Here is a 130,312-nt window from a genome sequence, read left to right as displayed (position 1 = left end):
CCCAACACACAGGAGCTGGGAATTTCCTGGATGCATAAGCCAAAATAACTCTTCCTGATTTACAGACCAGCCAGCAAAGCTGAGCAGAGTACCTGAGCAGGGTATTGGAGCTGTAATTTTCAGTCTCACACAACAGGAACGGTAATTTAACTCCAGCCATGCTACAACAGGCGGATTTCATCCCAATTAACCTAAATTCCAGGCTGTCAGGACACCACGTTGTTGTCTGTACACACAAATTACTGATTTTTACTTGCTACACTTTTCCAAAGGTGGCCGCTAATTCCTTTGTGCTGTTTTGACCACTGGCTGACCCCACATGGTGCACACCAGGTAAAGTCAACCAAGACAAAACAGAGCTAATGATACAGTACCTGAATTTCTCCATTTTCCAATTGCAATACAATTTCTGGCATGTGTTCTTAGCTTAGCATTCACCCATAAAATGTCTATTTTATGGCTTATGAAAGACTATGCAGCTGCTTAGTTTTTGTATTGAAAATATCTTGATGGGTGCCCTATTAAAAAAAAATTATCTCAACCAGTATTTATATTTCCCATGGTTGTTTCCATCACTGGGATCAGTTGTATGAAAAATCCAATTCTTTTCAAACCAAGTACCCAGTGGTTAATGTGCCATAAGATTTTTTTTTATTTCATTTTTAGTGTGATTATTTTCTTTAGCAAAGACAATCTACAAGGCCATTTTAAAGTCGAAAAATCTTTATACTCAAGGGTCCTTATCACGGCCCTGGACCGTCCCAGCCGGGGTCCCCGAGCACCCAGGGACACCGATGGCTGCTGCGGGGCGGGCTCGGGGCTTGCTCAGCCGGAGCCCCACGGGCAGAGGCCGGTTTGGACCGCGTCCCGAGCACCGCGGGGCGGGGGCCCTGGCACCCCGACACCTGCAGAGCGCTGGCCGCGGTGCCGGAGGAGGCACCGCTGGGTCCGTGAGGGAAGGACAGGGACAGGGACAGCGACAAGGACAAGGACACGACCCCGCTCCCCTCACGGTGCCCCCGGCCCCGCCCGCCGGTCACGCGGCGCGGGGGGCAGCGCGCGCGGGGCCGTCACGTGAGCGCGCGCGCGCGGGCCGTGACCTACTTTGGGCTAATGGCGGGGCCGCGGGCGGGAGCGCGCACAGCTCCCTCAGCGCCCCCCGCGCCACCCCCAGCGCGGCCGAGCTGGGGTGTCCGTGTGGGAAAAGGGGGAGTCCGTGTGGGAAAAGGAGTGTCCGTATAGGAAAAGGGGTGTCCGTGGGGGAAAAGAGGTGTCCATATAGGAAAAGGGGTGTCCGTGTGGGAAAAGGGGTGTCCGTGTGGGAAAAGAGGTGTCCATATAGGAAAAGGGATGTTCCAGTGGGAAAAGGGGGGTCCGTGTGGGAAAAGGGGGTGTCCGTATAGGAAAAGGGGTGTCCCGGTGGCACGGCTCCTGCTGAGGGAAGTTGTCCTGCCGAGGGATAGGGATCCGGCCGGGGAGGGGGTGTGAGCGGCGTCCTGCAGGAGGAAGGGAGTGTCCAGGCGGGAGGCTGCCCTGCCGGGGGCTGTTATTGCTGCCCTGCCGGGGGCTGTTATTGCTGCCCTCCCGGGGGCTGTTATTGCTGCCCTCCCGGGGGCTGTTATTGCTGCCCTCCCGGGGGCTGTTATTGCTGCCCTCCCGGGGGCTGTTGCCCTGATCGGGGGCTGTTGCTGTTGCCCTGCTCGGGGACTGTTGCCCTGCCGTGCCGTGTGTTCCTGCTGCCGAGATCCCGTCATCGTCCCCGTGTCCCCCCAGCTCCCGCCCGCCGCCTTGTCCCGTGTCCCCGTGTCCGGCCCCGGGGCACCGTGCGGGATGAGCCCTCCCTAGGGCAGAAGCGCCCCCGGGAGCTCCGGCAGCCGCTGCCGCTCGGAGCTGTTCCCGCTGGAGCCGCGCACGGAGCGCTGCGGGTCACACCTGGCTCGGGTCGTGACTGCGGGGACAGCGGGGAGCGCGGATGTCGCTTTTGGGTAACCCTTGGCCTGGCCTGCACTCAGTCCTGCCCTTACGTCAGAATCTGTTCGTGCCCCTTTGCTAAAGGTTCAATAACCACCCCTGCCCCACTCCAAGTTATTTTAAACTCGTTTTAGAAAGGAGGGACTGCAGGCTTTAGGTAAAAATCTCCAGCACGGTTCATGAGATTCATTTTCTCCTCTGTTTTGCAGCAGTTCCCATTCTCTAACACATTGCCTTGGCATAGCCTGTAATGGAAATTGGGAATTCTGTTCTGAAATATGTCCTGGAAACATGACTGCAGTTTTTTTTCTGCATAGAGAAAGCTGGAGTGAAAGTGGGTTTTTTAGGGATCCATCTGGCCAGTATGTTCCAAGGCACCTACCTGTATTTTCTCCATAATCATGGATAAATGTGGGGCAGGAAGATGATGCATTAATCATGGCTCAGCAGAATTATGGTCACTGATAGATGGAGAGACACCCACTGCCATGCTTGGAGACAGGGACTGTACAGTCAAGCTTATGATCTAGAACTCTGTGTATATTTAAATACATACTGGTCTGAAGAATTCAGGCTTTTCTCTTTCTCTCTCAGGGTTAAATGGGAGCCAGTACTGCATGTGCAGTGAGAGATCTCTCAAACCTGAGATCAAAGCTTCCAGTCAGGTATCTGCATGGTCACAGCTGAACTGCTCCTGTCACTTCATTCCTCTGTTAAATATGTTCTGTCTGGAGAAAAGAGTTACAACAGTAGGCGGGCAGAGAACAAGCTGCAAGATGGAGAGGATAAATAATGCAGAACAAGTGTTCGGGTCAAGGCACAGGACAGACTGAAAAAGCAAATGGTTTACAGTACCTTAAATACCCACTGGTTCATCCACTGAGTGGATCTGCACTTCAGCCCTTTGGGAGCCAAAATAATGGATTAGAGGATTGAGTTGAGATGCTCAAAAAAAAACCCCAAACCAACAGAAAACCAACCAAACAAAAACCCCAAACCAAACAAAACAATTTAAAAAAACCCAAACCAAAAACACCCCAAAAAACACCCCCCCCAGAAAACTAAACAGGAGAGAATTGGAAAAGGCTCATGATTCAGCCTTTAGTTCTGATTTGTCCCAAACAGTGCAAGTTCCCAGGCTGGCCTCTCAGGGCAGTGCATTTCCAGCTGTGTGACGCAGAACGTGGAGGGCCATGAAAAGCCACATGAGAACGCTCAGATATCCACACCCAGCTGAGCTGGAGAGCAGCAGCTTTTGAAGAGAAGGTCGAGAGACACAGAGGAGCAATGCCTGCCCCCAGCTCCCTCCCCTCCACAGAGGTGCTGCTCAAAGCCTCACTTGGCTTTCCAAGTGAAAGCCACTACCCACAGCACTGAATTACTGAAAAATGGATATTTATTGTCCCCTTAGCGAGCTGCTGGGGCTCCTCACAAGACAAAAAATGCCTGTTGAATGAACCACGCTCCTGCCTTTTTTTAAAATTATTTTCTAATTTTTTTTTAAAGTTTAATTGAATGTGGGAGAGACAGGTTTGGAACTGCTCTTGGGTGATGGCAGAGTAACTTCTCTTAAGTAATCTGGGGTGGTTCCAAAAGGCATTCCAGTTCTCAGAAAAATAGGCATTACTAGTCATTGCTTATATGCTGTGAGTTGAAAGATTAATAATTTTCTCTGCCAAAGTTTGCAGGCAGCCTTTACCATGACAGGGTAGATCAAATACATGTTCTTGCCTGGGCAGCTGACCTGGTTTGAACTCAGCAAGTGTGGCTCTCAGTGATGACTGCAGTTTTGGAACAAAACTCTGCTCTGCTTTTTAAAGCAACCTTCCTCCTGTAAAGCATTAACCAGACTCTCAAGGCCGTTCCAGGCACCTCGTGCCTTTGGTGCCTTGGCAAATTATTCAGACCCAGTAGGTGTAAGCAGCCAGATGACAGAACTGGATTGAGACAACAGATAAGGGAGTAGCTGGCCCGTTTTTCAGTCAGACCTTCCCCTCAATAAGGACAACTCCCAGCTGGTGCCAATGGGAAAAACAACTTGATCCTTCCGTTTATTCCTCTGCACTCCATTCCCCTTCCTTTTTCACTCTTGGCTTGCGTGCTGCAAAAAGACAGTTTAGAAATAGCTGTTCTTACATGCTCAGGCTGTTTGATTTTGGAATCTGGCACTGGTTTTACTGGAGACAGAAGAGCACCCACGAACACAGAATAAAACAGCCCATCCCCAGGCAGAGCTGCAGCAGAAGGGAGGAGTGAAAGGTACAGGAGCTGAGCATCATCCCCTCCTTAATCAGAGTTTCTATTGAAGTCAATGACCCAGATTTCTCTGACTTCAAATGGCTGCTTTCAGAGAGCTTGCCGGAGGCATGGTGCTGGGGAAGGTCAGGCAGAATTTCGCCTGAAGAATTCCACATGCATAGGCTTATCAGCTCGGGATCTGTACAGCTTGATACTGCAAACCCGTGCTCTCCAACGAGCTGTCTCAAAGTCACTGAAGTGATTGCTGCCCTGGGCTTCAGGCTTGCTAGGCTGCCCTAAGCTTAGGATTTCTTTCTGTGATTAATTCTGTGACATCCACCTTGCTCCCAGGTTTCCCTCTCGAAAAAACAAAATGCAGAAAGCAAAGACCAGTTCTTAATCGTATGGGTTTAAATTATTAAGAACTCAGAAATGTGATAAACCTTTCTTATCTTTGGCAGGAAAGCCTGACCTTCTGTGGAAGACTGGGAAAATTCCTACAGACAAAAATCAGGCTTCTAAATATAAAGGCATGAAAGTCATGCTATGTCTTTTAATGAAAGAATTACTGTAACAGCAGCAAGTAGTGCAGAAATGCACATTATTAACTGTATGCAGTTTGTCCTGCAGGTTTAGATTAATTAAATATTGTTTCTGAGACTGGGGGTGCTCCTTTCCCCCTCTTTTTTAATGCACTCCCCCTCTCAGTTCCATGCAGTACCTGACCAGATTCCTGACACAGCTGCCAGCCCACAGTGCCCTGTGGGTACCCCAGGTACACCCAGCCAGGGCATTCTGCTAAATTACCACCTCTCTTATGGCCCATTTTGTTCTATTTAAATCTCTCATCAGGAATTTCAGCTGGTGACTAGTTGCCATATCATATCAGAATATGTTAAATATCAGCCTACCAGGCTTCCCAGGTTTTTGAAAACCTGCTTATGCAAATATCAGAGCAACACAGAGACTGAACACTGTCTTAAGAGGCAAATGCACCCTGGATTCTGTGTGTGTTTATCTCTCTACTTTATTTGAAAAATAGAGTAAGTTGGACCTTTTTAAAAATGTATATTCCATCTCAGAAGCAGCTTTACTGATAGAAATACTAAGGCTGGATTTCAGTGGCATGGCTGGGTGTTTATCAGAAGGAAAGTTAATTGAGATGAATGCAGTGATAGCTGGGAGCTGTATCTTAACAACCCCTCAACATCCACAGGCACAAGGAAGCAGAGCAGCTCTGCTATTGTTTGTTGCTTTGTTCTGCCTTTGACTTTTTTTTTTTATGCCATGATTTCTTTTAAAGTTATCTGCTCTGATCTGCAGCAATGTGGGTGCATAATTGACTGTATTTGGACTACAGATATTCTTGTCTGTATGTTTTCTTGGCCAGGCATTTAGACTACAAGCTGTATGGAAAGCATCAGGCAGTAAGTTATGCAGAAAACATCAGACAGAACTGTTTTAATATTAAACCAGCTTTGTAATATTTTTATTCCCATTAATTTTTAAACCTTTAAAAAAAAACCCCTTACTTAATTGGCTTCAGAGTAAGTTAGTTTTGAAGGCTTTAAACTGTCTTTTTCATAACAAGTTTCTTAGGTTTGGGGTTTTTTGTTTGTTTGGGTTTTTTAACTGCCAAAGGGCATAAACATTTCTTTTTCTACAGCCACCTGACAGCATCCATGGAGGGAGATAGATGTCCTCCTCCTGTATTTTCCCTTAAGTGACTTTGACCTGGAGAATACATTATGTTGATTGGCATGAGAAAGAAGGCTGTGATCTTATTTTTACTGTTTGTTATAGCAGCTTCAAACTTATCAAAGAAAGAAATAGAGGCTTTTTAGATGGCTGCTTGCCAACAGCACTAATCAGAATTTTAATGAGATTTTTTTGAGGCCTAAATTAGGTCTAATTAACAATGTATAAAGCTAATGTATAATGCCATAGAAGCATGTAGCCTACTGCATATAGAATGGGTTCTGATCTCTTTACAAATACAAATGTTGAACAAAGTGCACATTTTTATGCAGGTTTACATATCTGCAGCTCCCTAGTATTTCTACTGCTATGCCTTATTAATAAATTGCCTTTGGAAAATGTAGCCCTCAACTTCATAACAACTTTGTCATCCCTTCAAGGGAATAATGCAGGTTCTTATGGCTGAACTCCCTGTGTGGTTCCCACTGACTGACACAGACTCCTGGGTCCTGCAGGGCTCCCTCTGCTATCCTGTCTCTCTGTGGGCCAGTGTTCCCATTGTTTGTGGGAGAGAACTGGCCTGGGACTCCCATTTCACAACCAGCACTAAAGGCAGGGTTATATTTAGTCCACACACACTGTTTTTCTCCAAGCATTTAAGACAGAAAATGATTAACAACTCCAAAACGTCATCCTCAAAGCATGGCCTTGTTTCTGCCCCCAAATAGTATTTTGTGCAAGGAGGGATGAACTAAAAGGATTTTTCTCTATACAGGAGCTTGCAGTTATTTATGGTACCACAATTCAGTTTTCTCTTTGTCTGGCTGAGCTGTTACATATAAACTATTAAAAAAAATAAATCTTGTATCCCAGTTGCTCATATGAAGCTTAATGCAATTAAACACCTCAAAGTATGGAATTGCTGCTTCTGCCTAAGTAAACATTTTTATTCACATACTCAGACCATTAACTGGGAACCCTCTTGTAAAGCCTCTTTCCAAATTTCATGTTTAATAAACAAATCTCATTTCTTTATGCCAGAAAAATCAATACCTCTTCTGATTCATTTAGCTCATGACAGATGACCAGCAGCAGTAACAATGGGGGCAAAGAGCCCAATGGAACAGGCCAGGACAGAATGAATATAAACCCCAAAATAAACTCTGCCCCTCTCACAAACTCAGGCTCATCAGTACTGGAAGTGTTCAGAACACCTGAATGGGACTTCAAGTGCTGCTTCAGAACAGGTTTATCTGCAAAGTTGTAACCAGAGCTTCCACTAATTAATAGAATCTGTCGTTAATGAGGCAGTCTGTCAACTGACCATAAACCTTGAACCAACATCAGACACACTCCGAGGAAGCTTAAATAGCCATTTCAGATGTGTTTTTCTTGAAGTGTTTAAATAAATATATTCACATCAAGTTTAAGGAAAGAGCCAAACCACAGGGCAGAGGGAGCCAGAATCATTTTGCATCTGTTACAACACTCAGAATAATGTTTGGGTTGATTTATGGGGGAAATATTTGTTTTTGAGCTGGAATTTTGGTAACTCGGAACAGATGTTCACGGTGTTGAAATACTGTCTGCCCATGCAGCTCTGTTAAATCAAGTGCTGCTACACATTTAAACTAATCTAGGAAAAAATTAATATACTGTGAAATTGCTAAGTTTACAAAAGGTACATACTAATAGGATTCCAATTTGATTATTTTTCCATTTTATTGGAATCTCAAGCCATACAATAACACCTGCAAAAAATTACCAGAGCAGTGAGATTTCATCTGGTTTGTGACCCTGAATGGAGAGGAAGTGCTTGTCTATCACTATTTCTTTCAAAGCATTTTTCTAAAAGTGTTAAACCAAATCAGCTTTCTGACTGCCGAGCCAGGGGATATTTAAACAGCGCGGAGAGAAGAAGGTTCTTGTAATGAGAGCGTTATTTGTGCCTCCTAAAAATCATTAAGAATTCGGTACAATATTTTCAATAAGTCCTATTTCTATCTCTTAAAGAGCTCTGAGTGCAGAGCAGCCTGAACGCGGCTCTCCCCCCGCTCACACCCATCGCCGCTCAGCCGGAGCAAAGAGCCCAATGGAACAGGCCAGAACAGAAGGAATAAATAAATAAATAAATAAATAAACCCCAGAATAAACTCTGCCCCTCTCACAAACTCAGGCTCATCAGTGCTGTGCTGTTGGGCTGAAGTGTTCAGAACGCTTGAATGGCACGGGGCGTCCCCAGCCCCGTTCCCTCGGCCGGGGGAGCAGCGTGGTCTGAAACCCACAGAGGGCTTTGCCCCCGCGCCAGGGGCACGGAGCCCCCCGCTCCGAGGCAGTGGCACTTCTGTCACTCTGGGGACGCTGCCGCTTTGCCTTTCCCCCTTCCTCCTAGGCAGGCAAGCTGCACTCTCCTCTGCGAGCGCCAGCATCCCGAACGATTTGCTGATGCGAATTCCAGGCTGCCAGCAGAGCTCTGCCTGATGGCTTTACGAGGGCTGCGGTTCCTTCTAGGAACTTTCAGACATTCTAGTGCTGTGTTCTGCCCTCCCAGGAGAGACCCAGGTGAGGTGGTGTGCAGCTGTTTAATGGCTGTCCCGTGTGCCCATTTACCTCTTCCTCCTGTGCCATCACTCTTAGTGCCATCACTCTCACTGCCCTTGCCAGGGGCTTGCTCCTGAGTGAAGCAAACATTTTGAATTACTGAAAGCTGAGCTCTTGCAGTTGTCCCCAGGTGCCCTCCTGGGTGGCATGGCACGATGCCCCCCTCAGCCCGGGATGTGCTGAGTGCCACCAGCTGGGACAAGGGGAGGCAGAGCAGGGGGACTGTGGGGTCTCTCCTGTTCCACACCAGTATCTCATCCTGAGGGATGCCCTGGGAACGCCGGGCGTATCAAGCTTGTTGTGCAAACACAGTACAAATGCAGATTTTACTCGTGTGCTCTTTGCAGGCAAGTTTGTATTTATAGTGGTGCCGTGAGTCACCTCCTCAGCTGCCATGGAGACAGAGTCCCATCCGCTGGCTCCATTCGGCACAACCAGCCCCTCACAGAGCTCTGCATTTGTGCTTGTACAACTCGGGGATTGTTCTTTTCTTTGGGGAAATCCTTCCTCTTTGTCCTGGAGCCATCGGGCAGGGCAATGCCTCCATGGCCAAGAAGCTTCCATGCAACAGAAACAAAACGTCCGCTGCTGCAGACTTTTAGACAAGATTTTGGGAATATTTCTCTGATGCTTTACTCAGATATCCAGCATCATTATTTTATCTTGGTCATTATCTAACTGACTTGTCAACTAGTTGTGTAAATTCTTTCCTGGAAAACCTATCCTTTCTGCAAGAAGTTCATATTGTCTAATTATTTTTATTTTCTTGAACAGGAGATTAAAAAGTTAAAAACTTTTTTGAACTACTGTTTTTGAAGAATAAAAATTTCTTTGTAATTTAAACCTTTACACTTGATCTGGAGCCTTCACTTACTGAGACAGTTTAGTGCAGGGGGGGAAGCACCAGGCTGGTGACCTTGGCTCTCCAACCCCTGCCACCACTTGCTGCATGACCTTGGAAAAGTCACTGAGTTTTCATCAGTGTTGTGTCCCTCTCTTTGTCCCTGTTCCTTGTAGGATCAGGTAGGGGGGATCTTAAGAGGGTAATGCCTGTATGCCAGGTGAGTATTTGCCAGAGTTAACTGTGGCATTTCTTAGGTATGTAAAGTAACAAGGTCTGTTCTGACACTGACAGGTTGCAATCCTCTTGTACACAGCAGCCAGGTACTTGTTTCCAGTAGGAAGTCTTACAGCCGTACAGACTTCTCTGAACCTCACAGGAACATCCTTTTGGATGAAGATGCTCCATCTCTCAAGCCCCTTCACAGAGGTGCTCAGAGGCTGCTCGGCAGTGTCTGCTCAGTAACAGCATCAGAGCCAGCCTCAGTCACTGCAGAATTCTGCACAAACCCTCTTACAATGCTCCTCATAGGAAAACTGAACTGCTGAGAGCCCAGCTGGATTTGGGTTTTTGATCCTGACAGGTGCTGGGGGTTGTTGAGAGCTGAGCCAACCTCAGCCCCTTGGAGCAGGTGATGGACGTGGCTGGTGGGGGTCCAGCCTGGGACAGGGACACTGTGAGATGCTGTCCTGCAAGAAAACACCTTGACTGGTCTGTGTTGTGAGTAGGTGAGACTGATTTACTTAAGAGTTGCACTGAGGTCCTTTGGAAGTCAATCAAAGGCTTTGTTACACTAAGATTAGTTGCTCTTGAGTAATCTCTACTACAACAGTTCACTCTCACTGTTGAAACGCAGCTGCTACAGCTCCCTGCCACAGCGACTGCGTTTGAAATTCAAAGAAATCTGTGGAAATGTCTTATTGGTGGCATAAGGATCAGAAAAGGGTCTATGGTGATCCATACCACTGAAAAGGCTTTTCTGAAAAGGGAACGCTGCCTTTATTATAAACATAGGATTTGCTGTCGTCTGAGTGTACTTGTAAATTTGTATAAAAAGTAAAACATGCAAAGTTCATGGGAGAGGACCCTGTAACTAACATACACTGTGGTTGCAGACATAAAATGCTGTGGTTTTGCTTTCTTTAGAGAACAAACTTGTCAGCAGAGACCCCTTTGTGATACAGCAGCAGCACCAACAACACTGACGGGAGTTTGAAATCAACTGAAAAACCCATTAGGCTTTCCAGTTTTATATTAGTTAACAGGAGATGTGATTTATTTTTAATATTTTTAACACTTCCCCTCAAAATTACAAAAATCAGACCGATTTTTATTCCAGTTCGCAGGTTCTCCAGGCAGAGGACTTTGTCTACAAGAGTTGAGAACCCTGGCAGCCTCTCCCTGGCTCACGGAGTGAGGCTGTGACAGAGCATGGCAGGAGCTATTCTGAGCTCAGAAATCCTTCCTAGTGTCACTTCCATTCAGGTATGGATTTCTCTTTTCTGTTCCACTAGCTGCTATTCCCTTTCACAAAGAAAGATGTCAGCTGGGTTTTCTGTAGCAGAGCTTGCTCTGCTCGAGCCCTGTGTGCCAGCAGCCCCCTGGTTTTTAGGTGCTGTTTTCAGCCGTTCAAGTGGCTGCTGTAAAGATCAGAGGGACAGCCTGGCACTGGCTAATCCATCAAAATACTGAGTTTTTCAAGAGCAGTAAAGTCTCACTCCAGCTCTGGATCTCCCCAAAGCAGATGAGGTTTACTGGATGATAATGTTACTGTGGATGACCATGTTTGCCTGATTGAGAGCTGCAGAGGAACGACAGCATTCCCACGAGGATCAACCTTGCTGGGAGCACAAGTGAGGCTTCCCTGGAAATGTGGTACCATTCCAAGTGGAGACTCCGGGGAGAAGTCTGCCAGCAGCCTTTTCATCTTCCTGCACCCTGACTCATGAATAAACATAGGCAGCGAGGGAGGAGATGAAGAGCAGCCAGGAGCGTGTTGCTGCAGAGCTGTGCATCCTCCCGGGCAGGCAGTGCCCATAAATGGCTCCTCTCTTTCGGGGTGCCCAGGGCTTCAGCAGGTGCTCCGGTGTCTCCCTGGAGGGAAGCAGAGCAGCCCATGGCACCCACGTGCTAAAGCAGCTCCCGCTGATTTTAGGTCACATTAACAGCAAATCTGGGATTTGCTCTGCTCCCTCTGCTGCCGCGGCTCCAGGCACCAGCCGCGTCTGATCTGCCTTCAGGGGAGGCTGGAATCTCTTTGAACCCTGCTGTTACCTAGAATTTAACACGAACTCCACCTCCCAGAGCTGTGTGAACCAGGGCTATCGTGTGCAATAGTCTTAACAATCTTGGCAAGTTAATTTTGAAGAAAATCCCTGGTTAGGCAGTAGCTCCTGCTAGCAATTACCAGGCTTTTATCTGTAGCTGTCAGTGCAGTGTAAAAAGTGGCAGTTACTCCCATTTTACAGAAGAAGCAGATGTTCCAGGGACATCTGAATAGATTTAATGCAGAAATTGCATGCCTAAAAGGTGTTCTAGAAAATCCCATCATTATCACATGACTGATTTTATTCAGTGCACCCAGGAATTCAGATCTGCTGGCTGTGTTTTGCTTCTCTTATTTGTTTTGAAGCAATAGTTCCAAAGTTTTCATTTTGTTTCCCTGCTGGGGCAGAGGAAGAGCTGGAATGAGACTTTTTAATTTTTGAGGCAAACTTTCAGGTATGGATTCATTCAGAAGTTCTTGGGGTTTAATTTGGTTTTGTGATCAAGAGGCACAGAAGTCACATTTGTGAAATCCAATTAGGCTCCAGCCCTGGCAGGGACACGACATGAGGCACGTACATCCATCTGAGTCCCTGTGCCTCCCTGCTTCTAAAGCCCTCAGCCTCCATGGCAGAGCCGTGCTTCTTATCTCAGGTATTTGGGATTACTGCAAACTCAATTTACCCACTTGGGAGCTATTAGAGCTGCAGTCCTTCCCTTGGAAACGTGGCAGTGACAGGGAGAGTGAGCTGAGCACTGCTCTGCTCCGGGGGAAGGATCAGAACTGGCCAGGGCAGGAGAGCTGTGGATGGATGGGTCCAAGAACAATTTCTGGGTGCAGTGGGCACAGAGGGAGGAGGCTGAGCTGTGGCCCTGGCTTTGGCCAGGAATGACAGCCTGCTCTGCACATCTCTGCTTGCTCACCTCCCTGCCTGCAGCCACAGCTTGTTGGTGCCTTTGCAGAGCACATGTTTTTGGTTTTTGGATTCAGCATTTTCCACTATAATGAGCTAAAAGTTGTCAGAGCAAGGAAGAGCTGCCCTGGTAACACTTCCTAGGATCCAGCTCTTATGGAGGTGGTGATGCCCCTGGCAGGGTGCCCCTGTCCTCACTCCAGCCCCAGAGCCCTTTCCCTTCTGGCTATAGCAAAAAAAGGAACTCAGCCCTTCTCCTGACCTGGAGAGCTGTAATTTCCCTCAGCCACATCAGAAGCTGAATTGCTGATTCCCCCTGTGCTCCAGGCAAGCACCCCTGGCCCAGAACAGCTCCCTGGGAGCAGCCACAGGTGCTGTTCACAACATCAGTCAGGATGACTACTGACTTTTCTTATAAACGAGAACCTGCATTTTTATGAATGTGGTGAAATCACCAAGGCCTTTTCCTCCAGTTTCCTGTAAGTGGGTTAAATTGTGTATCCAAAACATTGGGACAAGCAACAATAACAAACCTGGCCTGAAACAGACTTCAGGGTTTTGTACTGAACAGCCTCTGAGCACAGCAGTAAAACATTTTTCTGTTACCCTCAGCCAGCCACAGGAGTTTTCCTGTTAGTGAACATTTACTATTGATTTCATTTTTGGCTTTTGTATCATTCTCTGCAGGACTCTAAGTGGTTATTGGCAACAGCAGAGCCTGCAGGACTGTGCTGCTTCAGCATCTGCAGCCAGAATGGGTTAAGCACAGGAGAGTTTAGGCTCAAGGGACCGGAGTGCATGCCCAAAGCTGAGCAGAGAAAGGAGTAACAGATAATTGCATTCACACATTTTCAGTTAGTATCAAAATTCCTTTTGGTTGCATCTTTCAATTAGCCAAGTAACAAGACAGGCATTCTTCAACACTTAGGGACCTACTTCCTGATCCTGTGTGTTTTTATTATTTACAAGAGCTCTGCATTGCACTGATGGTGTGATATGGCCTGGGAGTGCCAGGCAGGTCCTTCCTGGGCCCCCCTGCTCCTGCCATGGCATCAGTGATGAGCAGCTGTCTGTGGCTGGCAACGGGGGAGCCCCACAGTGACCAATTACACCCCCAAGGATGGGTCCCCAGGGCTCAGCCTGGAGATTAAAATGTGCAGCTCAGCCAGGGCCTGACATCTCCCTGTCCCTGGAGAACTCCCTGCTCCTGCTGTTCTCAGGAACAGTGGGCTTGGAAAGGAACAGGGATGCATTACCAGCCTTTGGAGTGAAAATGAAAACATCAGCAGGAACCCCAATACTTTGCTTGGATCCTTTCTCTTTCCCATAGAAGTGCTGTTATTGTTACATTTCTATTTCAGGCAGGAAACATAATTTTATTTCTTTTTCCATTTCAATAATTTTTAATGAATTCTCTTCACATACAAGAGCAAGGATAGTTCTTGATGATAATAATAATTGGACCACAGGGAAATACTGCCTTGTGAGTAGCTGACAGGCAGGGTACTTGAGAGGAGATGAAGACAGCTCTGATCAGAGTGCAGCTTCTGGGGGTCAGGGTGAAATAGTGACTTATGTGAAACAGCATCAAAACTACTGATTTTTCATGGTTTGCTTTTAGCCAAGAAGCCTAACAATGAAACCAAAATTCCCCATAGTGACTGGCTGGAGAAATTGCATTCCTCCTCATCAGGATGAGGGGTCATTGCAGCAACCTGCCTCGCTGGAGCCCTCAGTGAATAATAAGGATTGTGGGATTGTGTAGCTGCAGTTCAACGTCTCTAGCAAACATCCTTCTTCAGGTGAAGGAAGAACACAGCTTATCTGTGCTTTGGAAAAATGCTGGACTCAATTCTCTAGAGTCTCGAGCATTGCTGTAAACAGCATATTATCTTGTAATAAAATAACTAAAATAACACCTGTATTATCTTGTAATAAAATATCCTATCTTAGATGAGTGTTGTGAAAATACCAACCTATTAAATCCATGCCAACATCAGCCATTGTTGGTGGAAAAAAATCTAGAATGAGCAATAATCAAGCCACTAGAAAACACGAGCAGAGCCTGGATGGTACAACCTGTGAGCTGGCTGGTATTTTTAGTGTTACATGAAAAGAATCCTCAGGGAAAGGCAAAGCTGGTTACAGAGGACAAAGGTGAGGCTTTAGTCACTGGTATTTGATTTTTGGTGCACTATCACTGCAAGCAGCCAGGGGAAAGATTTACTAAGGTATTTAGGTACCTAAACATGCCTAGCAGCATTTATAGCAGCATCTAAGTAGGTTAGGTGCCTAATTCCCATTAACTCCACGAACATGTTTAAGCTGCTAAACATCTCTGCAAAGCTGGCCCCAGTGCCTGGCCTGACAGGTGCCAGTCTGAACTGGTGTCACTGGTGTGACTCCTTTGGAGTGGGGAGTGTTGGGAACACACAAGGACCAGGAGCACACAACTCAACAAGGGCTCCTGAGCTGGCTGAAAATAGAGCCACACCAAAGTCACTCAGAGCAGCACTTGCAAAAAGGCCACTGAATTTTGGAGCTGGGTTTGGAGTCCTGTGTGTCTTGAGCTGAGGGTTAAGAATCCCATCAGTTCCCAGAAAATGAAACATTTCACAAGCCAGGCCAGAGCAGCATTTCCTGAGCTCCTGGAGAGTCTTGCCCACAGTCAGCCCTGCACAGCCCAGCCTGTTCCACAACCACAAATATTTTTCTTAAAGGATTTTCCTTTCCTTACCTCAGTGGCACCAGGCACCTCCTGAGTGTCAGGAATTAACCAAACCATTCCTAAAGCAGTCTGTTACAAGAGGCTTTTCAACAGATGGAGAATGTGGGACAGATTCATTACAATATAAAGGTGTAGTTTTATTAATTTAAAGGTGTAGTTTTATTAATTTAAAGGCTATCACATGCACTTTAGTATCTTTTCCACTTAATTTTTTAAATTCAGGAATAAAAATGAAAATTTGCCGTTTACAGTGCTGCATATGTTGACAACTGCTCTTTACAAATTCTGTTCCAAGTTATGCTAGAATCATTTTCTCAATATACACACTTCAGCTTAAGCAAAATAATTTTCACAAAACTATTTCACATAAAGGAAGAGATAAGGGGAGATCAAGAGAAATAACCTAGGAAACAAGTATACCAGAGTACAAAAATAGATTGGAACATTTGGAGATGGTAGGTAAGAAAATGTATTCTCAACCCCGGAGAATGTGAACTGGTGGATTATCTGAGGAGGGAAACGCTCACTGGAGCAGCTGAAGAGATGCAGAGATCTATTTCTAACATCTTTAATTTCTAGGCAAGTTTATAAGAGAGAGAGAGAGAGAGGACGAGGCTGCAGGTTTGTGCCACGCTGGGCGTGTGGGCGGCGGCAGCGAGAGGAGCAGGCAGATTGTGCCCGTGCCCAGCAGGGCAGCACGTGCAGAGCTGTGCCCTGCGGCTGATGCACAGGACAGCTCTGAGCTGCTCTCCCTGCCCTGCAGAGCCCCTGAGCCACCCTGCCCAGCCCTGAGGATGCAAGAGGCACCGGTGGCTCAAACCTCTCCTGGGCAGCACTGGGGAGTGCAATCTGTGTGCAGGCTGGGCATCACTGGAGGAGGAACAGAAAGTGCTGCCATAAAGCATCCAAATGACTACTACAGCAAACACCACAAGGAATTCAGGTGACATATCTTCTGTAGGTCATGAGTCCGTGCCATTCTGAGAAAAGGGGTTTAAATAAAAATGCTTCTGGATTGTCCAAGCCTGAGACTGAAGCACATGCTCCGTCCCTTTGGCCTGAGCTCTCTGGGAGCACAAAGGAGGCTGTGGAGCATGCAGGAGCCACTGGAGCAAATATGGCTAAACCATTCATGTGTTATTGCTAGGAGAAGTTTTCTTAGAAATGTAAGTTACTGTAGGTCTGCTGAGCAAGCTTTTTTTCCCTAATCCACACCACCTGTGTAGATTCACAGATACTTTGGGTCTGACCCAGTTGAAAGTACAAAACAAATTTTTCCTATTTGCTTATTCAATATACCCTGACATCTACTTCCTGCAAAGCCTGTAAAGGCCTCTTTTGTGAGCTTCAGGAAGAACATTTGGTGATGTGCTCTCCAGCTCTCTGGCCAAGTGCAGGAGATTACTGGGCTGCTGTTCAGAGGCCTGACTTGGATTTCAAAAAAAGGTGAATTATTTTGGTTCAAAAGGATCAACTGTTCCAGGGAGCCTGACCTGGCACAGCTCTGCACTGCTGAGGACAGAGAGCATGGTCAAGGCACCAGAACTGAGAGAGAGTCTGGTTTTCATATTCATTCCTCAGAGGACAAGGATTCTTGACTCCAATGCCACACCTGCTGAAGACAGACCTGAGAAAATGTGACTGCAGCCTGTGCCCTCCTCACACTGCCACAATCCCCTTCTCCCTCCTGGACTGAAGCAGAGATGGAGATTTCCTTTGGCATATCCATCGGTGCTCCTGCAGGTTCAGGTCTGTCTCATTCATTAGAAACACCCACCATTATATACACAACACACATAGAAAAATGCAGCACAGAATCATACATTTGACAAAGCTGACATCAGACATTGTGCTGTGAATAATGAGATTTAAAATATCCTGTGCTATTGAGGTACACGGAAACCTGTTCATTAACTTGCACCCCCCATCATTTTCTTTATCCTCTTTAAAACATCACTGATGTGTACAAAATGATTTTGTTCTACTTAAAAGACCAGTTCTGAGGAGGTGACTGATTTCTGCTGATCCTGGAGGTGGTTTCACAGGTTTCATTGTACTTGAAACTTCACAGCTTCCACTGAAGTATTTGATGTGTGTCTGTATCGGTTTAGCAGAGCACAAAAGTAGAATAATTTTCATATTGCCTCATATTGTTGTCAGAGTATGATGTCCTCTATGAAAACTTTCTTTTTACTCGACAACTTATCAAAGTCACATTTTCTAAATCTCAACAACCAATCTTAGTATTTGTTTAAAAAGTATCAGGGCGCCAATATTCATAATAAATCACTAAATTTCTAGTAGCAAAACTTATTTGAAGATTTTTCCCATAGAAATATGAGTTTGCAGTTAAATTATCCCCATTATTCTCACTAACTTTGGTTCAAAACCCCACCTCACTTTGCATCTCTCAGTCAACCATCAGTGGAATGGAATCTGGAATCTACCACCAGTGGTACCACCACCTTAAATCACAAGCTGCTCAGAGCTGTGAAAATTTCAGCTGACCCGGAAAATTCTGCTCCAGGTCAGGGAAATGATGAGTGGGGAAATCATGAAAAGATGGGACTGTGCCCTAAGGTGAGACTGATCCTGTGGCACCTGCATCCTTTGTAGCACACATCAACAAACCCACCTCAAAACCAGCAGAACTTCCTCCAGCTTGATGAGGAGAAATGTCACCAGCTACCACTACATCACACTAGAAAGCAGGTAGATTAAAACCTGTGCATCTGCTCACTAAGGGACTAAAACCAGACCAACTCCTGTGCGTGCACAGCTGTCCTCAGCTCTTGGGGTCTCTGATGCCATCCTCCTCCTCCTCGGAGCACAGCAAGCTCAGGGCGCTCGTCACGGGGTGGATCCAGGACGTGGTCTGTGTCACGTGGCTAAAAAACAACCAGAAATGCTATCAGCAGCCCCAAAGAGGCTTCCCCACCCCAAAACAAGGAATTCCAGCTGGAGTCTGGAGTTGTAACAATCATCAAGACACCTTCAAACACAGAATTGTCTTTTTCTGGCTAAAAACAAAACGTGGAGTCTGCAGAGAGCCAGAATGTGGACTGGAGGTTCCAATTCCCACTGCAATAAAGAGAATGCTTTTGTATGAGACTCCTGACACAGACTGGTGACATTTCTTGTTAATTATTGCCGCTGCAGACAATTAACACAGCAGGATATTACCAAGGCCATCTCACTGGTTACAGCCTGAGGGAGGCAGGGTGGTCAAGGGGAAGTTGAGCAAATGTGGAATCCCGTTGTAGAAACACACTCAGCTCTTTAGAACAGGAACCCTGGAGGAGTCCAGGGCCAGGCTGGATGGGGCTGGGAGCAGTCTGGGATAGTGGAAGGTGCCCCTGTCCATGGCAGGGGGTTGGAATGAAGGGGTATTTAAGATCATTTCTACCCAAACAACTCCATGATTACTATTCTAGCATCCTTAACTAATTCCCCTTGCAGAAAGAGTAAAAACTAAAAAAAAAAAAAATTATGTTTTTTACATGTCCTCTAGCCCAAATTCTGGACGTGCTCCCACAGCCTTTACACACACAATAAAAGGGCATCAGTGCTGATTTTTAAGGTTTAAACGCTACCCTTGACATGCAGGCTAAGCTGCTTTATAGTCTCTGGAAAGCTTCTGTGTGAATGGAAAGAGCCCAAGCAGGGCTCAGTGAGGACAGACAGACACATGGACAGGTTTGGAGTCTGTGGTGAGAACACTGCACACCTTGTGAGTGGTGTGTGCATGTGAGCCATACTGTGTGTGGGCAACACACTGCCTCTTCTCCCTTCTGGAATAATGTGTTCTTGGGAAAGGAAATAGCTTCTTTTCACTTGGAAAAAAAAAATCTTGCTAATAAATTCACAGTTTTTATAGTAAAGTCAGCGCAAAGATTAATTTTGTAATATAAGTTCACTACAAGAACAAGCTGAAAAATATTGTAGGTATAATAAATGCCATGAAGGACAAATGGCTCTTCTCACATGTCCTAACAGTGTCCCTAAACCCCAGGTCTGCACTCACTTTCCAGGTGCATTGGTTTAATCAAATTTGAAGAACTACTCTGGATTTACCGTTTCAAGTGAGAACAGGTTTTGTCTTTCTCTCTGCGAGAACACTGCCATGAATAACTGAGTACAGGAACAGAGACGGTGAAGCAGGAATTGGAGTCAGTGTTCCACTACACTGGGTGATGGGTTTGAGGTCACTGTTCCCATCACCACGATCAGACTGTTCACACCTTTCAGCCGAGTGCACTGAGCTTGGAATCAGCTGGGTGTGATGAGGATGACAGTGTTCACCAAAAGGTAAATATAATCCTCATGTAAATCCCTGCTCTGAGCAGGTGATGTGTGAATTCAGGCACTACCTCAACTGAGGCAATGCCTGAGCAAGGACCACACAAGGAAGACAAAGTGGAATACAAAGGCCATACCCTCTATTCTCATACATTAAGGAAAAAAACCCCAAAAATCAAACCCCAAAGCTCAAGTTATGTGTAAAACCACTTCAGAAGTGCTCTTTTGGTGGGAGCAGGACTGGATGGACTCCATTCCTTCTTTTGTTACAAAAATATGCATTACTGGGGCTGTAGGATCAGTTTCACAGGCATTAAAACAAAAGGAAAAATTAGAAACATGTTCCTACAGAAAATACACTGCAACAGACAATGATCACTCTTAAGGACAGTAGTTCTTTCATTCTAAGAAAGCAAATGTACTTTTTTTACTAGGAATAAGAGCAACTTGCCAAACATTTCCAATGTTTACCTTTAGAAATTCAGGTGACAGCCAACATGAACATGAAAAGAGTTGTTTTACAATGTTTTATGAGAGACTTGGTAATAAAGTCTGTGCAACCAAGAACACTGTTCCCATTATTCCACAACACAGGGAAATGTATGCATTCATATTTATATTATGAATATATTTACATTTGTAAATATACTCAGAAAAATATCTTTGCTGCATATTTCTGCAATGTTTTCTATAATGTCAGGAAATGCCTTGTTTCCCAATTAAAATATTCAGTCAATAAGGCTCAGTATTGGAGATGTGCTCCAAATTGAAGTCCCAGGATGTGATTTACTGGTATAACACACAGAACTTCTTCCAATACTGCAGAATTACAGGTGCTGAATGAACTGGATTCCATCCATTCCACCTCTGCCAATGCAAGACTTATTGCCTCCAGCACTATTTTAAGTGTTTATATTGCCTGCTTTTATCAAACCATTTCTGAGCAATCCATTGCTGAATTTAAATAAGAACAAAATGATTTTAGAATATTTTTCTTTTCCCCATTTTACTTCCTCGTGTAGCATGCCCTGACCTGCTGTGCACCTGAAGCCCTGGCTCCATTTTCTCCTGAGCATGCAGCATCAACCCTGTGCAATGGGGGGGACTGCACAGGAGTCAAGAGTTACATGGAAAAGCATCCACAGATCTCTTGACATATCCAACTAAAAATTCCTTGTCAAGTGTTTCTTCTTCAGAAGATTTTTCTCCTACACTCTCCAGGGCCAGGAGGCAAAGGACAGCATGCCCAACTTCCTGCTGCTGCTTTGAGAACTTCCGTTTGCTCTCACACAAAGTAAATGCACAAAATTCTCCAGATCTTTAACAGTGCAGAACTGTGGCACTGAAATCTGGGTTACCTTTCTCTGCGTTTGATGGCAGAAGATTGTTTCATCACTGGTAAGAAAGAAAAGAAGCAGTTTTCATTCATTTTCAAGGCACAGGGCCCAAGTTTTGCTCTGTTGTCAAGCTGCTGCTGGTTTGAACCCAGCCCCTTTCAACTTGCTCTAGACTTTATCCCACAGGCAATTCTCTTAAGACAGTTTGGTTTAAACCCTTTGCCAAAATCCTTCCTAGGAAAAGAGCCCTTATAAATAAACATTAAGTCCAGATACCATGTCTCACATTGTAGACAGACACACACAATACGTGCAGATTATTTAGGTAGAGAATAAATGTATAAACCCTGCTGCTGTTTATTTTTAGCTCTCCAAAAGTGCTGTGACTAAAGAGCTTTGACATAATCAGTCCCAGGAGATAATCCCAGATTTACTGGTTTGGAGAACATTCTTGTATTAGAAATACATCCTCTCTGATTTGTGTGTTAGGGCCAGCAATAAAAAGTGAGAGGGAGTCCCAATCTACCTCTAGGTTTTGTTTAACTGATGCAACTGATTTGAATATTAAAGGAGTATTTGGAAAGCCAGCATTACAAAGTTTAAATGTACAACATTTTCCATTTGCAAATGTTCCTGTTCAAAAGTCTAATTTAACATTTTCAGAGCAATTAGCAACATTTAAAGATTTTTAGGTTTTCAAACAAATCACTGCTATCGGAGGGCAGCCAAATTTATTGCTAGAAAACAGAAACATTTGATCTGGAAATATGTCAGTAGATTAGGCTGTCTTTTTAACATTAGCAAACTGCAGGACAAATTTCAGAGCTTGGGAAAACAAAACATGAGCACAGAGGGATGTTTTGGCAAAGAAATAGTAGCGGATTATTTCAAATGCCATTATAATTACTCTCCTTATGGCTCTTCCTTCTTCACATGGAAAATTATTTCTTTTAAAACTACTACCTCAGACAATCTTTTAAGAAAAGAATAACTCGAAAATTCAGAGAAAAGCTATTGGAAAAAATATCTGCAGATTTAAAAAAAGATTTTAAGCATTATCAAGACATCTTTTTCACCTTAAATTGTGCTCTCCAGCCAGGGCCAAAATCTGGAGCCTAACAAGGAACTATGAAGTCCTGCAGACAGCACAAGTGCTGTTGGTCTCAGTGCAGGATGTTGCCCTACAAACCTAACATGCATTATTGGAAGTTGTTTTTCCCCCATTTTGACATGAGATGACATTCACAACACCTGGCTCAATGTTTCAACTGCACCAGGGTTCCTGAGATTTAAAAGGAGCCACCTTGTGCAAGATCCATTTGTCTGGGATCAGTTCAGGAGAGGAGATGCCACCATAAGCAATTACTCAGTCAAACTCTCCTAATGAATAGGGACCATTACTCATTAGGGACCAAAAAGGATTTAGCTGTATCTGAACTTAAAATGCCAAATTCTGGCCTCAGATGAGCCCTGTTCTTCTCTACCAAACTGAGCAGTATGGAAGATGAAAGCGAAACTCTGCTCATGTAAAACAACACAAACCCCACGTTTTCCTCCTTAATGAGCATACCCCATAAACTAAATCCATGTAATCCATAGCAGTAATTTCACTAAACTTTTAATCTGCCTTTGCTTTTTGATTTCCCGATCTTCACTAGCCCTTTAACACACCAGAGTGCTCAGCTGAGGAATACTGATGCTTGATGAAGCTGCTCCTGATCTCTGCAAAGCCTGGTGGCCCCACTGCTGCTGAGCCAGGGACACTGCACACCCTGGGAGCTTCACCCTTTGGTGCTTCACTGCTTCTGCAATGTTCATTAAAGACTGCAGCAAACAGCACTGTGAGGTGCAGATGCAATGGGTTTGAAGGGGATGTGCTCTGCACTAGCCAGGAATCTGTTCCACGTGGTGCTTTGGCAGTTTCCACACTTGAACACACCTCCCCGTGGGAAGGGCTGCAGTTGCTGTGGAAGGAGGGTGTGCCATCTGCCAGAGGGCAGGAACACCAACTCCTCACTCCCTTTACCCACTGGCACGCAGGCCTGGGCACTGCTGGCTTGGAGGCCAATGAGGGCCAGAACTGCAGGAAAATAAAGAACAGTGCCTCTGAATGAAGGTCCTGAAACTTAACCCTCCCTGCAGAGGCTCTTCCCTCCTCCCTGCCTGCTCCAGCACAGCCTCTGTGTCACTCTGTGCTGGACTCCACACAAGATTTGCTGGAATTACTGCCTTTGGCTTCTGTTTTCAGGCCCTTCTGATCCTGCTCCCCTGTGCTTGGGACAGCCCTTTGCTTTGCAAGGATCCTTTATCCCTTTCAAACCCACTGCCCCAAATTTCACACCTCAGAGAGGGCTCTCAGCTCTTATTCTCATGCTTCTCTAAAGCAACTCTCTTTAAGCCATGATCAGAATTCCTTGGGCACATTTGGAAATGTTGTATAATTAGAAAATACATAATCAAACACAGATCCTGCACTATAGTGGAGCTGCCTCAGCTTGCAGCAGCATCTTAAGGACCTTCACATCCTGGCAGGGAAGGAGAATCACCCTTCCCCATCAGAGCAGGTCACAGTGGAGCAGAGTTCCAGGAGTTGCTGCTCCTGAAGGCAGTCCATGGTGTCAAGGCAATAGCTGGCTCCCTCACATGGCTGTGGAGTTTAGATGAATACAGCAATATTTGGTGGACAGGATGGCCAAAATGCTGCAAGTGGGTCAATTCTGTTGCCTTCAAATCTCTACCTGCTTCTAAATCACTCCATTACTCTATTAAATATCATATGGAGCTGCTGGTGCTGCACCTCATTTTAGGAATGCACTTAAACTATTTCTCAGCTTTCCAGAGCCAGTGCTTTAACACTTTGCTGTTGCCCCTTATGAATTTAAACTTGGCATATTCATATTTTGTTTCTGCAGCTCGTGGAGGCAGCACACACCAGCCAAGGTGTCTGTCATGGCTGGAATCCCCTTTGGAAAGGCCAGGGGCTGGAAAGCAGACACTAAATGCTGTCAAGCACTGGAAAACTCTTGCTATTTTGAAGAGCAAATGCTGGGAGGATCTGCCAGGAATAACTTATTCTGAGCTGTAACTAAAGCATTTTAATTTAGCAGGTAAGCAATTAGAGCAAAATAAAACAACTGAGTGACATTGATGCAAGTATTATCTATCAATCAATCAATCAATCAATCAATCCTGAGAGCATCTAAGGATGACAGATACCAGACATGAATCCTAAAGGCAGCTTGAGAAGGGTTTTTGCATTGCATTTATCAAGATAGGATTATTTGAATGGAAACATTCATTTTTTCTTTTTCCTTTTTTTTGTTAAAATTCATTTAAGCCTGTACCCTCTTACAAAAAGAACATGCAACCTCTAATAGTACCCCAGGAGATGCTGGGCAGGTCCTGGAAAATGTCAGTGACCTTAATTTTACTGGTGTAATAAGATCAAGAGCACTTGTCACCTCATGGAGCTGTGTCCTGAGGCAACATAAATGTTTCTTGTGTTTCCCTCCGAGACTGCAGATTTTGCTTGAGTATTAATTAAAGATTGAGGGATATAAAGTGAAACCCCAGAAGACAGTCTTGCTATTTATTCCTTGATTAAACCAATTAAACCCTTGTCTACTCAGAAAAATCTATGAGCCATTTCAGAGGGCAGTAATCACTAGGAAGAAGATTTATCCAGCCAAACAGTGTGTGCTGCATCATTAAAAACTGTCAACAATAAACAAATTGCCTGAACTAAAATAAAATCACTAACAACAGCAGGATCTGAGCCAAGGCTGAATCAGAACTAAGGTTTGAGAGACATCCCAGGCACTTCTCAGCTTGACAGTACCACCTGAAATCTGTCTCCCACAGAGAATCCACCTGAATCTCTCTGAATCTCCCTGAATCTACCTGAATCTCTGAATCTACCGGAATCTACCTGAATCCACCTGAATCTCTGAATCTCCCTGAATCTCCCTGAATCCACCTGAATCTCTGAATCTCTCTGAATCTACCTGAATCTCTGAATCTACCTGAATCTCTAAATCTACCTGAATCTACCTGAATCTCTGAATCTACCTGAATCTACCTGAATCTACCTGAATCTCTGAATCTCTGAATCTACCTGAATCTCTGAATCTCCCTGAATCTACCTGAATCTACCTGAATCTCTGAATCTACCTGAATCTACCTGAATCTACCTGAATCTCTGAATCTCCCTGAATCTACCTGAATCTCCCTGAATCTCTGAATCTACCTGAATCTACCTGAATCCACCTGAATCTCTAAATCTACCTGAATCTACCTGCATCTACCTGAATCTCTGAATCTCCCTGAATCTCTGAATCTCTGAATCTCCCTGAATCTCTGAATCTACCTGAATCCACCTGAATCTCTGAATCTACCTGAATCTCTGAATCTCCCTGAATCTACCTGAATCTACCTGAATCTCTGAATCTACCTGAATCTACCTGAATCTACCTGAATCTCTGAATCTCCCTGAATCTACCTGAATCTCCCTGAATCTCTGAATCTACCTGAATCTCTGAATCCACCTGAATCTCTGAATCTACCTGAATCTCTGAATCTCCCTGAATCTACCTGAATCTCTGAATCCACCTGAATCTCTCCCCTCAGCCAATGCTGCTCCTCTGGCAGTGCTGGCTCAATGTGTGCAGTTACTCACAGTCCTGTCTCTAAGTGAGCTGCACTAGAATCCCAGGGCTGTGTATTTGCAAATGCATCAGGGCACGTTCAAGGCTTTTGTTTAAACTCCTTGTGCACTAAACTGACATGAACCTGGAGCAGTGACTTTGCTCCAGATCAAGCACATCCTGAAAAACCTTGCTGTGTGCTTTGATCTGCTTCTGACGGCCCTCCCAAAACCCAGGGAGCAAAAGAATTTCACTTTCTTGTGTTTTCTCACAAAAGAAATTTTAACAGATGCCTTCTGTGACAGGCCAGAAGCTGAAAGAATGTTTCTCCATTTTGGTTCTTGATATTAAAAAACAAACAACCTCCCAGGAAAAAAAAAGATTGCCCAACCAAAAGCAGCTTAAGGTCTTAACATTCTTGTATTACAAGCTCATGTTATCATAAAATCCAATGCCAAGTTTCCTAGTTCTACATCTGAGATTATTTTACTTACAGTCATGCAAAATGATTTCAGTGAGAATCAGAGAAACTGAATTCCAAAAATCTAAGAGAAACATGTCAGGACTAGCCAGATTCACACAGCTTCTGCAGAAGGAGTGTGAGCCGATGCTGAGCTGATGGATGGACACAGCTCTGGGTTCTATTTAAATATTTGCCACTTCTTGTGACTATATAACTATTCTTTATTTTCATTCAGGAGAATTTGAGGATGACAGGTAAAAGGAGTTGTTTTCAAAAACAACCTCTTTTTTAATGAAACGTAAAATTGGAAAAGTCCAAATTTTAAGAGATGCAAAGTACCTGCAGCTTTCTTTGAACTTGGTGGAACCAGCACTGCATGCCTCAAATCACCCATCCCTACCCACAAAACATCAGAGTTAAGATGGGGACACCTACAATGATGACTTGATAACTGCTAATTTTGGTGCAAGTAACTTGCCTACTGCTTTACAAGGAGCTGGGAACAGAGCTGGCACTGGATTCGGTCCAGGGGAATTTCAATTCCATGCTGAAATCAGTATGGCAGATCATGAGTTTTCTTAGTTTGCTACTCTGAACTGACTGAAAACTAAGTGGAACACAGAGAAATTTACTTCTACATAAGGTCTGCTATGATTTGAACTTGAATGATTTCTTCTAGCAAGAGCCACAACCCTTGCTAGAGATAACCTGCAGATAACCAGGATATTGTACACCAGAGTATTCAGGAATGAATTCAGAAATGAACACACCTCAGTGTGTTGGGATTTGCATCCTTCATTTATAAAACAGTAGAAATGTGCAGAGATCATTTAGAAAAAGAACAAATTTATATTTTCAAGTTACCATGCAATAAGTAAAATCAATTATGATTTATTTCCTTTTATGATGACACCTTTAATGCTGCAAACCATCAATGTTTATACTACAGAAGTTCTTCATCTATCACACATGCTCTGCTATTCTTAGCTCAGCTAAAATGATAAACAGTTTCTATGAATGCCCAGTTTTCAGTAAAGTGAATGGTGTCTCTTTCCCAAGCAAGACCAAACAAAATAAAATTTTATAGTATCTAAATACAGTGTGCCTGCTTTCCAAGTAGAAACCTGATTTGTTAGGCATGATTTTAAAATCCACTGAACACATAATGTGTGGTTTTTCTTAATCTGTATTTTCTAACTATTGACTTTAGGCTTCTACTTAACCTGGAGCAAATTCTCCACCTTCCAGTGGAGCACCTGAAGTACACAATGCCTCCATGGGAAACTTCTGATTTTTAGATAAATTGCTGAAGGATAACCCTAAACAAAGCATTACTGTTTCCCCTTTGCTGTAAGACAGAAAACATCACAGGCCCTAATACATCTAAGGGGAAAGATCCTAAAAGTTTTAAAATACTTCAACTTCTACTTGTCTTTTGTGAAAATTTAAGATGAGCATTCTTGAGGAAAATAGCTGCTAATGTAGAATATTTGAAATCTAGTCCTATTAAAATGCTAGAGAAACAGTGTTTACAGGGGCAAAATTCACAGCTGGTCCTTACAAACCACATACATATGCAAGGAGTGGGTGGGAGTAGGAGGGAGCATAGCAAGGGCCTGCCTAATTTTAGGTGCCAGCCTTATGATACAGAGCTGCCATATGTTAAAGGTGAACACAGTGGGAGGATGGAAGAGATTAACTAGAATGGGTTTTCTGGGGAAAAATGAGTGTGTCCCAGCTATGGGGTTTTGTGCTGTTCTTGTGTGATTTTAGACTATCAGGATGAAACCATTAATTAGCATTATGGTGCCTCCCTGGGAGGGCAGTTCTGCACAGACTCCTTCGCCTGCTTGAAAATCAAACCCAGAAATTCCTAATTCACAAAATCAGTTCAGTGGCAGAATGAATAGACACTGCTTGCACCGCAGGATTTTAGTGCTGGAGCATACAGCAAAAGCGAGATTTTGTTACAACACTTTGTAAACTCATTTAGCACCTGAACTAAGTCTGGGCAAAACCAGCCACACGAAAACTTCAAAAGTGAATAAGATGGCCTTTCCCCTCTTTACAAAACTTTTCCCATCCTAACGCCTCCCAGCTGACTCTAAGTGCTCTCACACTCATCTGGGTGTAGGTGATACTTTAGGAGGGCTCATTGGCCCCTTTGTGTTTCTGGGACTTACAGATGAAATGTCTGTTTGGGACAGAAATGTCTATTGGAAAATCAGTAACTTAAAAAATGCCTTCATCGATCACCTCATAGTAAAATTAATTAATGAACCTTTTTACCTTATTTTGTGGGGTCTTTTCAATGAACTGATCCTCCAAGTTCAACACAGAATGGAAAAAATGGGGGAGGATCCAGAGGAGAGTGACCAAGGCGATGAGAGGGTCAGAGAACTTGGCACATGAAGAAATGCTGAAGGAGCTGGGTGTGTTCAGCCCACTCTTCTCACAAAGATGTTGGGCACAGACAAGAAGCAAGGAGCACAAGTTGCTTCAAGGGAAATTTTGTCCAGGTTAACAAAATATTCTTCACCGTGAGAACAACTAAACGTTGGAATGGGATACCCAGCCAGTATGAAAAGGATTGAGATTCCAAGTGTAAATTGGTGAGGAAACAGGCACCAGTGCCTTGTTTCTCTTGATGGGGCACGAATCTGGTGCCATGTGTGAATGACTGGTGGTATTGCTACGTAACAACACAACAGTGCTTCTCCTCTCTGTTACTTTAAAGTAAAACAAGTTGTCTTAAAACATATCTGGGCCCAAATTCCACCTTTACTACCTGGAAGGAGGGAAGTTACATTTGCAGTGAAGCTGATCCCTATCTACTGTTGGAATTTTTGTCCTTTGGTAACTGTTAATTTATTCCATTTTAGTAAGACACTTGAACTAGCATTTTTTCCTAGTGCACACTGAGTTTTAACTCAGAGAGGCTTCAATTCCAGTTTGCTATTCCATGGTAAAGCTGTAAAAATGAGCTTAATGCCCAGCCCAGGCTCAGGTCAGTTTTAGAAGTCTAAAGGGTGGTTTCTCACACTTGCAGCACTGCCTAGTCCTGACAATCTGTTGATTGAAAATAATTTACTGAAGCTGAAATGATTTGCTGGATAAAAGTGGTGATTTCAAAAGTTTTCCTGAAGTCAGGATTCATGGACAAGATTCAGCTTTCCCTGGTAGGTACAGGGAGCTGCTCAGCCCGATGTAAATGTTTTATTCATGTCAATTATTCACATAAGTGGGTTTCACTTTAGTGTGTAACACAAGCCAGCTGGTTTGCTTCTTTTAAACTCTGATTTCTCATGCACCTCATATTGCTACACCCCTTCAGAGATATTTATGGAAATTTTACAGCAAGCTGTCTCAAGCTTATGTGCTATTAAGATTCCTTTCTGGGGTGTTTACTGCATTAGATTTATAATGTATAGATTTATGGACTCAGCTACTTGATGGCCCAATAAAGCATGTTGGAACTGAAGGCAACTGCTAATTAAAATAATATTTGATTGTATATTTGTATACAGGAAGTGGGCTAGTGTTGAAATACTCTTAAGCCCCTCATAGCCTTGACTGGGCTAAAAATGAATGAAAGGATTCTAAAGTAGAATAAAAGGATTGACATTCACAGCCAAAGAGAACAAGAAGGTTACAGCATTAGTACCAGGGCTGTGAAGTATCAACTATTCTGATAATCCCCATTTAAACAATTAAGATTAAATCCTACTGGAAAGGATCAGCTGATAAAATGTCCCCTCAAGCTAAGTTCCTTCTAGAAAAAGGATCTTTTCAGTGTTGGTTTTCACCCTGAAACCTCCACCATTTGGTGTTAGAAACAAGGGACTGTGCAAGCCGTGCTCCTTGCTCCAAACAGTTGACAGCTGATTTCATATACATTACACAGTGTAGTAAGAGGTATGGATTGCCAGGCATGCAAACAGCCTGGCTTACACTCTGCAAAGGCATTTGGAAACAGTGATGAAAGCAAAACAAGGAAACAGTTAAAAATAATATTAATTACCATGATGAGTTATTGAAATGCTCAGTCAATTCCATTCTAATGAGCTGCTTTGAGAACTCTAACACTACTTCAGTGTGGTGACTCCACTCAGGAGAAGTTTTTAGCCAGTGGTCATGAAGGGTGATTTCACACCCTTCTCTGCCATTAAATGGATAAATTTTCCTTGCCTTTCTTCCTCACAGAGACTGACAGGCAGAATCTTTTAGGACAGATTACAGAAGGTAACGGCAATGGAAAACCTGGGCACTGTCACCAGAAGCAAATGAAGAGAGTCACTAACAGTGAGATCTACAAAAATTCCTGAAAAAGCTTTTTCATGTGAACTCCCAACTTCCAATCTATAGTTGCAGCAAGGATAAAATAAGATGCAAACATCTGATGCTTTCTGCAAATTAGGCCTGCACCACCTAGAGTAGCTGAGATTCTGCTGTTGCTAATAAGATCTGCTTGTCACATCTGTAATGGTTCAGCATCCAAGTGAGCTCAGAAAGACCTGTCTGCACATATCCAGCAAATCCAGCTTTCAGCTGAGCCACTGAGATACATAACCATGACAAACACAGGAAAAAAACAAACAAAAAAAAAATCCCAGGGGGAATGCTTCAAGAATGTGTCATTTCTTCTGTTCTGATTCTAAATTTTATTTGCTTTTATTGATAATACCATCTTCAAGCTCAGTTTCCAGTCACACAGACACAAACCCATAGCATTACCCAGAAAAGAGTCCAGCATCCACCTCAACTTCCCAGCCGTCCTCTCATGGCTCTCTGCATGAACAGAGAGCCCAAGGGAACAGTGCTCTATTTTAACAGTTGCTCCTGCATTTATTTCCATTGCTATGAAATTGGCTTTTAATTCACTTTCATTTCCTAAGCTATTTTTCTACTTTTTGGCGTTTTTTTTTTTTTTTTTTTTTGTATAAATCTCATGTAGTAACCTACATCTGTCTGAAAATAAAAGGCAGCCTTTGATTAGAGCTGGAATGCAGGATCATATACAGTGTGTTTGGAAACCTCTGCAGAAAAAAACATGTCTGCTTTAATACATCTCGCTCGAGGCAGCACGGGGTGAGGCAAGGACAACTGAGCACTGTGCTTGAAAAAAAAGGAAAAAAACCCTGCTTTTCTTTGCCAGTTAATGCATCAAGTTCAGTGTTATTTACGTGACTTTTGAAAGAGTTTGTCATAAAATAATTTATTTGCTGCCCTTCCTCTCTCTTAGGAGACTGCAGAACTGTGTTTCCACCTGCAAAACTGTTTCTGGCACCTGTAAGAATTAAATACTGTGGAAATTTCAGCAGCTAGAAGAACTTATTATTACCCAGATCATTATATATATGGAATGGAGGTGAATTATATTTTTCACCATTTCCTTCAGTCTTTAAGAGGAATAATTATTTAAAAAACCCTGTCATATAAATTAATCTTCACTATATTCTAGAAAAAACAGCATACAGTGCAATAAATGTTTCCATTAATTCCAGGACTGAAAATATGTTTAGTTTGATGTGCTTCTATTTCAACTCTGACCCGTTTTCCCCAGAACTACTCACTTGATAAAATATTTGATTCCATCAGCTGTATAAGCTTCTTCCCATCCATAAGGCAGACCTAAGAGGAGATAAAGAAATAAGAAGTCTCTCAAAACTCAAGTGAAACAGACAACATAGTTTTGAGATACTGTAAGTTATATTTGTCATTTCAAATATAAAAAGTTTATAAATAAATTCCTATTTTTGTAACAGATAATAATATAAACAATACCATTTAACAAATACTTGCTGTGCCACAAAGCTACTAGCTTTGATGATTTGATGATTTATTAACAGATGATATTTTTGATAAGTGTCATTTGATGATACTTCTATTACTAGAATGATGAGTAATACTTCTAGTAGGGTACTATTCTATATTCCTTTAAAAATTAAATTGTCCTAGCAAATCTTTATGTTTTTAATAACTATTTGTTCAGAACTAACTCTTTGTAAGGTCTGAAAATGCTGGAGGAAGAAGCATCAGTCCCTGTGTCAAAATGCTCCTGCTTTTGTGATACTGTGCTGTAAAGTACATAATGGCAAGTGCAAGGTCCTGAAAAACTGGGTTTTTTGAGACTAGAAATATATATCAAATTTAAATGTGCAAGATAAATTGTTCTTCAATTGTTTTGCCTGAAACTCATCTCGAAATGTTAGTGTTTTAGGAGTTAAACTATTTTTGTTCAAGTCCCAGTGTATCTCAAAGACCAGCTCATTAGAACCATCTGTGAGCCTGCTTTTGGTTTAAAACTTTTATTTGGAAAATGTGCTGGACTGCACGCACCATCTGAGCTTTGAATGCTGCCTCCTCCCAAGGACTGCCCTAAGTGCACATGTTTATTTTTTTAAATTTTTTTTAAAAGGCTGACTTTCTTCTGTTGTCACACCTTTCTCCCTAGTGTGGTTCTTCTTAAAAGTCTGGAGAGGGCTAACTTGAGTTCTCCAGTATGAACAGAGCTCATTACAGCCACTGAATGAGGATTGGGCACACTGGGGCTGCTGCAAACCTCCTGGGAAGGAATTACACCTGTAGGCACCCAGTGAGGAGCAACAAGGAACCAGAACTCCAGAACTCGGGAAGGGAACTTGACAACTGGGAACTAGAACAGCACTGTGATCAGCCAGTACAGCTTGGAAAAGAAAAAACCCATTGGATTATTTTTTTTTTCCTATCAGTTTTACCCCCATTAGTCACTTATATCAAGCTTTTTCCCATTTTCAGTTGAGAGCAGATCTATACAATCTGTTCCTCAGAACACACTACCCACTGCCTTTCACAGAGAACAATCCACAGCCACTTCCCTTTAAACACAAAGCAGCTGCTGTGTAGCAGCTCTCGGGCTCTGACTCCATTATGAAGGGAGGAAGAAAAGGATTTTAAACTATAAATATGCCAGACATGCTCACTGGTTCTTCCTTCCTCTCCCATGAAAGATGGGACCTTTATCCAGCATGGGTATTTTCTGATTATTTAAATGGCTATGGGATTCATCCCTCAATTGCTTCCATCTGCCCTGGCCTTTCCTTTTTCCTGCATGAAGCATGCATGTCCAAATAAATGACAAGAGATTTGCTCAATTATGAGTGAAAGCCCAGGATCTGCTCTGTGCTCACACAGATCCCCTACATCACCTGTTTCATTTATCAGTGATAATTGCACCTTTTTCCACTGGTGATTTGATTAAAATTATGACCATTTTTCCTCTTCTAACTGAAGAACTGTACATAGGTAGCAATAAATGTTCTGTACTCTTCCCTTACACACTGAACACTTTGCTTTTCAAATTCACTGAATACATTTGTCACCTAGAAATATCTCCAATCTTTATTTGCCTTTTTGATTTTGTATGCATTAGATTGTGTATCCTATCCATTCTTTGTATGCTTCCACACTCCACCTACATCTATAGGTTTTTTAATGCTTTTATTTTCCGAATTTTTTACTTGCTCTCCACTAGGTTTTTAGTGCTGTTCTCTTTATTACTTTCCTTCCCTTTCAGATTTGTACTTCTACTTCTTGTATTTCCCCTGGTAGCTAGGAAGCTCTCATGTTTTGCATCGAATTTCCCCAGACATCATCTCCACTTCCTCCAAGCTCACTGTCTCCATGAATCATTCATAAGTTGTTCTACTTCCTCCTGCTTTATTTTTTCACACCCTCCAGGGTCAAATTTGTTGTTTGTCCCAGGACTTGCTTTGAAAGGCTGCTAAGCTCTCACCTGGAGTAAATGGGAGGTAAAGGAGCAGAAAAAGTCAGAAAAACAGTCTGAAATATACAGGATTTAGCCTACATAAACTCCAGCAATCTCAGATTTCCCGCATATTTATAATCTCTAGTGTGAACTGCTACAGTCTCCTTGATGAATCTTCATAAATAATATATTTGGCTTCAGTTGTCTGCATAGATCATCTTAAGAAATCGCAGATTTACAGTATTTAAAAACTAGTTCATTTCAGCAGAAAACAGAGGGCTTCTTGCTATTCAAATACTTGTGACTATTTACCCTCTGCAAGGTAAAGAAAAGGTAAAACTGCAAAAGCAATTGTGCATGCAAAAGGAAGAGCAGTCTCCTGAGAGAGAGCGCTTTAGCCAAAACACACAATAACCTACCAGCACTTTGTTCAGAGTATGTGCATTTAATTCGGGTTAATGCCAAAGAAATGTCTGTAATTCTCTGTGACGAACACAACCAAAGAACCAGCTGCTGCTGTTTGTGCCCCAGCAGTCCCCAGCACAGACCCCGGGGTCCCTGGGGACTGCTCCTCCTTCCCTGAGCTGCCAGCTGGGATGACCACAGAGTGGATAACCACTGCTCTGCAGCTGGATAAAGCTGAGGGGAAATGAAGCCCTCGGGCAAACAGAACCTTCCTGATCCCTGACAAGTGTGGAGCTCATCCATCTCCATCACCTCCTTGGCCTAACAGGACAAAACCTGCACCAGCACTGACACTGTGGGGCCCAGAAAAAACAGAGATGAGCATCAGCCCCAATTACAAACCTGTAGGAAGTGACAGACATGGAAGACTTTGCCTGCAGCTCCCAAGAGAGAATGTGTGTGCTCTCCCTCAATAACACCACACATGGCATGACCCCTCATGTCTCTAAAGGAAAAAGGGGGAAATACAGGTATTGGGGGAAAAGCCTCATTTTCCTGGGAAGTTATCAAACCTAGAAACTGCAATAATGTGGTTGGGTGATTTTCCCCCCCCACCATCAAATAATCTAGTTAAAAATTATTAAAGCAAAAGATATGTGGAGATCAGCAGATGAAAGTACTAAAGCAGATAGAACAGCAGAACATTCAGTTGACTCAACCACTGCAATCCTGACATCAAAATTCTGCAGTCCATAAATGCTCTATTTTGCTTAATTTTTGACAAAATTACTCAAAGGAAATTAGATATTTAGAGCCTATAGTAAGAATCTCTAAAATGAATGCACTGTGCGCTAGGATTCTCTCTAGATTTGCCCTATTTAGATGCTTCTAGATAAGCATGTCTTTAAGTGCTTTCTTTTGACCTTGGGGCCAGAGTTTCAAACCCTCCTCCCATCCCAGCAGACACCAAACAGCACTGATGGAGCTGGAAGGAGTGCTCAGGGACAGCTGCCTCCCAGGGGTGCCAATCTCACCCTGAGTGCTCTTACTGTGAGACACAAACTGATTTCCAGCATTGTTCACACCTCTGCTATCCACCGTTAAAGGGGTCTCTGGCTGTGATTCCCTTCCTATTATGGGTAAACAGTCAGCATCTGGAATATTAAGTTCAATATTAAAGTTTAAGGGATGTAGTACCTACCTGCAATGCTAAAGCCACACTGTACACGTATTCTGTATCACAATGAACCATTCTTTGATAAAGAACAGAAACAAGGATGTCTTTGTTACATATCCTTTTATGACTTTTTCAGTTGTACATGTCTTTTTTACATACTAGATTATGGGCCAGCTCATACCCTTTATTTATCTCCTGATAATTTATTTGTATTTAGTATCAAGTCTCAAAAACGATGTTTTTTTTAAGAAACACGAATTACCTGCTAAAAGGGTTTCTGATACAGAAGATTTGCTAAAGGACATTAAAACCAGTTTTCTCTGTCACTTGATAAATGTGGTTCCGAATTCTGATCTCTTTTCAATAGCCATCAATTTCAGCTCTTATCAACATTTAAACCTTCCTCCAGTGGGTTCAATAATAAAGGAAAAGGTGTTAATTAAGATCCCCAGTGCCTTTGGCTCTTCTCTTCTGAGCTATTTAAGCAATGCAAAGAGGATGGAAAGCTGAAGGTCTGATTTGCTGGCTCTAACTTGCCTGGTTTTAGTCGGCTGAGTGCTACTGGAATATGGGAATATCCCAGAGAGGTATCATGGTGTGAGACCAGCAGAGGAACTCCTCTCGGTGACTTATGGAATTTGACACATCTAAAGCAAAAATCAGCAGAGAAATATCCACCCTTGTTCATCCAGAGTGTTCAGAAGGGTGCAGGCACAAAATGGACTTGTATTTTTTGAGGCTATCAATAATATAAGCTGTTTTTAATCAGTAATATTCCTGCTTTTTTGTGAATTAAATAATGAACAGTCAGGTTCAGGAAAACAGCTTTCAGCAGTGAATATGCACTTCCTGGCATTTGCTTGTCACTTTAGATCTTTCAAGTGCTCTTCCCAAAACCAAATATGTTTCCTTTCATGAATAATACTCTGCTGAGGGGACATGCCATTCCTTTTTTTCACATATCAAATTCCATTTAAAAAAAAATTATTTTTTTCTTTTGTTTTTGGTCACTTAATAAAACAAAGATGACTCAGTAGTCTTCTAGTAGAGACATCTGGGAAATAGTAGCAACTGAAACTTCTGCTGATTTGGACTATGGTTGGCAGATTGGCTTGTGTCCCCTCAGTCTGTTCCTAGAAACCAGGCTTCAGGAACAGTTTTTGTCTTACTTTGGACATTCAGGGCACGGTGAAAGATGAGCTTGTGTTTTTCCACTACTTATTAATCATAACATATTGACCCATCTATGTTGGCAAACTCATTAATCTTGGATTAAAACAATTACAATTTAAAATTTAGGAGGGGTTATTAAATAGCTTGTGTTTCATGCTGAAGGATTATATGAACAACTTTTAGATCTTTTTGGTAATTCTGAAATGACAAACTGTTATAAATGTCTTTCTTCTATTCTAATACTTGTCTGTGAAAAGCTTGGTACAGTTAATTAGAAACAGTTTGAACACAAGAGCAATTGCAATTTACGAACAATGACCAGTCAACCGACTAAAATTTAGGGAAATAAGAATGACCTCCAACAGCACATGTGGTCAGACATTACTACAGACATTTTCCTCTCCTACCTAACAAGGAAATCCAAAGTCACAACAAACTCTGCACAATTTGAAGTTCTGTAGAAATGAGCGAGTGCTACAGTCACCTGAGCAATGAGGTTCGTGCTGTGTCTTTAAGAAGGATAAAGAATTATCTTTAAAATTGTACCTTTTCAGAAGCTGAATGTTGGAAATACAACAGAAAAAAAAACCCCAAAGTACATATTTTTCAGAGAAACTAATTATCTACTTTCAAAACTTCACAAAACTCATAGGTGCTTAACAAGATAAGAAGCAAACAGAGGAAGCAATGCTCATTTTAATCTGTGCAGGAGGTTAGTAGTAGTCAAAATTATACAAAATAATTACCTCTTGGAAAAAAAGTAATTCTTTAGCAACTTGGATCAAAAAAACCAAGCTTATTTCAATATGCTTCTAATCAACTGGCTTCCAAAGTCTTTCCACATCACACATTTGATGGTCAGATGTTCAAAAAAGGATTTTGAGGAGGCCAAGATACCATGAAGCTGCTTGTCCCTCAGTATTGTAACATTTCAGTCATGGGTGCAATACATTTGTTAATGCATTCGCTCAGGAGAGCATAAACCTTCAAAAGTGAGGGATAGTGGAAGCTGGGAGGGATTTCAGACCAGCTTCTTCTGACCAAACAAACACTGGATTTTGTATAATCCGCTGGCTCTTAGTATTTGCTTTTAAAAATGCATTTAACATACTGATTATTTGATGCTGATTTTCGTAATTTTCACCTACACTGCTTCTTTCTAAAATGCTACTGACTATCCAGTGAAAATACAAAAGGATGCAGTGATCAACCACTCCAAATTATGTGGCTTACTGTGGTCAAGAATCTGTTGATAAGGTGGAGACCATACAGAATAATCAGAAAACTGAAGAATGCAGAAATCCACCTATTTCACAGAAAAGGCTGCAAAGAAAAAGAAATCTGTTCCATATCCTCCAGTGGCTCCCATCTGTTTTGTTTGCCAAGTTAAAGATGTTTTGTTTTATTTTAGTGTTAAAGGCTTCTACAGCCAAGTCTCAATTAGTGACACAGTGAGAGAAATGCAGTACCCGAGGATCACAGGGCTGGTACTGCTCCCTGCTAAGCTTGAAAAATGGTAAACACATGTTCCTCATTACATTTTTCTCAGCCCCTTCCAGTTTGTTTTTTTTTTAATATTCCTTTCTATGAATTAATTGCAAGCTTTTCTTTGCAGTTTCCCACTATTGACTGTTAACATGATGCTGTCCACTTGGGGTGAGTCAAGAATGTATTATTGCTTCCATTCTGACTGAGCACACTGCAAGCTACAAAGTAATTTCTGAGGAATATTTGCATAAATTAAATTGAAATTAATTTTGTTTATACCTATGAATCTTGAACTGCTGAAGAGAACACAGGGAGCACATAATTAATTCTTAAATTAGGGAAACAGTCCTGCACTGGGGAATTTCACACCAATGCCATATAGGCTAAAAGAAGTTAAATTCATGGCACTACTCTCTGGGGAACATTCTTGTTCTGAATTGGTACAAGCCACTTTCAGATTATTAAAAAGAACCTGGAATAACCCATTCTTATTGCAGGAATTTAAGGCTCTGCACACAGGGCATTCACCACCAGAACCAGGTAATTAGGAATAGCCTGGAATCCTTCACTGTATGTCCCAAGAAATCATTTCTTTTCCCCAGTTTCCTTCTTTTCGTGCTCCCTTGATTCCTCTGTTCTGGAATTCACCCATCTCCTTCCCTCACTGGATCAAGTTCTCTTGTCAGCATCCATTGTGCTTTCCACCCCCTTCCATCACTGTCAGCTGCCACTGCTCACTGACGCATGTGATCGTTAAATGCAAGTTTAATTAGAAAGCATTCATTGGTAACAAATTAAAATGACTGCCTAAAATTGGAATGGAGCAGAAATTGTCTGAGATTTAAAAAGCAATAGTATTACATGATATGCCTTTCTTGCTAAGTAATATCTCACTTTTTTTGCACTGATGATGAAATTAAACTGCAGAAGGGGTTGGCATAAACCACCTACAACAGAGAGACAGAACCACTCTCTGCTCAGCTCATCTCACAGCAAGGACTGACCACAGTAATATTTTTTCCTTTTGAAGCAAGAATTGTAAGAATACATCAACTCAAGACATCCTTTTAGCCTGATATAAAAAAGCCTTTAGCTACACATGGGTAAGAGAAGGGTTTTTAGAAATAATTTTAAACAATTTAGAAATAATGTTAAAAGTTCTTAAAATCTAAGATGGATCTCCTTTCTTCTTATAAATCCGAAGGGGGGAAAAAAACCACAAAGTGCCTCCATTTAGCATACTGAACTTTACCTGAAGTGTAAAGGTAAAATTTACAGTGAAAAGAAAATTTCTGTTACCAAACACAATACCCACAGCAATCACTAATGCAAGGCAAAAATCTCCCTCCTTAACTCGCAGTTAATGATCCATATGCCTCACGCCACGAGGTAACACATCTAATGTGAGCCATACATGCATTTTGTACCTCTTTTAGGTCTCCTTTACAAGCACCAAGTAATTACGTTTTCCTCTAGCAAATTCTCCTTAAAACACACTTTTAAAAAAGCTTCCTCTCTCATTCTTGGCAATCAACTTTCCTTGTACTTCTTTCCATTTAAACGAACACACTTTTGTGCCGTGTATGTCTGAGGAACTCTGCTGGCCCTCAGCTTCTCACTCCTACCTACTGAGGAGAAGTGAAAAAATGTGACAACTGCAGGAGCTGACAGCAAAGCCTACGAGCCCTCTGAGACAAGATGAGCCCTGACAGCTCCAGCACACACTGATTCCCAACAAAGGGAATGCTGCTCATCCCCCTTCCCCTTGTCAGCATGAATCCAGATCTCTCAGGATGCTCAAAGAAAATGAACTCAGCTCTGCCTGCCAAAAGCACACACAGTGCTTTGGGTCAGCTCCGCTGCAATGGTCACTTTGGTTCTGGTCACCTCAAATGGTGGCACAGGTGCTCAGTGACACCCAGACCCACAGGGGGACACTGGGGTACCCACCCTGCCCACAGCCAGCTCAGTCTGAGCTCTCCCTGCCACTGCAAACGGGGGATGCCAGACTTGGATCTGGGACTGACCCCTCAAGGACAAACTCCTGTCTCACCAGGGTATTCTCTGGCTTGCAGACACTGATCTGGGGCAGAGACCAACTCCTGCCTCCCCTGGGTGTTTTCTCCAACTTGGGAACAATTTGCATTTCCGTGCCACAGAATTTCGGAGTTTGTTTCCTCCCTTATGTCAAAACACCATGCTATAACGAAGGATTAATATATCAAAATTCTAAGCATTATGTCAACAGAAATTAATAGAGAGACAGTTTAGGAAGTATTTACCATCCAGTAAAATTGTTGAATCTGGAGAGTTTTGACTTCAGTCTCCATAGTTACCAAAAGCAAATACAACTTGTATGGGAAGAGGCACAAAGTCAACTAATTTTTTCATAGAGGGGTCACAGTCTGAATGAAACAAGTCTGTAGATTTTTAATGAAGTTTTTTTTTTTTTCAGAGATTAAAAATGCTGGAAATTATCCTAATGAGACTGCACTAATCTTGTTAGGTCATCTGTATTTTAAGATATTATTATATCACTTGTTTTTCATTATTAAAATGTTTTGATTTGAAAGTCAGGACAGGCAGTGCCTATTCAAAAGCTGACTCATCTTTTCTCATTAAAGGTAAGTGAATGGAGAGAGAATAATTTGCTTTTCTAGCAGCAACAACAGAGTTCTGAAATCTAGGTCACATTAAAGAACTGTCTTGAAATACAAGCTTTAGACACTAAATTGTGTTTTTCCTTGCTGTGAAACATGGGGATTAACATGCATATTCAATCACCAATAAATCAGCATGTAACTTGTTCACAACTGATATTTAAATGTATTTTCTGATTTGATCAGAGTCTAAAATTATCCTGTCCTTATTAGTGTCAGCTTTTATCTGGCTTCTCTGCTTGTCCATAATCACTGTAATGTTCTGATACTTGGACACCAAATTGAATAAGCAGGGTCTAGTTCCTGGGCCCTGTAACAACACCCCCAAGTAAGGCCAGTTAGGTGAAAAGAATGTCATTCCTCACTCACACTCAACAAAACGTGGGTTTAGCCCAAGGAAGGGGAGTTTGGGGGATAATTCAGGATTTAAAACCCATTGGTAAAAGGACCTTTCTTTGAAATGCCATTGAAAAACAAGATTAGAATTTTGTAAGGGCTTGACTAACTGGATCAAATGTCTGAAGTAAAGAGGGTGCAGCTGGATAAAGACAACAACAAAGTGTTGTATTCAAGATGTGGATAATCAGCTGCCCAGAGGGAAGTGGGCACACCCAAATACCTTTGGTTCTGGGAGCAGAAGAAAGTCCAAACTTCACAGGAGCCAGAAACGTGGAGCTACAGGGGAAAGGAAGCCCCATTTGGGACATGGTGCGAGTTCATATTAAGGCAAACAAGGTTATTCCATTTTTGTCTCCTGCAGGAAGCTCTCAAGTACAGAACTCAATATAACTTTGATGAATTGGAGACAAGTCAGAGAAGTGCAAAGGTAAGGAAGTGGCCAGGAGAGATGTGGTGTAGAGAAAAATTCACCAAACTGGTGTCACTCATTTGGGGGAACAGCAAACAGGGTGGAGATGCTACATGACCTTCAAATATTTTAAATGCTCCCACTAAGAGGAAATAGTGGGGTCAAGACAAGCAGTAACAGCTTTAACCACAGTGAGGAGGATTTAAGCCAAAGGAAAAGGTATCTGGTGGCAAAGATAATTAAGGATAGCAATAGCTGGCCCACAGAAGCAGTGGGATATGTTAGACAAATACCTGTTTGTCTGAGCTAATAATAATTTGCGTTGCTGGAGGCACACGGATGCACGGTCTGATTGCTGCAGGTCCTTCTCAGCTAAATCTTTTCTGATGCCTTGTTGGCAAACTACTGAGTGCTACTTTTCTACACTTTTGTGTGATTTACATTATATGCAGACATTTGTTCTGCTTCCCATTTGCAAGGCGTTTTTATGTCTTGTGTTCATGGAGGTGATACATTTTTATTATATTATGCACCAAAAAACTCCTCTCTTGTCTCCTTTAAAGTATTTCTTGTAAACCCAAGGCAATCCTGGCCAGAGAAACAGGGTTTAGAGAATGTTTTCAAGGCTCATCAGACAGCACTTGTATTCACACCCCAAAATTAACACTAAAACCAAACAAAACAACAAAACCACAGTGAAAGGTAAAACAGCAAAAGGGGTTTTTTTGGTCTTGTTTTCTTTTTTCTTTTTTTTTGGTTATTCTGAATTTTTTTTCTGTTATATTTTTATTAGCCTTGATTCGGCTGCACTGGCATAACTTATTTCCATAACATTATAGGCACTGCTTCTAAGTACAGAGAAGCACTTAAATATTAGTATTTCATCAATGATGATGCTTACAGCTTGGAAGCCTCTTTTTTTATTTTTTTTTTTTTTTGAGTCAGAGATCACCACCCAACAACAAAACTTATCCCAGATTATCATAACAAATCTTGCAATTGAAAAGAATGTAAAAGAGTCCAGGTTCTGCAGACAAGCTGTAAATCAGTCATGAGACTTTTGCAGCTCAGTGGTTGATGACCCAGTGCAGCCTGAAAACCACAGCTCTAAGTCTAAAACACCTAAAAAATATGTGGATAACCATGCATTACAAAATTAATGTGGATCCAGCACACAGCACTGAAACTTTGCATCAGACCTACTGTACTGAGCTGCAGCAATTATGATAAAGAAGGCAAGAAACCCAACTCAGTAAAATGTTGTCAGAAACCTGAAAGGGAGCCCGTGGCTGTCTGTGCTTCCTCATCAGTCATTCCTTCCCTGATGAAGATTTCCAGGGCAGACAGTGCAAAGGTGCTCCCTGACAATGTTTCACAGCCCAGGCATTTCTGTTCAATGAAAAGTCACTGCATAAACATCACACGCAGTAATGATAAACCAGAAGCAAAGAATTTTTACAAGTCACTGATAAACCTGACAGTTACCAAAGGCTGCTGGAGAACACCATCTCTAGTGTAACACTAAATTCTAGTAATTGTAGGATACTGTCCAGGAAGGAAAAAAAAAAAGCTCCTTTCAGGATTTCCTATCAATAAGACACTTAATCAGAAAAAAATGTAAGTATTAAATTCAGAACACTTTTGTTAAATCCTTGAGTTTTTGTTGTTCTTACCTATGAACGAACAACTCAGCTGCTTCATGACTCAAATTCCTTTTTAAAATTGGGGCAATAATTTTAATCAAGGTGTAGGAATGACATCAGTAAAGCAGTTTGTATCAGACTTACTGACTGGAGAGAGAATGGACTTGTCTCAGAGGTTTAGTGCTCCCATTTCAAATTAATTTTTATACACACTCAATTTCATTTATTTTCAATACTGTTCAGTATTACATTTCTTAGTTGCAACATTTATTTTCTGTTGCAATGAAACATATTCAAATTCTTGGACAGATTTTCTTTTTGAAATTACAGTTCTATGAACACTGTCAGAATTACAACTCTTCTTTTTTTTTTTTTTTTTACCAAGCAGGCAAAATTGGACATTTAAATGATTTCCAGAAAATTAAAAGTCTTGCTGCAAGTAAATAGTTATGTGGAAAAAAGCTTTTGCATTCTTGACTGCATCCTTGTAAAATGATATTAAATATGATTGGATTTTTTTTCCTGAAGATTACAGAAGCCATTTTCCTTGTTATGCAACTTTGAATTTTAATTTTTATGCAAGTACATAAGTTGTACTTGCATAAAAATTAAAGAAACCTTTGGGTTTCTTCCTGTGATCAGATTTGCAATGAATCTACAGAGTTGCAAAAAAGGTATCAAATTTTTAATGAAACATTCTGATTTTCAAAGGAAGGCAAAAATTTAACAAGGTCTGAAATATAATGTGAAACAGATCTACTTCTCAGCTTGGATATAACTGATGTTTATTGTAAAAATTAAAATAATGTAATGCTGAGATTTCTATACTTTCTTTTTAATGTCAACTCAAATAAGATTCAACAGCAAAAAGTTAATTGAATAACCTAATCATATTACTTTTGACAAAAATGAAACTATCTTACCGTCAAGTATTTTTGTTAAGAGGAAAAAAAAAAATCAACCTTCAGGGACTAGAAAAACCATGAAATTTTCCTTTGAATAAAACAGTTGATAAATTTCCTTTTGGGAAAACTCATTTCTTCTGTTGTTGTTAAAAGTTTCAAAGAAATAATACATATTAATGTCACCAAATCAATATTTTCTAGTGGAAGTACTGTCTCAGCTAATGTTTAGCTGACAAATATAAGCTTTTTACCTTTAAAGCACACAGCAGTGATATTAATTTTTTTGCTAGCAAAAACTACTAAAAAGGGAGCTGTACAGCTGCGTTCAGGATATACTCTGTATAATTTATCAGGGCTCTTCTATTTCTGATTTCAGTAATTCACTGAAATATTTATGGCCTTGCCAGAACAATGAACACACAGAGTTATCTCTTTAGTTGTCATTATGCTGCTTCCAGTGGGGAAGGACAGGTACAGTTGTAGCTCATCAGCAGAAAGAATGTCAGAGGAATTCCCTCAATGCACACTCCTCCCTCAAGCTGGACCTTGCAGGAAATAATTTTGCCTAATACTAAAAATACAAGAAGATACAGCATCTTTAATATCAGGAGCCAAACTAACAGAAGTTAACAGGACATGCCACAGTAACAGCTGGATTTTGATGTACAGGCAGAAGGTAAAAAGGGGAGGGGGAACAGCTGATGTTCTGGCTGATCAACTACAGCCAATTACCTGCACAAAGTTACAGCACTGCTGTGCTCATAAAATACAAGATTCAAGAACAGAATAGCAAAAATGTATGAATAAATAATGTATAATAAATGTATAAATAAATAGCATTTATTCTGTTGTGATAGACAAACACACCAGGCCTGTGTGTATATGAATACTTAATAATACTGGCCCTTTTCAAAATAGCAAAATTGTTATTTGTGAAGCCTTGCTCCAGCTTAGTTATTTGTGAAGCCTTGTTACTCTGTAGCTTAGTTCCACCCACACTGTCAAAAGAACAGGAAGGGAGAACTGACACTTTCCTGACTATGGAATGGTTTTGGCATTTAAACACATTATAGCTGAAAAATCCCTAAACTGAAGAAATGGATAGATCCAATATTTCAGCTTTTAATGCCAAAGATCTAAGGCATTGCCCAAAAATCAAAAGCAATTTTAACCATCAAGAGAACAGGCACTAATGGATGCTGAGCAGCAGCAGTTTCTATTCTTTTATCTAGTCAGCATTCAGGGAAATGAATATAAGATCCAGGCAACTAAACTTCTGCCTGTAGGATCTTCAAAATCAAATGCATAGTGACTGGCAAGATCAATATGAGTAAATTAAGTAGGAGTTTTGGAATCTGTATTAATTTGGATATTATTTGAGTGAACTTCAGCATGATTGCCTCATGTCAAATCCCAGGCTGAGAGCAAATTATGGGAACGTGATGGGATAAAAAAGCTCAAAATTCAGTGCTTGAGTTCCCACTGAGTGGAGACCCTGGCTTCAGAGCACTTCCTGGATGTGGATGGTTGGAATTGTGTCAATTACAGCAAGATTGTATTTTTGGACAGAAGTGTCAGAGGCAGAGGGAGGAAATCAGCAGCCAAAATACTTGAAAGCTGTGTTATACGAGTGCCCATTTCAAAATGCTGATTGCCTGCTCTTTGATGAGGAGATAAGTATGTTCCAGGGTTAATCAGATTTTGGTCATTACCAGTACCCAGTGTATTCCTTTTCTAAATTTGTAATAGAAAAGAAGAAAATGCTATCACTATTCTTTGTAGCATGATTTGCACCATATGGTCTACTAAGTGCAGGCAGCAACTACTTTCAAATGCTGCAGTTCTTCACTGAGGCATTATTATCCTCTGCATGATGGAAGTCATTTCAAGTGTTCAGGAGATGCTCACATTCTGTAAAGCAGAGCAGCCTCTCAAGGCTTGGTTTCTAAAAAGAGCTTACAGTCCTTAAAGAAGATGAAGAATGGCTCTTTCAAGGGATGAGCCTGATTATTCTGTTTATTACTTCATTATTTGCATCTGGGGTCTGGAGGATCCTGAAGCAGTAAGCCCTGGAAAAGGAGCTGTTGTTCTTTTTCCAGAGTCTTCGCCTGAAGAATCGCCCAAGTGCCTTCACAGAGCTGTCACTCAGCCCGCAGAGCTGAGAGCTGATCTGCAGCACTATCACAAGGCAACGCGTTCTTGAAGGTTTTCAGGAATACACTGAAATTCTTCAAGTCTCTTCCCTCAGGCAAAATGTCAGCTATTACAGAGGAAGGGGATAGTTTGTGCAGATAACTTATAAATATGTCATTTTGACCTGGTTGTCAAGGAAGATTTTTTTTACAAAGGAAGCAGTTTTCTGTTGGAAAAACACTCTGCAACATTTTCTTGGCACCCAGACTTTGTTTCACATGTATTGTAAATGAATCAAAGAGGAATTTTGGCTGGGGCTCCTTTAGTTCGTATTTGCAAGAATGAAGCAAATAATGAAAGAGAAGTTCTATTTAGAAGGTAAAATGTATCACAGAGGTTTCCCAGCCAGACATTCTGATCCACTGAGCAACCTGAAAAATATTAACTCCAGTTCTCTCTCTAACAATTCAATAACCAATTATTATGCTGTGGACACCTTCCTGGGAGAAGGAAACCCTTCAGTCTGCACTGTAGTCTCTATTACACTTTTCTCTTTGATGGATGATATTTATGAAATACCACATACACAAGAGCCCACTTTCTATGACAGTTCATCTGCAAGAAAACTTCAGATCACATGGAAAACATTTAGTGAGAAGCTGGCAGAGAACACTGCAGACAGAATGCTATTACACAGTTCCTTTGCCTTAACTACTTTTTTTTGGAGGGAGAGGGAGAAAAAAGCCAGTGAGGTTTAAAGCTTTAATCTCATACCCAAGCCTGTCAGAGCCCAAATCTATCTGTAATGCTCTCCAAATCAGAATGAACTCAGAAAGATGACGTTCAGTCTTTAAATCCTTCTCTGCAGATCTATTTTTAATTCTCAGGTTCATAAAATGGATCCCTGCTGTGGCTCCAGAGCTTTCTAGCATGTATTCTACCCATGATGTTTGGACATAACCACATGGTAGAATTCAGCTGCATTTAAAACCAAAAGTTTTCTTTGCACAATTTTCTGTGTAGTGTAATAAGAGCAATTCAATGTGACAGAACTATGATTATCATTGGTGGAAAACCAATTATCTCCTCTCGTGGTCACTGTTATTCTTTTCATTCCACCAGTAATTCTAACTCTAATATTTTGGACACTTTTGAACAAATTTTATCTTCTTATTTTGCTTTCTTTGCCACGGAATGAGTAATAAATTAATGCTTCATAAATAACATCAAAAAACTATTTTTCATATCTTATTTTCTCAACAACCATTTTTTTGGTCTCTTTCTAAATTAATTCCTGAACAGTCCTTTGATACAAGAATTATGGACAACCATAATTAACCACCTTTCCAAAACCTCCTGTGACGTACCATTTCTGTTCCATTTTTGTAAATCAAAATTGGATTAGAACTGACATGCCTGCTCAACTATAGGCAAATACCATCAAAATACATGATCATTTCAATGATCTGAACCAGGAATTATATGATAATTCAAACCTGTTTCTTAGACTTTCAACTGATGCAGTTTATTCCAGTCACTCTCATGAATTACCATCATTTTCACCAATGGGAACAGCTTTCTGTTCATGACCTGAGGACATACATGGATATCTCCAAATGGAACTGCTGCCTACATTCACTCCCTACAGCAACAACATCTTCATTAAAACACTTTGATACATGTTCATGCAAATCCAGCAGAATAACATTTTGTAAATATTCCAGTATGAAAAACAGAGCATTAAAGTAATGAAATTCTGCTAGTTTTACATGATTCTGGTAATCTTCACATTCCTCACTTTGGCATTAATTTTGTGCTCTAAGTTTTCCTGTGAAGAAATTTACTCTGGAATAACTTTATATTCTAATTATAGTTTGATGAAGATGCTGCCTGAGCTGACACTGAACCTGCTCTGTCCTTCCATGCTAGGAATGATTTATTCAGCCAGTTCACGTCCAATTTTAAATGAAATTACCCATCTTCTTGGCTGATGAACTGATAGCAGATTTCAAAGCACACAGAGATGGACACACTCACTCACAATCCACTTCCAGAATGGCACGGACAGACTTGGCAAGGTCCCTGGCTTCTGCTGCAAGAGCTGCTGTGACAGTGGGTCCGACCCTTCCCAGCCGAGCCAGAAGTGCTTTAGTGGACAACGTCCTCCTGTCACTAAGATAATAAAAAAATAAGTGTTTATTTGTAATATGACAGGGGAAACGGCTCCTTTTAACAAGGTAAACTTGTTTTTCTGAAGTGCTTTTGTTCTCACTGTATGAACAAAAAAGATTCATGCTCCCAAATCAGCGGGTCAGCCCCAGCAGCAGTCCTGGCTGAACAATGAAGGTTTTTGGAAAGTTTAATTCAAATAACATTGAGAACTCAAAATGCAGTATCAAGGACTCAGAGGGTGTCAGGAAAGGAACTTGAATGGAATTTTCATACCAGCATTTAAGAAGGGACACTGCTTCATGGGACCCAACTCTTGTCTTCTCTGCTGTTAGTGAGTCAGTTTGTCACCTTGGCTTAGTATTTGATAATTAATCCATTCATTAAAATAAATTCTGTGAACTTTATAAAACAGACAACATCGTTGTTGTGTGCAGTGCCAATGGGAACTGCATCTCACCCATTATCTACAATATCCTAGTGGGTCTGAGCCTACCTAGGTATTTTGAAATATAGTTCCAGTTCACTTCACTTAAATACATTTAATTTTCTTGAGAGCTGTATTGAAAAAAAACTGCAGGAAAGAGAGGGAACAATTTTACTGTTACATAAATATTAATGAAATGCTATCTGCAATATATAGCCACAATCATGCCAATTTTCTGAAGGACCAAAGGCTGCTTAAATCTTCTTGAATATTCCCAGCAGCTTTTTAAACAAGAAAAGTAACAAAATGTAAATGGATATACATTTTATCAATTTATTTATATGCTACTGCATTCATTGTGATGCAAAATCCCCTAGGAAAATCTAAAAAAAAATTAAAAAATTGTAACCCACTGTTAAGGTTCCTTGCATTTTAACTAATCATTAGTACATTATAATTACTTCATGGAAACATCCAGACAATCATAGCTATGTAATTACTAACTGTTTTAATTTAATTCAGAGGTTTTTAATGAAGCTGTATCCTGAAAGCCTAATTTATAATTCACACCATTTCCTCTCCTTCAATAAAATGACACTCAGAACTATACAGCAAAAGTATAGAAAAAACTAGCTACAAGGCATTTCTTTGAGACTTGGAAACAATAGTGGAGTTTTTCACTATTAATATTGCCATTTCATTACCTTAAAATTGTTGAGGAAGTAGAGTTATCTGAAAGTATTTCATGCACAACCTGTTGGTCACAGTCAAGAAGTTAACAGTTTATAAATCAACACAGTCAAAAAGTTAATACCTTATAGTTTGATCTTCTATTTGGGGGTGGGGGACTTGATTTGCAATTAAATAGTCTAGTTTCTCCCAGCTTGAAGGGCAAAATAAAAACCAAAATATTATAACCCCTTTAAATGAAGTAAATAAAACCATATCCCTTTTTTTGTTGTTGTTTCATTACATGCTAAAGAATTATCAACTATTAGCTTTTCTGCCTTTTTCTTCTGAGGAGTTTCATAGAAATTGAGAGAGTTTAGGTGGAGAAAATTATCTGATCAATTTCATTTGTCCAGTACAGCAAAACCCAAAGATTATGTAAACTACCAGATGGATGTGCACACTTACACATCATCTATATTTCTAGGAATGAAAGGATCTCTGCAAACTGGTTTATAGCTATTTTACTACACTCCTTCCTCACAAACACCAACAAAACCCTTTTCCAAATAAGATATTGTTAAAAATGAAAGGCAGAGTTACCTCTACAAATTGTAGCAATTTTTCAGTGGCCACCTCAAAGGTCTTCCTGGCCGACTCGGATTTCCGCAGCTGGCAGTCAAGCACTGTAACCCTCTTTCTCAAGTCGTGAATGCTCTCCTGGGAAAAGCATTTTAGGGCTTTTATTCTAATAATTTTCCTCCCATGGTTCACACAGAGACATAGTGTGAACAGAGTGTTTGGAATGTTTAACACGCTGTTTTCTACATTTCTGTAAAACATAGAACTGGAATGTCTGAGCAGCTGGCGAATCGGCTCCAAACTGCAACAGATTTTGGCAAATGATAGAAAGGTAAATTAAAATTTGAAGACAACAACAGGAATAGGGCTGAAAATTAAGAGAGTTTGGACTGACTGATAAACGGATCAAAAATACCAACCTAATGGTGACAGTAGCTCAGGAGGGTGCATAAACAGCCAGAACAAACCCAGTCCCCTAGCTTGCATCCACACATCCATCGGCCAACACAGTAATTATGGCACATCCTGGAGGAAATTACCCCCTAGGATGTCTCTGCATGCACTTGTATAACCTATTGATCAGTGTTATGCATCCCTCCCTCCTTCAGTGCAGAAGATGTGAGCCCTGTTAGGTGCAGCTCTGGAGGCTCTGGGTTTCATTAGAGCTCCTGGCACTGTTCCTGTGACAGGACCATGAGTAAAGTCCTCACGTGGACCTGGGCATGTTCTGCTCAGCACAGCTGTCTGCTGGACACAAGATCTAGAAAGATCTCTCCAAAATACAGAAAAAGCACTGTAGTTAAAAATAAACTTTTTCATCACACTGCAGGTGATCATTCTGAAAGCCCACAACCTACTCTAAAACCCCTACAAAATAACCACCAAACCCCACTTACTAACTTCACTGGAAGCAAATAATTTGTACAAAGCTGCAGAATCATCATCCCCCCTGAATGTCAAAGAATTTATTGATTCAAACACCTTTTTTTGATAATTTCACTGTAAACTCTGGAGAAGAAGCTGGTGAAAGAACTCGCTCTTTCCCACTAAAAAAGTGAGAGGGACCAATCTGATTTTTACTTATGCCTCAACATATGTTATATTCCATTTAGTGGATGTGTTTTAGGGGGAGATTTACTCATGCATTAAAGAAAAAGAACCAGGTGTGACCCTGCCTAAAACTTGGCTCCTGTAACTGACTCCCCTTTTACAGCAGGGTGGGGACAAGAGGCTATAAAATGGAGTTGGGACCTACTTGATACTGCTTCTTTTGGATAAGAAGTGCAGAGATTGAAATCTCCACACAGATATTGTAGTACTCAGTCAGAATTTCAGGAACTCAAGCTAGAATCTCTGGAACAAACCTCCAGGAAAGCAACCCACACTGTATGAATTTCTTAAAATTTGGCAATTCATAGAAGTCCTAGAAAACAAACAGTTTTCTAGAGTCTAGATGCAAGAACACCTGACATAAAAGATGGAGCATCTCACCCAGATGTTCAGAAAAAACATCCAGGGTGTGATTTACCTCATCACTCACACTCAGATAATTGGAATTCCTCCTGGGAGCCACAGGGATTTCCTAAGCTGTTCTCTGCAAGCTTGTTTACCCCAGAGCTTGACTTTATCTTCTAATGTCTTGAAATATTAAATTAATTCTCAGGATGAAACAAGACAACATTTCAGTTGGTTTTCTTCACCAGGTCATATGCACATTCATTTTTCATGAGAAAAGCAAGGTAACCTCACAAATGCCAACCTGCTTGCACTTGTTAAAACTGTGTCAAAAACACAGGTCAGGAGTTATGAAAATTTTTTTTAAGTGCATCAAGTATATTATTTCTTAGCCTGTTCTGAAATGCCTTGCTGGAGATGAAGTAGTGAAGTAGACTTAAAATATGAGGTTCAAATAATTTTTTTTTTTGCAGGATTAGTAATATTCAAATGATTACCTTGATTACATCTAAATGTACTTTGGAACAGGACTGGACATTACATGGTTGTTATTTGCCTAACAGAAACATAAACCTGAAGGCCATTTTCACATGAGTACAAAAGCATAAAAATATATGCAAGGTGTACTCTTTAAAGACAATACATCTGCAGCCCAGAAACTATTCCATGCTTAATGCTTGAGATGTGCCATTCTGACCTATAACCCACATATACCAGGAGCTCCTGTTTTTCCAGCCCAAAGATGTCTGGATAAAGGAAGCCTTGTACACTTCACATTACCCTCTTCAATCCACATCATCCCAGTTATTGAATAATACAAGACAAACAGTGACCTACTTTAGAAAAGCAGATGAAAAGAAAATGAAAACCAGATACATGACAACAGCAAGGAAACCATGGTAACTCTGACAGGCTTTGCTTACTTTATTTTGGCCAGAATGCTCAGCGAGCTGAGCCTTCAGCTCTCCAATTTCAGCCTCCAAGAGGCGAATCACCTCCTCATAGTCCAGCTCCATGCCCCGGGCCTGCCTCTGAGCAGCCTCTGCAAGGTGAATTCTGCTGCGCAGCGCTCGCGTCTCCTCCACAGCTGCCTTGGCTTCCTGCAGATTATATAATTCAGAGCAGAAGTTACAACTCCAGCTACCAAAAAAAAAAAAAAAAAAAAAAAAAAAGAGCAGATTTAGCTCGCAACAACTGCAGTTGGCATCAGGGCTGCCTGTTAGTGGTCGTGGTTAGAGGGTTCAATGGCTAATTTTTAACATTGTGATGTGCAAATGAAAAGCAGGTATGTACAGAGACATAATTTTCCTAATAAATTAAATTACAAGTTCTATAATTACTGATAATCTACTGGAATGAAAAGTTTTCTTGAAATGCACCAGATGCTGTTGATCTGCCCCATTGCTTTCACACCAAAAATTACCTTAATGAGATGTTACCTCATTTTATTTTTATTGCTTGAATTCACACTCTAGTCACAGCACACACATCATGTGGATGGACTTTTAATGCAAGTAATTCAGTCCACACTCTTTTCAGAATCAGTGCTTTTTTTCAAAATCTATTTTTCTACCTCTTTCCTGGTCCTATTATGTTCCTAATATCCTGGATTATCACAGAAGAGTGATAGATAAAACTTACATATAAATAATGTACAGAAAATCAGAAACTGTTAGCGTTTAATTCAGCTAACGTAATCCCTAAATGTTGCAAAATCTCCTTTCAAGAAAGATATTGCTCAGTTCATTTTAGGACTGAATATTAATTGAAATTAACTGATTAGTAAATTAGAAAGGCAAACTAAAGGTCTGTACAATGGAGTTTGTTTACACTCATCTAGGAATAAAACAAACAAACTGCTCACCAAAATGTACAGGCTCACTGGCACCAAAATCACTGAACCATCTTTTCCGTCAGCTATTAATTAATCTGTAGGAAAAGTCACTTTATATCAATTTTCTGAATAATTAAAATTATCAGATTTGAATACACAAATTCACAGAGCTAGAAATTTTTTTGTTGCTCAGTTAATGATACTTAGGTGAATATTCTCTTCCTGGTCTACCTATTACATTTTATAATTATAATTATAATTATATCCTGGTTGGGAACGGAACTAGAGGGAAAACAGGGAGGCGTTTCTCCTCCCATAGAAGAGAAACATACTATGACTCTTTACCATGGGGAGGAAATAACCTTCCAGAAACTAGGTTTGAAACTGCTGTTTCTAAAAAACCTAGATGACCAGATCTTCCTGTTTTGTGGAAGCAATTGCAAATAAAAGGTGTCATAATAGAAACGTCTAGAGAGGTCAGTTAAACTTTAAAATGCAGATTTAATTCTTTCCTAACATAGAAGCATTTGTCCTGTACAATCAATATCCTTCAAGTTAGGTTTTCCTATATTTTGTGATAATGTTCTTTCTGTAAAATGCTCTACCAATCTCAGCTTCATATGACTTTTAACCTCTACACTGTTGTTCTTAATAGACAATATATTCTGGGCCACAAATCAGTTAATCTCAGTGACATAAAACCAGTACATCATCTTCCTCATCTTTGCAATATAATATAATACCAATTTGGACAATGGCCAGGGACATCCTGGACTCTCAGAAAACAGAGCAGTGGAAGTAACCACACATGTAGAACAGCAACACCATTAGTGCACACAGGTGACATTGGTGTTGCATAATTTAGAGGTTTCTGTTACAGGGCACAAGCACTAAGGGATCCATTTAAGTGACCTTTAATTTGACAGCAAGTAGAATGATTTTCTTCTTTCCTTTGGAAGCATTTGGGTGAACTACACAGGGACCAGCTGCACCTGGAAGCACAGACTCATCCCAAGCTGAGATGTGTGTGTTTTTCCTCCAAGTTGTGTGTTTACAGCACTGAGAGCAGTGTGAGTGAGGGTCATTACTGCTCACACTCCCTGAAAGCACAGCAATCACCCCACCCCTCCTGCAAGCTGCTCCTGGCACTCCTTTTTCCTAGAAACAATTCAGGGAACACGGGGACTTCTAAGAAGTTACCAACCTACAGAAGTGGAAATCAAATTACTGCCTTTGGGGAGGGCACTTTCTTGCCAATGTAAGGAAAAAAAATGAATCAACAGCAAGAAGAGCTGGGCCCTGCTGCTACAGAGGATGAGTTGGGAGCCTTCAGCAGCAGAGGCATCCTTGGGAAACAGGCTGGAGGTGGGAAAAAGATTCTTGGAGACAAAAGTGAAAAGATGCTCTGACGTTAAGTTTGACTAATATAAATGAACACAGAGTCCTTGAGAAAGGGTGGCATCTTAAAAACCCACACTCAGGAATTATTTAAATAAACTGACATGAGAAAAGTGAAGAGAAAATTGCTATTGTGAAAAGGGAGGTCTTCATTTTGAAAGAAGACATCCTGGAGATAAAGGTTTAATCTCTTATAATCCAGAATTGCCTTTACTCCTCCATTGTTTTTTCGGAACCCCAGTTGTTGAATATTAATTTCTCTGTAATAGCAGACTAAGTATGACCAGATTTCAACAGTGAAAGACCTAAAGGAATAATTAAGGAACAATGGCTTCTTACATTACAATGAAACAATTACACACACTACAACTGAATTAGTAAAATTGTCTGACACACCAGAGCTGTTTGCTGGAGCAGAGGGGCACAAAGGGAAATGATTGCATTGGGTTTTTCCATTCTCCAGTTACTGGAACTGGCACTGTGGGCACACAGTGGGTTCTCTCACCTGGCAGGAAAGGGGGCCCCACCAGTGAAGAACTGATGGGTAATACCCACTTCAGCAACATGAGCTCTTGTCCCACTCAAATGTACGATAAAGTGTCCAAGGCCAGGCTGGCAGGGCTTGGAGCAAGCTGGGATAGTGGAGGGTGTTCCTCTCCATGGCAGGGGGTGGAATGAGATGAGATTTAAGGTCCTTTCCAACCCAAACCAATCCAGGATTCTAAGGCACAACAGATAGGGATCTGCAGCTGCTAATATTTCATTTATATAAACACCTCATGGGACCCATTGTCCTGATCTGGTATGAAGCCACTACAGCCAATAAGGAACTAACAGCTGGAGGAGAGAAGGTGAATCCTTAAAAAAGCAATTTCAAGGTACAGGTTTCTTCCTAAGCCAGGTTCTATTTCTTCCTTGGATAGATTGAAGTGTAAGAAGGTTTTATCCAAGTTTTATTCCAGCCACCACAAACACCTAAACTAAGATATTCTTTTAAACTATGTGAAAATTGTAGTTACAAACCAATCATGCTTGTTGATTAATTCTACAAAAATTGTATATTGAAATCATCCTTTACAAGAAGCTTGAATATCTTTACTATGTATTAAAATAAAAAACCTAATGAAATAAACCAAACACTTCTTTCAGGCAGGGTGAAATAGATTAGATACTGCTTCCAAAGTAGCAGTCATTCAAAGCCCTTATTTTTCCCCTCAGAGAAAACAACCACAGATAGCAAATCTCAGCACTATGAACCAAGTCCAGGAATTTGGGATACCACAAACAATTTCTTATCTTCACAACCTCTCCCATTTCCTATGTTCAGCTGAGTGCTCCAGCTGACAGAAAGTGCCCAGAAAAAGCTGTGCTACAGAAGGGATCATTCAGGCTGAAATACCCCAGGACTCTCAGGCAGCACAGGATCCAGCCCAGCTCCTCCAGGAGGACAGGAAACACCATTACAGATTTCACATTCGTGCTCTTGGCAAGACTTCAGGTACTCAGAAATGCCTTTCTGTGTTTTGTGCCAATCCCAGCTTACATATGATTTCAAGGAAGCCCCAAAGATATAGTGCTACATCACAACTTCAAAGCAAAAACAGATCAATTAATGGATTTTAATTGTCTCACACCAATATTAGAAAATAATTACTACCTCACTGCAAGTTTAGCAGCGTTTCTAATTTTAAGAGTTTATTCATGCTGTTCATTACTGAGTCAAGCACTGTTTAATGAATTGGTACTAACAAAGCATGTTCATTAACCAGAATATTTGTACCCCTGTCTTAATTAATCTGCAATCTCTGCAATTAACAATTAGTAGAAAAGAGAAATACCACAAAATATACCTCAATATATGATTGGTAACCTAAATCCTCATTTAAAACGTTGTTTTTTCAGGAAAGCAGTAATTTAAAAAAATGTTTAAATTATGCTAAAGTCAGAAGACCTTAAGCACAGCCTTAAATTGGGTTTTTTGTTTATTTTGGTTGTTTGTTACTTTTAATCAATAATGTACTCATTAACTCCTTTCACTAACCAGCTCAAGCAGGAATGCACATCATAAGTTAAATGGCAACTTGTACTATAAGTAGCCTATTTTTAAAAAACTTATCCCTATGAATCTCAGTGCCAATATTGTTTTTAAACAACAGAAATATATATAAAAATAAATATAATGCACTTGAACATGCACCAAATATAAACAGGAGAAAAGGTCCATTTAAAGCCCACTTTTATCTCTTAAAATAGATCATACAATGCTATAATTATATATAATTTAGTATTTCTCTTTCACTTCACTACATGGAACCCTTTCAATGCCTACAACAAAATCAGTATTTATCCCTGGGAGGTCTGCAGGGCAAAACTGAATCTCACCACACCACGACAGTACCTGAGAAAAATAAAAGCGGGAGGACCTCGAGTGGTGGCAAATGGGCACTGCTGAAATTAAAACATCTTCAAGCAGCCCTGTCCAAGGCTGCCTTCCCAGGAAAAGCAGGTTTGTACTGGGGATTGTACTCTGCACCAGCTTTAGCCTGGACTAATAACACTGAACAAGTGTTCTGGTCTAGAACAACACAGTCAGCCCATTAGAGGTGGGAATTCAAGTGCATTACTGGAACAAACTTCCAAGTAAATTATATCCAGGAGATAACCCAATTTATTTCCCACAGTGTACAGAAGGAAACAACACAATACTAATGGAAAAAGCTTCCAAGCAAGCTCTTGTATATTCAAGGAATAAAGGTAATAATGAAGGTGTTCAACGAATCTTAGGAGCAAGATATAAAGCTAATCTTAATAGAGGGGATTTTCAAAACTTTCTATTGCATTTTTACATGACATGTGACATGAGAAACCCACAAAGAACAGGTGCAGCAGTGCAGGAGGGAAGGAAAGCAGCCAGCTCATTAGAAGGAAAAGCTGACAGGGTGTTCAGGAGGAAGAGGGAACAGGAAATTTCCTTGGGTTTGAATCCAGGCTATAAATGACATGGGACTTACATTTAATTGGGAATTTCCTTTAAGAGGCACAAGGAAGCCAAACACTCTGATTTACTGGCTCATAATTATAGATAAATTTGGAGACTTTCCTCAGAAAACCCTGACTACAACTTTTTTTCCTGGTAATTTTTTCACACTTAAGACTGGTTGACATATAAAGTAGTTAATGTTAGGACTGTAAATTAGCCAACTGTTGCCTAAGAGCAGCAAAATCTCTTTAAGAACACTTAAGACTAGAAAGGTTCTACTACATAATTGTCCCACTTTATTGATCCAGCTGGTCTCAGGATTCCTATCTCAATTCAATAGCAGAGAAATAGATTACTGCTCTAAAAGGTGAAGAATCAATTCTCCACTTTTAATCAAAAGCTCTTTAGTAGCACAAGAACCATCTTTGTGTTGAAATCAGTGTGAAATTATACCCTGTATGAGCACTAAGAGAAAAAGAAGTGCTCCTATCTCCCTTCCACAAAAAATTTAAAAACTCTTACATGATTATAATTTTTAGAGATTTCAACATACTTGCTTGACTACTTGAAGCTGCTCTGCTAACTGCTTCTGTAAGTTCACAGATTCAGACAGTTCTTCCTATTAAAAAAAAGGAATGATAAATAAGTTTGAAAGAGAAGGAGTTTTGATCCTAAAGCAATTACCTCTTTCAAAACTACAGATAACAATACTTAACTTCTATCAACAACTTTTATAAAACCAGTGATAAAAGCATCTCTAAAACGTAACTTTTCTGTGAGTTCATTGAGGCTGCTTAAGTTTCTTGAGTATTTTAGAATTATTTACTGAACATTTCTGGGATGGGTGCAAAAGAGTGTAAGAAATAAGGCGATTTATTATAGATTGATGATTGTCAGTTTTCCACATCAGCAATTTAGGGACACCTGGTCAGAATTCCCTGTGTTCAATGTAAATGGGGTTCTTTCATTTCAGTACAAAGCTCTCAGAAGAAGAATCATTGTGCATAGAACAGAGAACTGACCTCTGGCCATCTCAACCCAATGTTTCTGAATTTACAGCCAAGAAATTTTTTGGACCAATGGGCAATTTTTAAAATTGTCTTTGTCCCAAGCTCAGTACTCCTGTTGAAGAACCAGAGTTATGTAAGCTGAAAACAAAACTTCCTATCTTAAGGTTTGTTAAAAAAGAAATTCAGGGAATGTGGTAGCAACCTGGGGTATTAAGAAATCATATTTATTGCTTTAGGACATGGGAATTTTGTAATGTCTGGGAAAATATGTATTAATTTTGCACACAGATTAATTTATCCTCCAGTTCCGATTCCTTTCAGAAGTATCAGCACACACTCAGACTCTGCAGTTACTAGAATCATTTTTAAAAAAATGGCCATGCAAATCAATCATTTCTATACATTCACTTCTGTGAAATGTCTGCTTAGTCTCATTTCTCTATAGACCAGATTAAAAAATGTGTTAGCATTCAGTAAACTGGCTAAAATACAGTCTCCACAAATACATTGTAAGCAATCTTCAAACGTGACTAGGACTGTTTGCACTGCCATTTTATTTATCTATGAAAAACTGCACATGAAATTCAAATAACCAATAAATTCCTACACACACTCGAAAAAGACCCCTAGTCTCTTGAATAATTTAAAGCAAATAAAAAAATAAGTGTTACCTTTAATTTGCTAATTTCTTTTAAAGCTTCATTTCTTTCTTTCTTAAGTTTTTCCACATCATCCTCCAAGGAATCACAGGTTACAAACTGTGTGTACACAAATATATAAGGTTGGAATGGATTGCTAACTATGTCTTCCACAATCTTTAACATCTTATATTAAAAGTTCTTGTTAATAAAAGGAGAAGAAAGTATTAATTTTAGGATGATTTATAGATCTGAAAATGCTAAAAATGTTTAATAAAATTTTAAACAACTTATTTTCCAAATGAACAATTACTTTTCCTTTTAAAAAAAAATGCTAAAAATGTTTAATAAAATTTTAAACAACTTATCTTCCAAATGAACAATTACTTTTCCTTTTAAAATGGATTAATAAAGTGTTTTTTAAAGTATCAAGAATATGTCACTACTTCCATATTTTAAATAATAAGGCATTATATTTTAGTGTTCATATACTAAAAATGCTCTTTTTTAAAGTCACCTCTAAAATAAAATGATTTTCACTGTAGCAGTAGTTCAAATCACTGGGCCCAGTAATTGTTTCTCACTCACACAGGTTGTAGCAATCCAAATTCTATTAAGAAACCTCAGTAAATCAATGTTGTCCAGACTTACAACAACAAACCACAATTTAATTACATTAACTGCTTTCTACAAATTAGGCTGCTTAAAAAAAGCTTCACAGAAACTAGGTTATCTTAAAGAACCCCATGCTGCAAAGCTGTTTCAAGCATCTGGCCAAGATTTGGAGTTACTTTACATAAAAATAAACTCTACAATAATCTCCTCCCAACTGTTCAAACACTGACCAGGCACATATTTTACCTGTGAGTCCTGTAAGCTGGCAACTTCACCCATCCCAAAGGTTTCAGATTTGTGGCCATCATCAGTTTCATCTGATTGCACAGACAACAGATTCCTTGAAACTTCAATGAAATCTAGGAAAAAAAACAGTTCAGGTTTGGTTGTTGTAGCCTGGAAATTCAGTTTAGTAACAGATCATTGATGCAACACAACTGCCAATATCACCACGAACAGCCACTCTGATAAATGCAGTTTTCTAAAGGAAAAAAAGACAATCAGAGAGCTATCTTCAAAGAGAAAGTTCTGGTAAAGCTGATGAGAATAAAAATGCCCAAACACATTGGAATTAAGGATCCTCAAATCAAATTGTGAAGGAGAAAAGAAAACAAAGGTGGTGTGAAGTTCACCTTCAAGGTACCTGAGAGGTTCTGCATTTGGCAGGTGTCTGTGAAAAATGAAATAAGTCTGCACACCAGGTGTACACACCTGCCCTTCCAATCCATTGACTTCACCAGAGGAGACAAGAAAAAGGAAAAATTTCCTGCTAGCTCAGAGCTCATGGTTTCCTTTTCAGACCCTTTATACCCTTGACAGAGGCTTGGTGAAACTGATGTTGACCAAGTTGAAAGTTTTAAACACAAGCAGTCTCTAATGCACAATCAACATGACTTGGATTACCCATATATTTTGGATTTTAAAATTCTGCTACACTATGACAGAAATGTGAAAATATAAAGGTCAGTTTAAACCACATAAAATCTGATAGAACACCCAGTAATTTTCTTGCTGAAGATCTTTTTGGATGTTTAAGTATAAAATACTATTTTTCACACACTAGTGTTTTTCACAGACTTTAGGGAAAGGGAAATTTCCATCAGTTTTAGCATCAGAACCATCATGTCTCACAGTTTCTGAAAAATATTTTTAAATTGTGCGTGTCATCAACCAAAATTGTTACAACCACAAGAAGCAACTCATTCTCATCCGAATTAGGTTTAGCTGGAAGAATTGTGATGGTCTCCCTGCAAACCTGTTTCTATATGCAATAGTTAAAATATTCTTGCTTCCCACATACTGAAATTAAGTGATCCATCTGTTTACTTGCCTCAAGAAGCTTCTTTAACCATCAAAACTCTCCCAAATAATTTCTGGAACTATTACAGCTCCCTATTGTCAGAACAAAAAATTCAAGATTTTCTGAGCACAAAATAAAACTTTCCCAAGGCTGCTCTTAATAAAATAAATTTGTGATTTGCATTCCCATTACTTAGTTTCAAGTAGAACTTCAAGCTTATTTTTATACAGCAAAAAAAAGGTTCTTGCCTCAAATTATTATTTTATTTGCAGCAGCCCAATACTGACAAGAAATATATTAATGGTTATTATCTATAATTTTTGTATTCCTACTTTTCATTATTTTCTATGGTAATTAACAAATTAATACCTCCAAAAGACACTGTTCCTTTAGAATCTTTATGAAGTTGCTGCCTTAGGGCTTGCTGCTGTTCATCTGTGAGTTGAATCCCAAGATAATTCAGTGCCTGGAAGGAAAAACTTATTTTGGAGTGAAAAAAGAAAGGACTAAGGATAAGGACTGCAGGGACATGGGGGAGTAATTAAAGACCTACACTTCAAAGAGCCTTTGTATCCTGGTACACTCTCACTGACAACACATTTATTCCAGAGCCACTCAGTGACTTTTCCTTCTAATTGAGAGATGTTCAGATATTATTTAACCTTGAATGCAGATGAGTGTAATAAGCAAACCCCTTTGTCCTTAATAACTGCTTTAAAAATCCTGAGGGAGGTTCTGATTCCCAGAAGAGTTAATCAGTAATTAGATTAACAAAAAACAGTAATTTGCCCAATACATAAACTGAAATATTGGCCTGCAACATGAAAGATCCACCGAATAGATAATTCTGTGTGTCATTTATACTTTAAAGTTTGTCAGCCTAGAAATACTGTCCAGATGTTTTACCTGCATCATGAAGGGGGAAGAAGGAGAAATCAAGATTTTTAAGTATTTACCCTCTCCAGCTTTTCTGTTTTGAGATGAATACTCAGGTTCTTTCCTTGGGGGTCATAATCATCATTCTGGCTGGGGGCAATAACTGAGATATTAAAAAAAAATAAAGTAATATTAATGCAGTGGTAACTATTGCTTTGAAAAAATTTGTTCTGAAGCTCTGCTCATCAAGTGGATGCCAGCTAAATACCCACCTGCCAAAAATACATGTTAATCCTTAGACTGGCTTCTTTTTTTTAAAGGACATAATTGTAATCAACAAAAACTATGGGTATCAATCACTTCCACTATTTTTTTTTTTTTTTTTGCATAGAAAAGTGACAAGTAGGAAATGAACAGAAAATAACCAGGAACAGCTTTCAGTGATCCATCAAGCATATGGCTTCTCCTTGTGGCATTTTTCTCTCAGAGATACACAGATACTCAGGAAACAGAAAGGGAAACACACTTGTGAATTCCAAGAGAGACCTCCAAGACACACCCTCAGTGTGACTGGCAACTGGCACACGGAATGATCTAGAAAACCCTGGGGAAGAGAGGGAATGACCTGCTCCCACACCTGGCATGGAGCTTAGGCTGAACTCCACAGGCCCCTCAGTCATTTTTCCTGGGAAGGAACTCTTTTCTAAGAACTCCTGTCCATCAGGCCATCACCCATCAGCCCCTTTCTACCCTTATAGTCAGAAACACAAGTTGAAATGGGTTTTTTGGACTATCACTTTGGATTTTAGACGCATGCAAATAAAAAAAAAATCATTGTCTGCATTCCTTATTTATAAATATAATGTAGGTCTTAATTCATCATTTCATTAGTGAATTAAAAAGATACTGAAATCAGACCAGTGTTTGACAAGAAAAGGATCTTGCAGTTTGAGATTCTCTCCAAAGGAACAGAAGGAATCACAGAGAATTCTTTTTTTTTTTTAATTTTTTTTAGTTTCACAGCGTATCTGTTTCCAAGCTCAAAGTAATTTACATTCTCTTTACATGCCAAAAGCATAAACCAAAATATCTTGAAAATCTCTGACATTAACACCTCTCACATCCTATATTAAAAGTCTGAAGGCAGTGAGCTAGAACCTTGGTGGAATTGGCTCAATTTCCCTTCTGCTCAGAATGAAAAAGCCTGGTGTGTGAGTTTGGGCAAAAACTTCTCAAAACTATGCTGATTTTTTTATAAAGTGTTAAAAACAAGAGTATCTCATCTAAGAGATGCTTTAATTTTTCAAGGTTATCTTTGAAAGTTTATCCTTGAAAAAGGGCAGCATGAAAGAAGTGGCAGGTTTTTTTAAAGATGTGCTGTTAGATAAGAAGAAAATGAAACATGACTAGAGCTGCAAGTATTTGTGCTTTCTGCTCTACTCCCTCCCTACATTCTTCAGATGTGTTCAGAGACTGTGCCCCTCCTGGTATCTTCAAAAAAATAAGCTCCTGTGTACTGAATTATATTAACCAAGAGTCTTATATACTGAATATATTAAAAAAAAAAGACTTTTGTCTTGTTCCTTTGATTCAGTGTTTGTCATGGCCAATATGTAAAAACTGTGTGATCATCAATCTCCAGGTGTATTCAATACTAAAACTTTGCCAGTTTCAACAACCTACATTTGCTCAGCTCACCCTTCATGGCAGGGAACCAACTGGTCAGATTTGCAACATGGGAACTGCTTCATTTTAAATTTGAATATCTAATACGGGGTATAATAAATGCAGGTACAATTTAAATACTATCAGTGGAGAGATATCTGGAATGAATCAGATTCTGTGCATTTGTTCTTCCTCTCCTCAGTATGTTAGACATGAGATTGAGAAGTTCAGCTTAAGCTTAATTGCTACTGCCTGAAGAAAAAGAATATTCGGGTCTGCACAGAGAAATACAGAACAGAGCCAGTTCTATCAGTGTGCCAATGGGGACTCCCATTATTGTGTCACACTGTTTCTAAACACAACATACTTGTTTCCCACAGGAATTACAATTGTTCAGCTCAGATTGGGTTCCGACCATGTTTCACAAACCCTGTTTTTCCTTAAATGTTGTTTTCAAAATATTTCAAGATGTGATCAAAGTAACTCTTGTCCTTGTTACAATGTCATGACTCTAAAACACAAATATACATGATATATTGTATTTGTTACTAATGGAAAAGCTGTTAAGAGAGCTGCATGTTAATTCTACCCTTTCAATATGCTGCCCTGATTTAAGCAAAAAAAGCCATGCAAGCAGCATACATGCCCAGAATTTCATCAAATCAAGAAAGCACAGTTTCTATGGCAACCTAATCTTGATCTATATGTGAGTCTTCATTATCAGGTTTCTACTGAGTCTATTATCATGACTGCTGTATAGCAAATGTTGTGATCACTCATTTTTGTTTGGTTTCAGCTGTTTGTTAGAGACAATGTAAGTTATATTTGACAGAAGCTACTAAAAATCCATTGATCACAGTGCTTTATTTAGGAGTATAAAACCAGAGCAATATTCCCTTTTTTTTTAAAGACTACTGAGTCTCACTATGCACTACGTTCTGTTTGACTGTTATTGAATGAGCAAGGAAAAGGGTGGCAGGGAATGAAATCAGCACTTACCCGTGGCAGACACATCAGCAGGATTGCTGTCTAGAGCAGTAATTGGAGATTGCTCTCCCATCTTGACTCCAGTTTCCATCTAGGAGAGGAAACGAAAAGTCATGAAATACCATTTCTAAAGCAGAAACACAGGTTCATGAAAAAAGGGACAGGAAGGAAGACTGGGGGAAGAAAAAAGGGCTGGGGAGATCAAAACAACACCAGGAGAAAAAGAAAGGCATGGAGAGGGTAGTGGTGGTATGGAACAGCATTGGAAAAAATCAGATTGGGGCCTCATCAAAATCCCGGGTTTTGAAAACCTTCACAGATTAAGACAGCACAGTCTCTCTAGGCAACCCAGTTTATATCCCTAATAGGAAAGAAAAATGGGCAAGCATTTTAAGTACAAATGTAAGATTAGAAATTCACCTGTTTTGATTTCATATTTGAGAACATTTTATTCTTCCTTCTTCTAAGGCAATACTTTATTTATCTTTAAAAATATGACAAACTGAAAACCTGCTATCAAATATTGAAATGTTAGTTTTAAAATCTTTGTTCTCATGGTCAACATTACTTCTTCACACTAATGGTGAGCTGTATGAATTAAAACAACTGCAGCTTAGCCAAAAGAATGGGGGAAACCCCCATACTTCTAGGACTTTTTTTAAGCAAAAATCTCATTGTCACAGAGCAAGTGTGAAATTGTACTGTACTCACACATTTGTAGTAAGCAGGGAGTGTTTTGTCTCTGAAATACATAACTATTTGTATCTAATTCCAAAACCTCAGAGAAACAGTGAAGGAGAACTTAGTATCTAAGAACACAATTAATGCTTATTTAATTTGTTTTCTTACCCCAAGTCAACTAATTCCTCTCATCAGTGTGGTTTACTCTCCTGTTATACAACATGGTTTTTCCAAAAGTGTTGATAGTCCAAAGACAATATTGAGCAGGAAAACAGACAGTCATTTTCTTAATAAAATAGAAACTCAATTACGCTTAGGAGAAAAACAAGCATTTGCTCAGTTTGTTGTAGGAGGATTAAGAAGCACACTCACAGCATCTGGAGGGAATGGTGAAAGCAGCCTCCCAGTAGGAGAGGGAAGAGGACCAAGAGTTGCAGCCCGTTGGTCTCCATGTGCTACAGAAGATGTTAAGAGGCTGAAAGGATGCTGCAGATTCTGTGGAAAACTCTGTATGTTTTTCTGCCTAATAAAAGCTATCTCCCAAAAATTTTCAAACCTAGAATGAAAATTTAAAAACTTTCAACATACTGTATACTTATATTATTCATAAGGTTATACTTCTGCAAAAAATACACATTTCCAAACACCGTGTGTGGGTTTATTTAATTATTTTTCTAAAAGGATGTTTTGCTACCCATCATTACAAAGGCAAATACTGTGATTTTTTTTTAAAGATTAAAGTATCATAATTTTGCAGGTCTAAAAGGTGCACTTGAATCTTTTCTATGAAATAATATTACAACTGAGTATTTAAAAAAAATAGTATTCCTCATTTCTTCTAAGCACACAAAACCCCATTTCACATTAATCTGCCCATAAATATGATCTATTGAACCATTTTGGATGGTTGGCTGTTTGACAGTAACAGATACCTCATCTTTGTTCTGTTGATTATACTTTTTGCCTCTTCATAGGAGACTCCAATCATGGACTCTTTGTTGATGGACACAAGCTGATCCCCAGGTTTCAATCGTCCATCCTAAAATAACAAATATAAAACCAAACCCACAAACTTGACATTAATTGCTAACACTACAGAAAGAACTGTATAGTCACAACACTTGGACAAATTCCCCTGGTTCTATTAGGACAAAAAATATCAAGAACAGCTCTGCATTCTGCCTGTGCTTGACAATCCTCCAGTAATAAACAGATTAAACAATCATCCCTTACCATTAAAGCAGTCATTATAAAAACTCATCAGAGAAAACAGACCTCAGAAACTGTATAAAGAAGAACTTTGGACCCAGCTAAACATTTCTGTAAAAAAACAAAAAACAAAAAAACATGGAAACAAACAAGAGATTTTTCCAGCACTGACCCATCTGACTTTAGGAAGCTTCTTTACTAATTAATTCAGCTCTGAGCTGGATTAATTTGTATTTCAAAATCAAATGTTCATGGCAATACATGGAACTCTTCAGACACTCACCAGCCATGTTAATGAGAAAACCAGACTGATCTATTAGTACTCTCACCAGTCAAAACCATGACAGAAATAATATTGTCAGCATTGTGCTTCTGTTGAATTAATTGCAAACTCTCTACCAGCACAAGAACATTTCACATTTCTGAGCCAGAGACTCTTTTTTTACAGAGAGCCCTCAACAATTCAACTGGAAATTCATGTAATTCACCTATGGTTACAGAGTTCTGACATTTGTCTAATGTAATACACATCATGTAACACAGAACATGTCTCTGCTCTTCAGCTTCTAAGAAATCAAACACAAAATTACTCTATGTGAAAAAAAAGCGTACAGAAGATGATACATAGGAAATAAATAAAATACCTTCTTAAAACCAGTATAATTTTACCTGCTTAACACCCACATACCATAATTTTTGCTGTTTTGTTTCACACCTATGTCAGTAATTTACTACCTTTTTTTTGTCACTTAGTGTTTTGGTTAAAGAATAAAGCTGTAGATCTTTCATTTTGCTCTCATCTAGCATGTTCTAAGATATCCAACGGTGCCCTCACGTGGCAGACATTTAAAATATGCTTCCTGTTTCACCTTCCCAAACAGGATAACCAGTACTGGGAAATTACCTCTATTATTGCTAATATTAGAGCCTAATGGAAATTGATGTCTTAGCCTCAGTCTATTTATTATGTGTGATAGGCTTTAAATTATATGTTCACGGTGAGAAAAATGTTTTAGAAAACACAACAAAATAGGAGAAAATAAAAGATAAATGATTACCATTTACCTAGTGAAAGAGGTCTTTGAGAAATATTGTATTTGTATCTTCCAGCTTGCATTTTAGGATTAAACTCAGTCTACAGAAATTCAGTAACAAATAGTTATGAACTGCTTGGGGACAAACCAAACCCCACTGCTCATGAACTGAGCTCATCCTCTCTTGCTGGGCCAGAGGCAAGGGCTGGTTATCTGCACTTCCAAATAACCATAATTACTCAGGATGCCAGAGGAGACACTTGGATAAACAGTTCTGAGTACCTGAACCAGGATATTACATTATTTATTTACTTTTTACACTGACAAATCCCCCTGGATTTACATACTGCATTTGTCACAAATTAAAACAATAACCAACACCAATTCATACATTTTATTAGTCTGCACTTTCAGAATATTTTTTTTCTAATTTGCCTACACAATGATTTCCAACTGCAAGGATCCATCTAAATTAAGTCTCAGGGAAATATGGTTTTTTCAGTGTCCAAGAAAATAAAGAGGTGCAATCTGTAGCTCTGTCCCATCCTTCCTGCATTACTTTGCATCATGCAATCTCTTATAGAAGTTGGTTTTGTACCTTCTCATACATAAACTGAGGAATAAGATCCTCATTTACCTCAAATGAACTTACAAATAAATTTTCATTACCATGCAAATCTGTCACACTGCAGTGAGATAATTCTGTTAAAAGAGAGGGCAAGGAGGAACACAAACACATTTTGTATTTAAAGTATAACTGCAGACGTAGCATACCAAAGCAATGAAGGCAAAAAAACACAGGTGTTTGAAGGGGAAGGAAGGGAAAAAAGGTCTTTACCTTATGGCAATCACCACCAGGGATAATTTCTTGAATATAAACCAAAGGCCCTTCATTTCTGTTAATTCCTCCCACAATATTCAAACCTAGGCTTGTTCCTTTGCAAACAGAGATAATCTGAAATGCACTGTCGCTAGAGACACAAAGAGAAAGAAAAACAGAATTACTTCAGAGAACTAGATAATAAAGACTGGAGCAGTAGCTTATTCTATCTTACAGGTTTTGCAAATATGTATTACAGTAGCAAATAGAAATATTATACATTTAATCTCAGCGTTCAAATATTACACTATTTACAACAAAATCAGCCACCTCAGGCACTTCTGACAATTACAAAAAGAATTTATACTTTATTTTACAAGGCTAAAAACTCCTGTCTACTATATAGAGTAGAAATATATACTATATCCCAAGACTTATGGGAGTATCTGGGTACATATAAATCAGGAACATTAATTCATTAGGAGACACAAAAAAATTAACCTGATTAATCTTCTTCTGCCACATGAACAATAAATACATAGAAAAGAAACTTATTAGTCTGCAATGTCCATGGTATTATGAGCTTCAGGACTAGAAGTTAAAAAATAAAACCAAACTTTAACACTTAGTGCTCAACCCAAATTTTCCTGACCAGCCAAATAACAGCATTTCCTGCAGCTCCCCCAAGAGAGGCTCAGTCAGTTTTGGAGATTACTTTGGAAGCTTTGGAGATGGTGGTGGGACAGAATTATTTCTGCTGCTGCTGGTGATGTTATCCTTCAACTGCAACTGAGGACTCTGTGACCTTGAGGACGACCCAGAAGAAAGGCTGTCTCTAGATTTTGCTTCAATAAAAGAAATAAAAATAAATAAATGAATAAAAACCGCATTTGGGAAAAACCACAAAATTTCAACTCATGTAAGAAAGTTCAGTAGGATTATTTTCATATAAGAAAAAAGACAACAAAAAAAATGCCTGCACAGTAAAGAACTGAGAGCCACCCAGAGTTCCAGGAATAATTTTTTAAAACATAACAAGTGATTATTTCTTTCAAATTGGGTGTAAAATACAAAACAAACTAATCCCTCATGCTATATAAAGGCATCTCAATTAGGCAGCATTTCCAGAAAGATTAGAATTTATAGTGCTCTGGATCAAATTTCTATTAGCATTTTGTGGCACATTTCGGGTACAAATACAAAAAAACCTTTTCATATAAATAATTAATTAAAATTGAAAGTAGATACCAGTATATTTAAATAAAGAGCTAAGGAAACTGACACACAAGTTCCTCAAGGTACATGGGTGTTTTGTTGGACTTACAGCCACTTCCTCCAATACACCTCCACTAAAATAAGCAAGTTTAAGTACAAGTTTCTACTCCACCCAAGGGTGATTTTTGCCCCCCAGGATTGTTCCAGGCTGGGAAGTGATCTCTCACCAGCTAAATGATGTGTTGGAGAAGTTCTTGCAGATGTTGTGTCACTGTGAGAGCCATACTTATCCATTAGGTCATGAAATTCTTTCCTGTGCCAAGAAAAAGATTTTCTTTGTCAGTTTGAATGGATCCTGTGAAACCTGCACTGCTTGTACTGAACAGCTGCTCCTCCTCAGAGAAGGAAGCTCAACCTCCACTGAAAGAGGAAAGCTCTGTCAAATGGCCAGAAAAGGCAAAAAAAAAAAAAAAATCATGTAATGCATGATAAAGATGGGAAAAAACCAGATTATGGACAAAATGGACTATTGGTACAAAAGCTTTATTTTTACCTCTCTTTACCCTGAATTACAAAACTTTAAAAACTTGCAATACAATCAACTACAGATAATAAGACAGTGGTACTACCAAGCTCCAGAACAATTTCTTTATATTAGAGGGAATCAGATTATACACCTATAGCATATTCTTGTTTTTAAAGAATGCTTTTAGTTCAATTACACTGAACAAGAACCCAGAAAAGACTGACAAATATCAAGGCTCCTTAAAAACAAGAGGACAGAAGAAATATTTATTAACTACTAAAAGCAGAAATTCCTTGCAGACACCATTCACATTGTAACAGACAGGCAAAGATGTACATCTTGCATGACAGGCATTGAAGAAAATACAAAAATACCTGATTTATCTGATATTGAAGCCAGCCTAATTTAAGAAAAAAAGTTTCTAATCTGAGCTCTGATTAGCTCAGTGCTACCTGATTTAAAAGATAAAAATTATCTAGAGTGATGTAAGCCAGAAACATCACCAAATTAATATACAGAATTAGCCAGAGAGAAAAGAAATTAACTAATTGCAAGGAGAGTAATTCCCAGGTAATTCTAGTTTGACTTCTGAAGGTTGTTCAAAAATGCTGGGTGCATTATTTTTTAAAAAATAACATTTATTGTGCTAATGCTGGCCCCAGGGTACACACATAAACACAGCTGAATGTAAATCAAATAATCTTCAAGCACAGAATGTAAAATCATAAGGTGGCTGGTGAGGGACTGCATGGAGTGACAAATTCTGCCCAGGCCACTGTACTTCCCCCCCAGAGTGGTTAAAGGACTGATGGATTTTAATTACTCCAGGAGTTTACAGGAACTAGGCCAGTATGCTTTAGATCAAAGCAGATTAAGAGTGGACCTCGCATCTATCTAGGCAGTCTGAAAAAAGGAGAGATCAGAGGCTACAGAGTGATTTAGATGTTGAATTCAAGGAACAGAAAGAGGAAGCTTAACTTGGACAAAAGGCTAAAGGAATTTAGAGAAAAATCCTTTATGGGGGGATTACTCTGGAAGTGGAACATCCCAGGAAAGGCAAATAACAGCAGATACTCTTGCAATGATTATCAAAAACAATTACATAACAGCTGTTTTCTCCCTAGATTTAAGTCAAAAGGGGACACAGACCTGGTTTGTCACATTGCTGATGATTCTCTACCAACACTGGTTTATATGCTAAACTTTCATCAGTCAGGTTAGAGCAATATTTAACATAAATGTCTTTAAAATGAATATGTACTTAAAATGTCCTTAAAATGAAAAGTGCTTTACACTACCTGCTGCAGTGAATAGTTTAACCTACTTACCCAAACTATTCAAAGCTCATTAGAAATTGAAAAGCAAACTTCTGAGGGGAAAAAACAACTGAATCTGCCTTTTGTCAGAAGGCAAGACAAGTTTAAATCTTACAGTTCTTTGGTAGCTCTAACAGAGTCCTCATTTTTCATTATTTTAAAATGTGAGGAGTATTTCAAAAACTATCACAGCAGACAATTCTTAATGGCATTAGCTGGATTACAATCCTCCTCTGTAAACTGAAGTTGGCCTGAGCTTGCTACTTGAAGTGATTGATGCAAGTAATCTCAGAATGAACTGGTATCAAACACCATGCAGTAAAATGTGACATGTGGTGGAATTCTGCAATTAAAACTAATCTGAAACAAAAATTCATGCAAGCTCACCCACCCACCCTGAGAAACAGCACTGGACTTTTATTAGTTTTGAGGTTAAAACAATTTTTCTCTTACTTTGCTTCTTCATCTCTAGCAACGAGCAGAGACATGTGATTAGAGGCTGAGGCTGTTCTCAAGATGTCAACAGCCCTAGAAGGGGGCAGAAAAAGGCCAAATAAATATACCAGGGAGCTGGCAAGAACTGAGCAGTGCTAGAAGAGCAGGAAAATGGACAAATTGCTAAGGTAGTTAATAATTTGCATGGTCAGATACAGAGAAAAGAGCTTGGCAGCAGCAAAACTTAAAGTGAGCACCAAGGAACAGAGCAAAAGACAGGCTGTGGTGCATCTGCTGACAGCAATAAGCTGGGACTGACCTCTCTTTCCCTTCCCTTCTGTCCCCACCCCTCCTTGGGCCATCCTGCTGCCTTCCTGAGCCTCCTTCAGGATTAACAGCCCACCCCAACAAAAGCAACTGCTCAGGTGTGCCTGGCTCAGAATATCCCCCAGCAACACAAAAGAAAACGCAATTCCTTTGCATTTTCAATCTCCATCTCCAACACTGAAAGCTGCACTGATCTCTGCAGATCCAGCCACAGAAACCACCTACAGCTCCTTCTCTCCCCTTTCATTGTGCCATTACAGGATTGCTGCCACCATTCACATGCATCAGTACTGAACAGCAGATAGTTGTGTTAACAGCTTCTACTGCTGTTTTCACACACATGCTGTCATCTGTGTCATTACAAACCAGCTGATTCTGCTGCTACAGAAGCACATAAAGTCCTTCACTTTTCTACAGCAGTTTTGCTGCATTAGATCTACAGGATAAATTACTTGTGAGTAGAACTCCAAGGATCTCAGGGGAGCTGTGCTCTTTCAATCAGTCACTGATAGTGTCCAAAATAATCCATGTGTAACATTCCAAGCTCTAATAAACATTCAGAAATCAGTATGAAGATACCTTTCATTTGTTACTCCAACCAGGTTTTCTCCATTGACATCCAGAATGAGGTCCCCAGTGAGCAAACGGCCTTTAAATGAAACCAACAGTGATGGATCAATCAACAAGGAAATGGTGAACATTTTGTATTAACCCAGGCCTTTCCTTTCAATTTTATGTGACTTAATGCATTAAACAACTTTATGACCCTTGGCACCTGATCCTAAGTAAGGCAGATAATTGAGATAAGACTGGAACCTATAAATCAAAATCTTACTAACAACAGAATAGCCACCAAAAATAACTGTCATTTAGCTATGTGTACTACTTACACACAGCATAAGTACTTTTGAGACTAGAATTTATATTTTACAATTGTGGAACTAATTTTATTTGACTCTTGCTCTTAACATTACTGTAAATTACCATGTGCAGATATATTAATGTTTCAGACATCAATAAAGTCAGCTAAAGGAATTTTTAGAACCAATTCTACCTTTAGCCTCCTGAAAATCTCAAGTTTAGGAAGTGGATGCAGATTATTTCAAATGATCATTTTGCACAAGACAAGCTGGAATCTCAAAAAAAACCCCGTACAGAGACCTAGGATGGAACTCTGTAGCTTAGTTATTGCACTCTACTGAGAGTAATTTCTTCTCTCCATACAGACCTTAACTACCAGCACACCAACATTAAAAAATAGTAATAAAAATTATCAGAACTAATTAAAAATACTAGGTTTATACAGGAAACCTCACTCTTATACTTTATACATTAAAAGTGATTCAGCATCACAACACTCACTCAACAGAGCAGCCAATTGCCAGAAAGACTGCTGGTGGCCTTCACCAGCCATATCTAGATTTGAACACATTTTTAAGACCTGAGTGTATTAAAATCTTTTCCCATAAAGGTTCCAAGTTTCATTTATCTATCTTTAAGTAAGCTAACACCTCATAGATCCTGACCAAACCGTATTATTTTAAATATCCTTACCCACAAAGTAAAATAAAGACTTCTTCTGACCGCTTTTTATACACAGTGTGTTTGTAGCCAAAAAAGTTAAAATTACTTACTATCTGTAGCAGCCACCCCCCCAGGTAGAATTCTCTTTATGAAAATCCCATAATCTTCTGCTGTTTGTGCCCGATAACCTCCAATAATTTTAACTCCTGAACAACAAACAAAAAGACAAAAGGGAAAAATTGGTTATTCCACCTGTGGTTAGAATTGGTTCTTCTACTGTGCTAAATGCATTTGCAGTCAAATCCATGAAAGGCAAATAAACTTTCCTGATGCCAGGTATGAGCTGACAAAGGTGTTTTCATGTCTGATTTACTCAAGAGTAACAGAATGTGCAATCTTAGTTACCTAATCCATTCTGGCAATCAGAGAAAGAGATGCGGTGAACAGCTCGATTTATTCCATGAGGGCCCATAATGGTCCTAGGGAACAAAATAAAATCAAATTACAGAAACGTAGGTAGAGCTGTGTTAACAGAGAAGAAATTACAGTGACTGTGTTTTCAACTCAAATACAAACTCAAACCAACTTTCTCCACTGACAACTTCAAATAGTTTGATATCTCTGAGCCACCACCTCCCCAGCCAAAAATCACTCTGTTGTGATGAAAAGGTACAATAAATATACAGAATTTACTTCCTTTTCCCCCAGAGCACTTCAGGCTGAACTGTGAATCCCACTTTGTGCAATAAAGGCATTGTGATTAAATAGAAACAAAATTCCACAAGCTGGTCCATCTTCATTTAGGCAAGAAAAACATACCGTAAAATCAGTTTTCATTAGGTAATGAATATTTGAACAAAAGCATAGCTAAGCCAATGCATAAAATTATTTCCAGATATATCTAAAATATATTTTTTTATATTTATGGACATAATGTTTTCCCAAATCTACTAATTTCTTCACTCAACATTGATTTCTGTCTCTATTGTAAAAAAGGTTTCTTTCCAAACTCTTTTGCCTGATCCTCTGTGTACCTTCCCACTCCAAGGGGAAACATCAATTCCATGGCACTTGGAATTATCTAAAGGCAAAGAAATATTTTGAAGGCAGTTGATCATGCAACAGACTTAAAAAAGAATACAAAGTAAAATTAAGAGTTTTGAAACTTAAATTTACAATTTCATCAGACTCATGACCAGCACACTGCCCTGAGAATGCAGAGTATTAAGAATGGAAATAAATGCAGATTACCCTTTACCAGGTTTTATTTTCATTTAGATGAATTATGGGTAAAAAAAAAAAAGTTAGTTGTATTATATCTCCTCTGTCCTTTCACTGCAATATTTTTGAAGAAGACTCAGCAGATCTCTTCTAGAAAATAGCAGAACCACCACTGAGGTTTTTCTGCTTTGACCTACATATTGTTCTCCATTAGATAGAGCTGTATTTTCTAGAAGGTCCTAGTGAAATGTAAAAACAAGAATTCATTAGCAGGGTGGGAAAGAAGATCAAAGTGGAGGACACAGTGACCCAAATCCTTCCACACAACCTAATCCAGCACACAGCCTGAACTCTGTGCCTGAAACTGGGTACATCTGCAAAAGCCAGAGTACATCATTAAAAGGTGCTGTGCCAGAAGGGAGAGAATTCTAGAAGGTTCAAATGCTTTTAAATTCTAGCACTAGCCAAGAGATCCAGCTTCTAAAGAACATCTGCAGCTCTTTTGGGTTTGGAGAAGAAAACTGGATGAGATGAGATTTTTTTAATCAAATGATAAGCACTAGCTCTGAAAAGCAACAATTTCCCAAAATTTTGTATTTCCAAGTATTTGCAAAATTAGCCTTTGCTTTAGAAAGGCTGGCCACAAGAAGATACCTAATAATTCTAATAACCTTTAGAAACAAAAAGTAAACCTACGCTTCAAGCACTGTATCATTTTCACTGCAGTATTTCTTGAAGTATTTGTTTCACGGGCTAAGAAGAAATAACAAAACCCAGTGGATGTGGTGTGTGTTTGACAGGACTGCACATGAGCATGCCATGACATGTCAGAGCACAAGGTGCCCTCTGTAAGGCTAAAAGTGAACCAAACTGCTTTTACTTAATCACAGCCTGAAAGGAAGAACAAATCCCCAAGCTCAATATTTAAGAATACTCTTTGGACAAGCTCCTACTCCACAACAAGAACAGAGTATTTTGCATTACTACCCAGGACTGTCACTGAAATTATTCCACAAATTGGTTTTGAGGCTGAAGGAGAGCATCCCAGTCATGCTTTGTCCTGCTCTGAAATCTTAAACAAGGTATACTGATCTTTAAAATAGGCAATTATTCAATGTTTTCTCTCTTGCCTTTTGCTGCTACTGCTATTGGTTTTGCTTTACCATTCCCTCTCAGCAGTTGTCATACAGCAATTTTTTTGGTAAAAATTAAAAAGCAAGACCAGAAGTTACTTCAACCTCGCACAAACCAACACAGAGGTTTTACTTTTGCAAAGTCTGAAAAGATCAAATCTCAGACTTTAAGTCTGAAGTTTAGAGTTTGCCAGAAATTGTAGAACGTCTTTATATACTACCATATAAAATAATAATGAAATAAGATCAAATCTAAGAATAGGACAATCAATAGGAAAGAATCTACATTTTCAGAAGTAACTGGCAATACTTTCCAAAGAGAGATGCTAATGGAACTAAAACGGATTTTCACAAAGACACAAAGAACACACAACTAATTGTTATTATTAGTCAGTGGAGAGGAGTAAGATACCTCTGAAACACTGGAATTGTGATGCTGCCACCTACAATGAGAAATAACTGACACTTTGGACAGACAACTTTTACAAGATACTCAGGTCTGTTTATGCTCTAAAAACTCAATCTCTCCAATACATGCAGTTTAAAATTACTTTATCACATAAAGGCAAAACCAAAGATTTTCACATGCCCCAAATTTGTTTAGCATATCACATCTAGTCGGCTTTCAGTGTTAGGGTTTTTTTCCCCATATAACACAGATCTTCAAGTCAAGCTACTTGTCATAATTCTAATAAAATAAACAGAGCTTTAACAATTTCACTGTAAAATTACTTGTATTCAGCACCCATCCAACATTTATTTTATGTCATCAATTTCAGCATTTGTGAAATGTCAGCATATTTCTTCCAGAGCTTTAGAAACATGCTCAACAGTATAAGTAAGGAAATATGCTTTTAAACCAGTTGGCAGTAGTAACAAAAAATAATTCATTGTTTTTTTGCAGAGAAATATGCAAATTAAATAATCAATTGTCAATACTCATTTTTTGAGGTCAGGCAAAAGCACCTGTAAGGAAGCTTTTAGCACATCGAGAAGATGTGAGGCAAGAGATGAAATAAACAAGTAAAACTCACCACAATTTACACTATAACCTTCTTACACTAAAAGATACTAAACTCAACATTCCAGCTGAAGTCCTGGAATGCTAACAGACTAAGTGTGCAACATTTTGTCTAGATGCTCCAGTAAAGGCAATTAAAATGAACCTGCTTCTATTACTTTTTAGCAGCATACACAAAGAAGTTGAACAACTTTGGGTTTTATTTCTTTTAGTACTTAACAGAACACACAGCTCCAGATATTCATCTGATCTCCATTCCTGAGAAATTATTAGTCATTTATGTGCACAAACAAAACATTTACCTATGTTTATCAATGGGAGAATAATACACTTCACTCACAAAACACATATCACTTGACACACAAAAATCTAAATTATAAACTCTGGCTGTTGATGAAAAGAAGCTGAAAATTATCAGCTTTTAAATGATCTTTCCTGTACTTTGCCCAATTACAGACCACAGCAATGCCCTCAGAACTGAATGGCTCAGCATACCAGTACAAGAGAGAGAGACCATCAAAACGCTCTGGTTCATCTTCAGCTCCTGGAGAAAGCAGGGACATCCTTCAGCACAGCAGGAAAAACAAGGACAACGCAACCAAACCGCACTGGAGGTTTCCAGCTCAGCCGGATAAAGGTTATGAGCAGGATGATTTCTGCTAACAACTGAAAAACCCAAACACAGAGCTCCAGCTGAGCGTTCTGCCTACTTAATCTTCTCTGAAAGCCTCTGCGTCACATGTGCTAATTCACCTAGAGAGGTAATGCTGACTTTTTCTCCCTTTGAAACGGCCATTTAGAGCAACTTTAAAGATTGATAAATGCAAAGGACAAAATTTACTACACTGTGATGAAGCAATCTAGATCCAGCAGCCAAAGGCAAACGCGATGATTCAAAGCAACTTATTTCCTCCTGGTCTTCTAAAATTTATTTACATACACCCTGCAAACAAGGTCAAAAGCAGTAACTCATGACCTTTCTAAAGTGATCTTCCTAGCAGACTGCATTATGCACAGCCACACAAAAGGGAAAGCCAACAAAGCAGACTGGGAGTATTAATGAAACAAATGCCATTATGCTATTACTTTTCATTCTCAATCACGGTACTGGCTTGTGCCATGATCTAACTTGATTTTTAGACTTTCAAGATACAGCAGTCAAAAGTCAACACAGAACTTGGGTTATTTATTTTCTCTGGAAATACAAGCTGACATGTACTTTTCTGTGAAAGGAAATAAAACTGCCAAATTTATGTCATTACGCTGTGAATAATGTAGTTTAAGAAGTCAAATGTATCACCCTTGTTCCCCGAGGTCAGATCCTGTGATAGGAGACTTGGTCTTGCAGAGAAATGCACATTTTCAGAAATTCTGATCATTGCCACCAGTTTGGTTAATGAATGTTTCCTTCCAGGCTTACCACAGAAGTACCCCTACTACTCCCCCTCTCTCAAAAGACCCTAACAAGACTGCAGCTTGAAATGCAAGCCTACTGCCCTGTGCTCACCCAGGGCTTTAAGTAGAAAGGTGAATCCTCTCTAGCCAGGAGCAGCCCTGTGATCAGACAGCATCTGTCAGGCCTGGAGGTGCAGCAGGAGGGCTGGCTATGCCAGGAATGCAAAAGCTTATCTCAGGCACCTTTTTTTTTTTTTTTTTTTTTTTAAAGCTGCAGTGACTGTGGTTTCATTAGCAGATAATCCTTCTGGGGAAAGGATCCCTTTGCTGAGAGCCAACTTGCTGAACAGCGTTCACAGAGAGCGGTCAGTGCACGCACAGAAGGAGCAGAGTGACCCACCACAGATTAAGGAGCAGATCAGAGATGGAAATGGGAACATAAAGCAGCCTTCCCAGTTCCCAAATACTGAAAAGCCCCTCTGGCACAGTGACCACATCCATTCAGAGATGAGAATTTGCCCCTTTGGAGCATTTCCTCAGTCAGCTCACTCTGCTGCTGTTATCAGCATTACAGAAAAGCCATTGATATTTTAAGCCTCATATCAATTAGATTTGCTCCAGGCAAGGTTACAGAAGATAAAGTACCAATAGATTTTCTCCAACAAAACGACCTCTGTATTTAACACCAGTGGAATTCAATTTGTGGTATCAATATCAGGAGCATTTGTCAAAATACATCACTCAGATCAACCAGCATCACATTTTCTGCCATAGAAATCCCCCAATTAATGCATGGCTCAAGGCTCTCCAATTTCCTTGTTAAAAAGCAAAAAGTTATTTTTATTAAACCTATTCAACCTTTTATTAAACCTATTTTTATTAAACTGGGCTTCTTCAGGTCCCAGTAAAAAGCAGGTCAGCTTTTTGAATGTTTTGTGGTCTTTCTTTTCTAACCAATCAAGTTATTTATGAGGTGGCATAATTCTAAATCTATGTTAAGTTTTTTTTTTTTATTCTTCTGAATACTCTTTGCTGGATTCTATTGCACAAGTACAACACACATGGTAAGTCCAGCAAGAGCTGCCTGTGCCTGGTTTTAATTCTGGTTTTGATGAGAGCATTGGTGTGGTTATTTGGCAGTTTGGAAAGGGTCTGGAGTTACACTTTTCAGTCATGACTGAATCCATATTTGACATTTAAAATCTGATCCAACTTCTAAGTGGATAAGATTACGTTTTATAGAATGAACATCATTTTTTTATATCCTGTGACATTGGTAAAAAATATAATGGTTCCTAAGTACTACATATAAAATATTAAAGGTATAGAAACAGAATATTCTGAAAAAGTAATGCACTGTAATACAAAACCTCCAGTCTTATGCTACTGCAGGTACCCCAGATGTACAAACAAGTGACCTACTATATACAAGTATGCTTTCATAGTTCAGAAGCATTAAATTAAGAAATCTCTATGCAGGGTTTTATCTCTACAAAACAAGTCCTAACCAAGTGCCAATTAAAATAATGAAAAGCTTAAGGGACAATTCCTTCCTTAAAGTGTAAATTCACTGGTGTTGGTGTCAGCTTTCCTACGATGTTACTGCAGACTGCTTCAATATCAAAGTTATGTTAAGTCTTCATCAAGACAAGATCCTACCAATGAAACTGCAAAAATTTTAATATTACAATCCATTAATTGTATTTCTGCATCTAGGGAAAAAAAGTACTTACTCCTTCTCTGTATTTGTGAGGGTATCTGCACTGGACATCTTCTTAGAAGCACTATTAAAATAAAAGTTCAAAATTAAGAGCTCTGACATATGAACAGGCTCCTACAGGATCAAAATCTTCTAAAATAGGAAAAAAACCAGATTACAATTCTAGGACGATACAACATAACTGCTGAAGGCAAAGACAATCCCTTTTTTTCCCCATGTAAAGTTACTTGGAAAGGGAGTGTTGTTTTGTGTGTCTTGTTTTCTCATGTTTTTTTAATTTACACTCTGGTATTTAGTGTCTCTGAACTTCTCACATAAAGTACGTAGAACAGGCCAAAACACACAAAATGGGCTTAAACACACAAAATGGGCTTACGCACCACTAATGTAGCAAAAGCTCCAGAAATTGACATTGTGTTTTTATTAGTACATACGACAGGTTGACAGGAAATACAACCATGGATGTACTGAACTACAGTCATTTCAAAAAATGCCAAAAAAGCATTAATGCAAAAAATATATGTTTGTATCAGCAGCAGGAAATCTTCCTGACCTTGTGAGGTGCAGGGCTGAACCCTCACATGCCACAATGCAGAACAGGAATTATTTCCAAAGCAAGTGGGGCAAGGAACTCTCCCAACACACAGCTCCTGGCACCAATGTCACACAGCAGAATCCCCAGGTGCAGTGTCAGCCTCCACAAAACCCCTCCAATTCCTGCGTGTCTGTACTTATTGTGTGAAAAAGATGTTAAATCCGCGTTGGAATGCCACAAATGCTCCTGCAGTAAATGCTTTCAGGTTTTGCTCACTAAAGAACCAAAAAAAACCAAAAACCAACAAAAACCAAAAAAAAATCTAAAGACAGGGGAAATAACACAGAATGGCTACAGCGAGCCTTTACCATTCTCTTATTCAATGTGGAAAACGAAAAAGTTCCAGGAGTCCTTGTGTGATTCACCTTACTGGAACCACCACAGAAGAGAGACACAGCTCTAAAGCAGTAAATTCAAGTATTGCTACAGCAAATTTTATTACAGTGCATGACACCAGCCGTGTGAAAAACTATTGTTTGTGAACTTGTCCGACTTTGCCCGTCCTCAGGTTACCGCTACAGCGCTCGCTACCTCTGCAGCGTGTCAGTGCCTCTGCCTGAATTTGTTAATGAAATGAACAAATGAAACTAACGAGAAATAAAGCACCGGGGGAAAAAGAAACAAACAAACAACCGGTGTCAAGCGTCTACAACAGGGGAGAAACTGCAGGCCCCGGACGGACCACCCGGAGCAGCTCCGCACCCAGCGCCCGTCCTGGGGCGGCCAGCGCGGAGTAACCTGAGAGACGAGCGGGAATCTGCGGGACCCGGGGCACGCCTCCGGTACCAGGTACCTCCGGTGCGGTGTACCTGCGGGACCACCGCGCTCCCGGTGACCCCGCTCCTGGCCGGCCCTTCGGTGCCACTCCCGTCCAGCACAGCCCACTCGGCGCGGGTAACCGGAGCCGCGGAACCCCGCCGGCCTGTGGGCTGCTCCAGTTACCTCGTACACAACCTGCGCCCGAGCCGTCCCGCTGGCGAGCGAGGCGGGGGCAGCCACGGGCGGCTCCGCCGGGACCCCCTCGGTCAGCGCGCTCTGAGTGGGCACACAGGGTAATGATGCGATGGCGACTCGACTCGACTCGGCCCGCCCCCGTCTCTACTTTCCCTCCTTCTCTCCCGCCCTGTTCCCGCCTCTGTCCCGCCCCGTTCCCGGCCGCCCGTCCCGAGAGCCCCCGCGCTGCGGCCATGGCGCTGTGCGGGCGGGGCTGGGCGCGCTGTGCCCGCGGGCTGCGGCTCGGGGCCTTGCCCCGGCCCGGGCTCTGCGGGACCCGCGGCGTGCGGGGCTCCAACCCCTTCACCCGGCAGCAGGAGGAGGAGTGGCGGCGCCGGAACCGCGCGACCGTGGGCTACATCGCGGCGGCGGCCGTGGGCATGGTGGGGCTGTCGTACGCCGCCGTGCCGCTCTACCGCCTCTATTGCCAGGTACGGGGGGCTCGCGGCCGGCGCCGGTTCCGCGGGCGCGGGGCCCTCACTGCCCTTCCCTGACAGGCCACGGGGCTCGGCGGGACGGCGGGCACGGGGGGCGACCCGGAGCGGATCGAGCGCATGGAGCCCGTGCGGGACCGGCGCATCAGGGTCACGTTCAACGCCGACACGCACGCCAGCATCCAGTGGAACTTCAAACCGCAGCAGAGCGAGATCTACGTGAGTCACCGCCTTCCCCCCGTGCAGAGCCCCGGTCACGGTCCGACCTTTCCCATCACTCGGTCCGACCGTGCAGGCGGCACTGTAACCATTAAACCACAGCACCCACACCAGGCCCAGCGCCATGAGGACTCCGCCGCCTCCCTGGGCAGCCCTTCCCAAAGCCTGGCCACACCAGCAGTGGAAAATGTTTCTGATATCTAATGGGAATCTCCCTGTCTTGCCAAGGCCGTTTCCTCTGGTGCTCTCAGTGCAGGCACGGCAGAAGGGCCGACCTACACGCTCCTGTCAGTAGTTGCAGAGACTGATGTTCCACTTGAGACTCCTCTTCTTGAGACCGAACAACCCCAGACATGTTCTCTAGAACTTTCATCAGATTTGTTACCCTTTGCTGGATATGCTCCAGCGCGGCAATGTCCTTCTTAAAGGACATTGTGTGTAGCTGGCCCTCTGCCACCCCATTAAACGATCAAAAGTTATTGAAGCTATATTTATATATACACTTCATGGTATATACACTACATGCACGTTGTACATACACCATAAAAATGTGTATATATACTTAAAAATATACAGTATAACAGTATATACAGTATAACAGTGTATTTAAATCTGTACCATTTCTCCTATTGCCCTATCCTTATAGGTACTTTTTTTTAATATTTAAAAAAATCACAAATTGACTCTTCTGTTTCAAATTAGTTCTCAAAATAAGGAGTTATGCTTCTTAATAGTTTGAGTCCAGTATTGAAAGAATAAGCTCAGAAATTAAATGCACACCATATCTAAATCTGCATATTAAAAATGCTCTCTGTGCTGTTGAACTGCTGAGGATAACAGAAGTCTCAGGCAAAATGGGTAAGATTAAAAATACATAGAACAGTAAAGCTTTTAATTTTGAATATGGGTGAATTGCCTGTAATCAAAACTATTTGTGAAATAACCAATTTGAAACAACAATAGAGAAAATTAATTCTAGATAAAGTCTAAAGAACTTGGTTTGAGGGGTGGAGGGCTGCAGTGAATTAAAAAAAAAAATAAAATCACTGTACAATTATGTTACACAGGTGGTACCAGGAGAGACTGCACTGGCATTTTATAAAGCAAAAAATCCTACTGACAAACCAATAATTGGAATTTCCACCTACAACGTTGTCCCCTTTGAAGCAGGACAGTATTTCAATAAAATACAAGTAAGTATGAACAAAGCAAAGATTGCATTTTCCTTTACGCAAAAGAAAACAGTTACCCATAAATTGCATTTTAACCCTGGACAACACTTTTCGTATGCCAACATTTTAAGAAAATACATTGTTTTTTCAAATGGTAAAGTGCCTCAATTCATTCTTAGCTTTACTGCCCTTACATCAAGCTGCTCATCCCATCAGAGTGGCTCCAAAATCTCTGTTATGTAGTACCACTCTGAGGGCAGGCAGAATGATGTCAGCTGGCCCCTTGATGCCTTTACACACTTAATTAAAAGGTAATATATCATCACAGTAACAAAATTACTATTGATCCTTCCCAGGATTTTAGGGGTGTAAAGGAAATGAGAGTTTATTTTAAACCATTAAGGTATCTTTCATGTTGACAGAGATAAAATTTATCATCGCTTTTGTCTAATTGTGGTTTTTTTTCCCTCTCACCTGCAGTGTTTTTGTTTTGAAGAACAGAGGCTAAATCCTCAGGAGGAAGTGGACATGCCTGTCTTTTTCTACATTGACCCAGAGTTTGCAGAGGACCCTAAAATGGCTAAAGTTGATTTGATCACTCTCTCTTACACCTTCTTTGAAGCAAAGGAAGGACAGAAGTTGCCACTTCCTGGCTATCAGTAACAGGCCTTCTCTACAAAATCTGACTTCTGCTACATCTGAGTGCCAGTTTTGATGCCGTTTTTCCTTGGAAGAAAAAACTGCAGGAGTACTGTGCAGTATGAAATTATACTATTAAACCTCCATGGGCACATGCTGTTATGAAAGTATATGTATATATATATATATTTTTGGAAACCAACTTAATGTATCCCTATTACTTAGGGATAGTATTTCTTCATCAGACAGCAGAAGGGAACACACTGTTCCTGAAGCAGAGAGGGTTTTTCTCAGGCCATCTTTTTGTAAGATGTTATCTGAATACCACAAGGCAAATTCTTAAATCAATGTGTAAATTAAGATCTTCTTTTAAATACAGAAGAAAAAAAATCAGTTGGTAACTATCTAAAATCCCATTGCTGGCTCTGGAAAATAACTTGCATGTTATTTTAGTTACTTTAGAAGAAGGTAAACGCAGATAATAAATTGAGGTAATCTCATAACTAAACAAAGCTAGACTGCTATTTCTGTGTGAGCCTGCCTGGCACAGGAGGAGAAGATGGTTCAGAAGGTGATGCACCCTCTCATGTTATTACTGCATCAGTAGTTCACTTGGTAAGAGCAGACTGCTCTAAAGCTGTTATCATGAGAACAGTAATTTAAGTGTAAGCACATCAGACCTCTGGGATGGCTTCCATCTGGAAACACCATCTTATTTCTGTGTTGTGTCCCACTCATTTGAAGTATGTGTGGTGCTGTTGAGTGCACTTTGCCTCTGCAGAGGGCTCTACACTGGGCACCTCCACAAGAGACAAGCTTGGCTTGTGTCTGACATGCTTTGAGGGTAGGGCAGGGTATAACTGCTCTGGATTGCAGCTGGATGAACACCATAGGTGTCTCCTCAAAAACCAAGATCTGCCCATTCAGAGGCGGAGTTGGCCTGAGCCTGCCCAGCAGTGCAGCAGCTCTCCAGGGGGACTCTTGTACCACCAGAACACATCAGTGGTGTTTATGTCACTTTGGGGCATTATCTGTGCAGTAGGTGCAATAACACTTCATCACTGCCTTGCAAACCAGGAGCAAGTTCAAGTAGCCTGCTCATTTTCAGACAGAAATTATTATCAGCCAGTATCTCTTCTGCTGGGCCATGTCTTTCTACACCTTCCAGCAGAGAAGATCTACTAAAGTAAGGGTGATGTTGGTTAGCATGGACTCTGAAAAGGCAATGTCCAGTTACTTAAGTCTCAATTATATTCGCATACAGTAACTCAAAAACTGCTTTTATGAAAATAAATGAATGCTATCTTTAAAATCCATTATTGTACCAATTACTTGTGTTGGTTAAACAGATTCTGGATGACATACAGGGCTTCACTGTTTATTAATGAAAACTTTTCATTCTTTCATCTCTCTAATGCATTTTATTCAGCAGAACATATGAAGCCCACACAAGTGAAATATATGTATATGAAGATAGCAGCAAGCTTTATAAATCCAGTATGCTTCAGGGAAAAAAAAAGTAACATCAAGACAAATCTCTGAATCCAGGCTAGGGGGGAAAAAAACCCAACTTCTTACCTCAGTTTTCTTTAGTCCATTGTCCTTCTGAAAGCTGAACTGATTATGGCAGTTCTCCACCCATTGCTTTATTCTGGCCACTTTCTTTAGAAGAAAAGGAGTATGCCCCTGGCAAGTGGCAGTTCCATAAAAATGTGGAATGCCTGAGTTTGAAAGCCTAAATTTGCACAGATACTGAGCACATTCCCTCTGTAACACCAGCTCTAACCTTGGTCATTAGCCAGTTCCCTTCCATCTCTGAGACCATTTGTGGGATTCGCATTCTCTGGGAGAAGCAGAGAAGAGAATGATCAAAACAATTCTTGTCTCATTTGTTGCTCCTGTTGTTTTGTGAAATAATCTTGCTGGAAGATTATTTACCTGAAGGAATTTGGTAATTGGATTCTGGTATGTTTTGTTTTCTTGACCAATCCCTGCAAGCTGTGTCCTCACGCTCGGTCAGGAGACGAGTCACGAGATTTTGTGCAGTTCTTGTTCAGTTTCAGCTTAGATGTAGTGTAATACAGTATAGAATAATATAGTATAATAAAGTAATTAATTAGCCTTTTGCTATCATGGAGTCAGATGCATCCTTCTCCTCAGATGTTGGGGTCACCCTGCTAATCCCATAACCATTGTGCTTCTGCAGACACGGGGAGGTTCCGTCAGCAGCCGCCCATTGTGGATTACACTGCGACAGCCCAGTTTGATTTGTTACCCTTCACTGTGGGGGTTCTGCCAATACAACCCAGCTATAGGGGAAAAATTAAATCAATCCACCTCCAATCCTATTTTCAGCTGTTTTCTCAGGCTGCTGTCCAGACCCCTACAAATTAGCAAGAAAAATGAGAGTAAAGCAACTCACCTTTTCACCTCAACTTAAAAAACTCCCAGACTCCTTCAAGGTTGTGTTTTGGATAGAAAGATGTTGTTCTAATGGTCCTGCAGCAAACTGCACAGTTTCACACTAAAATACTTTCAATGCTACCTACATTTATATTTCAGGGAATACACAAAGAGAGAAAAACTTGGAAGCAGTAAGAGTTTACTTCTCAGTAAGCATTTGCTTTTATTTGGAATTTTATGCTATAAAAATTGGAAAAGCAGCTGAGAACTTCTTATCCTTAAAAGTTAACATAAGGAATGTTTAAAATGCAGTTATTTCACAAAAAAATTAGCTTATCTGGTAAGAATATGAACTAAGTTCTCAAATTTTGTATCAGCTATAAATTCAGAGAACTATACCTGTTAAAGTGCACAGTTTACATTCAGCATTAAAATAGATAAGGCACTTACTAAAAGATGAAACAGTTATTAACAGGATTAAACAACTTAATTAAAGTAAATGGGTAACTATTGCTCATCTGCATTGTAGATGATTAATTTTTCCTTCACCAGAAGAATCTCTGCAGGGCAGGAATATTGAAAGAAACAACTGATCCCCCTCCAATATTTACTGAGTAAAGAAAAGTAACAACAACACAGGAACAAGAAGGTTTTTTTTCCTGTTCTGTTAATTATTGATGACACAGCACTTTGTGTCCCAGCTTAGGTTCTTCCTAAGACAAAAATCCAACTATACTGTGGGTTTTTAGGAAGAAAATAAAGGAAAATCTGTATTAAGGATGTAAGCAAGTAACACTGCACATCTTCAGACATCTATTAAGAGGCCAATTTTAGGGAAAACAATTTATATCTCAAAACACCCTCATAGATTTCTAGGGAGATGAACATAGCAGTGAGGCCAAAAGAGAAAGTGGATTCTGCAGTTTCTGTGAATATAATGTGTCTTTTTTCACTCGTGCCAGGTGTCAAGTCTTCATACACAGGTGAATTTGGAAGTCACATTTTACAGGCACCCAAAATACTTTAAAATAACCACGCAAGTGACCTTGAAGAGCAGACAGCTGAACATTCAGGACAAATTGTCAAGGTGTGGAGCCAAGTAACTCTTCAACATGCACACAGCTTAGTACTCCAACACTAATTACTGTGTCAAAATGCAAAACCTCTTCTGTTATTCACCTGTAGTTACAGGAAGCACAGCACAGGACCAGCACTAGAGAGTGTTCAGGAAAGGATTCCACCTCCACGTTCAGTCCGTGTTCTTTTTAACTTCTGTCTTCAGCACAACATCAATTTCTTCATAAATAGCTCTGAAAGAGGAGGAGTAGGATGACTCCTACATCACATTTCATTTTGACAAATGGCACCAGGGAAATCCTGCCCGAAGTTTACAGTGTAGCTTCCCTTGCAGGATGCCCAGGTCTCCATGGAAACAAAGAGCCAACCCTGCTCTGATTGTCGGACTGTACATTTAATGAGGAACCTCTGGATACTGTCACTTTTGTTCAAACAAGTTTGGGAACAGGACTGCAGAACACAAAAGGCAAGGGCACCACTGTGCAATTACTGCACTAATTAAAAAAAAAACAATGGAAGTTTTGTTGAGATTTCCCTATCTCAAAATACAGTGGCTCCTCAGAAATAAGTTTTGTACAGATAGGTCAATTTATTTTTTTTTTTTTGCAATTTACTGTTAGAAAGGAGAGTTCTGCCATCTGTTAGGTTTTGTATTAGTTTGCTGTCTCACTATTTTGGTTTTCTGGAGAGACACAGCATCCATTCCCTTTTGTAGTTTATATTTAAATTAAGGATTTTTTTTCCATATGCAGTAGAAAAACACTCTTTAAAAAAAACAATTGCTATGAACAGGAATTCATATTGTTACTTTGTTCCAGAACTACCTGTGCTGAAGTTCAATCAGCCAACTCCAGCAGGACCCTGACTATATTTCCTTCACTTTTCTGTATCACTGGATAAGATTTTAGTAATTTTGATAGAGCATTACTCTTCCATTTTTACAGAAGCCAGTTAGTGAACACACTATAGTTTATTCCTTAATTGGTTATGCCAGAAATATTTGAAGAAATCATACAAGATGCAGCCACTGCCATTTACATCAACGATGCAGCTGGTCAGTCAACTCAGCCTAAGTGGAGTGGTCTGGTTTTCCTCTCAGAAGAAAAGGCATTTTGCCTTTGGTAACACAGAATTGTAAAATTCTACTTTAAATGTTACTTACTCAGTGGGAGCCAAGGGATCGAATTCCATTATCTCATAGTAATGAGGTGACTGTGACTTGTTCTTTGATGTAGCTGTAGAATAAAGAGAGACACACACTCAGATTCAAATGAGAACGAAAAGCAGGATTACTGCATGCTTTTTGTGTCTTCCCAAAAGTAGCACATTATCTGCTATGGATTCAGCTGCTTTACATGCTAAAATGGACAGATGTGTAATGGACTCCATGAGCAATATGACTTTGTCAATGCCTGTTGCTGTTCCTAGTCACTGACAGCCACTATGTAAAGGCTTTAAGTTCTAACAAGAAAAGGAAGCATGAAAGAGGTGATTTGCAGTATTTATTACCTGCTGGTGATGGTCCATTTGATGGCACAGTCTGTCCAGCCTGCAGACTTATTGGGTTCAGAGGCACTGGGCTTAAAAGAGTCGTCAGCTGAGGACATCAAGCAAAACAATGCATAAACAGATTGTTCCATGAGGACTGGTTTGACCTAACTTACATAATTGCTGGCTTATCTTTAAACTCTCTGACTACTGCAGGTAAAATTCCAAGGCCAACAGTTAGCAACCCAATTAATCTTCATTCTCCACACAACCTTCAAAGCAACATTAGTCTTCTATAGCACATGTGTATAATTTACTTCTGTGTGACTTGTTCCACCACACAGATTCAAACATCTGCTTTTATTTGCAGTTTAAAATAAGGACTATGCATGTTTGTTTGGGAGCTGCTTCTAATCTTTTCTGTTTCATACTGTCTTCATAACATTATCTGAAAGTCCCTTCAGGCTCTTTCCATTCCTTCTGTCATGGGTGTTTCTCTGCAGCATGACATTTGTCCTGCACTGTACTTGGGGTTTAAGTGACTTTTTCGTGGGCTGTGTTTTTGTGGGGGCTTTGCAGGTTTTGGGCTTTTTTTTTTATGTTCGTTTTTAATATCTTATTTGTGATAGAAAGTACACCACAGTAACATCATGGCAACAGGAGGAGAGCTCAGCTTGCTTTGCATAGCAACAAATTAAATAATAGAGCAAGAGCTTTCTGCAAATTCCCCTGGGACTGTGCTGGACCCAAGGAAACAGGCCTCCACATTAGGATCCGTGGCAGCAAAAGAGGAAAGTTGACCTGGTTGCCAAGTAGAATATTCCCTGAGGAATGGAGAACGGCCACAAAAGAGATCTTTGCATCTTTGCAGTTGGGGTAAATCCAGAAGTTCTCATTTGACAGCTGCCAGACAAAAATGATCATCCCGAACATAAGTATTACTCACATTGCTATAGATGTTCACATTACTGTATGTGTGTCCAGCTGGGCTGCTTAAACTATTGTTTTGTGCTTCAGCTGCAAATCTAGGAGAGAGCAATACATTGAATATAAGTAAGAAACTATCAAAACTGTTTATTCTGTTTGTTCCAACATTTTTTTTGGCTGGTCAGTCTTTCCTGTGTGTTACAACTGAGAGCAGCACGGGCAGATGGACCAGTGGCCCATGCACACGAATTATAAAGACACCTCCCCTGTCTTGAACCCTTTTCCTGACCTGTTTCACGTTTCTCCCTTGCCCTGCCAAAAGCCAGCTATATTTATGTCTGTCTATGACAAAACAGTGATGCAGGCGTAAGTGTATTTTGAACCCTCTCAAACAATGTCGAGCACAGAAGGAATTTTCACTTGTTTTACTGAACTAATACGTAAAAGTAGTAAGTCTGTGTCCTCAGAGATTCTTATATTCATTAGATGAATTATAGAGCACTAATACCCCTAAGGATCTGTAATCCATTCCCATTCCTTGATAAGAGACTACTCACGGGGACTGATGAGCTTTTGTAGGAGTTGCTGAATCCAGCTGTGGGTAAATTGATGGATGAGACCTGGTTTTATCTTCAGGGTGTGCAGATAGGCCATCTGAAATTCAAAGTGATAATTAATGGTAATTTAAACATTATTATGCAAAAGTAGCTACTTGTACTTTGAGCACTAAAAGAGTAAAGTTTTTCTTTGGAAGGCCTACACAGCTCTGAAATGGATTGCTGTTTACCACATGAAAGGCAAAGTTTTAATGACTCTGAAAAGTCTTAGATCCAAGGTATTTATCTCTATATTTAGAGCATCAGCAGAGCTCTACATGACAGATACCACTTAAAACTCTTGCTGGTATTTTGTAAAGGATTAAAATTGAAATCTAGGGATTTATTCCCAGGGGGACATTCACACCTTTAGCTTTAGTATATGGACTTCCCTAAAGCAGGTAAAGGAGGGGCTTCTGCAAATAGTAATTCAGGATACTTGAAGCCAAGTCCTTCTAACACTCCTGAAAAAACTCCTGTTTCTTCCTGCCAAGTCTACAGAACAAGCAGCTACCAGAGTGTTTTACAGGCTCACTGCAGTAGAAAACAGAGCATATTCTACTGCTCAAATCTATGTAAAAGGGGAGAAAGATTACTGTAAAAAAATTACATGAAACCTTACAATATCTTACAATTTTGTTCCTATGGACACATTTCAATTCTCCTTTTAAGAAAATTTAAAGAACATCCTTAAAGTTAAGGAGTATAATTTTTTTTTTTCTTTCTTACAAGGAACTTCCTGATTCCTCCACTAAGCTCTTGTGGGTATTAGGGAACCAGAGTGGAAGGGAAATTCCTTCACCACTTACTTGCTGAAGGAGACACTGCAGGGTCCCTTTGCAGCACTGCAGATCCAGAAGATGGAGAATCTATGGAGAGGCCAAGTAGATCACTTGAGGGAGCAGATGGCTGTTTCCTGTACAGCTTAACATTTGAAAAAGAATAAGTTACAAGGGGTTTTTCCTGCTGTTTTGTTTTTTTTAAGGAATTTGCATTGTTTTCTTAAACTTGCATGGTTTTAAGCAAATCGCTGTTTTCGCAAAACATTAACTTTTAAAATCGTAATATTAAAAATTGTTAAGTATGAGAGAAGATCAGGACTCTGTGTGTGTGAAATTTAGCTAATGAAATAAAATACGCATTTCAGAAAAGATCAATTTCAAAAAGTAAAAAAAACCAGTTCTGAAGCAGAAAATAGGAAGGATTCAATTCTATAAAGCCATTCTGAACGTTTAGATACAGGTTTGATATTGATTTTCTGATCAATCCTGTACAATTCTTTTCATGCTACTTACTTGTGTTAATGAGATTTGATATGTACTTAGGAGATTGATTTTTTCCAGTCCCTTTTTGGATAGAAAAAAAATCAAAACCACAATAATATTTCCTAGGACACAGAAAAGAGCTCCCTTCCTTTCTCCTGTGAATGTGCTGGAATTTAAAACATAGCCAGCCAAAGGTTTAATAAAACCACATGCTTGAATCATACAGGTTTGGTAACACCAGATGAAAAATAAATGAATAAAAGATGATGCATTTTAAACTCAGAGTCTGCTTAATAATATAAAAATGCACAGACTGCACCATTTGGACCCAACAGTGGATCCATCAAGCAAAACCACCACCCACCTACATAATCAGAATGTAGTAATAGTGGCTTTTCAAGGAAAACAAGACCATCTTCTACCTTTTTTTAATAATTGTCAGCAGTATTTCAGCATTCACAACGCATTTTCACGTTGAGTCCCAGATGACTGCACAATTATGGCTTAGAAGAAGGCAAAACATGTGCAAAACTACTTTGGGCAATATAATTAACAACCATAATTATCAATCAATAAAGGACAGTCATTAAAGATTTGCTACAAGCCATTATTCACAATTCAGAAAAAGCTTTGACTCAGGGAAAAAAATCAATAGAAGAAGTGAATTCTCAAAGTGCAGCAGTATTTCAGACTCTGGATCATTAACAGGAAACAAATGAAAAGAACCTATGGTTTCTCATTTTTTGCATGGCAGATAATTGTGCTTAGCTGGAGAGGCAATAAATCAGCATTTGAATAAATCTCTCTCTCATTTTTCATGCCCAAGCTTCCCTCTTGCATTTGACTTTATTTTCTACTTTAGCTACATGAATTTGCATGAAATTCTGCAACTGGGACTTTAGAAAAATCAGCAAGAGTAGCGTCACTCTGCCGTCTCCTGGTAGCTCTCAACCAGAGAATAAAATTCTGCATGGATCAGGAGTGTATTTTTCTCAAGGCAGAGCGAAAGGAATGTTCATCCTTAGTTACCTCCTCCCGCTCCCGCTGTATCCTCTGGTTCTCCAGGAAGCGAACCCTGTTCCGTGAGAACCTGTGGAAGGCGCAGAGGTAAATGTTCATTCTTACATTCCTGTGCTGCGCTTCAGAAGAATATCAAACCAGTTATAACCAACTTTTGATTCTCAAAAGACTCCAGAGGCACCAAACAAGCACTCCAGGTGCTGTCTCTGGCTTTATGGGCAATCTGACTCCCATTCCAGGGCTGTGGTCCTGCTATCTCCTACAACCAACACCAGCTGGTTTTTTCCTGGCCCCACATTTGGAGACAGCCATCTGCTTCTTCCTAAACAGACCCAAGGCTCCTCTGGCAGTGGTTTGTTCTCGGAAGAGAACAGGTGAAAAGTCTCTGTTTCAGCCCGCACATTCAAAGAATGAGTCGGAGTTCTTCAGTGCTCGGTCTCAGAGTTGTTTATTGTATCTTATCTATAAAATTCTTTCTCCTGCCCTGCCAAGGTCTGTCCAGCAGGACAATTCCAGGCACACTGACTGCCCTCGGGGCGGTGTTATCTCTGTATACTACAAACTATGTATAACATGTTTACAATTACTTTCCAATACCTATCACCTATGTTAGACAGTGAGCTTCTACTCTAAACCAATCCAAAAGTGCCAACATTACAGAATAAGATGGAGGTAGAGAAGAAGAAGAAAGGTTGGACACGGCCAAGTCTCTCCATCTTGTTCCCAAAACCCCTATTCTAAAACCCCCAAAATCTACTTTTTCACCTAGTGATAATTTTATTATTACGCTGTTTAAACTTCTGTGGCTTTCAGGTCTTCATACAAAGCTGGCAATTTGCCCCACGGGTCATAATCCAACCCACAGGTGTTCTGGGCTGTGTGCCAGGGTCTCTGAGCCCCCTGGCAGGGGTCCCAGCAACCCTGGACTCCCAAAGGGATGCACTGAGTCCTGACAGTTTGTCTCTGCTCACACTAGGCAGATAACTGAACATCCACTGTGCCAAATCCAATTCCCTCTGACCAGAACACTTCCAGCTGAGTCCCAGGAAGCCTTCTGTCCTCAGAGTTCTGGGCATTCCCTCATGCCCTCCCAGGACAACCCACACACCTGTTGTGGCACACAGCCCTTTGCAAGAGTTTTTTAAAAAAAATGGAAACAAAAAAAAATTTCCATCTGCATAAATATGTATTTTCTAGGAGTGATAACAGTGCTGTTGTGGGTCCAGAGCAGACCCACACAGGTGACACTGAACATCTGGAAGGTCACTGTGTTTCAGCACCAGGAGCCCTGGACAGATGTACGGACAGTTTATCCAACTGCATTTGCTATTCAGGGTCACTGTACTAGGGAGGCCCAGAAAAAGAGTATAGATACATAAAGAAACAGCAGTAAAAAAAACTTTCCAACTGCAGAGCAGAAAGCATTTATCCGAAATCAAGAAAGAACCAAGAAGCTGCAGACACTAGAGGGAGGCACTGTTACACACATGAGCTGTTGGCTGCACAGCTGAGATTGCTCTGGATTTAATTTGGATTCTACATTAATAATCAGAAACAGAAAATGCAGCACAACTCATCCTCCAACAACATGCACAGTGTGAAACCAGATGCAGCTCATTAAAATCAGCCAGGCCTTTACACACCTCATTGTTCAGAGGGAAATACAAAGAACAAATCTTACGCAACACAAAATTAACCAGATACGTTTTTATACCTATCCACTCTGAGGTGCAATGGATCTGCACTCAGGAAGACCTGTACTGTACAAACCATAGCATTACATTACTAGAATAAAGTAGTTTTCTGTCCAAATTAATAATTCTTTCCATCACCATATCTTTAGTGAGGAATCTATTGAATTATATCCATAAACTCCTATTCACAGTTTGAGACTCCTGGCCTTAACAGTATTCATCACTTGTAACAAAAATGTAAGTCCACATCTGATTTCAGTGGATTTACACGAAAGCTGAATAAAATTCCTTTGTTGCTTATTAAAAGGAAAACCTCCTAAAGGAAGTGATCACACAGTTCTTAGAAGATAGCTGCTGTAAAATCCACCAACACTACAGTAAACAAGATTAAAGAGAAAATGAAGACATCGTCATGATTAGGCCCCAAGTTTATGCCTGACAATTAGAAGAATTACTGATATTTTCAGTGCAGCACTCAGAACAGGATTAACAAGAAAAGATGACTAAATTATACAAATTTGCTAAATTTAATACAAAACAATTGCACTTGATGCATAATGATTCCTAGAACACTCTTTAGCCATGGAAGAGATCAGCTTCTTAATATGGAAGGGTATCTCCTATTAAATCAGAACACTCTCCATAAGTATACTAATATTATATTTTGGGGAGCAACACTGGAATTTTAAGTTGAAAACTAATTTCAGTTTTGCTGGCATGCAGTCATGCTACCAGTGCCATAACAGACAAATACCCAGGATGTCAGCAGGAGTACTGCTGTGCTTTCATGTGTGAAAGAGAGAAACATCTTCTCCTCTAAGACAAGCAGAACACCATGTTTCAATCCAGCTAAGAACAGCAAGCAACTCTCCTAAGCATGCAATGAGGCAGAAGGCTGCTCTATGGCCAATTCCTGCAGTAAAGCTGTCAAAATTGTTTAGGAAGGAGGAGAAGAGTTCTTTTCTGGAAGCACAGACACTTAACAGAGATAAGCACCACCACCAAAGGATTTGGAGCAGCTGTTGACAAATTCACTGGACTGTGCCAAAAAGGGATGTCAAATTCCAAATTATTTTTCTGTGCCTCCATCTGATTTCCTGCCTATGCTGTTAACTCGCTTTACACCACTCTAATGTTTCCTAACTACTTTCCAGAACCATTTCTGAGGTGTTTAGGAGGCAGGAAATACATAATTTTCTCTTTTTGCAATCATATTTCTTTTCTGAATTTTAGGATAAAATCTGTCTCCATGGGGAGGATCAACAATAGGCATAGGAAGCATCTCTCCAATAAGTGTATTTATTCAGGTAGGATTCCAAATGTCAGGAGAGAGGCCCTGCACTTACCTTTCATGTCCCAGGAGGACATTATTCAGATCTTCATTTACTTGTATTAGCTCAACAATTACATCTTCATTCTCCACTGTCACCAACAATTCCATGATCCTCTCCTGCATCATCCGACAGGTCTTGTACAATTTCTGCCCAAGGCAAGGGAAGGAAAAAAATTAAAAATTGTAACTGTGGTCTCTCAGTGTGTCGGTTCTGGAGATGAATGATAAGACACTCAAGCACTATAGAATCACAGGGAACATTCCTTAATTTACACAAACCACACAGGTACCAACCACTGCAAATGGAACAATGTCTAAGTCCTTGATCTCTGCAATGCAGGGTCACAGCTCCCCGCACCACATCACTCCTACACAATCTCTACCTCTCGACCCACCTTCATTTCTAAAGATAGATGTGTCTCTAAAGAGTAAATTACAAATTGCAAAATAACAGAGACCCCCTCCTGGCTGAAGCTGATTAAACTCAGCAGGATACTTGGACATAATCCTGTTCAATGTCTGCTTGAAGAAAAGACAATATTAGTGTAAAGGTCAGAAGTGCTCTGTGAAAATCTCAAGCTCCAACTATTCGTTTAAGTGGGAAGCCTGGATAAACTTCATCTATAGATTTTTGAGAAAGTAACACAAACCTTAAGAGAATCAGCAGATAGGAGAATTATGGGAGTTTATTAAGCAGAATTTTGCATTATTGCCTGGTGAAGTGGAAGACAGTCTGTTTATATTACTTCCCTCTGCAAACTCTGCATGTTCAAAGAAACAAATTCTTTAGCAACAGGAACTTTAACTCAGCCAACATTTTTTCTCCTTCATACAACATTGGCAAATGCAGGCTGGCTCTGCTTAAAGAAACAAGAAAAAAACGAGGGGGGAAATGACTGTCTTTGCACACTACTATTCAGAAATTGCTTTGATATTCCAAGTGATCTGATTTTTCCTCAGAAAAATACAATACTTCATGTAAATCAGTTATTTATTTAAAAAGAAATTTGCACCCCTTTTCTAAATCTGTGTCAGGATTGCAGAGTGCTCTACTTTTCAGTACTGTAGCTTCACAGCCCAGGATAAAACACACAAAACTGTGTTCACCCTAATGTCTGTAATTACATTTAAAATCTCCCCAACTGCACACTTTACTATGTGATTCATGTTTAAAAAAATGTGCATTTCTAAAGACTCCATTACAGACTGGCAAGTATCAATACTCAGCAGACAAGGAAATTGAGATACTAATTTCAGGCATGGATTTGTCTGAAAACTGGATTTTACAATGATAGAGTAACAGCTGGAATAACAGTCACCAGTAATTCCAATACATTTTGCTAATTCTTACCAGCTGCTGATCTGGACCCAAATTCCTGCACATCCATCCACTATTTGTTCATTATGTCTATTCACCATCCAGTACAAAAGTTTGTTACTCTTCTTGGCTGATCCTGAACTATTCTTTAACTACAGTTATTTATTGGCCAGCACATTATTTCCAGTGAAATATGATATCTTAAGCCTTGTCCAAAAGAGGGTGGGGAAAGAGAGTTGCCTGACCACTAATGACTATAAAGAACTGTAAACACTGATCAAGTTCACCTTGTTACAGTTTTTATTGAGGGACTCCAGTTAATCTGAAGTACTAAAATCAATGTCTCCAACTCAGTCAAAGTCTAAACAAGCAGCTGTTTTAATAAAGGATTTTGTTCTCTGGCAACAGAAGTCCAATCCAAGCATTACAGGTAGTGCCACAAACAAAAAGAGAACATTAAGCATTGTTCAAGGAACAGGCTGGCCGTGCCTGATGTTTTACACCACTCCTTGCACAGGGGAAAAAGAACAGAAAGAACAACAGTGAAAGGAATGAGTTTTCATTCACTCTCCTACATATGGAAACTCCACACCCTGTCCTCAACCTTTTGCCAACACTTTTATTACTGGGAGTGTCAGTAAGAATCCGCTGGCTTACTGTGGGCAGCTCAATCTGTGCACCCACACATGAAGTGTCACGGCAGGAGACAGGAAATAAAAGACAACATTTTTCTGTTTCCCAACCTTTTCAGAGATTGGACAGAGGTGGTCAAGAACAATACATCAATGTATTCTCAACAGCACCCAGTAAGGGTTCATTGCACAGGAGAATTTCTACAGCGGGGAGGAGAAGCACACAAGGCTTGCAAAAATTAGATCAGTTCTTCAAAACACTTAATGCCGCAAAACTGTCAAAAATGCTTCCTCATTGTAGCAGTTTGGAGGTGAGGTTAGAAACAGAAGGATGTAGTAAAAGCTTTTTAAGTTCTCAGAGACAACGTGAAACTGAAAAGCTTCCATTAACATAGGTCACTATTGCAATGCTGAAGTAATACTGTACTTTTAATTTCTGAACTGGAAAATACAGCATAAGCCCATAATATCACAGAAGGAGCATGAACAGGTTCACTGTCACATCACTGGACTATTGCAATACACCTCCTTCAGGCTACACTTACAGAGCACATGAATTCCTCTGTGGCACAGCAAGTTCCCAGTCTTTGAGGTCACACACACAAAGCCAATGCTTCATATTCTTCACCGGCCCTCAGTCTGCCCCTAAGGGAGTGGTGATAATAAAGAGAGCTCTGCAAACTCCAGGATGGATATGAGAGTGACACTGTGTCATCATCTATTCTCCAGCTGGAATGTTCTCGGGGCTGTTTGACAGAACACGCTCAACAGAGAACGCTCCATTATGAAATTCCTTTGCCACTGGAATTCCCTAGAGCTTAAATTTGCATTGCAAGCTGTGTTGTCCTTTCCTGACTATCAAGATGTCAAAGGGAAGGTGAAGGAGATGAAAGAAAGCTGAGCAAAACGAGAGATAGAAACCTGTTGTTGGGTTCCATCTGTCAATCTGAATTCAGATGTTAAAAGACAAGATATAACAATTTAAAAAGCAACTATAACCAAACCAATAGCCCCATCAATGAATTATCATGTACCTGTAAAAGATTCATGTCATCTGGATTTTCAGAGCCAGGAACATTTTCTTTCAATATCGATGACATGACTCTCACATTCATTTTTGCCATATCCAGTTCACTGTACAGTTTCCCAATCTGTTGGAATTCAACAGGAGAATATTGTGTAGGTGAACAGAGCAAGCAGAATAATTTTTACCTCTAATACACACTTTCTTTCCCATTAGGTATAATATGCATTATTATTATTATTAAGCATTATTTTACTCTGGTAACAGGTAACATGACATAGAAATTAATAGAATTAGTTCAGCTTTTAAATGTGCACTCAAACTAAGATCCAAGCCTGACAGCACTACTTGTTTTTCTTACAGTTAATCCCTCTCATTGATGTCCCTGTTCCTCCTTTTACTTCCATACAGGGCAAGCAGGCATGCAAGATAACTGTCCTTTCCTTCCTGCTTTTTATAACAGCCCCTTCACACAAGCCTCATGCGAAATAAGCTTGGCTTTCTCGCTTATCTCCGAACCAGCGTTTATCAATTTGCACGAGGGCACCGTAAGATGCAATCAGGTATCCACACAGTCGAGCAGCGACTCCACAAAGCCAGCACTGAGGGTCCCTGCAGGGGCACCCGGGCTGCTCAAGGCACACTGTGACAGCACATCCCAGGTGCGCCCACCCTCCCCTAAACCTGCAGCGCTGCACCTGCTCCGGAGTCAACAGCAACGTCGGGCCTGTGGGGAGAGGCAGGAAGGAACGCTTGGCAGGAATGGCAGAGGATGGGGACGACTTTGCACAAGGCCGGGGTGAAACCTGTGAAAACACGCAAAAAAAAAAAACAAAACAGAGCTTGGGGTTGAACAAAACTGCAGCAGGCATCCTGCTGAGAGAGGAACATCTCTCTCAGACTACACATCTCAGACTATACGCTCCTCATCATCATCAGTGCTCCCAGGGAATTTGTTGAGCAAGTCCTATTTAAAAAAAATAAATCTAACGGATATTTTGTAATGAAATGAGGCTTGGAAATCAAATATTTTTAGAAAGGGTTTGCAAAATAAGTTCCATCGCAGGTTGAAGTGGGAATGGCTTAAGAACAGGCTAGCAAGGAATAATTAAGCCATCTAAGAGCAAAGAGTCCTTCCCAGAGTGCCACGGCAATTTTGCAATGAAGGACAATTTGGAATGTGATCACGCTTGGAAGCAGTAGAAAGGCTGGAAGGCCAAGTTTGGGTCTCTGCAGAAGGTAAAACACGAAAGTCTCCTGGACTGAAAAGCAGAAACAGCCTGAGGGAGCTTCACCAGCACTGCATCTGAACTGACTAATAAAAAACATCAAATGTAAACTCCAGCCTGCACTATACACTACAAACCCTTCACTTCCTGGAGACTAAGGTGAAAACTGTGTTCAGGTCTGCTAAGACAAACAGAAGGTTTGCCACTGAATTTTACTGGCAAGTACATGAGGTAGACAAAGTTATCTCTAATGCACCAGGTGAGGGAAAAAATTAGTATCTATTGAGAGCATTCTTCACACAGCTTGTCCAAACAACCTTTAAATACATAAGCTTTTGTGTTCTTCACTATTCAACCAGAAGATCAAACTTAGGATAGAATTATTCCTCTCTGCACTGATTATAGACATCAAATTCCGTAATTGAAAGATTTCACACAGTGATGGATGGCTTTCACACTGCCCAAAGCTCTTGTGAAAATTCTTCTTTAAAAAAAAAAGAAATCTAGAAAGAATGGCATTAAACCATGTACTGTATTTCCAGCTGCTGCACAATGTTCAAACCATACTTAGATTTAATGTCCTAAATGCCACACAATACTACCTATGACAGAGGCTTAAATAACACTTACTGTGCAAAGCTGGAGAGATACACAGACAATAATATTTTCTTATAGATTTCTACATCTCTCCATTTAATCTTAAAGATAGATGATGCTCATATTCTCAACAGTATGTGTTTTTGTGAAAACCTTACTCATTTTTGTTGAGGCTTTCAGAAGCTGACAAGTTTGGAGCACTAAGCACTCATTTATTTTGAAGCAAACAGCATGCACAGATCTTTTAAAGTCTCAAGACAGAGATGCTTCATTTCTGAGAACAAAACCATGAATCTGTACTTGAAAATGAAATAAACTACTCTATAGTTCAGGTTTCTTCATTGTTATCTTAGCTGTTATAACTGAAACTGATTCCTGCACATGTGCTTAAGTAATTTGCTCATATTCTGCCCTGAAGCATTTAAATAAAAAAACCCAGATCAAACAAGCATTCTGTGTCCCATAAAATTAACACATCTCATTTCTGAAATGTCCTTGTGTATCCTCACCTTAGATCCACCACTGCTAGTGTCAGGGGATGGAAATTCCACTCCTTTCTTCAGCAATTCCAGGTAAACTTCTTTTACTTCGCTCACATCCACCATCCCTTGAAAACCTCGTGCCCAAACCTGGGTTTGAAATATCAGGGACAGTAACAGTCACAGAAATGGCCAGTCAGGGGGTCAGGAGAATGCTTTTAAAATGTATGGTCCTAAAGACAGGTCATTCCCTTCTTGCACTTTGGATAAGTCCATTCAGTGCAACAGGAACCACAACAGCTCCAGAGTTAAGTGTGCATTCAAAAGAGGCTCGCAGGATTTACACACGTTGCACAATTAAACATTTGCCACACGGCAGAGACTCTGTGAACACCCACAGTTTACTCCAGACTCACCATGATAAAGGTCAGGATTTTCTCCTGCATATCAATGGGCAGGTTGTACCTCGGGTTCAGCAGTTTCACCAGCTTGTCTTTGCAGAAATCCTTCTTCACAACTAGAGACTGGAATCTTGGGCCACAGTTCTCCACACACATCTCAAGCAGCTGCACACACAAAACCCCTTTGGTTACACAAAGAATAGGGGGGTAAAACCCACAACTTGACAGCTTTTTTTTTTTTTTTTTTTTTTTTTTTTTTTTTGTTGTTGTTTGTTTAATTTGTTTCAAGTAGTTGTAGGGAAGAGTAGGAATGGATATGAAGCATGGTCACACTTGTTTCTATGTCACAGCACTTACTGAACACATGGTACCTTAACAGCAGGAAATCTGCCAATATCTTTAAAGATCACTTGCACAGGTTCAGCAATAGAATTAATTCACTAGCACATAGGTACCCTGGTCTGACTGATTCTGAAGAGCTCTGCAAGAGAAGAAAATCAGATTACTAAATGCCTGTCCTCTAATCTGCCCTGTAAGTGAGAGATTAATGATAAAATAGAAAAGAACAAATTCACCAACTTGGAGCACAATTTCTCCATGTGTTTCAAAGGTCACATTAATTTGAAACAGATGAGCTGAAATGTTTCAATTCTCAGATTCATCTCCATGAGGGAAGTCTGCTTCCAAAAACATGCTTCAAATGCTCAGAGCAGGATCCCTGCAAGCACTGCGCCTGCCCTATCAAACACAGCAGGATGTGGTAATGACATAACACTTCTCCCTTGCACATCTGGAGGTGGCTGATTACAACTCTCATTTTGCAGAAGAGATGTCAAAAACTGCCATTACATCCCAGTCACCCGGGACTTGGCAGGAAACTGGGATCAATCAGATCAGGTGCAGAATCAGGAAGAGAACTCATCTTGCCTGGCCCAAATCTAAAGACGGATGATGACCCACACAGGGATTGTCACTCTTGTGCTTCTTTCTCTTCAATTGAAGCTTCATTTTCACTCCCAACGTAAGAGGGGAGATAGAAAGGTGAAAGCAAAGGGCTGACATTAACAAGAGGCTGCAAAATGTCATGAGTGTTGAGACAAAATTTCCACCTGAATCATGTCACAAGACAGAATGTATTCTCAAAAGGATACATGTATTTAAAGGGATGATATGGTGATCTTGATAAAAGTAGGTAACTATACTTTCCTATTGAGAGCAGACTACGTTTGACTAAGTGAAATCATTTTTATTAACTCATTCTTTAGCCTCAAGACTCAGGGATTTTTCTTCCACTGTGATCAGGAACTTACAGGACAACAGGTTGAAGACCAGAAGAAAATATATTGCCAAAATGAAAACAGGGTAGAACAAAGAGACACTGACAGACTGCTGTGCAAAAAGCTAACTTAAAGATAATTACAAAAAAATCTTGGCTCAAAACATTACTTTTCATAGAGAGTACATGAAACATATGCTAATAAGCCAAGTCATTTGCCTGTGCAGTACTTCAAAGATGCTTTGTGTAAAATATTTTCAACCCAGTGCATGGGAAACTTGTTATATTACTCCCTATTATTAATTCCCTACTTAGGGGACTGAGTATTTATCCACTGAATGAAAGCACTGAACTAATGGTCTGGATCCTCCACTCAATTATGCCAGCCCAGCCCACTCACTCAGGGAAAAAAAGTAAGCTGGTGTAAGAAAAAGAAGAATTTGACTCAATTATTTTTAACTGGACTATTCATGAACAAGCCACTTTCATGCTAATAACACCTTTCATTAGAATTTCAACATGGGTATTTATGGTGCAAATAGGATTTCACAGTCCCAACCACTTCCACCGGAAGGAACAGATCCAAGGGGGCCAAGCCAACCACTCAGCTCAATGGAAACTCAACAGAAACACGTTTTAATAACAAAACTGGCAAATTAACTTCAATCAAACCATTAAACTTCCTGTCAATGGCAAACAGGATGTGAGAAGTGCTGGAATCGACAGAGCTGGTGCGGTCCAGGATAACTGATCCCAGAGATCTGCACTCAGCAGAAGATGCAAACTGTGTAACCCAAGGCTTCTGGTTTACAGGACTGAACCACAAAACTAAAATGATAAAAGGCATCTACAAAGAGGTGAAGCTAAACTGTGAAGCAGAAACAAAAAATGGGAGAAGCTGGTGAGTATGGCAGAAGGTCAGCTATGTTCCTTATCAACAGAGACCTCACTCAGATTCCAAGACTCACTGCACATCTAAAGCAGCCAGGTTTGGTCCATAAGCTGAGCAAGGGGTGCACCTTGTGAGGGACCCTTCTCAGCCCCAAGGTGGCTGCAAGAACACCCAGATGAACAGCCTGCTTCTTCCCATTTCTGACTCAAGGGGAACAAGCCATTAATCCGTCTCCAGGATTACTCTCCACTGAACACATCCTGAGCACATCCTGAAGCCTGCCCAGCTGAGGTTTGGAACTGCAATGTGCTCTTTCCAAGGGCAGCATTTAAACCAAACCGGTATGAGCAGCTCTTTCAGCTGCCACTCACCAATTACAGTGCAGGGGCTGGGTACACTTGATCAAGGTTCAGCATTTCAAAAACACTGAATTTTCAGAAGTCTTGAATTTTTTAGATTTCACATTGCAAACACTGAGATTTGGTTTTCTTTTGCTCCCACTTGATGTCTTCTTCTTTTCTTCTTTGTCAGCATATACCATAAAGTATAATAAAATAGAGTAGTGCTCTTTTAATTGAGGAGCTGGAGGACTTCCTCATGCTTTTGTTTTTTAGATCCTCTGCTTTGTAGAATGTTAACTTAACAAACTAAAATCTGAAGGCCACATGTGCCATGCTAATTTTTTTCTGCATCAAAAAAATTACACAAAATTAAAAGGATAAGTGGAAATATTCTTAGGAAAAAATACCTGTCAAATTTTAATTCTAGGTAATTACAGAATAGGTTATGTTGGAAGGGACCTTCAAGGTCATCTAGGTCCAATTCCCCTGCCATTCACTAGATCAGGTGAATGGTCAGGTGAAGTCCAACCTGGACTTGAACATTTCCAGGGATGGGGCATCCACAATTTCTGTGGAAGAATGACTCCCTTTAAAATATTTTCCAACAATATAATGCAAAGATGAAACAGTAATTTAATCTTAAATTTCTGCCCACTGCTTTGAATGGAGGAGTGAGAGGAACACGTTCAATAAACAATTTCCCCATGTGCTGTTCAGCTCCTGAGACCTTACAGGGATCAGAACTGGGGCGCTGCAGCAAACGCTTTACAAAACCAAGGGAGCTCTGTGCAGGTGACTGAACAGCTGTCTCAGTACTCATTACATAAACAGAATTTATGTACCTCAAGTCTACCAGCAATAAAAAGTCAAGTAACACACACACACACACACAGAGTCTGTTGGATTCCTGCCTGAAAGTTCTAATCCCCTTCGCTCTGATTGCACAACCTCCAGTGCCGGCCCTGATCTCTGGGTGTTATCAAAGCCTGAGCATGAGGCAACTCCACGGCCTGACATAAACACCTCCATCCCCGTGACTGCACAGGAACCTCAGCAGCCCAAAACACCTGAAGCCAAGCCACAGCCAGCACATCATCCAGCTGGCACTCGGCCCTCTTCCTCCGAGTAAATAAAGCATCATCCAACAGCGAGGAGGAGGAGGAGGAACACGCTGCTGAGATTTAACACATCCAGTAACAAAATCAGGGCTGACACGCGCAGCCGAGCTGCTTCCATGGAGATTTCCACACTCCACTCCGTGTGCATCCTCTGGGAATGAGCTCCTTAAGCAGCTTCATTAGAAATATTAAATTCAAGGATGCCAGGGTTGAATGGTTAGCAGTGGATCAAAGTGCACTTCTAAGAAATGTGATTTGTAGATACTTCTTAGTTTTATCTAATGTAGGTAGGAGAGACAATCTGATGTAGAGTCTCAAAAGCTAGAGGACCACACTTATTGTAAGAAATACAGGCACTAACAGTTCGTCCAAAAAGAACCCTTATTTTTGCAAAACTCTGAGGAAAACAATTTTTAAGAGATGAGAGTTGCACAGGGAGGGAACAGCTTATGTTTCAGTGATTGAAAATTATTTCTTTTTTTCCATTTGCAGTTAATTGCTGTTGTCATCTAAGCATTTCAAAATGGAAAACAGGAACAATTCCATTAAGGTAATTAAGAAGATAAAACCAGAAGATACAGCACATAGGAAGAGTGATGTGGGAAATGTAAAAGCCACACATGGCTAGCAATGAGGTCATCAAAGGAAAAGATTTTACACATGCTAAAATTATGTCAGTACTGGTAAAAAAATGGCAGAACTGGTAAAAAAAAAAAAAAAAAAAAAGAAAAAGGAAAAAAGCCAGAGGCACAGGGAGAGAGAAAGTATAAAAGATCTTATGCAAGAACTAAAACTAGAAAGAGAGAGTTAGAAGAAAGGCTGGAACTTATTTAAATTAAAAAAAATAAGGAAAAAAGATTAAAGGACACAGGGATAAGAACTCTGCAAACAGAAAACAGCAGCTGGGCCAAGAAAATGTGACTGCCTGGCAGGCAAGTTACAGATGTGCATGGGGAGAGGGTGAGGACAGAGAAAGGGGCTGGAACAGAACAGGAATTGCACTCCCAGCTGAACTTGCCCCCGGCTCTGTCTGCAATACAATGAGCTCCCAGCTCAGTGTGATAAAGTTGTTCCTTGTATAGACCTGGCTCAAGATCCTTCTCCCACTTCTACATACTCCAAAGCTAAGCTCTGGTGTCACCTTGGGTATATCTGCACTGTAAATACTCAAGAACAGCTCCCAAACCTAAAGCCTGGGTTATCAGCAGAGACTGTGTCAGAGAGTCACAACGCTGCAGGACACAGACCCGACACAGGGATGGCAGGTGCAGTGCAAAGCCAGTGCTCCCATTATGCAAACACACAGAACGCACAAAAATGTGACTCATGAGACAGTGGTGGAGGAAGCCAGGGAAGAAGTGCGGAAACAGAGTGAGCTAGAGGTCTATACTGACACATTTAACAATTATCTGCATCTCTAACTTGTCAGGAGACACTTGGGCAATTGCTAAGCGACCTACAATTTGGCCCTATCCATCACCCATCTTCTCTAATCACTTCTCAGCACATCTTGATATAGACCATGATTTTGCACAACAAATACCAAACCTATGAGTAATAGTACTCAAAGTGATCCAGATAGGCCTCTAAAACCTCAAAAAAGGAAATGGTGAAGAAAATGCTTTTAGCCAATTAACAAAAAGCTAAAATCCTCAAGAATCTAAAATACAAAAGATATGACTCTTGTCACAGTAGCACTACTGGTAGTCAAGAGTGATTCAAGTTAGAAACTCAGGACAGTATTAGAACGTCCTGCATGAACATACTCCAGTAAATCTTAAATTGACTGAAATCACAACAGCTCCCGAAACCCTGGGGCAGTTCAGGAACACTGTCAGATTCAAGAGGCCACATGTCAAGTGAGGATATTCCCAGACACTCCAACCTTTAGCCATAAGGTCTGAATTTCACACAGCTCACTCTGCCTCTTGCTCCCTTACTTAACTCACCACGGTTACCTTTTCCTTCAAGTTTATCATTTATATGTGATAACATTTCCTTTTACCCAGCACGTATCACACATTCCCCCAGTGCTGCACACTGTGCTTAGACTGACTAAGATCAGCACCACAAGGTGAGTAATGGAATGGTCAAATGCAGCTTTTATGTAATATCCTAACCTCTGTGTCTTTCACAAACAGGTGGGGCTCTCACAGGACAGTCACTGGAGCAAATAAGAACTATCCTACTTTTACATAGAACAAGTTAGCTCCCTACCCACCTCGCCACCAGAATTTGCATCACCCAGGAGCCCATGGAATGCCAACAAACCATCTGATCTGCACTGTGGCAGTGCTGCACACGCAAACAACAAAGACTGAAAACATCCTGGAGAGTTGTGTCAGAGATAATTTGCATGCCACCTTATCGTTTAGACTGTTTGCCTTCTTAGTGTCTAATTAATATAAATATAGCTGTACTTACAGACAAGGTAAGCCTGATCTCCTTGTGGTTACAGTTTTTTGAAAGCTTCTTCTTCAGTGCTTTAACTGCATCTTTAGGCCTGTGACAAGAAATGAAAGAGGAGAAGTTACCAGCGAAGTTTCCTAGTTCATAACTTCATCCAAGAACCAAAACTACCAACCTGAGACACAGGACCAAATCCACCCCTGTGCTTACACCCACATAAAACCAGAGCAATTGCCCCATTGATTTCAGCAAAATCTCTTCAGCACTGAAGCAGAACAACAAAGCAGTGAATCAGGTTTGTTACTGCAGACTGTGCATTACTCCAGAGACTTATGCAGGGATGAAGTTTTGCTCTGCAAAGTCTGCTCCAAAATGATATGTTTCCACTGTTGTAGAATAGAATTACACATCTAGCTTTTATTGCCATGAAATGAAATATCAACTGCCAGATATATCAAGGGTTGACTGGCAGTTTTCGTGTATGATGCAATTAGAAAATATTCTCCTGGGAGTGCTGTCAGGAGTAGGGGTGTCATGGATAACTTCCAATCTTATAATTGCAGGATGCACTTAACTCATCTGAGTAACTACCAGGGATGCATGGACAACCCACCCCAGCCAAGAGACAGGGGCATTTCTAACCCAGACATTTTCATTTCTATATATACACCCCATATCTTTTAACTATCTGTGTAGGAGGAAAAGGGTGGAAGATGGTATCGAGGTTATCACACGTGGGAAGCAGTTTTGCCTCATTAATATGGACTACCTATAGTGTACAATTATTAGGGCCAGCCCAGCACTCATGATCAACATAAACGAGATGTCCTAACATCTCTTTAGGATCTCTCTAGAATCTAAGGTGGAGCAATAGGCCCAAATACAATGTTTCACTTAAAAAAACCCAAAGAAATCTTTGTTGAAAACATTTCAAAGTCAATGAAATTAGGTGGGTGTTTACCATTACTGCATCTCTTTGTTTGAAGTGCTATACTTCATGAGAAAAAAAAGAAAAAAAATAGGAGACATTTCTCTTTTTCTTAATTGTATGTCATACCCAGGCACATCAGTAGAGCATCAAGTGACAGATGGCACAGGAGTGAAGTTTCCCTTTCAGAGAGCTGTTCTACAATCCCACTCCCATTTGCTTCCCCCACTGAAGCATCTGGAAATGCTCTGGTCAGGAGCTGGATATTGCATTAAAATAACAATTTGCCTAATTAGATGCAGCAGTTCTGCTGCTCCTACTATTCTGTTACAGACTGTGACTAGTAGTAGCTGCCTAGGAGGAAGTTACAAGGAGCTCCTCTGCAAGCTTAAGCTGTGCACAAAAGGAAACAGTTTATTTAAAAAAGGGCTCTGTTGCATGGAAACTTTACATAGAAACTAACACTGAGGGTCACAGCGTGCTGTTGCTTATGGCAATAACCAGAAGGAAGTCATTATTACAGACATTCCAAGTACTAAGAACCACGGGTGAGCGCATGGAATCCAAAACAAGGAGAGGAGAGAAAAGCTGATACAGTAAAAAAGACACCTGTGCAGAAAGTAAGCCATACCTCATTGTTCTGGAGAAAACTCTTTATCTAGTGTTAAAATATGCCCCTACTAGAATGAGATCTCAAGATGCAATGCTGAAGCAGACCTTACATGAGAACAAGTTTCCTTTTTTCCCCTTTTACAGGTGGAAACAAGGAGGTTCAGAGCAGCAAGAGGCTGAGCAAACCTGGCTGTGGCTGTCGGTGCAAGAGACCAGCTCAGTCCTGGGGGCACACCTGGACGGGATGGATCTCCCTGCACAGGATCCAACCCGCGCTTCACAGCCTGCCAGAGACACTGACGGCGGCGAGCTCCAGGGCGAAAGCCAAGAGTTTTAAATATTATTGTAGGCACCCAAGTGCTCAAAGCCTTTTTCCAGGTGGGTTTGCAGAGCGTGACGAGCAGGTAAGAAACCTTCGTCACCACCTTTCTCTACCGTGCGTCTATGGGGAAGAACCTCCGAGCCTAACCCATAAAAGCCCCGATGGCCCCGCGACAGGCAGAGCTTTTCCTTGGGAGCCAAAGCTACGAGCTCCCTGCGCTATTTCCTTTCGGGTCACTTCACACCAGCGTCCTACGCCGGCCGCTCGATGTCGCCGTGCCCTCGAGCGACGCCGGTGCCACCTCGGCCCCCGCAGCCCCCGGCCCGCTCGCTCACCCCTCCTCCGTGGCGTTGATCACGTCGCAGATGTGCATGAACTGTCCCCACTCCTCCGTCTGCAGCGACCCGAGCGTGGCCCGCTCTGAAAGGCCAAGGGGAGCCGAGGGTCAGCGCCCGGCGGGGACAGCGGGCAGGGCGCGGGGGCTCCGCTCGTCGCTACTCACCGACCAGGCTGCCCACGGCGGTGCCGAACGGCTCCCTCGGCGCCCTCCCGAAAGCCATGGCCGCTGCCGGCAGCGTCCCGCGGGCTCTGCGGGGCGGCAGCCGCGGCCCCGCCGCCGGATCCGGCCGCTCCCTCCCGCCCCGCCGGGCGCTCCCTTCCTGCGCTCGGGCGGGGCCGCCTCCAGGTGCAGCCGCGGCCCCTCCGACCCGATCCCGGCACCGGCACCGCCCGCCCCGCGGGGTCGGGTCCCGCCCGGGCATCCCCTGGGACGGGGCTCCCACCCGGGCTCCCCCTGGGACGGCGCTCCCACCCGGGCATCCCCTGGGACGGGGCTCCCACCCGGGCATCCCCTGGGACAGCGCTCCCACCCGGGCATCCCCTGGGACGGGGCTCCCGCCCGGGCATCCCCTGGGACAGCGCTCCCGCCCGGGCTCCCCTGGGACGGCGCTCCCACCCGGGCTCCTCGGGGACGGGGCTCCCACCCGGGCTCCCCTAGGACGGGGCTCCCACCCGGGCTCCTCGGGGACGGGGCTCCCACCCGGGCTCCTCGGGGACGGGGCTCCCACCCGGGCATCCCCTGGCAGAGGGCTCCCCCCGACTCCCGCCAGGCAAAGCTTTCCCTTGGCAACCCAAGCCGTTTTTCGGGTCGCTTCACATCAGCACCTTACACCGGCTGCTCGATGTCGCCCTGCCCTGGGGCGACGCCGGTGCCACCCCCGCGCCCCTCACCCTGGCCCGGACCTAAAGCACGCCCTGACCTCGCACAGCCCCGGGCCCATTGTCCTGCCCAAGGAGCTGCGAGCCCCCCGCTCACAGGCAGAGGCGGCTCAGCCGGGTCCCAGATGGGATTTCACGAGTGAATCCACGAGGAACTTGGCGTTCCGGGAGGCGAAGCTCAGGAACACCTTCAGAGCCCTTCTGCTGCTGGTACCGCGCTGCATCCCGTGTGCACACGCAGTGTAACCTCTGCACCCACCGGCACACAGCCCCCGGGCTGCCCCTGCTCCTGCAACCTCCCTTCCAAACCCCCGCCTTCTCTTCTGATCCGCACATTTAAAAAGAATACAAGCAAAGGTCTCAGATAAACGGGGAAAATTCCCAATGGTGCATCCAGGTTACATTCATAAATTCATCCTCTTTGTGCTCAGCAGGAACCACTAACATGTTCCTCCTGTCACACACACGTTTCTACATGTGTGACTTCCTCACTACAATTACTATCAATGACTTCCACTGTGTCTCTTCATCACAAGCCTATCTCACACCTGTACAATACCTGGGAATGAACGATGAATGAAAATTAAGATGTCAGCTGTAATTTTTGTTGGCTGACAGTTGTAATTATTTCAGTATCAAACACACACGGAATCATATTAAATAGCCTCTGAGTAGAGCTTAATGAGTCATACAGTCAAGACATGATATAAGCAAATAAATTATTTGCCTGACATTAGAATTTAATGGATTAACAAAGCTCTATTTGCACTACGAGAGGTTTTTTTTTAGGAGGAACTAATCATACTTTCTTTTGTGTTTTGTACAACTCTGTGGCCCCATCTACTGGATGGTTTTAACGTGAATGCAGGAGGAAACCACGTTTTTGGTGTACCTGCAAGTATCCCTATGAAAAACAAGTTAAAGAACTCTTAGGTAAATTGATAATGTACCATGAATGTAGGAGTCTTTTTCTTACTCAGTCTGCAGTAAATGGGTGGAATCCATCATGCAGTCTGATGAGGCTCCATTTGAGACTGTTCTAATGAGCACATCTCAATTTTCCACACTTCTGTTATCCTGTTACTTGGCTAAAAGCCAGACACCAGCTGTCAAAACAGAAGTCAGTTTATTTCTTTTAGTTCACAGAATTTTGAAAGATATCCTCTAAACTTAGGTGTTTCACCCATTTGCTCTTTAACCCTGGAAATGTAATGAGGGCCTATTTAAATTAGCCCTTGTTAAACCTGCAACACAAGTCAGATCTCATTTCAAAGAGCATATTTTATGGAGCTAATCGGGGGAAAAATTCCAGTAAAGCATTTTTTCATTGGCATTTACTGCATTGAAATCAGCTTTTGGTATAGACCTGTGAACTCCTGGTGGGCTTCAGGTTCTGCTTGAAACAAAACCTCTCTGGCTCTTCAGCCTTCTCAGGGCTGGAATCCTCAGAATTCATGAGTTGGTGGTCAAAGAGTCCCAGGAGAGCCTTGCACTTCTTGCAATTTTACTAATATTGAAGAGATACTATTACATTTAATTACTATTCATGGATATTTTTGGCCTCTTGCAAGCACATAGAGAGTGTTATAAGAAGAAAGAGGGAAGAGGTTAAATAACTTTGCTTTGCAAAATGTTTTGAAGCAAAAGTGTTGAGCAGCATAGCTTCTGTCTGCCTCAGCTCAGCTAACATGTATTATACCAACATAAGCAGAATTGTCAGTGTGATATCACTTTCACCAGAGATTTTGATGATGTTATGTCAATTGTAAATAAAAAAAACCCCAAATTGCTATAACTATGCAGAGATTCTTTTATTAATTTAGTTTTGCTGGCTTTACATTGCAGAGTTATATCTCATAAATTATTTTTAAAACCATACTTTTACCTTATTCAGGTTTCAGTCCTGTTTTCAAAGAATCACATACATGCACAGAGGACATTGAGTGAAATACTTAAACAGCTGTCATTCATAAATTGATTTATGGCATTGACCTGTACTTGCTTTTGCTTGTTATATGAAAATTAAAAGCCGTTGCAATGATTTTTTGGTTTTGTTTAAAGATGAGAGATTCTTAAGAGGTCCTTATTCGTTAGGCATTAAATGAGGAGCTGCAAAGCAGTGTCTCCTCCGTCTCCCAAGGGCTGCATTTACTCTCACTGCCTCCACCAGAAGCCTGCTCCAGTGTGACTCTCCCTTGTTATCCAGCATAAGGGATGCGGTCGGTGGGATTCTCACTGTGGCTCATTAGACCATTGCTGGTTATGGCTGTGCTGGGAGCTTCACTTGAACAAACAGCTCCAGGGTTAAATCAAATCCCTTCTGCATCATCTCCATTAGCATCACTGCTTCACATCACAGCTAACCTAATCAGGAGCTATTTGGGCAAAATAAATTCATGTTTGGGACCCAGTTGCACTAAGAATACAGAGCTGTCCCCAAATATCTATTTAAGTAATTACTATTTTATATTAAAAAAAAAAAAAAAAAGAAGAAATGTCCAAGTGCTGTTGTGTCAGCAGCAGGTTAAATGTGCCTGTTTAGAAAAAGGAACAAATCTAGCAGCGCCAGAAAGAGGTAGAGGCCTGCAGAGGGCAAGCTTGGTCAAGGAATCTCCTCATTTTTCATGCAGCAGCTATCTCTCAGCCATATTGGTTTTTTCTTTCTTGCTGAGCTTCAGGTACAGCTGGTTAGCATTGCAATGCTCTCCTGCAATTTGAAATAATTAAAAAAAAACCAACCCTCAGTAAATGCCATGCATTGGTGATCAAAAGCTAGGAGAGGGTCAGGGAGGTGGCATTTTTGTGGATGAGAGTCAGATTTTCACTCGTGACTCTGCTGCATTTCCTGGACCACGTGCCCTAAGCACCTCTCACTGCCCTGGGGCTTTCAGGTGAATTTAGACAAATCTGTATTTCTCCCACTCCTAAAACACTGAGAATTTCTAATGAATTTATTTTTTTTCCTTTAATAATACACTACAAGAGTCTCAGCTAATTTGAAATTAAAATAATGTCTACCTTCTTTTACATCAGGCTGAGGCTAGAATCTTGCAGAAAATAAGTATTTTACATCTATTTAGGATGTAAAATCTGGGGTTTTTTTGTTTTTTCTGGGTTTTGATCGTTTGTTGTTGCGGGGTTGTGTTTTTTGGGGTTGTGAGGTTTTTGTTGGTTTTTTTTTTTTGGTTGGTTAATTTTGTTGTTATTTTTCAGTTGGTTTTGGAATTTTGTGTGGGTTTTTTTGTTGGTTTTATTTTTTTTTTCTTCCCCAAGATATTATATGTTACCTCCCTCTGGGATTTTATCCTCATCATATAGTGTTAATCCAAAAAACTTCCTCTCCTCCCTTTCGGGAAACAGCTCTCCTTTTTCCCTGCATCAAAGCTGGAGATAAATATTCTATTATCTGGAGATAAATATTGTATATTCAGGAAACTTACCTAAGCCTTTTCTGAACTTCACCTTCTCTGAGACAAAGATGCATCATCCAGTTCCCTGAGCTTCTTTCCAGATGTGTATTTTCCTCTAATGGATTCTAGATTTATAAAGAAATTATGAAATTATTATTATACTGCAGAATATGGTGAGTCTTAAGTTTTCTGTAGTAGGGTAAATATTAAATATATCATATATCTTATCCACTGGAAGGTAGAATCCTCAATTTGACTGTCACAGGAAAACTCACAAAGAAAGAAAAACTCCCTTAATCTTAAATTATAGCAATTGTTGATAGTTTTCTCATCAATAGAATGCAACTGCTATATATATGTGTATATATATATATCAATATATATAACGCTGCATATAAACAAGCTCAAAATTGAAAATTAGGTATGAACTTGATAATTCAGATTTTTTGTAAACTAACATATGAGAAGTTGGGAACTTTTCTGTTCTCAAAGGAAAGTGGCAAACAAGTAGTTCTCCTTTAAGCTAACAATAAAGAATGTATGAATCAGCCAAACATCTCTTTGCATTAGAGGCTACCTGAAGAAGTTTATTTTGTGGGAGGCCCTTCAGGAATTTGGAGAGTTGTAAAACACACTTGCCCAATTAAATCAGGAATGCTTTTTGAGTTACATGGTACTGGCGCATAGCAGGACACTGCAGTTACTCAGACGTTGCTATGTGCTACAAGTTTAGTTTAGTTTTGTTTTCAAATTATTAAAGTTCATGATGAAAATTTCTTATATCTCACTCTGAGGTGCAATATAAATTTCTCTGCCTCCAATGAGCAAGCTTGAAAAAGCTTAATTTGTACGCTTTTTAAAATTAAAAAATTACTTGATAAATGAGGTCTTCAGATTGATGTTTTCATCTCTAAGTGTGCTGAAATACAATAAAACTAGAAATAAGTTTTTCTGTTGTTCCAAAAAAACCCAAATCAGCCAATCTCCAAATCCTTACATCTCCAATGTGTGTATAAGAACTTGAGCTACAGGAATCAACAAGTATCAAACCTGAAGCAAGCTGATATTTTCAGCACCAGGAACAATCTGATTAGTTGGGCAGCATTGCAATTATCAGCGTGGAAATCAATCCTGGAAGAAGATCACACCCTCAATCTCTGCCCATGAGCAGCAGGTATGGCCTTTACCAAGGAGTTCATTTTTCTCTTTGTGACACTCCCACTGCCACCTGAAGTGCAGAACATCTCTCAGGACGAGTTTATTTAGTTCAGCACTGCTGCCTCTCATCCTGGTTCTTAGAGAGAAACAATATCTAAACGCAGACCCTTCAAAAATACACATGCAGAAAATAATTTCTGGCATTGCAGCCAAATTAAATAATTTCAGCAATACTTGATTGCCATCAAATAATTGTGCTGGCTGCTGGAACAAACATCCAAAAGCTTCGTGGACTGGCAGAAACTCGTCACCCACAGAGCCCTGGTTCCAATCCAAGCCATGCAGTGCCCACACAGCCCCCTCCTGTCCTAATTAACCAGGAATCTCAGCCGAGTTCTCTGCTGGATTTTAATTACGGCATTATTAGTTCATGGGGGGTAAAAAAATTTGACAGATGTTTCAGGTGGGTTGTAGCAAATTAAAGGGCAGGTGCTTGGTAGAAAAACTCAGGAATGATTAAACAAGTGAGTGGTGGAGATTTAGCTGATGTTCAGTGAGCAGTGTTCATAATACCAGTTACTTTTCTGCAGTGCAAGGGGACTTCCCAGCATAAAAATAACAATTGCAACAGGTTTGGATCTGGTTTTTAAAAAAGCTTATGAACGTGTGTTCTTAGTTTGGTTTTTAGCTTTTGCTGGGGCCATTTTGCTCCTCTTTCCTCTGAAAATAAAACCCACTGTTTTTTTAGGTTGCTAATTTAAGAAAAAATTGTGTGATGTCAAGGTAATCAATAGAATTAGTTGATTGCTCAACAATTATTGTTACACTGAGCATCTCTCATAAAGAAAAGCACTAATTTTCATCTCTTATAAGGGATAACAAATGTCATAACTTTACTAATAACTTCAATTGCCTGACAAAGCGGTTTCAAAACAAGTTTGAATGAAGTAAATGCATTACAGGAAACATAGGCAGAGCCTGAAAAGATGCCAAGGTCAGGATTTTAAGAAAAACAAGAAAAACCCAGTGCCATGATTCTGAGCTCTCCATCAATTATTCTATTCCATGGGAGCCTTTATCTGCAGTCTCAGTGAGTCTCATCCATCGAGGTGACATGGAGAGTGTCAGGTGAGCTGAGGAAAGAGGCTTTGAGCAGGCAGTGGGGTCATTTGGATGCAGGTTCACTCTGCTGGGGTGGTTTTCTGCTTGAGAATAAAAAGTTGCAGGGTTTGAATGCTTTGTGTTTTATTTTTTGTTTTGTTCTGTTTTTTAAACTAACATACATATGCAATTTATGGCTCCATCCTCTTCAGAAATCCATTTTGGGTTTTTGTCATGTGTAAGTTCCATGTAAAAATGAGAAAATGTTGGGATTTCCCTAATGTTTTTTTTTTTTCTGTAACAAAACAACAGTTTAAACTATGCTTTTCATCCAAGTATATCCAAAAAATATTCAAGGACAAAAAAATCATTAGGTTTCATTTTGAGCATGCAGAACCGGATATGCTGATAATTTCAGAACTAGAGTTTTGGACAGTTTTGATTTTGACAAGTCAGTATTTGCTCATCAGGGGTGTTTTGTTGGAAAAATTTCCCATCAGCTGCAAGTTTTATTACACAGTAATTTCGCCGCAGCTAGGAAGTGAAAAACCCAACCCAAAACTCTTTCCAGTAGTGGTGACAGTCATGGGGACCTGCCAAAAGGCCCCACTTGAAAGGCAGTGATTTTCCTACTGTTGGACTGCAGGATGTAGAGAAAATTTTGCAACTTGTTTAATGGAAAGAATCAGCCACGTATCTGCCAGTTAATAGAATAAAGAAATAAATGCAGATTTTAACGCTGTAACTCAGTGGAGGCTGAAGAACATCTCTCCCTGTTTCTAAGGGAGGCAAATGTTCACCCGGGCTCTCAATCTGGACATAGAAACAAAGGTTGCTTGTGGTTGGACTGAACCTTGTGAGTACAAACGATCCAGATTTCTTTAATTTACACCACACCTGGGTGTGGTCAGTGCTACACTGCCCCAGCTGCTCGTGTGGGACTCACAGGTTAACACATGTGGCCTAAAGGGGGATTTGTGGCACTGTCACCTCTGTGCCATCCCGAGCATCCAGCCTGTGCAGCAGAGGAGCACACACATTTCTCAGGGGGTTCCTCTGCACTGCAGGTTCACAGAAACTGTTGGATGGTGACCTGTCATGGAGCCTGAGCTCGCTGAAATTAGATTCAGTAAGGTACATCCTCTCTATCAGGGTGGAATTAGTGCTGGTTGCTGCTCTGAAACTTAAGGTGAAAATCTCTGAATTTCTACCCAGAACAGCTGTAAACCTCAGGATGCACTCCCTGCTTTGGCTGCACCTCCACACTGATGTTCTTGGCAAACATTTTACATTTTACCCAGGGAGCTGGAGCTGTGGCATTTGTAACACCATGCAGCTACAAGTAATTTAATGTTGTGTGAAACACTTATCATTATGTCTAAAGGCACAGTTCATGCACTGCAGGAATCCCACTGCTATTTCCAAAAGCAGAGGATGCTTTGAGATGCACTGTGCATACTCACTCTAAGAGACAGCACAAGTGGTGTAGACAAACTGGAAATTTCTGCTTGTCTGTACTTCATCTTTCACCACAGCTGTCTCTGGGTAATGATGCAGAATTGTCAGCAGTGGAGGGGTTTTTAATGAAATATTTAATACAGAACAGTATCAAAATTATTTGATGATTTGCTTTTTCCACCATGATCAATATGTCAGAGGTCTTCCCATACTGGACCATCACACCAAGTCTGCTGCTGCTTGCTACTATGGTCACTACTGAATACAGGCAGTTCTTCCATCTTTTTGCCTAATTCAGTACACTCATTTTTCCTTGCAGTGACACTCATAAATATGCATTCCCTACTTCTGATCTTGAGAGCAGAAAGACTCCTAAATGGTACACAAAGCTCTGCTCAAAAAGAAATGCAGTTGAACTGTACTTTTGACCTCTCAGCCTAAGAGAATCACATGCCTTGGCTTTACACTAATGCTTTTAAGCACCACTGCTGAATTTTGGTAGGGATTTACACAACCAGTAGAGAAGGAAAGATGGCTGGTGCCCTCCCTGCATGTTTGGTTCCATGCAAAGCCCAAAGCCAGGAGCTGTCCATGGTGTGATGCAGGCTGTTCCCATCACCAAGGACAGCCCTGGGCTGCCACTGACACCCTTGACAAATCACTGTCTTCTGGCAGCACTGCTTTAAGGAGCTTTTGAGATCCAGCAATAAGTAACTCAACTATAAATCGCCACACTTCTCTCAAATGGAGATTCTGTGTCAGAAAATGCTCCTGAATAGTCAAAGTGGATATTAATACCTGTCATGGGTCAAATGGGAAGAAGGGGAGAAGATGAGAATGAAGAAAATGCTATCAAGTGTTGCAGGAAGCAAATAACTTTTAGCTTATGGTGAGATGTCATTTGACAAGGCAGCATGCTGCATGAGAGGAGCATGAAACTTGTTTCCTGATGCACTGCATGCATGCTCACACACTCACCTTCCTCAGATACTTGATCTCTCGTATTCTGCAGAATTTGCCCCAAAACATTTCTCTCACTTCACAGAAGGCCCACCACACATTCCTGATTTGATTTAATATTTCCTCGCCTTGTTTCTCAGTTACTTTTGGCCTCTAGAATCTTTGCCAGGCCCACTTCTCCAACCCTTCTTCTGGCATAACAGTCCCCTAAAGCGCTTTCCATTCGCTTATTCCCGGAACTATGTCCACAATAAAGATTTCTTCTGTAATGAACTGAGACACCAAAGCCACCAAAAGGCACTGACACCACTGCTTTTTTCACCAGTTGCTTGCAGAGCACTCACACCCGGGCTTTGCATCGCTGCTGTGGAAGTGCTTGCTCTGCAGTCCTGTCTGCAGGGCAGACCTTTCCAGGCCGGCATATCTGCACACAATTGCCCCCCAGACAGCTGCACCTGTACGGATCAGGGATCAGACCATAACCCTGAGGAGCTCAGACCTTCCCACTGCACTCCCTTGTAACGCACTCTGGTGCTCAAGCTCTCAGCAATTATAAATGACAGCACCTATCAATTTTAGCTGCTTAGATTTTCCCCATTGCTACAATAATGAATGCTTTACACTCCTTAATCCACTTACCTTTCAATCCCACACTGAAGTTCCGAAGCAACAATAGGAAGATTAAATGTTGGAGTTGTTAATTTCTCCAAAATCCTCCTTCTGATGCCTAATTCCAGAGAACTGATGCTTGAAATGCGCTCGCAGCTGTGGCTTGACCAGAGACTGGAAAATTTTGCTTCCATGTCTGCCCACAAAGCCTTTTGTTGTGACTGAACTGAATTGCTTGGCCCCTAATTTCCACTTGCCTTCAGAAGCAGTAAGAAACTGGTGCTCTGCTATCATGGCAAACAGCAACAGAGGATTCTCACTGGAAATATGGAGATTTATGCCTTCTTTCATAGAATTGGCTTCCTAAAGCACACAGAAATTACGTGAGGGTGCTGAGGGTGCCTCTTTATGCAGCCACTGTGGTTTTAATTCTGCACTCCATCCATTGAGCCTTTCTCTCTTAAGTATTGTGTTGGAAGTCTGAGCATCGTTGGGATTTGAACTTTGTTCGCTACCTGTAAACCCCTATTTTTATCTAGATGGAAGGAATTTGGCCAAAGTTACACAGGAGACCTGTTGTAAATTAGAGAATTGAGCCTAGGCCTCTTATATCTTAGAGGAGCAGCCTGACTGCTGCTTTCAGAAGAGCTTCAGTACATTACACCAGCTAAGTGTCTGGCTCAATCACTGTTCTGTGGATTACCAGAGGGCAGATTAACTGGAGTCTATTGAATTTTTAAAACATAAAATAAATACCTCCTATAAGCTCTTAACAGGTTTCTTCTAGCATGGTTTTGAGGAATTTCCACCTTACTAATTCTGCATGTGTATAAATGCACAGAAATTGATAGTACATGAACATACCTAGCAGTAGAGCAGAGCCTTATAGCATTATTTATGGCTAATGAAAGGCAATGTCATTCCTGACATCCCAGATAAATCACGTTTTCCATTGCTATACACAAATGGACTGGAATATAGTTAGTATTTAGTCTGCTAGGCAAGAATAACCTCAGCCCTCTCAAATTGGAATTCTCTAACCACCCATGAACGATAACATGTTGTGCAGTTACCATCAATTTTCTGACTTTGTGGAGAACAGGGACTGAGAGCAAGGCAGACAGCATCTCATGCAGTGCCTTGTTACTTATAATTTCTTTGCTGTGAGTCCGTGCCTATCCCTCGGTCGAACCAAATCCCTTTCAGCTGCAGTGGATAATGCAACACCCACAGCTCAAGGTCACTACCTGGAAATTGGTGCTTGCTTTTAACTGGACTCACTTCAGTGGTATGAAGCCTTTATCTTAGCTTTGATTGGGTTAACAATGCACCATCCTCTTGTGAATGGGGAACTTGAGCCGCAGGCAGACCCTCATTGTTCCCGTTGCTCAAATCGGTTGCGGAATATGTGCAATATTGTCAGCAGACTTTTGAATATAGATGTGTTTACCTGCACACCAGCAAGGGGATCGCTGGTTTCTTGGTGTTTTACATCAGTTCTAGTTTTTTAAGTAGCTCCTGTGGCAATGGAATACAGACATAATAAAGGAAATTAATTCTACCGGAACAACCTGAAATAGCAGTGCAATGGTGAGAGGTGCCATGGCACAGATGCAGCAGACAGCATGCTGGTGGTGCTGAGACTGCTAAATGGAAGACCAAAAGAAAGGAATCTTTCCACTGCTCTTCTTCTAATCCTTTTGTCTCTGAGGCCTAAAGGCAAGCCCAGTAGAGCACAGCTAATTACACCTCTGATCTTTAACCATTGCATGGCTGGTGGGGCCCTCACGTACACCGATGTGAATCTGCTGCAAGTAACACCTGCACACCTGTGTGAGGAAATTCCTTTCAAAGCCTTTCTGTTCAACAGAGACCAAGAGTTTTATGCCTGCACACTAAAACTGTATTTAAAACCCCAGCTCAATTGCAAAGTGAAAGAGACAAACCCTTTGAGGAAACAGTAATGACCTTTGCTGGTGCATAGTTTGCTTTACCCAAGGATGTTTAACTTCTTGATTTAGTCAGTCAGCTTGGACAACTCAGTTTGCCAAGGCCTTTGTAATTTCCCTTCCCCTTATGAAGATGGTTAATATTTAGCTATCAGTTGAGTCAATATTTATTGCCCTGTTATTTTTTTTCAGTTCTTTCTATCTTTCTAATGACTGGTTGTAAATACACACTCCATAGAATGATTTTATATTTTTAACAATAAAATCTTAGTGCTTAGCCCTTTTCATTTGTAAAAAGAAACTTATTAGGGGTTTAATTTTGATCAGGAGCATCATCCAACACACCTCCATAAATAGTCTCTCATTCAGTATATCCTCTACATTCCCAAATAAAAATGTTTTGCTTAATGTGTACTTTATCTAATGTAAAATGTATTTTTTCTAGTCAATACGCGTTTCTGTAGCTGGAGGAAGCACTGCTGCCACCTCTTAGGAGTTACACTTCTTATATTCACAAATTCCCACTTAGAGGATTGAGGAGTCTTTGGACTATCCTCAAGAATCAAAGTTTTTCCTCAGGACGAGGCATCATCACATGAAATTGTGGGATACCCATGATCTTGGTAATATGGAAAACTCTTTAACCTTTCAGCATTACCAATGATTTTCCAAATACCCCTCTACATTCCTGACATCAAGGTAAGAGCAGCAGCCCCTGACTGCTGAGGAATATTTTTGGCTGATTGGCAAGACACTGGCAAATACAATCCTGTTGTGCAGCACCTCCTCTTCCTCTTTTAATGCACTGGACCTACCTCCATATATGGACACATCCCACTTCTAATCAGAAATGGCATTTAATGCCCCAAAATTACTTACCAGGACTCTGTTAAATCATAGATAGTGCAGTGCAGGTTATAAAAGCAGGATGCAGGAGCTGGGACTCTTGGGATCTTCCTTTAAAGCTGGCTTGCTGTGGTCTCAGGGAAAATAGAAAAAAATAATCCCTCACTTCTATGATGCAATTTACTCATCTGAAAAAATGAAATAACTTCACTGATCTACTTCACAGCCCCTGTGTGAATCCTCAATAATACTTGTGAAACTATACAGTGATCTCTTGACCAGAAGTGTTCTGATGGAGCCCAAATGTCAAAAATTGCTTTCAAATCAGGGAGTGAGAAGTGTGCACCAGACAGACGTGGATGGTGCTGTAGTCATTTTCACTGTGATGCCTCTCTTACTGTTTCATCTCCTTTATTACCCATTTCAAGGCCTATTTTGATGAGTTAGCATTGCCTAGTACTTTCTTCCCCCCTCCAAAATTTCGCATGTCCTCCTTAGCCCTGCTCCCTTTTCAATTTTTTTTTTCCCCTCACAAACTGCTCATGAATTGCCTTGGCAGCGAGTAGAGCAGAAGTACTTTTAGAATACGGTTCATGGTTCAGTGGCCATCAGCAAATGCTGTCAGAGCCGATACCCTTCAGCTGGGAGGGAGCAGCAGCTTCACTCACGCCATCCCTCACCTGCTGTGGGGCTGGAAGGGAGCCAGGATGGAGCATTCCCAAGGCCAGGCCACTGCCAGGAAATTTTATTCATAAGGATTCCCAATGGCCATGAAATTGGAGCACCCAAATAACTGTGATATCACCCACCGAGGAAAATAATCAGCTTTTGAAGCAGCTCTGGGTGGAACTGGAAGAGTTGTGATTGTCCAGGTATAGCCCCAGGGCTGCCAGAGAGGCTGGGGCAGACTTTAGGTGAGGACAGGGAAAACAAAGGATCATTAGTGCTGTAAAATATAAAAACATGGACAACCACATTTCTCTCTTTTTTTTTTTTTTTTCTATAGCATGCTAAAGAACTAACTAGATTAACCTCAGAAGTTTAATACCGTACTTGAATGTTGAACTGGAGCTTCCTAAATACAGAAAACATGATGTGAGCAATGGATTTCTAAAGAATTTTTAAAACTTCATAGAAAGTTTATATGGTCTTATATATTTATATGTAAACACTGAGATAAGGTGTGCTGACTTAGGAAGGTTATGGAATAGAGATGACATTTTTGAAAGAGAGATTGAATTAGAAATAAGTTTTCATAATTTTTAAAATATGGTTTTGTAAGAAGATTAGATATTTTAGAGAATTAGAACTGTGAAAGATGTAGACTACGTGGGGAAAAAATATAGGTGATTGGTGTTAGAAGTAATAGTAGTACTGTGTGGTAAAAGTTAATAGGTTGAAAAATATTTCTAAGGTATTGTAACTTGGAAATAGGCTAATTTTTGATGGAATTCAGCCTTCAGTACTGCTGTGTTAAATTATCCACTTTAAACAGGATGTGCTGAATTACTTTCATATTAGAACATGATCCTCTCCATGGTCCCAAGAGAAGAACACATTAAAATATAACACTGAAAAAAATCCAATGCTAACATTGACACCAAAGTTACCAGTCTTTTTGGGACAATTTACTTGATGTTTTCATTAGACCTCAAACCCATTTCATGTGGATCCCCAGACCAGGAGTCCTCTGCAAGGTGTCACCTTCAACTACAACTTGCCAAAAGCAAAAACAATTTGGAACATCAGATTCTGTTACTAGATTCTTTTCTGTAAGCTGTGTATTTTGTGTTGCAGGAGAGAAGACTTAGTCACATTTCTACAAACCTTTCTTCCCACAGATCATCAGCGCAGTTGATGAAATTTGTCGCAGGCATTTCTTCTCTAGATAAACCACAGGGGAAGGCAGGGTTAATTATAGTGCCTTAAGCCACAGGATTTCTCTTGTCAATAGCATTGCATTTGTCTTGGGCTATTAAATACTCCTTACAGCTGCTCTCACGCTGCTTCTTTGGGAAGTGATGCTGGAGATGCTTTGCTGGAGCCCTGGCAGCCACGTGGATGCTTGCAGGCAGGCAGATTGGCCCTTCCAACCTCTGCTTCAGCTTGATGATGGTGGTGGAATGTGAATCACCGTTAGCCAGACAGTAGGCATACATCCCTCATTAACTCTTTCTCTAATTGTGATAAATCCTCTTGAAATTAGCTTTAAAATGCCAGTGCCATAAACATTGCCTGTTCCTGTTTTGTCTCATGGGAGGATGATGTTTTTCCAGCACCAGGAATTAGTATTTAATTACTTCACTATTTAACCAAGATTAAAGCAAAGACTTGTAGGGATCATTTGCACACAAACATTATTATAAACAGATCCCTTTCCAGAAATACTCTGAAATTTGCAGAGGAGCACTGTGTCAACAGCCCCAGCAGAATCATGGAGGGGAATCTTTTGAGATGCTGAATGTAAGGAAGGTGTTGTGGCTTGAATATTTTGTACTTTAAACAAAAGGATTATAAGTCCAAGCAGCAGTAGTACCAAGCAAGTAATGAAATTACTCTTTGGGGAGGGCTTAGTGTACATTCTTAAATAGGCTGAAAATTAGCCACAACTCCTTAAGAATTCTGCTTAGAACAAAAGCCAAATTTAAATTCTGAAGTTAATTTAATAATGTGGAATACATCTTAAGACTGCTGGTCCACAAGTTCCCTGAACTCATTTGGTTTAGACTTTTTTTTAATATACAAAGTTTGCATTTAACCTTGCGCACGTTTCTTTATCCCATTATTGCATTCAGTTTAATATTTTACTCCTGTTTCAAACATAATACATTTATATATCCCAATCTCCCCTGGCAGATTAAACAAAAGCTGCACACAACACAAAGTCTGCTCCAGAGCTGCCAGGCACAGTCTCCCATTGCTGCAAGCAGCAGCAGCCCTGTCACCAGCTGATTCCTTTGCTGAGGAAGGCTGGAGGTTTTTTGGGTTTTTTGGGTTTTTTGGGAAGAGCTGTTCTGCAGCATCCCTCTAAACTGCAGGATTTACAGCAGGAGAACAGAGACATGTCCAGCCACCTTATTCTGAGCCGAATTCAAGAACTATCATTTGGAATTTGTGGTGCTTCCTGACCTTTTGAAAGCGTTCCCCAAGCAGCTGCAGGAGGATTTAACAGGCAGATCCAAGAAATGTCCAGTCAGCACAGGACCTTTTCTGCCTCTCAGGAGCTGGAGGTTCTCCTTCTGCATCCATGAGCATGCCACAAAAAACTCTCCCAAAAATCTTTAAAGAAGGACACTTTTGAGAAAGCAAAGATGTTCTTCATGGCCTGTCCTTTTCCTGTATGGCTCATGATGTCCCAGCTACAACAGACTGGCCACTCTCCAGTGCTTCATTAAAATCTGTCTCTGTGCTTCATTAACATCTGTCAGACACGGTTTATTCATTTTTCTTTCATCCTGCCTCTGTAGAGCACCATGTGGGACATGGAATGCTCTGCTTTATTTTCATGGGGCGCATGTGCTTCTAGATTTTTTTTTTATCCACTGCTCTGTACTCAGCGAGGAAAAGATATTCAGAGGTGCTTGGTGGGTTTCAATAGGGAAGATGGAAAGATCTGGTGGAATCATTTACTCTCAGTACATTGCTTTGCAGCCTCAGACCAGCAGCCTTAAAAAAGCTCTGCTTCCTGCACCAAAGAGGGGACATTGCCTTGCACCACAGAGGGATTTGTGTCAGGAGGACAAATCCACCCAGGTCAAATTCCCAGGCCCAGAAGCTCAGGATATTTTGTAAGTCATAGCAATGTCTTGCAGCAGTAAAACTAAATATTTTCGTGGCTCCTGGGAAAACCTGAGTATATTGACATGACATTGTAAAGGTAAATAACACAGCAGTGCACAGCAAATTTCAGATAGAGAATCGGACCCTGTCTACACCAATATTCTTCACTTAAATAGCAGCATTTTGTTTGTTTCAAATGCTTCTGATAATGAACTTTGGCTCATCTGTAAAAGAAATGGGAATGAGGAAAGAGAGATTTTTCCTAACATTGGATGCTCACTCATATGCCAAGGGCCAAACACCTTCCGAAAACAATTCAAACAGCAGTTGTATTTATTAAGAGCCTAATTTGCCTGACACTGAAGTTTATATTTTACTTGTATAATGTTGAGTATTGCTTTTATGTAGCATCTCCATGTGACAAACCTGATGAATGTCAGACTATCTGCAAACAAGAAATTGCTGTCACAGGCCATGAGAACATGTGAATTCCTTTAGCTACACTGAAAAGGGCAGCCCTGTGTTTAGGAAATGCCCTGTCTTGACTGAGGAGTGAAAAGAGAAGAGCCTTAGAATTGGGAAGCAAGGTTGGAAGGAACTGGATACAATTAATCGGGTACTGAGCAGGATAAAATAAATGCCTGGAAAGATGTACTGCCCACATGTGGCTGTGTGAGATCCACTGTTGGCTGGGAAAGGCAGCTCTGCTTGGACTTCAGGGAGTGTGTGCTCTCTCCAAGGAAAGCCACTTCAAGCTCTGGTGGATTTTGCCACAAAGAAAAAAAAAAAATATATATATATATATAAAATGCAGCAAACCATTATTGATTTGACTATGAGCTGTGTCAGATCCAAGCAGTCTTTCTTTTTTCCCATTACCATCTCAAATCCCAAGAAGGCCAGACACCTGCACAATTGGTGTGGGTGGTGGGCTCTGTACCAGAAGCTGATCCGCTGTACAAACCAGGGTGAAATGATCTTGCAGTATTTCAGACTGTGACCTTTCAAGTAGACAGACCCAATGATTTTCAGTCAATGCTCCCTCTTCTTGATTTAGAAGCCCATTCAGAATGTAAAAAGGCCAGTTCATTGTGGCAACTCATTATTCCACTGTGCTGCTACATCCTGATAGATAACAAATGTGACCTTTGCTACAGAAATAGGTTGTTGTGGGCAGTAAAAGTTCACTTTGAGTGACACCATGAATGCTAACTCTCCTGCAGACAAAGATGGCATGGGGGCAGAATTTGCAATCAGTGCCCAACTTCATAAGCCCACTGAAAACCTCTGCTGTCTTCCTATTCCAACAGCCAGGACTCAGCATGTAGCCTTAGGCCTTAGTTTAGTGTCCTGTAAGCCCAGAAAATACCACACAAGTGACTTTATTTTTGTTTAATGAGGTGAGGATCAGTTGAAATTAAAAAAAATAAACGCAGTGAACTCGTTCTTAGATCTAGCAATGTATTGGCCAATTTCTTGGTGTCAGCATTGCAATTGTGTCCTCAGAATTCTGGCTGCAGCTGATGATGGTGAGCACTTAAAAGTGGAAGTGCAACTCCATGGGAAGTTCAGCCCTGAAAACAATCTGCTAATAGTTTCTAAGGAATCTAGTAATTATGGAAATGTTCAGTAGCTCCCCATTCAGAAAATTAGTTGCAGGCATAAAAATTGATTCTTGCTATTCTTCATCACATCAATTTTATTATAATATTATCTGTCTTGGTATAATGAAATATTCTCTACTCTCAGGACTTTTTTTCAACTAGACAATTAAAAAAAAAATGGATAATACATTTCATGAAGTCTCATAGAAGAAAGAATAGTACTATCCAATACCTATCAGGGATCAGAACATGTAAGCTCACAAAAATTGCTTCGCTGTTCCTCATTTCCCTATTAAATACAGGTACTTCTGTTATTGGCCTTCTAAGAGAAAACAAACAAATCCCCTGACAAAGCCATGGGTGATGTGTGACCATAAATTCACCTGCAAGAACTGATGTGCCAGAGAAGGCTGTCCACCTGAAGAACACACTGGCCACTACTCTCCAAAAAAGCCAGTGTAAAAACTCATCAGCAAATTAGCCATTCTCTCTAAGAAGAAGGTCTTTGGCATTCTGGAAATCATTACTGGTGTTTGCTCTTTACAGCTCGTGTGGTTACTTAAAAATATTTTGGCTGTAATTCCACTTCATGTTGAGCTGATATTTTCATTGACACACATGAATGGTCTCTGCCTCCTTAGCCCAGCTCTAGAGCTGGTCAAATCGTGTTCTTGTTCCACCATTCAGCAACTTTTTATTTTTGATGGGAAAATCCATAGCTTTGTGAGCAGCTGAAAGTTTGATTTCTAGGAATGTGTGCCTTGAAGTTTGGCTCTTGTCTGGATCCTTCAAGGGTTAATGAAGATGGTGCTCCTGTGGCAGCATTGGTGGGAAGCAAGTCCTGTTGAAAGGCTGAAGCACTGAAACCCCAAAATGACTTAAAAACTGCATCCTTAATAACCACAAGACCAAGTTCTCCTTCCTGACATAGTGTGGAGTTGCTCATTAAGCGCTGGTCATTACAGTAACCTGGCTGCCTTGCTATAGTACTGCTAAAAAGAACTGTTAACTTGGCTTCCTCCCAGACCAGCTTATTCCAGGGAAGTTCCTTCTATCAGATTTCTTGTTATGAACAATCTCTTTTAATCTGGTGACTTGGATCTGCTCAAAGGCCAGTATTTTGGGGGAAAAAAAAAAGATTAGAAGATGGAATTTTTAGCACTTATACTTCCCTTGCTGTCAGCCAGATGTGCTGTGTGAATAGACCCACAGAGGTCTGGGCAGAATTTTCAGATATGTAAGAGTGATTTAGGAACTCAAATCCCCTCAATGCTCAATGGGTCTCTGTTCCTATCAGACCCTTGCAAACCCAGCCTCACTCACTGTCCTGGTACACTTGCCCAAACTCCTCTGGGAAGCAAGATTTACATTAATTTTGTAGGTTAGTACTGCAGAATGACAGCTACTGTGAGCTTGGAGCCTGATTACAAGAGGAATCTTTATCCCAAAATACTTTTTCAAAATTTAACACTAAATTAAATAAGAAGGTGCATAATCCTTTGCTGCTTTTGCTTTGTTGAAACCAGGGGAATGAATACTTGCAAACAAATGGTCAGAGGGGTAAAATATCCTATTTGAAATACCACTTCTCTAGCAGGAATCACACTGAATCTGGCTTGGGCTGTGTCTGGCTATTTGAATTTCAAACCTCTTTTATTTACTTCAAAAAGTTCATCAAATCACAGAACTTCTAAACACCTATTAATCTACATTGTAACAAAAACACAAGAAAAACACCCAAATGTCCCAGAAATAAAAGAAATTGGGTATGAAAATTGCTGTTTGGTATATCATTTAACACTTTTATTGTCTTGCATTTTTTATATTATTTCATGGCAGGCTGGTAGCAGTGATTCATTACATGAAATCAGAACATTACAGGTTCAATCCAGAAGCATTTGTCTTGCTGACAGGGAAGGATCCTTCAGGTCACTGAGCCACTTGCCTGGAACTGCAGGAAACTGCATCAAACACATAAGCTGGGAATATCCTCAGCAGCTTAACTCCATTCGGCTCTGTAGCACCAGATTTATCAAACTCTGACTATCCCACAATAAAATAAAATCTGCCAGAGGTAAAGAAAAGCCTCAAAAGGTAATCTATGCTGCAAATCTATGTCATAAAACACAGCCCAGAAGTACTGACAATGTACCTAGCACTGAGACAGATTGTGTGAGGTTCCACAGAATCAAATATTCAAACCAGAAAGGTCTGGTTAGTAGAAAACCCTGAACGTATGGGCAAGACATTAATATCCATATGTGTTGTCTTCTCTGCAGGGTCACTGAAAAAATGAAAGTCCCTTGCAGCCATTCTCATCCAAGCTTCAGTGACCTCTGTGCTCCTCAGAACAACCCTGTTGTTGTGTGACACGCTGTGAACCTGAGAATGCTGCTTCACGTCTCCGTGAGCGATACCTTATCATGTCCATGTAATCTCCAATGAAGGAAAACCCACGCCTCTCAAA

General features: G+C 40.7%; 3 protein-coding genes across 4 annotated transcripts; 1 reads left to right on the top strand and 2 right to left on the bottom strand.

The window, feature by feature from the left end:
* Positions 1-17,061: 17,061 nt before the first annotated feature.
* Positions 17,062-81,903, bottom strand: STXBP4 (syntaxin binding protein 4). The gene is made up of 23 exons (XM_063175863.1): positions 81,857-81,903; positions 80,333-80,383; positions 74,235-74,308; positions 73,940-74,035; positions 72,885-72,954; positions 71,997-72,071; positions 69,929-70,014; positions 69,202-69,331; positions 68,505-68,637; positions 66,356-66,462; positions 65,796-65,979; positions 64,755-64,833; positions 62,171-62,253; positions 61,584-61,680; positions 60,161-60,273; positions 59,333-59,419; positions 58,205-58,270; positions 52,363-52,539; positions 50,006-50,122; positions 49,438-49,487; positions 48,179-48,309; positions 31,572-31,629; positions 17,062-18,144 (listed from the first exon to the last, which is right to left on the bottom strand). Exons 2-23 carry the CDS (start codon positions 80,368-80,370, stop codon positions 18,042-18,044), a joined length of 2,154 nt encoding a protein of 717 aa, XP_063031933.1. The 5' UTR covers positions 80,371-80,383; positions 81,857-81,903; the 3' UTR covers positions 17,062-18,041.
* A 198-nt stretch (positions 81,904-82,101) lies between these two features.
* Positions 82,102-85,687, top strand: LOC134428642 (cytochrome c oxidase assembly protein COX11, mitochondrial). The gene is made up of 4 exons (XM_063175492.1): positions 82,102-82,338; positions 82,405-82,560; positions 83,628-83,753; positions 84,213-85,687. Exons 1-4 carry the CDS (start codon positions 82,102-82,104, stop codon positions 84,393-84,395), a joined length of 702 nt encoding a protein of 233 aa, XP_063031562.1. The 3' UTR covers positions 84,396-85,687.
* A 1,285-nt stretch (positions 85,688-86,972) lies between these two features.
* TOM1L1 (target of myb1 like 1 membrane trafficking protein) lies at positions 86,973-110,328 on the bottom strand. 2 transcript variants are annotated; one of them, XM_063175489.1, is made up of 15 exons: positions 110,255-110,328; positions 110,088-110,172; positions 107,906-107,984; positions 101,870-102,019; positions 101,484-101,603; positions 99,847-99,954; positions 99,159-99,275; positions 96,188-96,321; positions 93,157-93,217; positions 91,672-91,786; positions 90,824-90,920; positions 90,286-90,364; positions 89,361-89,448; positions 89,014-89,086; positions 86,973-88,084 (listed from the first exon to the last, which is right to left on the bottom strand). In XM_063175489.1, exons 1-15 carry the CDS (start codon positions 110,310-110,312, stop codon positions 88,024-88,026), a joined length of 1,425 nt encoding a protein of 474 aa, XP_063031559.1. In that variant the 5' UTR covers positions 110,313-110,328; the 3' UTR covers positions 86,973-88,023. The 2 variants fall into 2 exon arrangements, with proteins under 2 accessions (XP_063031559.1, XP_063031561.1); XM_063175491.1 differs by lacking the exon at positions 110,088-110,172 and having other exon boundaries at positions 110,255-110,313.
* Positions 110,329-130,312: the final 19,984 nt, after the last annotated feature.

The sequence above is a fragment of the Melospiza melodia genome, chromosome 24, assembly GCF_035770615.1.
Source record: "Melospiza melodia melodia isolate bMelMel2 chromosome 24, bMelMel2.pri, whole genome shotgun sequence".
NCBI lineage: Eukaryota > Metazoa > Chordata > Aves > Passeriformes > Passerellidae > Melospiza > Melospiza melodia.
This window is presented reverse-complemented; position numbering and strand designations above follow the sequence as displayed.

Bases quoted from the DNA above. Each gene is read 5' to 3' on its own strand.
- TOM1L1 (XM_063175489.1), bottom strand. From the start codon at position 110,312: ATGGCTTTCGGGAGGGCGCCGAGGGAGCCGTTCGGCACCGCCGTGGGC. The intron at 93,218-96,187 runs GTAAGTGCAGGG...CGCCTTCCACAG, and splicing joins GTCCTCCTGGGACATGAAAG to GTTCTCACGGAACAGGGTTC. The intron at 89,087-89,360 runs GTAATAAATACT...TTTATTCTACAG, and splicing joins AAATGGACCATCACCAGCAG to CTACATCAAAGAACAAGTCA.
- LOC134428642 (XM_063175492.1), top strand. From the start codon at position 82,102: ATGGCGCTGTGCGGGCGGGGCTGGGCGCGCTGTGCCCGCGGGCTGCGG. The intron at 82,339-82,404 runs GTACGGGGGGCT...CTTCCCTGACAG, and splicing joins TCTACCGCCTCTATTGCCAG to GCCACGGGGCTCGGCGGGAC. The intron at 83,754-84,212 runs GTAAGTATGAAC...TCTCACCTGCAG, and splicing joins AGTATTTCAATAAAATACAA to TGTTTTTGTTTTGAAGAACA.
- STXBP4 (XM_063175863.1), bottom strand. From the start codon at position 80,370: ATGTCCAGTGCAGATACCCTCACAAATACAGAGAAGGA. The intron at 61,681-62,170 runs GTAAATACTTAA...TTTTCCTTCCAG, and splicing joins AAACAGAAAAGCTGGAGAGG to GCACTGAATTATCTTGGGAT. The intron at 60,274-61,583 runs GTATTAATTTGT...TTTTTTTCCTAG, and splicing joins AGGAACAGTGTCTTTTGGAG to ATTTCATTGAAGTTTCAAGG.